A 144,179-nucleotide genomic window follows, 5' to 3' on the forward strand; every position below is an offset into this window, starting at 1 on the left:
CTATAGAGAAGGGGCAGAGGGCACCACAGAAGAAGGGTTACTATAGAGAAGGGGCAGAGGGCACCACAGAAGAAGGGTTACTATAGAGAAGGGGCAGAGGGCACCACAGAAGAAGGGTTACTATAGAGAAGGGGCAGAGGGCACCACAGAAGAAGGGTTACTATAGAGAGGGGGCAGAGGGCACCACAGAAGAAGGGTTACTATAGAGAAGGGGCAGAGGGCACCACAGAAGAAGGGTTACTATAGAGAGGGGGCAGAGGGCACCACAGGAGAAGGGTTACTATAGAGAGGGGGCAGAGGGCACCACAGAAGAAGGGTTACTATAGAGAAGGGGCAGAGGGCACCACAGAAGAAGGGTTACTATAGAGAGGGGGCAGAGGGCATCACAGAAGAAGGGTTACTATAGAGAGGGGCAGAGGGCACCACAGAAGAAGGGTTACTATAGAGAGGGGGCAGAGGGCATCACAGAAGAAGGGTTACTATAGAGAAGGGGCAGAGGGCACCACAGAAGAAGGGTTACTATAGAGAGGGGGGCAGAGGGCACCACAGAAGAAGGGTTACTATAGAGAGAGGGCAGAGGGCACCACAGAAGAAGGGTTACTATAGAGAAGGGGCAGAGGGCACCACAGAAGAAGGGTTACTATAGAGAGAGGGCAGAGGGCACCACAGGAGAAGGGTTACTATAGAGAAGGGGCAGAGGGCACCACAGAAGAAGGGTTACTATAGAGAGAGGGCAGAGGGCACCACAGAAGAAGGGTTACTATAGAGAAGGGGCAGAGGGCACCACAGAAGAAGGGTTACTATAGAGAAGGGGCAGAGGGCACCACAGAAGAAGGGTTACTATAGAGAAGGGGCAGAGGGCACCACAGAAGAAGGGTTACTATAGAGAAGGGGCAGAGGGCACCACAGAAGAAGGGTTACTATAGAGAGGGGGCAGAGGGCACCACAGAAGAAGGGTTACTATAGAGAGAGGGCAGAGGGCACCACAGAAGAAGGGTTACTATAGAGAAGGGGCAGAGGGCACCACGGGAGAAGGGTTACTATAGAGAGGGGGCAGAGGGCATCACAGAAGAAGGGTTACTATAGAGAAGGGGCAGAGGGCACCACAGAAGAAGGGTTACTATAGAGAAGGGGCAGAGGGCACCACAGAAGAAGGGTTACTATAGAGAGGGGGCAGAGGGCACCACAGAAGAAGGGTTACTATAGAGAAGGGGCAGAGGGCACCACAGAAGAAGGGTTACTATAGAGAGGGGGCAGAGGGCACCACAGAAGAAGGGTTACTATAGAGAGGGGGCAGAGGGCACCACAGAAGAAGGGTTACTATAGAGAAGGGGCAGAGGGCACCACAGAAGAAGGGTTACTATAGAGAGGGGGCAGAGGGCACCACAGAAGAAGGGTTACCATAGAGAGGGGCAGAGGGCACCACAGAAGAAGGGTTACTATAGAGAGGGGGCAGAGGGCACCACAGGAGAAGGGTTACTATAGAGAGGGGGCAGAGGGCACCACAGAAGAAGGGTTACTATAGAGAGGGGGGCAGAGGGCACCACAGGAGAAGGGTTACTATAGAGAAGGGGCAGAGGGCACCACAGAAGAAGGGTTACTATAGAGAGAGGGCAGAGGGCACCACAGAAGAAGGGTTACTATAGAGAGGGGGCAGAGGGCACCACAGAAGAAGGGTTACTATAGAGAAGGGGCAGAGGGCACCACAGAAGAAGGGTTACTATAGAGAAGGGGCAGAGGGCACCACAGAAGAAGGGTTACTATAGAGAGGGGGCAGAGGGCACCACGGGAGAAGGGTTACTATAGAGAGGGGGAAGAGGGCACCACAGAAGAAGGGTTACTATAGAGAGAGGGCAGAGGGCACCACAGAAGAAGGGTTACTATAGAGAAGGGGCAGAGGGCACCACAGAAGAAGGGTTACTATAGAGAGAGGGCAGAGGGCACCACAGAAGAAGGGTTACTATAGAGAAGGGGCAGAGGGCACCACAGAAGAAGGGTTACTATAGAGAGGGGGCAGAGGGCACCACAGAAGAAGGGTTACTATAGAGAAGGGGCAGAGGGCACCACAGAAGAAGGGTTACTATAGAGAGGGGGGCAGAGGGCACCACAGGAGAAGGGTTACTATAGAGAAGGGGCAGAGGGCACCACAGAAGAAGGGTTACTATAGAGAGAGGGCAGAGGGCACCACAGAAGAAGGGTTACTATAGAGAGGGGGCAGAGGGCACCACAGAAGAAGGGTTACTATAGAGAAGGGGCAGAGGGCACCACAGAAGAAGGGTTACTATAGAGAAGGGGCAGAGGGCACCACAGAAGAAGGGTTACTATAGAGAGGGGGCAGAGGGCACCACGGGAGAAGGGTTACTATAGAGAGGGGGAAGAGGGCACCACAGAAGAAGGGTTACTATAGAGAGAGGGCAGAGGGCACCACAGAAGAAGGGTTACTATAGAGAAGGGGCAGAGGGCACCACAGAAGAAGGGTTACTATAGAGAGAGGGCAGAGGGCACCACAGAAGAAGGGTTACTATAGAGAAGGGGCAGAGGGCACCACAGAAGAAGGGTTACTATAGAGAGGGGGCAGAGGGCACCACAGAAGAAGGGTTACTATAGAGAAGGGGCAGAGGGCACCACAGAAGAAGGGTTACTATAGAGAGAGGGCAGAGGGCACCACAGAAGAAGGGTTACTATAGAGAAGGGGCAGAGGGCACCACAGAAGAAGGGTTACTATAGAGAGAGGGCAGAGGGCACCACGGGAGAAGGGTTACTATAGAGAGAGTGCAGAGGGCACCACAGGAGAAGGGTTACTATAGAGAGAGGGCAGAGGGCACCACAGAAGAAGGGTTACTATAGAGAAGGGGCAGAGGGCACCACAGGAGAAGGGTTACTATAGAGAGGGGGCAGAGGGCACCACAGAAGAAGGGTTACTATAGAGAGGGGGCAGAGGGCACCACAGAAGAAGGGTTACTATAGAGAGAGGGCAGAGGGCACCACAGAAGAAGGGTTACTATAGAGAGGGGGCAGAGGGCACCACAGAAGAAGGGTTACTATAGAGAGAGGGCAGAGGGCACCACAGAAGAAGGGTTACTATAGAGAGGGGGCAGAGGGCACCACAGAAGAAGGGTTACTATAGAGAGGGGGCAGAGGGCACCACAGAAGAAGGGTTACTATAGAGAGGGTGCAGAGGGCACCACAGAAGAAGGGTTACTATAGAGAAGGGGCAGAGGGCACCACAGAAGAAGGGTTACTATAGAGAAGGGGCAGAGGGCACCACAGAAGAAGGGTTACTATAGAGAGGGTGCAGAGGGCACCACAGAAGAAGGGTTACTATAGAGAGGGTGCAGAGGGCACCACAGAAGAAGGGTTACTATAGAGAGGGGGCAGAGGGCACCACAGAAGAAGGGTTACTATAGAGAGGGTGCAGAGGGCACCACAGAAGAAGGGTTACTATAGAGAAGGGGCAGAGGGCACCACAGAAGAAGGGTTACTATAGAGAGGGGGCAGAGGGCACCACAGAAGAAGGGTTACTATAGAGAGGGGGCAGAGGGCACCACAGCAGAAGGGTTACTATAGAGAAGGGGCAGAGGGCACCACAGAAGAAGGGTTACTATAGAGAGAGGGCATCACAGAAGAAGGGTTACTATATACTATGCATGCTGGGATTTGTAGTTTTGCAACAGCTGCAGACACACTGTTAAAAAAATAAAAAATAAAAAAAAAATGCCATTAGGGATTATTAGATGCAATCTTCAGATTGCAGACACTGATCAATGCTGTTCCATAGCAGATCAATGATCAGTGTTATCGGCGCTCCATTACTACAGGCTGCCTGCATTATTGGAGCACTGATCAGATAGGAAGGAGGCAGGGACCCTCGGCCTGTCCTCTCAGCTGATTGGGACCCCCACCAAGCCAGTATGAAGCGACTGAAGCTAATGAGCTCGCTTCATAAACCCGCCACATAGCTGCGCTCTATATATATGGAGGCTAGTCATGGAGGGGTTAAGTCACCTCCCAGTGCTAGGCACTGCTGAGAGGAGAAACAGTGGTCTGCACAATGGAGGGGGTGGGCTGCACGGGATGTGAGAACACCACCGCCACCACCAGGCTCCGCTCCCGTGTGTCACCTGTCGGCTCCGGTGCGGCGTAGCCGGTCCCCTCCGGCGTGCGGTCCACTCTTTCTCCTCCCTGTAGTACATAAATGATTGCAAAACTTGGGGAAGGGCGAAGCGGCTATATCGCAATCTGCAATTATCGCGATTCAATTGCGAAATATCGTGGATCCCTAATGGAAATGGAGAGATTATGTGAATCTGAAATGGAGAGTTACGACTCATAGAGGACGAGAGATAGAAAATGAAAACAAAAACGTGTCTTCTAGGGGTTAAATGGGCACTGTCACCAAACCTTTTTTTTTATATGTTGTAGTACTTACGTACTACATCATCTCTAATATAGATCCATTCATTTTTTTTTTATTAAAACAGTTTATTTTAATATTGAAAAACGGCCACTAGGGGTCTCCCTACCAGTGTCCGGCTGCAGGCTGCCGTGACGTCACACTTGAATTTGGACCGATGCCGGCCGGGCAGACAGTCCTAATTCATTCAGCTTCGCTCCCTGCCTGTCAATCACGCTCCCTGACCTCACACGCTGGCCCCGCCTCCCGGCATTTACACGCTGCTGCCTCAGAACTCTGCACTAGGGTATGTCTTGGGGAGAGTGGGGTTCGGGTTTTCAACACAGGGGTTGGGGGAGAGCGGGGTTCAGGGATTCAGGGTTCTAAACATGGGGGGGGGGATGGCGGGAGTTCGGGGTTTTCAACACTGGGGGGTGGGGGCTAATGCCGCGGCCATGGCCCTAACTTATTGTTTTCAACATAGGGTGCCTCCAGTTGTTTCACCACTACAACTCCCAGCATGCCCTGAAAGCCAATAGATGTCACGGCAAGCTGGGAGTTGTAGTGGTGAAACAGCTGGAGGCACCCGGTATAGATGAACTAAGGGCGGAAGTGTCGGCCCCAGCAGGCATCAGTGACGTCTGCCTGGTAGTGAGCTGCAGACAAAAAGGACTTTTTAATCTAGGGAAAAATAAATAAATAAAGGCAGGGAGGGGGTTAGGGGTAGATGGGCAATAAGCAGGGACAGGAAAAAAGAAAAGGATGGTGGGAGCTTCACTTTAAAGCAATGATTCCCAACCAGGGTGCCTCCAGCTATTGCAAAACTACAACTCCCAGCATGCCCGGACAGCCACGGCAACAGCTGGAGGCACCTAAACCATGGAGTGAATGGGACCTATTAACTACAATACAACCTGGGAGAGAGAACACAGGGAACCTCCATATACAATACACTGGGCCCTCACAGCTATATACACCAATAAAGGTTACAACGACACAAAGTGACGACACCTCAGCAGTGGTCACACATACATAGTCCTCTGCCCACCTGACAGACTGTTCTGTGGTATTTACCATCGGCTTTCTATATATACATATATATACTGAGGGTCCGGCCTCCACACTTCATACTCACAGCCTCCCGCTCCTTCTCACAGTTCTGTGGTCTCCTAGCAACAATCACGTGTGGGCGCTCAACCAAAGAGACTGAGCAGTGCGGTCATGTGACCTCGACTTCACTACATGTCATGTGACCTAGACTTCACTACATGTCATGTGACCTAGACTTCACTACGTGTCATGTGACCTAGACTTCACTACATGTCATGTGACCTAGACTTCACTACATGTCATGTGACCTAGACTTCACTACGTGTCATGTGACCTAGACTTCACTACATGTCATGTGACCTAGACTTCACTACATGTCATGTGACCTAGACTTCACTACGTGTCATGTGACCTAGACTTCACTACATGTCATGTGACCTAGATTTCACTACGTGTCATGTGACCAAGAATCCTCTACAGTTCAGAGAAGTGAAAGCAAAGCAGAGAGAAGGAAGAAGTAACAGTGTACAGACATGACTTATCCTGTGTTATACCCCAGAGCTGCACTCACTATTCTGCTGGTGAGGTCACTGTGTACATACATTACTGATCCTGTACTGATCCTGAGTTATATCCTGTATTATACTCCAGAGCTGTACTCACTATTCTGCTGGTGAGGTCACTGTGTACATACATTACATTACTTATCCTGTACTGATCCTGAGTTATATCCTGTATTATACTCCAGAGCTGTACTCACTATTCTGCTGGTGAGGTCACTGTGTACATACATTACATTACTTATCCTGTACTGATCCTGAGTTATATCCTGTATTATACTCCAGAGCTGCACTCACTATTCTGCTGGTGAGGTCACTGTGTACATACATTACAGTACTGATCCTGTACTGATCCTGAGTTATATCCTGTATTATACCCCAGAGATGTACTCACTATTCTGCTGGTGAGGTCACTGTGTACATACATTACATTACTTATCCTGTACTGATCCTGAGTTATATCCTGTATTATACCCCAGAGCTGTACTCACTATTCTGCTGGTGAGGTCACTGTGTACATACATTACAGTACTGATCCTGTACTGATCCTGAGTTATATCCTGTATTATACTCCAGAGCTGTACTCACTATTCTGCTGGTGAGGTCACTGTGTACATACATTACATTACTTATCCTGTACTGATCCTGAGTTATATCCTGTATTATACTCCAGAGCTGCACTCACTATTCTGCTGGTGAGGTCACTGTGTACATACATTACAGTACTGATCCTGTACTGATCCTGAGTTATATCCTGTATTATACCCCAGAGATGTACTCACTATTCTGCTGGTGAGGTCACTGTGTACATACATTACTTATCCTGTACTGATCCTGAGTTATATCCTGTATTATACCCCAGAGCTGTACTCACTATTCTGCTGGTGAGATCACAGTGTACATACATACATACATTACTTATCCTGTACTGATCCTGAGTTATATCCTGTATTATACCCCAGAGCTGTACTCACTATTCTGCTGGTGAGATCACTGTGTACATACATTACATTACTTATCCTGTACTGATCCTGAGTTATATCCTGTATTATACCCCAGAGCTGTACTCACTATTCTGCTGGTGAGGTCACTGTGTACATACATTACATTACTTATCCTGTACTGATCCTGAGTTATATCCTGTATTATACCCCAGAGCTGTACTCACTATTCTGCTGGTGAGGTCACTGTGTATACACATTACATTACTGATCCTGTACTGATCCTGAGTTATATCCTGTATTATACTCCAGAGCTGTACTCACTATTCTGCTGGTGAGATCACTGTGTACATACATTACATTACTTATCCTGTACTGATCCTGAGTTATATCCTGTATTATACTCCAGAGCTGTACTCACTATTCTGCTGGTGAGATCACTGTGTACATACATTACATTACTTATCCTGTACTGATCCTGAGTTATATCCTGTATTATACTCCAGAGCTGTACTCACTATTCTGCTGGTGAGGTCACTGTGTATATACATTACATTACTTATCCTGTACTGATCCTGAGTTATATCCTGTATTATACTCCAGAGCTGTACTCACTATTCTGCTGGTGAGGTCACTGTGTACATACATTACATTACTTATCCTGTACTGATCCTGAGTTATATCCTGTATTATACTCCAGAGCTGTACTCACTATTCTGCTGGTGAGATCACTGTGTACATACATTACATTACTGATCCTGTACTGATCCTGAGTTATATCCTGTATTATACTCCAGAGCTGTACTCACTATTCTGCTGGTGAGATCACTGTGTACATACATTACATTACTTATCCTGTACTGATCCTGAGTTATATCCTGTATTATACTCCAGAGCTGTACTCACTATTCTGCTGGTGAGGTCACTGTGTACATACATTACATTACTTATCCTGTACTGATCCTGAGTTATATCCTGTATTATACTCCAGAGCTGTACTCACTATTCTGCTGGTGAGATCACTGTGTACATACATTACATTACTGATCCTGTACTGATCCTGAGTTATATCCTGTATTATACTCCAGAGCTGTACTCACTATTCTGCTGGTGAGATCACTGTGTACATACATTACATTACTTATCCTGTACTGATCCTGAGTTATATCCTGTAGATCTTTTATTAAAATTTCAAACATAACAATAAAAAAATTACAAAACATAAACATATCATATCCGACAGAACATATCAATATAACGATCATAAAACCAACACCATAGCATAAAATACAACACCGGTCCACCCCACACTCATTCCTGCACACAAACAAATATATACAATATTTACAAAAGACAGATTCCTATAATACCCATAATACCCATACCATACTAATAAACTATATACACTAATACTAAATGTGAATTTCCTGGCCCAGTTGCAATACCAAAAACCCAATACCAGTAATATACCAAAAAGAATAACAACAACAACAATAATAATATATACAAAATAATAAAAACCAACACAAACAAAATAACACCACATTTTTTTTAAATTTTTTTTAAATTTTTTAATTTATTTTTTTTTTTGGGCCCTGAGCTGGTCCCGCATCCCATGCCCCCAGTACATGTTACCAGACGTCCATGAACCAGTCCAGGATTTTCTGTATATATAAAAGTCCCATACAAACCCCCTCCCCCCTTTTTAACCCACCACCCAACCTAAACTAAACCCAAACCCCAGGTGGCATCACACAATATATACAATATATACATTACATAAAATATACACAGACTAACAATATATACAATACATAAGTATACAAATAGACTACAACAATAAATACAATAACAAATACATATAACAATATAAGCCAAACAACAAACCCCTAAAGCTCAAGTTCAGCGCCTGCAAGCCCTATATTACCCTAAACCAACTGCTCAAAACAAAAAGACTAATGTGCCAGCATCAGCCCACCACCAGGGGGAGACAACAGGCTAAGGCACTTTAAAGGCAGAGCCCCTCCATAGACGAGAGGCCCTGCCAGCACCCAGCCTCTCGTACTCCAGAGAACGCACCTTCACCAGGTCACTGAGAATGTTCCTAACCACCACATCCACAGGGAGGATTTTACGCTGCGTCGACACTAAACACCGTGCGTTCCACGTGTAGTACCTGACCACTGAGCTGACTAGGAATAAAGTGCACTGGTCCCAGCCTCCAAGGTTTCTGAATGCCCCATAGGCCCATTCCGCATAGGAGAGACTGGCCAGCCGAGGCCAACCAATGGAAGCGCCCACCCTGGTGTAAACCTCTGTGTTAAAGGGACAATGAAGCAGAAAATGCTCCATGCTTTCCAGCATGCTTCCACACTCTTCGCGGGGACATCCCCGGTCATCAGAGCTCCTGCACTTCAGATTGTCCCTCACACACAGTTTCCCATGGAAGCAGCGCCAAGTCAAGTCCCAAAACTTCAAGGGGATCCTGATAGAATTCAAAAGCTCTAAACCCACCTCCAGATCCCGACTTGGGCAGTCCTTGAGCGCCAATGGCCTTTGGAAATGAGAAGACAGGACCCTCTTGTCAAGGAATTTCCTCGACAGAGTCCTAATCTCCCCCATCCCCAGACCCCACCGACGAATAACCTTCAGAACCGGGGTAGCGTAAGCCGGGAGATGCCCGTGTGGTGTGCGAAGATCCTTCACTTGCCCTCCTGTCTCCCATTCCTGGAAGAAAGGCCGAAACCATCCCCTACAGGAGGATACCCACGGAGGAGCCCTCTCTGACCAGAGGTTTGCTATATTGGTCTTAAGAAAGGTATTCACTAGGAACACCACAGGGTTGACCATACACAACCCCCCTAGTCTCCTTGTACGGTAAGTAACCTCCCTCTTCACTAGGTTCAGTCTATTCCCCCATAACATCTGGAAGAACACACTGTAGACCCGGGTCCAGAGAGGTTCTGGCAACATACATACACTGCCCAGATATATCAACAAAGGGAGCAGGAATGTTTTGATCAGGTTAACCCTTTCCCGGAGGGTCAAAGACCAACCCTTCCACTGATCCACCTTCTGAGCGGCGATCTTAAGCCTGCTGTCCCAGTTTTGTTTGGGGTAATCCCCTTGGCCAAATTCAATGCCAAGAACTTTTGCAGATTCCTGGGGCTCTGGAAGGGCGTCCGGGAGATCAAAACTAGGATCTCCCCCTCCCAGCCAGAGACTCTCACACTTATCCTGGTTGATCTTGGACCCGGATGCCTCCGAGTAGCGGTCCACCTCTGACATCACCCATCTGACCTCCTCTTGTGAGGAGACAAACACAGTGACATCATCAGCATATGCTACCGCCCTCAGAGCCGAATCCGGCACCGCCAGGTCCATTCTCACCCCCGCCAACGGTCCACAATCAATCCTCCTAAGGAAAGGATCAATTGCAAACACGTACAGCAAAGGGCTTAAAGGACAACCCTGACGGACACCAGACCCAACCTCAAAGGAGCGACCAATCCAACCATTCACAAGCGGGAAACTCTCTGCCCCTGCATACAAGGTCTTAAGCCAATCAACAAACCCCCCCGGCAGGCCATATCTCAGAAGAACAGACCAGAGGTACTCATGGTTAACCCGATCAAACGCTTTTGCCTGATCCAAGGACAGCAAGTACCCCTTCCAGTGGCCAGCCCTACCCTGCTCCACAGCCTCCCGGACACCGAGCACAGCACTAAATGTACTGCGGCCCGGAACAGAGCAATGCTGAGCCCCCGAAAGGAGCCGGGGTGCAAACTCCACCAGCCGGTTAAACAGCACTTTTGCCAGAATCTTTCTGTCCGCATTGAGAAGAGCTATGGGACGCCAATTCTCAATGTTGGACGGGTCTTTACCCTTTGACAAGATGATCAGCGCTGACCTCCTCATTGTCTTTGGCAGAGTGCCCGAGGATAGACACTCATTAAAAACCGCAGTCAAGAGGGGAACCAAAGTGTCCTTAAAGGTCTTGTAGAACTCAGATGTTAAGCCATCCGGACCGGGTGACTTCTTGAGGGCAAGCCCATCAATCGCCATCCTGACTTCCTCTTCCCGGATCATCTCTGTCAAAACGTCAAGAGAGGGGTCTACTCCTGGTTCAGGGATGGTTTCAGCCAAGAAAGCTGATACCTTATCTCGATCTAGATCCTTCCTTCCCAAGAGGTGCGAGTAGAAGGATCTGACGACCTCCAGGATCCCTGATCTGGACCTTTTCAAGGATCCCGTACTATCAATCAGTCCTGAGACTATTTTACTATTCACTGACATCTTGCAGTTTCTGTAAGGGTCGGGCGAGCGGTACTTCCCGTAATCCCTCTCAAAAACCAAAGATGCGTGTCTGTCGTACTGGCACTTCATCAGCAAGGACTTCACTCTGGAGATATCCTCTCGGCTACCTCCAGTCGAGACAAGGTTCTCAAGTTTCTTCCTCAGGCCCTGGTACAAACGGTACCTATTTAGGCTTCTGAGGCCCGAGAGCTGGCGGAAGAATCTCGCAACCCTTTCCTTGAAGATCTCCCACCACTCTGACTTACTGCTACAAAGGCCCAGCAATGGTACCTGGCTCTGAAGAAAATCCTCAAAGGACTGTCTTATCTCCGCTTCTTCCAAGAGAGACGAATTCAGCTTCCAATAGCCTCTGCCCATCCGGGGGGTCTCTGTGACATTCAGAGAAAACAAAATTAAACAGTGATCGGAGAACTCCACCTCAACAACAGATACTGCTGAAGAGACGGCTTCCTCCTTCAAATAAAACCTGTCTATCCTAGACCTACAACTACCCCTATGATAGGTGAATCCCGCGTGGCCTGGGGTGTACCGGATGTGGACATCCACCAGGCGAGCCTCACTTGCTATGCTATTAAGGGCGACGCTATCATAAGTCAGCTTGTCTCTGGAACCTCCCCTATCTTGGGGCCTCGTGACAGCATTGAAGTCCCCTCCAAAGACCACCTGCCGACTTGTAAAAAGATAGGGCTTGATCCTCATAAAGAGACACTTCCGGTCCCACTTAGACTGTGGGCCGTAGATGTTAATAAGGCGAAGTTCTTGTCCCTTCATGAGGACATCTAAGATCAGGCACCTCCCCATTTCTAACTCGATAACCCGTCGGCATTCTACCGCTGAAGTAAAAAGGACCGCCACTCCGCTATACGGCTCGGCCCCAAGAGACCAGTAGGAGGGCCCATTCCTCCACTCTCTTTTAGCCTTGTAGATAGATGACATATCTGTTAGCCTGGTCTCCTGCAAAAATAAAATATCAGCATTAATATGGGCAAAAAAATCATAGGCCGCAAATCGAGCTGTATCTGACTTAATGCTGGCAACATTAATGGATGCCAGAGTCAACGGAGAGGGTGCCGCCATCGAGGGTGATTGAGTTAGACAGCTTTCTTTTTCCCACCATCCTTCCCATCCACCCCACCACCCTCCTCATCAGATGATGGTTTACCCCTTTTTAGTGAGATGGATGTGTCCATTTTCCCATTATATACATTTTCCTCGTCCCCTGACTCTGGGCCAGTCTCCCCCCCTGAAGACAAAGATTCCCCAGGGAGAGAGGACTCAGCGTCTCCTGTGAGCCCCACCGCAACATCCGGAACCTCCCCCCCCGCCTCCTCCCCCTCCGAAGAGGAAATGTCGCGGAGGGCTCGGAACCGGTTGGAGAGACCAATCAGAGGGAGATCAGTTGTACCTTCCTTTGGCATCTGGCGGGTGGGAGAAGATATTACATCTCCTCTTTTTTTATTCCTCCGAGTACCCAGCTTTGTTTCTGCCCATCCCCCACTGTCCTCATCCGCGCTCTCACCATGGGAGGACAGTGAGGAGACGGCATCCCCCTCTTTGTGGATCCTCCCAATCTCCTCATCCAGTTCACTATCCCCCAGGGCCTCAGCAGTAAGACTGGCCGCAGGGACAGGATCAGGAGTCACCCCAGTTGGTTGATGCTCCTGTGAGTCCTGAATCTCCCTATCCCTTTGGCGCTTCTTGAGACGCCTCAGTTGGGCAGGCGTCTTCTGCTTACTTTTCTTCCCTGGCCCCTGCACCCCTTCATCCCCGACGGTCATCGCCCCAGCAGAATCCACTTCAAGGCTTACTCCCACCGGGGCAACAACCGCGTTGACAAAGGAACGAGGGCAGCGACTGAATGGGTGACCTAAGTCACCACACAGGTGACACCTAATCTCCGCACAAGATGCAGCGAGATGACCTATTTCCCCACACAGAGTGCACTTCTGCACAGTGCAATTGGCACTAAAATGTGTGGGGTCACCACATCTGTGACAGAGCTTCGGCTGACCCTGGTAGAAGATCTGGATACGATCTCTTCCGAGGAAGGTTGCAGATGGTATATGGGTAACTGTGTTTCCTGAACGCCTCAGTTTGACCATAAACGTCCAGGCCCCTGACCAGATGCCATATTCATCCCTGTTCTTTTTTGGGACCTCCACCACCTCTCCATACCGACCTAGCCACGTCATGATGTCAATACAAGAGAGTGATTCGTTACGGGTTAAAACGGTCACTTTCTTGACATTATTTTGGCGAGACACCGCCTGAATGGCAAAGTCTCGCCAGCCGGGTTCGTTCTTTATCAGCTCATAATTCGACCAGAAGAGCTCAAGCCCCTCCGGCCGAACAAAGCTGATATCAAACTCAGGGGTACCATAAGGATGTATTAAGGCGTAGATGTCAGCTGCCTTAAAGCCCAACTTCAGCAGAAGCTCAACAACTTTAGATCTTGGAGGACATGTATCACTGCCTCTCCATCTCAGCCGGACCACATTCCTACGGAGACCACCTGGCCCGGCTGTAGGGAGGGACCACACATTATCCCCCCCTCTTTCCTCTCGGAAGGCTGAAAGACCATGTCTCTCTATCCAGAAGGATAGATCAACCTCCCTACCCTCTACATTGATCGATCTCTCCCCTCTCCTTAAGGCCCCCAGGAGACGCTGCTGCAAACTGCTCTCCCCAGAGCCAGAGGACGAGGAAGGTGCCCCCCTCCCCCCAGCGGTGACATTTGCGTAGCTGCGTACCGGTGCTGCCACCGCTGGGGGTGCAACTGGACCAGGCCCTACATCCCCACCACTAATCTGCGCCCCTTCACCACCCTCCTCCACATAATCCATACCCAAACCATTGTCACATGTTTTAGCTAATGTGCCCCCCATACCTCCACCCGTGCTACAGCCCAAACCACCATTCAAAGCCCCAGACAGATTATTAACAGATACATTCACTCCTTCATTCACTTTTACATTAACTTTCTCACTCATACTGGCTGGACCGGTGTGTTCTGGTGCAGATTTTGTACCATCAGCATCACTGGGTACCAGAGCTGGAGCCACCACCACAGGACAGGTCACCGGTCCCTTATACAAGGACCGGGAAGCCTGCCTAGCCTGCTTATTAGCGGCCCCAGCCCTGTTTTTATTGGTACCCTCCGCCTCATCAGTACTGGAGTTTCCTGCTCCTGGGCGCCGCTGATCTGGATCAGCGGCGCCAATACAAAATAGGGGTTTAAGTCCAGTCTTTCTGGGAGGCGAAGACATCTTAGCCCCGGCAGCTCCTCCACGACGACACCGCTGCTCCAAAGGAACAGCAGTGCCAACGCTCAGAGCCACCGGAGCTCCCGCAGCCGACTCTGGCACAAAATCGCCCCCCCCTCCCGTTAGGGAGCAACCCAATGTGCCAGAGCCTTTACTGCCCATCGCTGGGCAAATATCACTGTCCGACCTCACAGCCGGTACACTGTCTGCTCCACCACTGTTACTGCAAACAGCGATGGAGCTCACCGCCACACTAGACTCCATACTCTCCCCACTCTCCTGCACTGAGTCCACAGCAGAACTCAGGCTGGGCTGAGAAATGGGGTTCACACAGTGAGCTGACCCTGCGGCCAGTCCGGGGGGCTCAGGGAGGGGGGTATATACAAATGTTACCTGCTCCTGGAGCTTGGTCTTCTTTGACTTCTTCTTTTTCCTTCCCCCAGGTGCCTCCTCTGGTAACTCATGTCCAAACGTGAAGTCCTGGAGGCGACCTGGGGACTCCAGGAGCTGGATCTGGGCCATCAGCGCCCCTCCCTGGTGACTGGTGCTACTCTCATCCCCCGAACCGCCAGGGCCGCAGCCAGATGACATTGCCACTTGCCCTGCAGGGAGCCCACTGTATGGGGTGAGATGTTGCAGACCCCCGGGTGGATTTGGCTCAACATTATCGGCCTCCGCAACGTCTCCTTCCTCCTCCACCCGTGGCTGAAGCCCCCTCAGCTTTCTTTGCTTCTCCCTCTCCTTTTCTGCAAAGCGATCTTCATTCTGAAGCTTTTCTTTAAATGGCCCGCTGTTCTCCAAAATAAAAGTTTTCCTTTTCTTTAGATTGCTGATGCTGGTTTTAAGCTGTTTAATCCTTGCTGACAGCTCAGCCTTCTGGTGTTTTGACGCAGTTTCCATTAAGGCTTTTGCCTCCTGTACCTCCTCCTGGAGCCTATACAAGCTGCTCCTTGCTTCTTTATATCCCTGAAGTATCTCTGCAACACGGGATCCATAGGTGGTTCCAGGCTCCTGGGCCCTGGGCATTGCCCAATCCTCCTCCACACCTCCATGGGCATTTGGCTTTGCTCCAGGAGGAGTATCACAGTCCATAGTACCTGTAGTACCTTTTGTTGGAGCAGCCTTGCGGCTACTCTTCATCTCCATGGGCTCAGGAGGTGCTGGAGATACATCGCTGCATCTCCTGGCAGAGCGCCTTAACCCAGAGACCTCTGGTGCAGTTCCTGATGCTGGTCCCTCTGCAACTGGTCGCTGGCTCCCCCTGCCCCCCGCGGACCTACTTCGGGGGGCAGGTGTTGGGGTTCTCCGCTCCTCGCTCATACCAGGAAACGAACCCTCCTTCTGGGGAAAGGAAGGTCGCTCCTGGGAGAGAGGTGGATCACTCTCAAGGTCGAGCACACCAAACGCTCACAGGAAGCTCAAACAGGAAGATGCTCCCTCTAGTGGCCAGACTCCAGAGCTGTACTCACTATTCTGCTGGTGAGGTCACTGTGTACATACATTACTTATCCTGTACTGATCCTGAGTTATATCCTGTATTATACCCCAGAGCTGTACTCACTATTCTGCTGGTGAGATCACAGTGTACATACATACATACATTACTTATCCTGTACTGATCCTGAGTTATATCCTGTATTATACCCCAGAGCTGTACTCACTATTCTGCTGGTGAGATCACTGTGTACATACATTACATTACTTATCCTGTACTGATCCTGAGTTATATCCTGTATTATACCCCAGAGCTGTACTCACTATTCTGCTGGTGAGGTCACTGTGTACATACATTACATTACTTATCCTGTACTGATCCTGAGTTATATCCTGTATTATACCCCAGAGCTGTACTCACTATTCTGCTGGTGAGGTCACTGTGTATACACATTACATTACTGATCCTGTACTGATCCTGAGTTATATCCTGTATTATACTCCAGAGCTGTACTCACTATTCTGCTGGTGAGATCACTGTGTACATACATTACATTACTTATCCTGTACTGATCCTGAGTTATATCCTGTATTATACTCCAGAGCTGTACTCACTATTCTGCTGGTGAGATCACTGTGTACATACATTACATTACTTATCCTGTACTGATCCTGAGTTATATCCTGTATTATACTCCAGAGCTGTACTCACTATTCTGCTGGTGAGGTCACTGTGTATATACATTACATTACTTATCCTGTACTGATCCTGAGTTATATCCTGTATTATACTCCAGAGCTGTACTCACTATTCTGCTGGTGAGGTCACTGTGTACATACATTACATTACTTATCCTGTACTGATCCTGAGTTATATCCTGTATTATACTCCAGAGCTGTACTCACTATTCTGCTGGTGAGATCACTGTGTACATACATTACATTACTGATCCTGTACTGATCCTGAGTTATATCCTGTATTATACTCCAGAGCTGTACTCACTATTCTGCTGGTGAGATCACTGTGTACATACATTACATTACTTATCCTGTACTGATCCTGAGTTATATCCTGTATTATACTCCAGAGCTGTACTCACTATTCTGCTGGTGAGGTCACTGTGTACATACATTACATTACTTATCCTGTACTGATCCTGAGTTATATCCTGTATTATACTCCAGAGCTGTACTCACTATTCTGCTGGTGAGATCACTGTGTACATACATTACATTACTGATCCTGTACTGATCCTGAGTTATATCCTGTATTATACTCCAGAGCTGTACTCACTATTCTGCTGGTGAGATCACTGTGTACATACATTACATTACTTATCCTGTACTGATCCTGAGTTATATCCTGTATTATACTCCAGAGCTGTACTCACTATTCTGCTGGTGAGGTCACTGTGTACATACATTACATTACTTATCCTGTACTGATCCCGAGTTATATCCTGTATTATACCCCAGAGCTGTACTCACTATTCTGCTGGTGAGGTCACTGTGTACATACATTACATTACTGATCCTGTACTGATCCTGAGTTATATCCTGTATTATACTCCAGAGCTGTACTCACTATTCTGCTGGTGAGGTCACTGTGTACATACATTACATTACTTATCCTGTACTGATCCCGAGTTATATCCTGTATTATACCCCAGAGCTGTACTCACTATTCTGCTGGTGAGGTCACTGTGTACATACATTACATTACTTATCCTGTACTGATCCTGAGTTATATCCTGTATTATACTCCAGAGCTGTACTCACTATTCTGCTAGTGTGATCACTGTGTACATACATTACATTACTGATCCTGTACTGATCCTGAGTTATATCCTGTATTATACTCCAGAGCTGTACTCACTATTCTGCTGGTGAGATCACTGTGTACATACATTACATTACTGATCCTGTACTGATCCTGAGTTATATCCTGTATGTTGCTGTAGGAGATGATTTCCATCTCTGTCCCTTCTGCCCCTTATTTGCTTCCTTTTCCTGTGGGGTGGAGTAGTGCGGTCCGGCCATGGGTGCCAGGTGGGGGCACAAGTTTAATTGGAAGAAATGTCTGTTCACTATTGTGGTTCTATAGATTTCGGCCTCCATCACCTTCTGATTATTATCTATAGTAAATGATTATACAGAGAACATTACCTTATAGCGATGTTCCCTTAAATATGTTTAGGATTTTTGGGTTAGATCCTAGTGATTCCACTGGGGGGCATGAGATTCAGATGACCTGTAGGGATGAGGGATGGGGTCGGCCTCCGTGGGGCTCCCATCATCATCATTATTTCTAGGATTGTCGAGTAAATTCAACTAAGATACAAGAAAAGTATCTGGATTCCACAATTTCTCTTTTTTCCTCCTGTTAGTAAATAGCGCCATCTACTGAAAGACAGCAAGAACTGCAAGACAGAGTTAAAGGAGAACTGCAGCCATAGAACATCCTGCAGATAGAGGATAAGTGTTCTACATTACAGGACTGAGGGAGATTAGCTCTGTGGAACCAGTCTAATTGTGGCAAAATAGTAGTCAGAGACAGGGACATGGAAGTAGTGTTTAAACAGGGCTTCTCTAAGAAAAAAATACAAAATAAATGCTGCTTGTCCATCACTAGCTATACAGAGCATGCCCCTTTCTATACCCAGTGGCTTACTACCAGCCCCTCAACAAGACAGTGCTAAGAAAAGTGTTACTCAAGGTAAATGTCCCTCAGGACTCCAACTCTCATCAACAGTTCCTCATAGCCTCTTAGAGCAGACTTGGTTACACCTTTTGTAAGCCTAATATTAATCGGCCTCTGCACCTGTGCTGACTTGGGGCCAACCTGACTACTGCACTGGCCCAGGAAGGGCCACTACCAATCCTTCCTTTCATCCCATAAAAATCCAGGCCCGATCCAAGGACTTACCAATGAACTAAGCCAGTTAATTCTCACCAGAGATTTTATCACTTTCCTGGATTCTCCAGCTTTCTCTGGATGAGATATGTACCTCCTAATATCCGGTGTCCACATATGGCAGGGATCTTGCGGTAATGTAGCGATCCCTGGAAACCATTCCTGTCACTGTCTCACAGGACACATATAAAGCTCATCTAATAGAAAAGTGTAATGTCCATTTCTGTGTTTTTTCATGTACTGTTTAGACATTGTTTTTGTGTCTGAACAGTTTCTGTGCTAATTCCTCCTTGTATGGGAAGAGTTAATGCTTTCAGCCTATGAGATCTCGGGTGGATTGGGCAGCTGGTAATTAGATCTGTACTCTGATCATGTCTGGTTTATTATGTACCTTAGCTATGTTTGTTTGAGTTCAAATCCATGGTTATCAGTCCTGTTTGATATATAGATTTTAGCCTCTTTTGTTTTAGTACATTTGTCAGGTTTTTGTATTTTTGTATGTTTGTTCTACATTTACCATGATCTATCTTAGTTTGTGTTCACACTGTGTGTTATGTCAGTCTTGTTTTTACCTTGTTCATTCCTGCTAATCCTAGAATAGAATCCTGTTCTGATCCTTGTGCTATTCTGTCTATCTAGGAGTGAGTGAGTCTTGTGTCTGTACCTGTGTTTGCTTGTATTTATAATTTATGTTTCCTCCTAGGTCAGTATCCTGATCACACTTTGCAGAGAGCCCGCTGGCTAGGAGTCTATTTGGCTTTGGTATTGATGTCCCTCCATGATCAGTGTTTTCTTTGTTCAGTGTCCAGTGTGAACAGTGCTCTTGATTTCCTGACCCATTTTATGCTAGTATGTTATATCTTGCCTTGTTTTTTATTTATATATCTAATAGTTGGTTATTGAATTCCCTTATGTTCATGACCTGATCCCCGACTATGTACAGTTCTGTTTTTTTTGTTTGACTGCAACGCCCATGCACTTTAGCACTAGGAAAGGACCAGCTCCAAGTTGTCATTCACTGCTTGGGTGTCTAGGCAAGAAGGCAGGGAGAGATGTCTTAGGGCTCATTTCTCCCTGCCCCCGTTTATGACACCAAGTCACCGCGTACTCATAAAAAATATCCATGTTATGGTCAGGTCTACTTCTGAGTCTTGCTTTTTGCTTTGGTTAACCCCTTATGTCCCGACCTCTGTACTGTAATTGTCCAGTATAGGGGCTGTAGTCCAGCTGAGGGTCTGTTGCTTAGGGTAGACTGTCAAGTAGGCAGGGAAAGAGGGTGTGGATGAGCTTAGGGCTGCACGTATACCTGCCTAATGTGACAATTCATTTAGTTTTCACCATTAAATGGTCACTCTCATTAAAACAAATTTTTGCTATTGCACTCCTTATGGTAAATAAAAAATATTTCTAATATACTTTGTTTTAAAAAAATGAAGTTTTATTTGTGCTTAAAAAAGCTCAAGAGCACATTTCCCCATCTCATACACAGACTTTGGACCGAAGCCCAAACACAGGAAGTGCAGCCTGGAGTGCTGAGGGGTGTGTGTCCAACCAACAGCATATGGCAGTTAAGTGTGAGAGGAGCTATGATTGGATAAGGCTGGACACCCCCCCTAAGCACTCCAGGCTGCACTTCCTGTGTTTGGACTTCAGTCCAAAGTCTGTGTATAAGATGGGGGGGGGGGATATGCTGTTGAGCTTTTTTTAAGCACAAATAAAACAGAAAACTTCATTTTTTTTAAACAAAGCATATTAGAAATATTTTGTATTTACCATAAGGAGTGCAATAGACAGTGACCCTTTAAACAATTGTCAATATATTGTCTTTTTATGGTGTACATATGTATACTGCTTCTTGAGGACACAGGAGATACCTGTACACTCTGGCTGCCTGGTACAACAGGATTTACAGCCGCACTTTTCTGCTGGTTGGTATTGAAAATCATCAGGAATCTTGTGTACTATCAGTTTATTAAGGTTTTAGGCATCTATAATCATCGGGGGCTGTAGTTATTGTTTCACTGTGAAGAATTATATGGACAGATAAACTCCCTATAGACCCTGATTGAGCCAGTGATGTTGCGGTGGATGTTGCGCTGTATCCAGAGTATTTTACCATCACTCAGTCCTTAATAAAGCATAGTTGCCCTTTTTTTTTTGCATACAACATTTTAATGTTCAGTGATCATGCATAACAATTGGTGGGGGAGGGGGGATTTGCACTTACAATGTGTATGAGTAACATAATGAGAGAAGAATGAATTACATAAGAGTGACATCTCTGCGGGTCTGGGATCCGACCAATTACTTTCTAACAGGAAGAACTTTCTATCTATCCAGGCATCAGTGCAGGTCTACAGCTCATAGGTGTCGATTGTCCCAGAAATTAGGAACTGGCCCCTGTGCAGAGCTCCTTCAGGCTTCTCATTGGCCTCCACCAGCTGAAGGTAACCCCATTAAGTTGGTCTCTTTATCTCCAGGTGGTCACATTTAGTAGGGTCTCTATATGCTTCACCAGTTGTAGTTGTTCTCTCATCTTTGCGATCACTTCGTTCTTGTCTATATGTGACCACTCTTCTGGGATCCCCCCTCTTTTCTTGAACTGTAGCTTATAATCTTCTTCCAGTTTTGTTTGGAATGTATAGACGAACCACTTCCAGTATGACTGGGATGAGTTTTCTGGTAGGATGCTCCAGTTGGCGTAATTTTGTCCGATATCCCTGTAATTTTTGTACAGGATCTGAGTTGAGTCGTCGATCACCAAATAATTGCTGGAGCTCACAAGGTTAGAACATATTTTTATGTCAAATTGTATAGAATTGATCCATGAGATCCCAGTTAAAGCCTGGGGGTGATGTAATGTGACAGAGTGGTTACCATCATGGTTATCAATGGTGTGGGTACAAATTGCTCTGCAGAAGGGGTATTGCTCCCAGCATCCGCTCAGCTGCTTGACCAATATTTTGTGAGGTTTGATCTCAAAAGAGTCAAAAGTGGTTGTATTAAAATCTTTCTTGAAATGTTCTACGGCTTTATTCCAAGATGCACACTTGCCTTCCTGAGTGAACTCAATTTCCTTTATCTCTGGGTGTTCGATGTTCTTCAGGTAAGCTCTTGGAAAGGTCACATGGTTTTCACTAGTGGACTTAGCGATGCTCGAGAGAACAAGTTTCTGGAAATGGTCCAGGTTAATGTGTAGGACATCCTTGAGTCTAGGAGGTTGGACTTTTAGGTAGTAATTGTCAACACTCGATGAAGTCTTGGAAGAAAGTCTTAGGGAAATGAAGATATTGGTGGTATTCCTCAAAGTCTTCCTGTTCAGCCAGGTAAATCAGGATGTAGGTTTCCATCCTGGAACGATTGGTGGCAAATGGAGAGTAATTGCTGGTCATCTCGTCTACGATTGCCACCCCTGCCCGCTGATACAGAGCTGGCTGTATTTCCTCAAGGATCTTTTTACATGAGATATCTGCAAACATCTTTGTTGAAAAGGCCCCTTTACAGGAAATTATGAAAAAATTGAAGAACTCCTCCCACGTACTCTCAAGGATGACCACGGGGCTATTGGCATTCTGAAAAGCTTCGTGCATGGACTGAAATATGGGAGCAGTGAATCCACAGAAGTTCAGAGAGACCTGGAAGTTAAACATCTTTGTCAACGTGAAATTATTACATTTGTTGCATTTACTTGTTCGGCTATTTCCTGCACAATTTCATAGAAGAAAGTGTTTGCGTAGTCGACCTTCATCTTCCACTTATTATTAAAGTATTCAGATATATGTTGCGTTAGATTCTTTAACATTTGCTCGATGCTTATCTTATCGGCGTTACCTAGATGGGAGAGGTATCTTTTCTACTCTGCATGCTTTGATAGGTCACCAGAGAATTCGGCCCACAGTGAGGTATTATTGATCCGCTTGTCCTTGATGCATTCTTCCCTTTAGTACTGGAGCAGAACGTCTTCAGCATCTGTATAGATATTAGGCTCCTTGGATTTGGGGGCAGTGCTGCTGATCTCTGTGACCCATTTTTGCCACAGAGAATTGAAGTGAATCTTCAGCTCAAATTCTTCTAACCCTTGGTCCTTTAGTTTGAGGGCCAGCTGCTTACCCTTCCTGCGGAGTTCTTCCTTATTTTACTCCAGCTGCTCCTGGTTTACGTGATTCTGACTCTTTTTCAGCTGCATTCGGTCGCTTGTCCAACCCATCTTGTTTTGAAGGTGAGTGATCTCTCTGCCTTTTTAACACCATGAGTGCCAAAGGTGTCCTGAAATAGATCGGAGCTTCTCCTTGGTTATGCTCAGATCACTTTGTTTTAAGAGATTCATCATTGTCTGAGCTTTAAGCTTGCCCTCTGAACATTCCTTACTGTCTTTGTCCACATGGAATCCATATTGTCTCCCTACTTTTGCACAAGTTTCAAGACTGTTATACTTGGAAAATGTATCCAGCAACGTCTGATGGAGAAGGTTAGTTCTTCCAGGATTTTTGCTTCATTCTGTTTTTTAAGACCACTTATGACTTGCATACTATTTGTTAGGGCTGGGCGGTATGGCCAAATATGTGTATCGCTGTATTTTGGTAACTTATGGCGGTTCCAAGGTATATAACGGTATCCCCCCCCAAAAAAAAAATTTGTTAATTATTAGCTCAGCACTGCGTTGTCCCCATCAGGGTACTACTCACGTCACACGCAAGCGCTGCCCTCCTCATCCTCCTGTTTGTTGCGGCCGCCAGCGCTGACACTCTATACTGTATCCCTATGCCCGGGTTGCAAAAGGTAAACAAAAATAAACTTTAACGCATGTTCCTACGTGTGTCTTACGCTCTTCCTGGGGACGGGAACGTCGGACAGCCGTCAGCCTATGACCGGCCGCAGCGATGTTCCGCCTCGGCCGGTGATAGGCTGAGCCCACTGTCATGTAAGAAGCCGGCTTCTTACATGACAGTGCGCTCAACCTATCACCGGCCGAGGCGGAACATCGCTGCGGGCGGTGATAGGCTGACGGCTTTTCGACGTTCCATTCCCTAGGAAGCTGGTCCGGACCGACGGGGAAGGTGAGTTAAAGTTTATTTTGTTTACCATGTGCAGCCCGGGCATAGGGATACAGTATAGAGCAGTGGTCTTCAACCTGCAGACCTCCAGATGTTGCAAATCTACAACTCCAAGCATGCCCGGACAGCAAACAGCTGTCCGGGCATGCTGGAAGTTGTCGTTTTGCAACATCTGGAGGTTGAAGACCACTGGTATAGAGTGTCAGCGCCAGCGGCCGCAACAAACAGGAGTACGAGGAGGGCAGCGCTTGCGGGTGACATATGTGAGTAGTACCCCGATGGGGACAGCGCAGCGCTGGGCTGACAATTCATTCATTCCCGAGGGGTATGGGTTAAAATTCATATCATGCAGCACAAAAATTTCGGCATTCGTTATGAACCGGTATACCACCCAGCCCTACTATTGGTGTTCACGTTTAGAGATGCTTCTCGGTCTGGGGAGAGTATTATTAGGGGTTTATTTTTCAAGTTCTTTGTGGACATCTCACTGCTTGAGTTTGCTTTAGAGTAAAGAATGACATTTATGGAAGATATTTTGTGTAAAAATGCAGATTCTTTCTCATGCTCCTGGATGTCACCTCTCAAATTAACAAAAGCCGCAGACTGTGGAAATTTGTCTGAATCTTTGCCACTAGGGCAAAACCAAAAGGTTTCCACCATTCCATCGATGAGTACACGATTCTTGACGCTGCCTTCACTGTTCCTGTGGTAGAAGATGTTGTGCTTACTCAGCAGATTGGTTAAGAGTTTAGATTTACAGAGTTGATATGAACCAAACCTGGTGAAGGAGATCAATGGGACACCAACCTCTCTTTCAATGTTCCTGTTTTATAGAAGTCAAAGTATACAAAAAATGTTTTGGGATTTGTCTAAATGCCTAGAAAGGAAATTCTAACTCTGAGTGGTAAGGTCATGGTACTAGAAAAGGCAGCACAAACTGGCAGATAGAAAATATTGTATAAATGTATTGTCTCGTGAAGTCATCTGAACAGTGAAAGACGGCCATCAAGAGATCCATGGGATGTATAGTCTCTAGTTTTTCTGAAACTTCTGGTATCTCTTCTTCTGAACAGAAATTTAGCAAGTCATCAATGTAGTCAAATGTGTTGACCTTGACACCAGGGCTGTCGGCATTGTCAGTGTAGTTTATTTCTTTGCTCCTTTTATAAACTAAGTCCAATTTGATCAACATCTGTATAAAATGTATGGACCACATGAAAGTTTCTCCTGGTCAAACCCTTAGGAAAGTGTTGCTCGAGCCCCAGACACCTTATCACATTCATAACATCTTGTTTGATAGTTATTGTTTTTTTTTTTTTTTGTGCCATTGGTCGGGAGAGATTCGACGGTAACAGTTTGGTTGGTTGCTAAACAAACATTTTTTATTTCTTCGGCTAGACTTTCTACATTTATAACTTCATAAACTCCTGAATTTAAATGCTTGAGGTCTTCCATTCCATTGAGGTCTTCCAAGTCATTGTGCTTTTGAAGGACATTTTCCAATTTCTTGGACAAGACAAGACTTTAAATCTTCCACTATAAGCTGTAAAAGCTCCCTCCTTTGTTCAGTAGATCTGGGGTGAGACTCCACACCTCCTGTTAGCGCTGCCTCCAATAATAGAGCTTGAGCTCTGCAGACTCCCAGCTCTTTAGGGAAGTTATATTCCTTGAACAAACGCTGCATCTCATTAACCATGAAGCTGACCTCGTGCCACCCAAGTCTTTGCTGGAAATAATGTTCTTGGGCTGAATAGTCTACATTGCAGGCAGCGCACAGAACAATCATCTCTTCCTCTTTTTGCCCCATGTTTCTCAAAATTTTTTTAAAAATGAGGCAACATAAGAATTTATTTGGACATTGATTTTGACTTGTGCATCATGGTCTCCCTCCCTTGGGTCATTGTGTTCTATCTCTGTTGGTTCATCATGGTCTCCCTCCCTTGGCTCATCATGGTCTCCCTCCCTTGGGTCATTGTGGTCTATCTCTGTTGGCTCACCATGGTCTCCATCCCTTGGGTCATTGTGGTCTATCTCTGTTGGCTCACCATGGTCTCCCTCCCTTGGGTCATTGTGGTCTATCTCTGTTGGCTCATCATGGTCTCTCTCACTTGGATCATTGTGGTCTCCCTCCTTTGAATCATTATGGTCTTCGTCTGTTGGCTCACCATGGTCTCCCTGCTTTGAATCATTATGGTCTCCCTCTGTTGGCTCATCATGGTCTCTCTCCCTTGGGTCATTGTGGTCTCCCTCCTTTGAATCATTATGGTCTCCCTCTTTTGGCTCATCATGGTCTCCCTCCTTTGAACCATTATGGTCTCCCTCTGTTGGTTCATCATGGTGTTCCTCCTTTAAATCATTATGGTCTCCCTCTGTTGGCTCATCATGGTCTCCCTCCTTTGAACCATCATGGTCTCCCTCCCTTGGGTCATTGTGGTCTATCTCTGTTGGCTCATCATGGTCTCTCTCCCTTGGGTCATTGTGGTCTCCCTCCTTTGAATAATTATGGTCTCCCTCCTTTGAATCATTATGGTCTCCCTCTGTTGGCTCATCATGGTCTCCCTCCTTTGAATCATTATGGTCTCCCTCCTTTGAATCATTATGGTCTCCCTCTGTTGGCTCATCATGGTCTCCCTCCTTTGAACCATCATGGTCTCCCTCCTTTGAATCATTATGGTCTCCCTCTGTTGGCTCATCATGGTCTCCCTCAATGAACCATCATGGTATCCCTCCTTTGAATCATTATGGTCTCCCTCTGTTGGCTCATCATGGTCTCCCTCTGTTGGCTCATCATGGTCTCCCTCCTCAGGCTCATGATTTGGACTTAGCTGTAGAAGATCGTTCTTTGCTTTTGATAAGAAATTAAGGAAAGTAAGAAAATGTTCAATGTTGTAAATTGGTTTTTCTTCCTTCTCTGATTAAACCATCTTATTATAGCTGAATAAGAATTTAAGTTTTTACTCACAACTTCAAGGTTCTGGAGAAGACATTTTAACACAGAACGGATGACCGTCTCGTCCGACTTTGGATTCTGTTTGTAAGATTCTACAACCTTTAATAAGAAACTGTGAGGAGCCTCGTGAGGGAGGCAGACATTAAGCCTGATGTTATAATTCCCAGTCTTGTCATTGAGACTTTGTCTTAGATCAGCCAATACCTACAGCTGCTGCTGCTCCACGGTCCAAGATGGTTACTCAGAGAGGAGTAAATTGGCCTCGTGCAAGGCTGTGGAGACATTCTCTGCAAGAGGCAAACTTAGCTGTTGACCAGTGATGGCTACGTAAATGTTCATGAGTTCCTTTCCCACTTGGTAAACATCTCTTTGTGTGTGCACACTCCAGGTCTTCTATCACACTCCAGGTCTTCTATCACACTCCAGGTCTTCTATCACACTCCAGGTCTTCTATCATACTCCAGGTCTTCCATCACACTCCAGGTCTTCTATCATACTCCAGGTCTTCTATCACACTCCAGGTCTTCTATCACACTCCAGGTCTTCTATCATACTCCAGGTCTTCTATCACACTCCAGGTCTTCTATCACACTCCAGGTCTTCTATCACACTCCAGGTCTTCTATCACACTCCAGGTCTTCTATCATACTCCAGGTCTTCCATCACACTCCAGGTCTTCTATCATACTCCAGGTCTTCTATCACACTCCAGGTCTTCTATCATACTCCAGGTCTTCCATCACACTCCAGGTCTTCTATCACACTCCAGGTCATCTATCACATTCCAGGTCTTCTATCACACTCCCGGTCTTCCATCACACTCCAGGTCTTCTATCACGCTTCAGGTCTTCTATCACCCTCCAGGTCTTCCATCACACTCCAGGTCTTCTATCACGCTTCCGGTCTTCTATCACCCTCCAGGTCTTCTATCACGCTCCAGGTCTTCTATCACACTCCAGGTCTTCTATCACGCTCCAGGTCTTCTATCATACTCCAGGTCTTCCATCACACTCCAGGTCTTCTATCACGCTTCCGGTCTTCTATCACCCTCCAGGTCTTCCATCACACTCCAGGTCTTCTATCACCCTCCAGGTCTTCCATCATACTCCAGGTCTTCTATCACGCTTCCGGTCTTCTATCACCCTCCAGGTCTTCCATCACACTCCAGGTCTTCTATCACACTCCAGGTCATCTATCACATTCCAGGTCTTCTATCACACTCCCGGTCTTCTATCACCCTCCAGGTCTTCTATCACACTCCAGGTCTTCTATCACGCTTCCGGTCTTCAATCACCCTCCAGATCTTCTATCACGCTCCAGGTCTTCTATCATGCTCCAGGTCTTCTATCACACTCCAGGTCTTCTATCACACTCCAGTTCTTCTATCACGCTCCAGGTCTTCTATCACCCTCCAGGTCTTCTATCACCCTCCAGGTCTTCTATCACGCTCCAGGTCTTCTATCACACTCCAGGTCATCTATCACATTCCAGGTCTTCTATCACACTCCAGGTCTTCTATCACACTCCAGGTCTTCTATCACACTCCAGGTCTTCTATCACGCTCCAGGTCTTCTATCACACTCCAGGTATTCTATCACCCTACAGGTCTTCTATCACACTCCAGGTCTTCTATCACACTCCAGGTCTTCTATCACACTCCAGGTCTTCTATCACGCTCCAGGTCTTCTATCACGCTCCAGGTCTTCCATCACCCTCCAGGTCTTCTATCACGCTTCTGGTCTTCTATCACCCTCCAGGTCTTCTATCACGCTCCAGGTCTTCTATCACACTCCAGGTCTTCTATCACGCTCCAGATCTTCTATCACGCTCCAGGTCTTCTATCACGCTCCAGGTCTTCTATCACGCTCCAGATCTTCTATCACGCTTCAGGTCTTCTATCACACTCCAGGTCTTCTATCACACTCCAGGTCTTCTATCACACTCCAGGTCTTCTATCACACTCCAGGTCTTCTAGCACGCTCCAGGTCTTCTATCACCCTCCAGGTCTTCTATCACCCTCCAGGTCTTCTATTACACTCCAGGTCTTCTATCACGCTCCAGGTCTTCTATCACGCTCCAGGTCTTCTATCACCCTCCAGGTCTTCTATTACACTCCAGGTCTTCTATCACGCTTCCGGTCTTCTATCACCCTCCAGGTCTTCCATCACACTCCAGGTCTTCTATCACGCTTCCGGTCTTCTATCACCCTCCAGGTCTTCCATCACACTCCAGGTCTTCTATCACACTCCAGGTCATCTATCACATTCCAGGTCTTCTATCACACTCCCGGTCTTCTATCACCCTCCAGGTCTTCTATCACGCTTCTGGTCTTCTATCACCCTCCAGGTCTTCCATCACACTCCAGGTCTTCTATCACGCTTCCGGTCTTCTATCACCCTCCAGATCTTCTATCACGCTCCAGGTCTTCTATCACGCTCCAGGTCTTCTATCACACTCCAGTTCTTCTATCACGCTCCAGGTCTTCTATCACCCTCCAGGTCTTCTATCACGCTCCAGGTCTTCTATCACTTTCCAGGTCATCTATCACATTCCAGGTCTTCTATCACACTCCAGGTCTTCTATCACACTCCAGGTCTTCTATCACGCTCCAGGTCTTCTATCACCCTACAGGTCTTCTATCACACTCCAGGTCTTCTATCACACTCCAGGTCTTCTATCACACTTCAGGTCTTCTATCACGCTCCAGGTCTTCTATCACGCTCCAGGTCTTCCATCACCCTCCAGGTCTTCTATCACGCTTCTGGTCTTCTATCACCCTCCAGGTCTTCTATCAGGCTCCAGGTCTTCTATCACCCTCCAGGTCTTCTATCACACTCCAGGTCTTCTATCACACTCCAGGTCTTCTATCACACTCCAGGTCTTCTATCACACTCCAGGTCTTCTATCACGCTCCAGATCTTCTATCACGCTCCAGGTCTTCTATCACACTCCAGGTCTTCTATCACCCTCCAGGTCTTCTATCACACTCCAGGTCTTCTATCACACTCCAGGTCTTCTATCACACTCCAGGTCTTCTATCACACTCCAGGTCTTCTATCACCCTCCAGGTCTTCTATCACACTCCAGGTCTTCTATCACACTCCAGGTCTTCTATCACACTCCAGGTCTTCTATCACACTCCAGGTCTTCTATCACGCTCCAGGTCTTCTATCACGCTCCAGGTCTTCTATCACGCTCCAGGTCTTCTATCATGCTCCAGGTCTTCTATCACCCTCCAGGTCTTCTATTACACTCCAGGTCGCTGAGGGAATCTACAGTCAGTGGTCCTCCGGTTTTTGTCACGGTCAGTTGGATGTCTCTCTGAATCTTTGTGACGTCTTTATTACTGGATTTTTTTGTGTCCGTTTTTGTTAAATGTTTGCTGACGGATAGGGACCTGACTCCCGAGTAGCTGAAACTTACGGAAGAATCTAAAACCTCCTGAGTTTCTTTCTTAACTTATTCCAACATTTCTTGCTTAAATCTCCTGGAAGTAGCTGTCCACCAGAATATTCCTCCAAAGGAATGGGGCCCCTGATTGGCATGGGATCCAAACCGGCTGAAGAAATTTCCATACTTTTCCCTAAGTATAATTGGTTTTTGGCCTCATTGCATAATTCTGAAGTTTCTCAATGGATCTTAGCTCTTCCAGGGCAGCAGAGGAGAGTCGGAGCTGATCCTTCGAGATATGCGAGGAGGCCAGAGGGATGTAGTTGTACTTTGTAGTTGAGATATAAGATTGTTCACTGTGACTCCCTTGCTGTTGCTTAGACTTGCTGGTTTTGCTGTAGCCTACACTGTCCTCAGCTTGGATACACCAGAAGCCTCCTTTAACTGAAGTGGCAATGCTAAACCCAACTTTTCCATAGATTTATGGAATTTTATTTCTGTTTCCGAGGAAACACAAGTGGCTCAGGTAGTGCAGCTCATCCAGGATGGCACATCAATGCGAGCTGTGGCAAGAAGGTTTGCTGTGTCTGTCAGTGTAGTGTCCAGAGCATGGAGGCTCTACCATGAAACAGGCCAGTACATCAGGAGACGTAGAGGAGGCCGTAGGAGGGCAACAACCCAGCAGCAGTACCGCTACCTCTGCCTTTGTGCCAGGAGGAGCAGGAGGAGCACTGCCAGAGCCCTGCAAAATGACCTCCAGCAGGCCACAAATGGGCATGTCTCCACTCAAATGGTCAGAAACAGACTCCATGAGGGTGGTATGAGGGCCCGACGTCCACAGGTGGGGGTTGTATGAGGGCCCGACGTCCACAGGTGGGGGTTGTATGAGGGCCCGACGTCCACAGGTGGGGGGTTGTGCTTACAGCCCAACACCGTGCAGGACGTTTGGCATTTGCCAGAGAACACCAAGATTGGCAAATTCACCACTGGCGCCCTGTGCTCTTCACAGATGAAAGCAGGTTCACACTGAGCACATGTGACAGACGTGACAGAGTCTGGAGACACCGTGGAGAACGTTCTGCTGCCTGCAACATCCTCCAGCATGACCGGTTTGGCGGTGGGTCAGTAATGGTGTGGGGTGGCATTTCTTTGGGGGGGGCCGCACAGCCCTCCATGTGCTTGCCAGAGGTATCCTGACTGCCATTAGGTCCCGAGATGAGATCCTCTGACCCCTTGTGAGACCATATGCTGGTTTGGTTGGGTTCCTCCTAATACAAGACAATGCTAGACCTCATGTGGCTGGAGTGTGTCAGCAGTTCCTACAAGAGGAAGGCATTGATGCTATGGACTGGCCGCCCGTTCCCCTGAATCCGATTGAGCACATCTGGAATGTCTCACTCCATCCACCACAGACTGTCCAGGAGTTGGCGGATGCTTTAGTCCAGGTCTGGGAGGACATCCCTCAGGAGACCATCCTCCACCTCATCAGGAGCATGCCCAGGTGTTGTAGGGAGGTCATATGGGCACGTGGAGGCCACACACACTACTGAGCCTCATTGGCACTTACAGGATCCGGAGCAGATTTGATGCACAGGATTTTCTGCTGCAGATTTAAATGTAAACTAAATGACTAAGCACCGATTCTAATCTGCAGTAACAAATCCTGCGCATCAAATCTGCGCATATAGACTGTTATATCCTGCGGTATAATAGTATAGACTGTTATAATGCTGCGGTATAATGGTATAGACTGTTATAATGCTGCGGTATAATGGTATAGACTGTTATAATGCTGCGGTATAATGGTATACACTGTTATAATGGTATAGACTGTTATAATGCTGCGGTATAATGGTATAGACTGTTATAATGGTATAGACTGTTATAATGCTGCGGTATAATGGTATAGACTGTTATAATGCTGCGGTATAATGGTATAGACTGTTATAATGCTGCGGTATAATGGTATAGACTGTTATAATGCTGCGGTATAATGGTATAGACTGTTATAATGCTGCGGTATAATGGTATAGACTGTTATAATGGTATAGACTGTTATAATGCTGCGGTATAATAGTATAGACTGTTATAATGGTATAGACTGTTATAATGCTGCGGGATAATGGTATAGACTGTTATAATGGTATAGACTGTTATAATGCTGCGGTATAATGGTATAGACTGTTATAATGCTGCGGTATAATGGTATACACTGTTATAATGGTATAGACTAACAAAAAACTGGATGTCCAGCGCCAAGGTTCGTGCAAAACAGGTTCTTTAATGCTTATATAATGGTATAGACTGTTATAATGGTATAGACTGTTATAATGCTGCGGTATAATAGTATAGACTGTTATAATGGTATAGACTGTTATAATGCTGCGGTATAATGGTATAGACTGTTATAATGCTGCAGTATAATGGTATAGACTGTTATAATGCTGCGGTATAATGGTATAGACTGTTATAATGCTGCGGTATAATGGTATAGACTGTTATAATGCTGCAGTATAATGGTATAGACTGTTATAATGCTGCGGTATAATGGTATAGACTGTTATAATGCTGCGGTATAATGGTATAGACTGTTATAATGCTGCGGTATAATGGTATAGACTGTTATAATGCTGCAGTATAATGGTATAGACTGTTATAATGCTGCAGTATAATGGTATAGACTGTTATAATGCTGCGGTATAATGGTATAGACTGTTTTAATGCTGCGGTATAATAGTATAGACTGTTATAATGGTATAGACTGTTTTAATGCTGCGGTATAATAGTATAGACTGTTATAATGGTATAGACTGTTATAATGCTGCGGTATAATGGTATAGACTGTTATAATGCTGCGGTATAATGGTATAGACTGTTATAATGCTGCGGTATAATGGTATACACTGTTATAATGCTGCGGTATAATGGTATAGACTGTTATAATGCTGCGGTATAATGGTATAGACTGTTATAATGCTGCGGTATAATGGTATACACTGTTATAATGGTATAGACTAACAAAAAACTGGATGTCCAGCGCCAAGGTTCGTGCAAAACAGGTTCTTTAATGCTTATATAATGGTATAGACTGTTATAATGGTATAGACTGTTATAATGCTGCGGTATAATAGTATAGACTGTTATAATGGTATAGACTGTTATAATGCTGCGGTATAATAGTATAGACTGTTATAATGATATAGACTGTTATAATGCTGCGGTATAATAGTATAGACTGTTATAATGGTATAGACTGTTATAATGCTGCGGTATAATAGTATAGACTGTTATAATGGTATAGACTGTTATAATGCTGCGGTATAATGGTATAGACTGTTATAATGCTGCGGTATAATGGTATAGACTGTTATAATGATATAGACTGTTATAATGCTGCGGTATAATAGTATAGACTGTTATAATGGTATAGACTGTTATAATGCTGCGGTATAATAGTATAGACTGTTATAATGGTATAGACTGTTATAATGCTGCGGTATAATAGTATAGACTGTTATAATGCTGCAGTATAATGGTATAGACTGTTATAATGCTGCAGTATAATGGTATAGACTGTTATAATGGTATAGACTGTTATAATGCTGCGGTATAATAGTATAGACTGTTATAATGGTATAGACTGTTATAATGCTGCGGTATAATGGTATAGACTGTTATAATGCTGCAGTATAATGGTATAGACTGTTATAATGCTGCAGTATAATGGTATAGACTGTTATAATGCTGCGGTATAATGGTATAGACTGTTATAATGCTGCGGTATAATGGTATAGACTGTTATAATGGTATAGACTGTTATAATGCTGCGGTATAATAGTATAGACTGTTATAATGGTATAGACTGTTATAATGCTGCGGTATAATAGTATAGACTGTTATAATGGTATAGACTGTTATAATGCTGCGGTATAATGGTATAGACTGTTATAATGCTGCGGTATAATAGTATAGACTGTTATAATGGTATAGACTGTTATAATGCTGCGGTATAATAGTATAGACTGTTATAATGGTATAGACTGTTATAATGCTGCGGTATAATAGTATAGACTGTTATAATGGTATAGACTGTTATAATGCTGCGGTATAATGGTATAGACTGTTATAATGCTGCAGTATAATGGTATAGACTGTTATAATGCTGCAGTATAATGGTATAGACTGTTATAATGCTGCGGTATAATGGTATAGACTGTTATAATGCTGCGGTATAATGGTATAGACTGTTATAATGCTGCAGTATAATGGTATAGACTGTTATAATGCTGCGGTATAATGGTATAGACTGTTATAATGCTGCGGTATAATGGTATAGACTGTTATAATGCTGCGGTATAATAGTATAGACTGTTATAATGGTGTAGACTGTTATAATGCTGCGGGATAATGGTATAGACTGTTATAATGGTATAGACTGTTATAATGCTGCGGTATAATGGTATAGACTGTTATAATGCTGCGGTATAATGGTATACACTGTTATAATGGTATAGACTAACAAAAAACTGGATGTCCAGCGCCAAGGTTCGTGCAAAACAGGTTCTTTAATGCTTATATAATGGTATAGACTGTTATAATGGTATAGACTGTTATAATGCTGCGGTATAATAGTATAGACTGTTATAATGGTATAGACTGTTATAATGCTGCGGTATAATAGTATAGACTGTTATAATGGTATAGACTGTTATAATGCTGCGTTATAATAGTATAGACTGTTATAATGCTGCGGTATAATGGTATAGACTGTTATAATGCTGCAGTATAATGGTATAGACTGTTATAATGCTGCGGTATAATGGTATAGACTGTTATAATGCTGCGGTATAATGGTATAGACTGTTATAATGCTGCAGTATAATGGTATAGACTGTTATAATGCTGCGGTATAATGGTATAGACTGTTATAATGCTGCGGTATAATGGTATAGACTGTTATAATGCTGCGGTATAATGGTATAGACTGTTATAATGCTGCAGTATAATGGTATAGACTGTTATAATGCTGCAGTATAATGGTATAGACTGTTATAATGCTGCGGTATAATGGTATAGACTGTTATAATGCTGCGGTATAATGGTATAGACTGTTATAATGCTGCGGTATAATGGTATAGACTGTTATAATGCTGCGGTATAATGGTATAGACTGTTATAATGCTGCGGTATAATGGTATACACTGTTATAATGCTGCGGTATAATGGTATAGACTGTTATAATGCTGCAGTATAATGGTATAGACTGTTATAATGCTGCGGTATAATGGTATAGACTGTTATAATGCTGCGGTATAATGGTATAGACTGTTATAATGCTGCGGTATAATGGTCTAGACTGTTATAATGCTGCGGTATAATGGTATAGACTGTTATAATGCTGCGGTATAATGGTATACACTGTTATAATGCTGCGGTATAATGGTATAGACTGTTATAATGCTGCGGTATAATGGTATAGACTGTTATAATGCTGCGGTATAATGGTATAGACTGTTATAATGCTGCAGTATAATGGTATAGACTGTTATAATGCTGCGGTATAATGGTATAGACTGTTATAATGCTGCGGTATAATGGTATAGACTGTTATAATGGTATAGACTGTTATAATGCTGCCGTATAATGGTATAGACTGTTATAATGCTGCGGTATAATGGTATAGACTGTTATAATGCTGCGGTATAATGGTATAGACTGTTATAATGCTGCGGTATAATGGTATAGACTGTTATAATGCTGCGGTATAATGGTATAGACTGTTATAATGCTGCGGTATAATGGTATAGACTGTTATAATGCTGCGGTATAATGGTATACACTGTTATAATGCTGCGGTATAATGGTATAGACTGTTATAATGCTGCAGTATAATGGTATAGACTGTTATAATGCTGCGGTATAATGGTATAGACTGTTATAATGCTGCGGTATAATGGTATAGACTGTTATAATGCTGCGGTATAATGGTCTAGACTGTTATAATGCTGCGGTATAATGGTATAGACTGTTATAATGCTGCGGTATAATGGTATACACTGTTATAATGCTGCGGTATAATGGTATAGACTGTTATAATGCTGCGGTATAATGGTATAGACTGTTATAATGCTGCGGTATAATGGTATAGACTGTTATAATGCTGCAGTATAATGGTATAGACTGTTATAATGCTGCGGTATAATGGTATAGACTGTTATAATGCTGCGGTATAATGGTATAGACTGTTATAATGGTATAGACTGTTATAATGCTGCGGTATAATGGTATAGACTGTTATAATGCTGCGGTATAATGGTATAGACTGTTATAATGCTGCGGTATAATGGTATAGACTGTTATAATGCTGCGGTATAATGGTATAGACTGTTATAATGGTATAGACTGTTATAATGCTGCCGTATAATGGTATAGACTGTTATAATGCTGCCGTATAATGGTATAGACTGTTATAATGCTGCCGTATAATGGTATAGACTGTTATAATGGTATACACTGTTATAATGCTGCGGTATAATGGTATACACTGTTATAATGCTGCGGTATAATGGTATAGACTGTTATAATGCTGCGGTATAATGGTATACACTGTTATAATGCTGCGGTATAATGGTATAGACTGTTATAATGCTGCGGTATAATGGTATAGACTGTTATAATGCTGCGGTATAATGGTATACACTGTTATAATGGTATAGACTAACAAAAAACTGGATGTCCAGCGCCAAGGTTCGTGCAAAACAGGTTCTTTAATGCTTATATAATGGTATAGACTGTTATAATGGTATAGACTGTTATAATGCTGCGGTATAATAGTATAGACTGTTATAATGGTATAGACTGTTATAATGCTGCGGTATAATGGTATAGACTGTTATAATGGTATAGACTGTTATAATGCTGCGGTATAATGGTATAGACTGTTATAATGCTGCAGTATAATGGTATAGACTGTTATAATGCTGCGGTATAATGGTATAGACTGTTATAATGCTGCGGTATAATGGTATAGACTGTTATAATGCTGCAGTATAATGGTATAGACTGTTATAATGCTGCGGTATAATGGTATAGACTGTTATAATGCTGCGGTATAATGGTATAGACTGTTATAATGCTGCGGTATAATGGTATAGACTGTTATAATGCTGCGGTATAATGGTATAGACTGTTATAATGCTGTAGTATAATGGTATAGACTGTTATAATGTTGCAGTATAATGGTATAGACTGTTATAATGCTGCGGTATAATGGTATAGACTGTTATAATGCTGCGGTATAATGGTATAGACTGTTATAATGCTGCGGTATAATGGTATAGACTGTTATAATGCTGCGGTATAATGGTATAGACTGTTATAATGCTGCGGTATAATGGTATAGACTGTTATAATGCTGCAGTATAATGGTATAGACTGTTATAATGCTGCGGTATAATGGTATAGACTGTTATAATGCTGCGGTATAATGGTATAGACTGTTATAATGCTGCGGTATAATGGTATAGACTGTTATAATGCTGCGGTATAATGGTATAGACTGTTATAATGCTGCGGTATAATGGTATACACTGTTATAATGCTGCGGTATAATGGTATAGACTGTTATAATGCTGCGGTATAATGGTATAGACTGTTATAATGCTGCGGTATAATGGTATAGACTGTTATAATGCTGCAGTATAATGGTATAGACTGTTATAATGCTGCGGTATAATGGTATAGACTGTTATAATGCTGCGGTATAATGGTATAGACTGTTATAATGCTGCCGTATAATGGTATAGACTGTTATAATGCTGCCGTATAATGGTATAGACTGTTATAATGCTGCGGTATAATGGTATAGACTGTTATAATGCTGCCATATAATGGTATAGACTGTTATAATGCTGCCGTATAATGGTATAGACTGTTATAATGGTATACACTGTTATAATGCTGCGGTATAATGGTATACACTGTTATAATGCTGCGGTATAATGGTATACACTTATAATGCTGCGGTATAATGGTATAGACTGTTATAATGGTATACACTGTTATAATGCTGCGGTATAATGGTATAGACTGTTATAATGCTGCGGTATAATGGTATAGACTGTTATAATGGTATACACTGTTATAATGCTGCGGTATAATGGTATATAATGTTATAATGCTGCGGTATAATGGTATACACTGTTATAATGCTGTGGTATAATGGTATAGACTGTTATAATGGTATACACTGTTATAATGCTGCGGTATAATGGTATAGACTGTTATAATGCTGCGGTATAATGGTATAGACTGTTATAATGGTATACACTGTTATAATGCTGCGGTATAATGGTATACACTGTTATAATGCTGCGGTATAATGGTATACACTTATAATGCTGCGGTATAATGGTATAGACTGTTATAATGGTATACACTGTTATAATGCTGCGGTATAATGGTATAGACTGTTATAATGCTGCGGTATAATGGTATAGACTGTTATAATGGTATACACTGTTATAATGCTGCGGTATAATGGTATATAATGTTATAATGCTGCGGTATAATGGTATACACTGTTATAATGCTGCGGTATAATGGTATACACTGTTATAATGCTGCGGTATAATGGTATAGACTGTTATGATTAGAGACGAGTGAAGTTACAGTGATTCGATTCGTCATGAAATTCGTCGGCAGTTGCTGACTTTATCCTGTATAAATTAGTTCAGCTTTCCGATGCTCCTGAAAGCTGAACTAATTTATACAGGATAAAGTCAGCAACCGCTGAGCCGAGAAGTTCATGACGGATCGAATCAGTGTAACGTCCCTCATCTCTAGTGACAATGCCCCCGTTACCAGACTGTAAAGAATACCTCTGCATCAATGGCTGCTATGGGGATAAAAGGAGAGAAAGTCATGATGCGGCCTCCATCCTCCCCCGACCTCAATCCTATTGAGAACCTTTGGAGCATCCAAAAGATCTATGAGGGTAAGAGGGAGTTTACATCCAAACAGCAGCTCTGGGGGCTATTCTGACATCTTACAAACAAATTCAAGCAGAAACTGTCCAGAAACTTATCCAGAAACTGTCCTCTGGATACAGAACATTGTATATAAACAAAACTATCCCCTGCTTCTCCCTGTCTCCTGAAAGGAAGTTGTGTTGCCTTCTCATTGTCAGTGTGGTGTTGTCTCAGCAGTTCACCAACTTCTAATCTCCTCTTCTAACTGGAAGTTGTCTACTCCTCATATTGTCAGTGTGTGTTGTCTCAGCAGCCCCCTGATTCCTCCCTCTCTCCTGATAGGAAGTCGTGTAGTCCTCTAATTGTCAGTGTGGTGTTGTCTCAGGAGCTCCCCGGCTCCTTCCTCTCTATTTACAAGAAGTTGTGTACTCCTCATTGTCAGTGTGGTGTTGTCTCAGCAGCCCCCTGATTCCTCCCTCTCTCCTGATAGGAAGTTGTTTAGTCCTCATTGTCACTGTGGTGTTGTCTCAGCAGCTCTAGCTCCTCCTTCACAAGATGAGGCATTATCCTTTGCTGTCGCAGAGACGTGGCTGGATCTTGTCTCTGAGCTCTAGCCCCACCCCTTTAATGATGTCACCACCCCTGACCACCTCCTGCATCACATCATCCTGTTATATATATATATATATATATATAAATATATATATATATATATATATATATATATATATATATATATATATATTGGAACATTTAGGAAAGAATTAGGTGTGGTTACAGCATGCTGCCTTGTGCTGAGCAACGCCACAGACAGGGGAACAGACAGGGAATGAATACAGCAGGTGCTGTAACCTCACTGTGTAATAGTCTGTTGTAAGGTGAGATGTTCTGCAGCAGCTCTGAATGGGAAACTGCAGTAGTGCTATGGGAGGGGAGTAGGAAGGGTGTGAGGACTAATGAAGAGCTGAGGGAATGCAATGGAATCTCAGTGATGTCACCGCTGATCTCTAGTGATGGATAGGCTGTATTCTCAGTGATGTCACCGCTGATCTCTAGTAATGGATAGGCTGTATTCTCAGTGATGTCACCGCTGATCTCTAGTGATGGATAGGCTGTATTCTCAGTGATGTCACCGCTGATCTCTAGTGATGGATAGGCTGTATTCTCAGTGATGTCACCGCTGATCTCTAGTGATGGATAGGCTGTATTCTCAGTGATGTCACCGCTGATCTCTAGTGATGGATAGGCTGTATTCTCAGTGATGTCACCGCTGATCTCTAGTGATGGATAGGCTGTATTCTCAGTGATGTCACCGCTGATCTCTAGTGATGGATAGGCTGTATTCTCAGTGATGTCACCGCTGATCTCTAGTGATGGATAGGCTGTATTCTCAGTGATGTCACCGCTGATCTCTAGTGATGGATAGGCTGTATTCTCAGTGATGTCACCGCTGATCTCTAGTGATGGATAGGCTATATTCTCAGTGATGTCACCGCTGATCTCTAGTGATGGATAGGCTGTATTCTCAGTGATGTCACCGCTGATCTCTAGTGATGGATAGGCTATATTCTCAGTGATGTCACCGCTGATCTCTAGTGATGGATAGGCTGTATTCTCAGTGATGTCACCGCTGATCTCTAGTGATGGATAGGCTGTATTCTAAGTGATGTCACTGCTGATCTCTAGTGATGGATAGGCTGTATTCTCAGTGATGTCACCGCTGATCTCTAGTGATGGATAGGCTGTATTCTCAGTGATGTCACAGCTGATCTCTAGTGATGGATAGGCTGTATTCTCAGTGATGTCACCGCTGATCTCTAGTGATGGATAGGCTGTATTCTCAGTGATGTCACCGCTGATCTCTAGTGATGGATAGGCTGTATTCTCAGTGATGTCACCGCTGATCTCTAGTGATGGATAGACTGTATTCTAAGTGATGTCACTGCTGATCTCTAGTGATGGATAGGCTGTATTCTCAGTGATGTCACCGCTGATCTCTAGTGATGGATAGGCTGTATTCTCAGTGATGTCACCGCTGATCTCTAGTGATGGATAGGCTGTATTCTAAGTGATGTCACTGCTGATCTCTAGTGATGGATAGGCTGTATTCTCAGTGATGTCACCGCTGATCTCTAGTGATGGATAGGCTGTATTCTCAGTGATGTCACTGCTGATCTCTAGTGATGGATAGGATGTATTCTCAGTGATGTCACCGCTGATCTCTAGTGATGGATAGGCTGTATTCTCAGTGATGTCACTGCTGATCTCTAGTGATGGATAGGATGTATTCTCAGTGATGGCACCGCTGATCTCTAGTGATGGATAGGCTGTATTCTCAGTGATGTTACCGCTGATCTCTAGTGATGGATAGGATGTATTCTCAGTGATATCACCGCTGATCTCTAGTGATGGATAGGCTGTATTCTCAGTGATGTCACCGCTGATCTCTAGTGATGGATAGGATGTATTCTCAGTGATGTCACCGCTGATCTCTAGTGATGGATAGGCTGTATTCTCAGTGATGTCACCGCTGATCTCTAGTGATGGATAGGCTGTATTCTCAGTGATGTCACCGCTGATCTCTAGTGATGGATAGGCTGTATTCTCAGTGATGTCACCGCTGATCTCTAGTGATGGATAGGCTGTATTCTCAGTGATGTCACTGCTGATCTCTAGTGATGGATAGGCTGTATTCTCAGTGATGTCACCGCTGATCTCTAGTGATGGATAGACTGTATTCTAAGTGATGTCACTGCTGATCTCTAGTGATGGATAGGCTGTATTCTCAGTGATGTCACCGCTGATCTCTAGTGATGGATAGGCTGTATTCTCAGTGATGTCACCGCTGATCTCTAGTGATGGATAGGCTGTATTCTCAGTGATGTCACTGCTGATCTCTAGTGATGGATAGGCTGTATTCTCAGTGATGTCACCGCTGATCTCTAGTGATGGATAGGATGTATTCTCAGTGATATCACCGCTGATCTCTAGTGATGGATAGGCTGTATTCTCAGTAATGTCAGTGCTGATCTCTAGTGATGGATAGGCTGTATTCTCAGTGATGTCACTGCTGATCTCTAGTGATGGATAGGCTGTATTCTCAGTGATGTCACCGCTGATCTCTAGTGATGGATAGGCTGTATTCTCAGTGATGTCACTGCTGATCTCTAGTGATGGATAGGCTGTATTCTCAGTGATGTCACCGCTGATCTCTAGTGATGGATAGGATGTATTCTCAGTGATATCACCGCTGATCTCTAGTGATGGATAGGCTGTATTCTCAGTAATGTCAGTGCTGATCTCTAGTGATGGATAGGCTGTATTCTCAGTGATGTCACTGCTGATCTCTAGTGATGGATAGGCTGTATTCTCAGTGATGTCACCGCTGATCTCTAGTGATGGATAGACTGTATTCTAAGTGATGTCACTGCTGATCTCTAGTGATGGATAGGCTGTATTCTCAGTGATGTCACCGCTGATCTCTAGTGATGGATAGACTGTATTCTCAGTGATGTCACCGCTGATCTCTAGTGATGGATAGGCTGTATTCTCAGTGATGTCACCGCTGATCTCTAGTGATGGATAGGATGTATTCTCAGTGATGTCACCGCTGATCTCTAGTGAATGGATAGGCTGTATTCTCAGTGATGTCACTGCTGATCTCTAGTGATGGATAGGCTGTATTCTCAGTGATGTCACCGCTGATCTCTATTGATGGATAGGCTGTATTCTCAGTGATGTCACCGCTGATCTCTAGTGATGGATAGACTGTATTCTAAGTGATGTCACTGCTGATCTCTAGTGATGGATAGGCTGTATTCTCAGTGATGTCACCGCTGATCTCTAGTGATGGATAGGCTGTATTCTCAGTGATGTCACCGCTGATCTCTAGTGATGGATAGGCTGTATTCTCAGTGATGTCACTGCTGATCTCTAGTGATGGATAGGCTGTATTCTCAGTGATGTCACCGCTGATCTCTAGTGATGGATAGACTGTATTCTAAGTGATGTCACTGCTGATCTCTAGTGATGGATAGGCTGTATTCTCAGTGATGTCACCGCTGATCTCTAGTGATGGATAGGCTGTATTCTCAGTGATGTCACCACTGATCTCTAGTGATGGATAGACTGTATTCTAAGTGATGTCACTGCTGATCTCTAGTGATGGATAGGCTGTATTCTCAGTGATGTCACCGCTGATCTCTAGTGATGGATAGGCTGTATTCTCAGTGATGTCACCGCTGATCTCTAGTGATGGATAGGCTGTATTCTCAGTGATGTCACTGCTGATCTCTAGTGATGGATAGGATGTATTCTCAGTGATGTCACCGCTGATCTCTAGTGATGGATAGGCTGTATTCTCAGTGATGTCACTGCTGATCTCTAGTGATGGATAGGCTGTATTCTCAGTGATGTCACTGCTGATCTCTAGTGATGGATAGGATGTATTCTCAGTGATGTCACCGCTGATCTCTAGTGATGGATAGGCTGTATTCTCAGTGATGTCACTGCTGATCTCTAGTGATGGATAGGCTGTATTCTCAGTGATGTCACCGCTGATCTCTAGTAATGGATAGGCTGTATTCTCAGTGATGTCACCGCTGATCTCTAGTGATGGATAGGCTGTATTCTCAGTGATGTCACCGCTGATCTCTAGTAATGGATAGGCTGTATTCTCAGTGATGTCACCGCTGATCTCTAGTGATGGATAGGCTGTATTCTCAGTGATGTCACCGCTGATCTCTAGTGATGGATAGGCTGTATTCTCAGTGATTTCACCGCTGATCTCTAGTGATGGATAGGCTGTATTCTCAGTGATGTCACCGCTGATCTCTAGTGATGGATAGGCTGTATTCTCAGTGATGTCACCGCTGATCTCTAGTGATGGATAGGCTGTATTCTCAGTGATGTCACCGCTGATCTCTAGTGATGGATAGGCTGTATTCTCAGTGATGTCACTGCTGATCTCTAGTGATGGATAGGCTGTATTCTCAGTGATGTCACCGCTGATCTCTAGTGAATGGATAGGCTGTATTCTCAGTGATGTCACTGCTGATCTCTAGTAATGGATAGGCTGTATTCTCAGTGATGTCACCGCTGATCTCTAGTGAGGGATAGGCTGTATTCTCAATGATGTCACCGCTGATCTCTAGTGATGGATAGGATGTATTCTCAGTGATGTCACCGCTGATCTCTAGTGATGGATAGGCTGTATTCTCAGTGATGTCACCGCTGATCTCTAGTGATGGATAGGATGTATTCTCAGTGATGTCACCGCTGATCTCTAGTGATGGATAGGCTGTATTCTCAGTGATGTCACCGCTGATCTCTAGTGATGGATAGGCTGTATTCTCAGTGATGTCACCGCTGATCTCTAGTGATGGATAGGCTGTATTCTCAGTGATGTCACTGCTGATCTCTAGTGATGGATAGGATGTATTCTCAGTGATGTCACTGCTGATCTCTAGTGATGGATAGGCTGTATTCTCAGTGATGTCACCGCTGATCTCTAGTGATGGATAGGCTGTATTCTCAGTGATGTCACCTCTGATCTCTAGTGATGGATAGGCTGTATTCTCAGTGATGTCACTGCTGATCTCTAGTGATGGATAGGATGTATTCTCAGTGATGTCACTGCTGATCTCTAGTGATGGATAGGCTGTATTCTCAGTGATGTCACCGCTGATCTCTAGTGATGGATAGGCTGTATTCTCAGTGATGTCACTGCTGATCTCTAGTGATGGATAGGCTGTATTCTCAGTGATGTCACTGCTGATCTCTAGTGATGGATAGGATGTATTCTCAGTGATGTCACCGCTGATCTCTAGTGATGGATAGGATGTATTCTCAGTGATGTCACTGCTGATCTCTAGTGATGGATAGGCTGTATTCTCAGTGATGTCACCGCTGATCTCTAGTGATGGATAGGCTGTATTCTCAGTGATGTCACCGCTGATCTCTAGTGATGGATAGGCTGTATTCTCAGTGATGTCACCGCTGATCTCTAGTGATGGATAGGCTGTATTCTCAGTGATGTCACCGCTGATCTCTAGTGATGGATAGCTGTCAGAGATTTGCAAAAGCTGGCCGTACACTGGTTGGGAAAAACTGTTTTTTTTGCAATCTATTGAACTTACCGCCTGGTAACTTACACACAGCGCCCATCTTCTACCGCCTGGTAACTTACACACAGCGCCCATCTTCTACCGCCTGGTAACTTACACACAGCGCCCATCTTCTACCGCCTGGTAACTTACACACAGCGCCAATCTTCTACCGCCTGGTAACTTACACACAGCGCCCATCTTCTACCGCCTGGTAACTTACACACAGCGCCAATCTTCTACCGCCTGGTAACTTACACACAGCGCCAATCTTCTACCGCCTGGTAACTTACACACAGCGCCAATCTTCTACCTCCTGGTAACGCCCCATTTTGTTTTATATAAAAACAGTATTTGCGGTTGTTATTTTTCGTTCCTGTGCCGTTTTCCCTATTGCTCTCTGTTATCAGCCATGTCAGGGGAGGAGGAGGTTGTATTGTGGTTGAATGAATCCAGTCACAGGTGGTTTATCGTCTCTGGTTTATTAGATTTATTGAGAATTACGGGCGGTAGCTTTCCCCCACATTGTCTAATTATCGTCTTGTGTTTATTTAGTATATTATTGATCGTCTTATATACAGAACACGGCGAGCGCGGCGCCGAGGACTAATAGCGAGGAGCTCCGGGCAGCACTAGACATGGCGGTCGTGTTCTCTGTCCTCCTGGTGTAGATATAAGGCCGAGCCTGTAATATAGAGAGAAATAAATGATATATATCTGCAGGAAGAAAGCTCCTCCCACTGCGCAGACCACATGACCACTTTACCTCGGAGGGACACAGGAGCTTCACTTCCTCGGAGAACGTCTTCAGGTGAGATTTGTTTCCTTCCGGCTGAAGCTGCAATAATACAAAATGGCGACAATGACATTAATGATGAACTTTATAGGACGCTGGGGTCTGGGCCTTTAGGGACAATGACATTAATGATGGACGTTATAGGACGCTGGGGTCTGGGCCTTTAGAGACAATGTCATTAGTGATGGACGTTATAGGACGCTGGGGTCTGGGCCTTTAGGGACAATGTCATTAGTGATGGACGTTATAGGACGCTGGGGTCTGGGCCTTTAGAGACAATGTCATTAGTGATGGACGTTATAGGACGCTGGGGTCTGGGCCTTTAGGGACAATGTCATTAGTGATGGACGTTATAGGACGCTGGGGTCTGGGCCTTTAGGGACAATGACATTAGTGATGGACGTTATAGGACGCTGGGGTCTGGGCCTGTATAGACAATGTCATTAGTGATGGACGTTATAGGACGCTGGGGTCTGGGCCTTTAGGGACAATGACATTAGTGATGGACGTTATAGGACTCTGGGGTCTGGGCCTTTAGGGACAATGACATTAATGATGGACGTTATAGGACGCTGGGGTCTGGGCCATTAGGGACAATGTCATTAGTGATGGACGTTATAGGACGCTGGGGTCTGGGCCTTTAGGGACAATGTCATTAGTGATGGACGTTATAGGACACTGGGGTTTGGGCCTTTAGAGACAATGTCATTAGTGATGGACGTTATAGGACGCTGGGGTCTGGGCCTTTAGAGACAATGTCATTAGTGATGGACGTTATAGGACGCTGGGGTCTGGGCCTTTAGAGACAATGTCATTAGTGATGGACGTTATAGGACGCTGGGGTCTGGGCCTTTAGGGACAATGTCATTAGTGATGGACGTTATAGGACGCTGGGGTCTGGGCCTTTAGGGACAATGACATTAGTGATGGACGTTATAGGACGCTGGGGTCTGGGCCTGTATAGACAATGTCATTAGTGATGGATGTTATAGGACGCTGGGGTCTGGGCCTTTAGGGACAATGTCATTAGTGATGGACGTTATAGGACGCTGGGGTCTGGGCCTTTAGTGACAATGACATTAATGATGGACGTTATAGGACGCTGGGGTCTGGGCCTTTAGGGACAATGACATTAGTGAAGGACGATATAGGACGCTGGGGTCTGGGCCTTTAGGGACAATGTCATTAGTGATGGACGTTATAGGACGCTGGGGTCTGGGCCTTTAGGGACATTGTCATTAGTGATGGACATTATAGGACGCTGGGGTCTGGGCCTTTAGGGACATTGTCATTAGTGATGAACTTTATAGGACGCTGGGGTCTGGGCCTTTAGAGACAATGTCATTAGTGATGGACGTTATAGGACGCTGGGGTCTGGGCCTTTAGGGACATTGTCATTAGTGATGGACATTATAGGACGCTGGGGTCTGGGCCTTTAGGGACAATGTCATTAGTGATGAACTCTATAGGACGCTGGGGTCTGGGCCTTTAGGGACAATGTCATTAGTGATGGACGTTATAGGACACTGGGGTCTGGGCCTGTATAGACAATGTCATTAGTGATGGACATTATAGGACGCTGGGGTCTGGGCCTTTAGGGACAATGACATTAATGATGGACGTTATAGGACGCTGGGGTCTGGGCCTTTAGGGACAATGTCATTAGTGATGGACGTTATAGGACGCTGAGGTCTGGGCCTTTAGAGACAATGTCATTAGTGATGGATGTTATTGAACTCTGGGGTCTGGGCCTTTAGGGACAATGTCATTAGTGATGAACGTTATAGGACGCTGGGGTCTGGGCCTTTAGGGACAATGTCATTAGTGATGGACGTTATAGGACACTGGGGTTTGGGCCTTTAGAGACAATGTCATTAGTGATGGACGTTATAGGACGCTGGGGTCTGGGCCTTTAGGGACAATGTCATTAGTGATGGACGTTATAGGACACTGGGGTCTGGGCCTTTAGAGACAATGTCATTAGTGATGGACGTTATAGGACGCTGGGGTCTGGGCCTGTATAGACAATGTCATTAGTGATGGACGTTATAGGACGCTGGGGTCTGGGCCTGTATAGACAATGTCATTAGTGATGGACGTTATAGGACGCTGGGGTCTGGGCCTTTAGAGACAATGTCATTAGTGATGGACGTTATAGGACGCAGGGGTCTGGGCCTGTATAGACAATGTCATTAGTGATGAACGTTATAGGACACTGGGGTCTGGGCCTTTAGAGACAATGTCATTAGTGATGGATGTTATAGGACACTGGGGTCTGGGCCTTTAGAGACCATGTCATTAGTGATGGACGTTATAGGACGCTGGGGTCTGGGCCTTTAGGGACAATGTCATTAGTGATGGACGTTATAGGACGCTGGGGTCTGGGCCTTTAGGGACAATGTCATTAGTGATGGACGTTATAGGACGCTGGGGTCTGGGCCTGTATAGACAATGTCATTAGTGATGAACGTTATAGGACGCTGGGGTCTGGGCCTTTAGGGACAATGTCATTAGTGATGGACGTTATAGGACACTGGGGTTTGGGCCTTTAGAGACAATGTCATTAGTGATGGACGTTATAGGACACTGGGGTCTGGGCCTTTAGAGACAATGTCATTAGTGATGGACGTTATAGGACACTGGGGTCTGGGCCTTTAGAGACAATGTCATTAGTGATGGACGTTATAGGACACTGGGGTCTGGGCCTTTAGAGACAATGTCATTAGTGATGGACGTTATAGGAAGCTGGGGTCTGGGCCATTAGGGATAATGACATTAGTGATGGACGTTATAGGGCACTGGGGTCTGGGCCTTTAGGGACAATGTCATTAGTGATGGACGTTATAGGACGCTGGGGTCTGGGCCTGTATAGACAATGTCATTAGTGATGGACGTTATAGGACGCTGGGGTCTGGGCCTTTAGGGACAATGACATTAGTGATGGACATTATAGGGCACTGGGGTCTGGGCCTGTATAGACAATGTCATTAGTGATGGACGTTATAGGACGCTGGGGTCTGGGCCTTTAGGGACAATGTCATTAGTGATGGACATTATAGGGCACTGGGGTCTGGGCCTGTATAGACAATGTCATTAGTGATGGACGTTATAGGACGCTGGGGTCTGGGCCTTTAGGGACAATGTCATTAGTGATGGACTTTATAGGACGCTGGGGTCTGGGCCATTAGGGATAATGACATTAGTGATGGACGTTATAGGACGCTGGGGTCTGGGCCTTTAGGGACAATGACATTAGTGATGGACGTTATAGGACGCTGGGGTCTGGGCCTTTAGGGACAATGACATTAGTGATGGACGTTATAGGACGCTGGGGTCTGGGCCTGTATAGACAATGTCATTAGTGATGGACGTTTTAGGGACAGGTTCACACTTTACAAATGAGACAAACAAACTAAATAGTGACTAATGGGTGTGGCTAAAGTAGAGGCGGGGCAGTGGGTGTGTCATAGAGGGTTACACAGGGGCCCCATAAGCCTGGAGCCAGGGCTGTCCTGTATTTACACAGTGGTGACCGGACTGTCTTACACTTGTTCACCTTAATCCTCTGGTGACCTACAATACCCAGCATGTCTAATCTCCATGCTGCTGCTCATTCTATTGTCCGTATGGAGCGGGGCGCAGGGCGTGGACATGGCGGCATTGGGCGCGGTTACCATGTTGTTCCACAGTCCTTTTGCCATTTGTTCGTGACCTTTGACCGTGAGATGAAAACAATCCGGAGTGAAGAAGGAGAAATCGATGATCCCGTCCTGAAAGAGAAGGAGGTAAAGAGGTCAGGACCCTGCCGGGCGCCATTACATAGTTCATCCACCGGAGGCGCCACTGCATGCACTCATTTTACTCCCGCTATACTCCCGTAGTTTTGCACCGGCCGGGACACATAGCCTCAGGCAAATGTCGGGTGTCGGGTCTATAGAGGCTCCATATACATTACAGGATAGTTGGAGGCTACCCCTGATTTTGGGAGAACTGGTCAACTATCTAATGTGAATGGGGGCTCCTGACTTGGGGATTAGGAGTCTGGAGGAGGAGGACAGAGGAGTCTGGAGGAGGAGGAGCACAGAAGACTCTGGAGGAGGAAGACAGAAGAGTCTGGAGGAGGAAGACAGAAGAGTCTGGAGGAGGAAGACAGAAGAGTCTGGAGGGAGGAGGACAGAGGAGTCTGGAGGGAGGAGGACAGAGGAGTCTGGAGGAGGAAGACAGGAGTCTGGAGGAGGACAGAAGAGTCTGGAGGAGGAGAGAGAAGTGTGGAGGAGGAAGACAGAGGAGTCTGGAGGAGGACAGAGGAGTCCGGAGGAGGACAGAGAAGTCTGGAGGGAGGAGGACAGAGGGGTCTGGAGGGAGGAGGACAGAGGAGTCTGGAGGAGGAGGACAGAGGAGTCTGGAGGAGGAGAGAGAAGTCTGGAGGGAGGAGGACAGAAGGGTCTGGAGGGAGGAGGGCAGAGGAGTCTGGAGGGAGGAGGACAGAGGAGTCTGGAGGGAGGAGGACAGAGGAGTCTGGAGGACAGAGGAGTCTGAAGGGAGGAAGACAGAGGTGTCTGGAGGGAGGAGGACAGAGGGGTCTGGAGGGAGGAGGACAGAGGGGTCTGGAGGGAGGAGGACAGAGGGGTCTGGAGGGAGGAGGACAGAGGAGTCTGGAGGGAGGAGGACAGAGGAGTCTGGAGGGAGGACAGAGGAGTCTGGAGGGAGGACAGAGGAGTCTGAAGGGAGGACAGATTTGGATAGTCGCTCTGTAGATGTCCGGCTCCTCCATTTCCAATTGGCCTACTTCTCAGCCTCTACTAGAACACATCTTCCTGAGGTAGATGGCCCACCCCACCCAAGATGTCTCATCCCTGCAGAGGGCACAGTCCCACCACACACCAGTGACCCCGCCCTCCACACACCAGTGACCCCGCCTCCACGGACTCACATGGTCTATGGCCGGCTCGATGTCCTTCAGGAACGGCTGCAGGATCACAGCGAAGTCTTTCTTGCCATCGTATCTCCCAGACGTCTGTATAAGATGCTCCAGACGATCCTGGAGAAGACACAGGAAGATGTAGGAGACCACAGAAGACTGGACCATGACCGGGCAGAGGCCCACCTTATAAACCAACCCTGTTATAGTCCCTGGGGAAGATATTCATCCTGGACCCAACCAATGGGCCACAGACCTCTAGGACCTGCAGGTTATAGATGAGGAGCACCATAAGGGGCCACCATGTCATCATGATCCCCCCCCCCCCCTGGGATTTGGCTGCGTCCAGACCCCGACCTCATGTTTAGAAGGATCCTTCACTGCTGTGAGTTATAAAGAGGGGGAAATAATGGAGGAACCCTAACCTGGAATTGTCGGTTCACCTCGAGGAGCTCCAGCAGCTCCGGGGAATCCTCCTTAGGTGACACCACACAGGAGCAGAAGAACCTGAGGAGAGAGGGGCAGATGTCATAGAAGAGACCGGCATCACAGACGGCATAGACTCCACCCCCCGGCATCACCGACGGCATAGACTCCACCCCCAAGCATCACCGACAGCAAAGACTCCACCCCCCGGCATCCCCGACAGCATAGACTCCACCCCGGCATCACCGACGGCATAGACTCCACCTCCCGGCATCACCGACGGCATAGACTCCACCCCCAAGCATCACCGACGGCATAGACTCCACCTCCCGGCATCACCGACAGCATAGACTCCTAGACTCCACCCCGGCATCACCGATGGCATAGACTCCTAGACTCCACCCCGGCATCACCGACGGCATAGACTCCCCCCCCCCCCCGGCATCACTGACGGCAGAGACTCCACCCCCGGCATCACCGACGAAAGAGACTCCACCCCCGGCAGCACCGACGGCAGAGACTCCACCCCCGGCTTCACAGACGGCAGAGACTTCACCCCCGGCATCACCGACGGCAGAGACTTCACCCCCCGGCATCACCGACGAAAGAAACCACCCCCTGGCATCACCGACGAAAGAGACTCCACCCCCCCCGGCATCATCGACGAAAGAGACTCCACCCCCGGCATCACCAACGAAAGAAACTCCACCCCCGGCATTGCCGACGAAAGAGACTCCACCCCCGGTATCACCAACGAAAGAAACTCCACCCCCGGCATCACCGACGGCAGAGACTCCACCCCCGGCATCACCGACGGCAGAGACTTCACCCCCGGCATCACCGACGGCAGAGACTCCACCCCCGGCATCACCGATGGCAGAGACTCCACCCCCGGCATCACCGACGGCAGAGACTCCACCCCAGGCATCACCGACGAAAGAGACTCCACCCCCCGGCATCACCGACTAAAGAGACCACCCCCCGGCATCACCGACGAAAGAGACTCCACCTCCCGGCATCACCGACAGCAGAGACTCCACCCCCGGTATCACCGACGAAAGAGACTCCACCCCAGGCATCACCGACGGCAGAGACTCCACCCCCGGCATCACCGACGGCAAAGACTCCACCCCAGGCATCACCGACGAAAGAGACTCCACCCCCCGGCATCACCAACGAAAGAGACCACCCCCCGGCATCACCGACGAAAGAGACTCCACCTCCCGGCATCACTGACGGCAGAGACTCCACCCCCGGCATCACCGACGGCAGAGACTCCACCCCCGGCATCACCGACGGCAGAGACTCCACCCCCGGCATTACCGACGGCAGAGACTCCACCCCTGGGATCACCGACGAAAGAGACTCCACCCCCGGCATCACCGACGGCAGAGACTCCACCCCCGGCATTAACAACGGCAAAGACTCCACCCCCGGCATCACCGACGGCAGAGACTCCACCCCCAGCATCACCGACAAAAGAGACTCCACCCCCCGGCATCACCGACGAAAGAGACCACCCCCCGGCATCATTGACGAAAGAGACTCCACCTCCCGGCATCACCGACAGCAGAGACTCCACCCCCGGTATCACCGACGAAAGAGACTCCACCCCAGGCATCACCGACGGCAGAGACTCCACCCCCGGCATCACCGACGGCAAAGACTCCACCCCAGGCATCACCGCAACACCACACTGAACCAGAAGATGCTCTGAACTTTATTGCTCGGTTCAGACTACGGAATCTCCGGACACTTCAGTCCCTAATAGACAATCATTTGTTCCGCGAGTATTTCCACGTGAACAATCTGCAGACGGAGTGTGGACAGAAACCCATTCACTGCACTATACATCTGAGTAAGCGGAATTACAGGCGGAAATTCCGTAGTGTGAACCTAGCCTAAGCTCAGCAGACTGGGTTGGGGTGACATGCTGGGACTTGTAGTTCCTGTGCACAGTGATCGGGGTCCTCACCTCTGCAGGATGCAGCCCAGACTCTGATCATTCACCTGACGGAGACGATCGACCTGGAAGAGCTGAACCACATTCACGATGGATCGGGAGAGCTGCCGAGAGAAGGACCCACCTGAGATACTTCGTACCTAAATAACCCCCCCAATCTGTATGGCACAGGATGGGCTTAGATACAGAGGCACAGCATCACACAGGATGGGCTTAGATACAGAGGCACAGCATCACACAGGATGGGCTTAGATACAGAGGCTCAGCATCACACAGGATGGGCTTAGATACAGAGGCACAGCATCACACAGGATGGGCTTAGATATAGAGGCACAGCATCACACAGGATGGGCTTAGATACAGAGGCACAGCATCACACAGGATGGGCTTAGATACAGAGGCTCAGCATCACACAGGATGGGCTTAGATACAGAGGCACAGCATCACACAGGATGGGCTTAGATACAGAGGCTCAGCATCACACAGGATGGGCTTAGATACAGAGGCACAGCATCACACAGGATGGGCTTAGATACAGAGGCTCAGCATCACACAGGATGGGCTTAGATACAGAGGCTCAGCATCACACAGGATGAGCTTAGATACAGAGGCACAGCATCACACAGGATGGGCTTAGATACAGAGGCACAGCATCACACAGGATGGGCTTAGATACAGAGGCTCAGCATCACACAGGATGGGCTTAGATACAGAGGCACAGCATCACACAGGATGGGCTTAGATACAGAGGCACAGCATCACACAGGATGAGCTTAGATACAGAGGCACAGCATCACACAGGATGGGCTTAGATACAGAGGCTCAGCATCACACAGGATGGGCTTAGATACAGAGGCACAGCATCACACAGGATGAGCTTAGATACAGAGGCTCAGCATCACAAAGGATGGGCTTAGATACAGAGGCTCAGCATCACACAAGATGAGCTTAGATACAGCAGCTCAGTATAACAGTATGAGCTTGGATACAGCAGCTCAGTATCACACAGGATGGGCTTAGATACAGAGGCTTAGAAGACAGTATCACATATGATAGTCTTAGATACGGGGGCTTAATAGACAGTATCACACACAATAATCTTAGACAAAGTGGCTCAGAAGACAGCATCACACAGGATAGGCTTAGATACAGTGTTGCAGCAGACGGGATTAGATACATTGGTGGGGTGCTGAGTGTACCTCTTCCTGCAGCATATCCAGGGCCTCGCTCATGTGGTGGATGAAGGCGTCTGCAGAGAACTGCGTCTGGAGGTGACAGAGTTCTTAGGTTATTCCCCCGCACCCCCTCACTCATCATCTACTGACAGGACTCGTCCTGCTCACACAGCTGAGGGTTTGTTACAATGTATCAATATAGACCAGTGTTTCCTAACCAGGGGGCATTCAGTTGTTGCAAAACTACAACTCCCAGCATGACCAGACAGCCACAGGCTGGCTGGGCATGCCAGGAGTTGTAGTTTTGCAACAGCTGGAGGCACCCTGGTTGGGAAACACTGCTACAGACAATCCTCTAGGAAGGAAACAGCAGCACAACTCGCTCTCCGCTTCTGAAGGGTCGTTACAATGTGTCGTTTCATCATACGCGAGGGCTGAGCGTCTCCATTTATCGGCTGTGTAAGAAGGACCAGGTCAGGACGGACAGAATGACAGCAAGCAGAGATCTTAAAGGGCTACTCCCGTGGAAAATCAACTGGTGCCAGAAATTTAAACAGATTTGTAAATTACTTCTATTAAAAAATCTTAATCCTTCCAGTACTTATTAGCTGCTGAATACTACAGAGGAAATTATTTTCTTTTTGGAACACAGAGCTCTCTGCTGACATCACAAGCACAGTGCTCTCTGCTGACATCTCTGTCCATTTTAGGAACTGTCCCGAGTAGGAGAAAATCCCCATAGAAAACATATGCTGCTCTGGACAGTTCCTAAAATGGACAGAGGTGTCAGCAGAGAGTACTGTGCTTGTGATGTCAGCAGAGAGCTCTGTGTTCCAAAAAGAAAACCATTTCCTCTGTAGTATTCAGCAGCTAATAAGTACTGGAAGGATTAAGATTTTTTTTATAGAAGTCATTTACAAATCTGTTTAAATTTCTGGCAACAGTTGATTTAAAAAAATAAAAATAACATTTCTCCGGGAGTACCCCTTTAACGCGGTGTGAAAAAGACACGATCTGTTAGAAGGTTTTGTTAGGCAGTGATTGCGCTTACGCCCAGGATGGCGGTTTCTTACGATATTTCCATGGCTTTCAAAGAATTGGCGCTGGGGGTTACAGGCGGGTCTTGTGAACCGCCATTATCAGACGCGCCATCACTGATCTGTGGGATAGAGGGGGGCGTGCTGGGCGAGGAGGGGTTAAAGTATCGCGCACCTTGTTCTTGCAGTAGTCGCACAGGTCATTGGAGCCGATGAATATGGTGATGACTTTCCAGTCGTCCTGGACGCTGATGTCCTGAGAAAAGACAAGTCACATGACCGGAGCCTCGTCACGTGAATTGGCAGAATCACAACAACGAAGAAATGGAGACTTACCGGCAGGGAGTTCAGAACGTCAATCAGACGCCGCGCCTGCGCCGGGAGGAGGCTGAAACAGAGACGGGAAAACACGGCGAACAGCGCCATTTAATCCGGAGAAAAAAGACACGTGATAATAATAATAATAATAACTACTGTGATGTACACACAATAATAGTAATTATAATAATCAGAATAAATAATAATAATAACAACAATCATAATAATAAATATAAATAAAAAAAAAACAGACTGGGATGTATACAGAATAATAATTACAATTAATAATAATAATAATAATAACATAAAATAATAACAAAAACCAGACTGGGATGTATACAGAATAATAATAATTACAATTAATAATAATAAAATAATTATAATAATTATAAATAAAAAAAAACACACTGTTTTTTCCGGGGGGTTTTCCGGACAGAAAACCGTAGCCTAGCACGATTTTTGGTCTGGGTGAAACTGTATGTGCGTACGGTTCCATCCGGTATACACAATAATAATTACAATTAATAATAACAATCATAATAACATAAAATAATAACAAAAACCAGACTGTGATGTATACAGAATAATAATAATAATTACAATTAATAATAATAAAATAATTATAAATAAAAAAACAGACTGATGTATACACAATAATAATAATTACAATATTATTAATAATAATAAAATAATAATAATTATAAATAAATAAAACTGACTGGGATGTATACACAATAATCATTACAATTAATAATAATAATAATAATTTTTTTTATAATAATTATAAATAAAAAAAACAGACTGATGTATACGCAATAATAATAATTACAATATTATTAATGATAATAAAATAATAATATCAAAATAATATAATTAAAAAACTGACTGATGTATACGCAATAATAATTAATTAAAATTATTATTAATAAGTAATAGTAATAATAATTACAATCAATAATAATAGTTATGAGGATAATAATGATAAATAATAATTACAATTGATAATAATATTACAAATAATAATCATAATGACAATAGTAATAATCATAGATAATTACAATTAATAATAATAACAATTAATAATCATAGTAGTAATAATAATAAATAATGACAGTTAATATTTATTTCTATAGCGCCAACATATTCCGTTGTAGCAGAGTCCTATTGTTTTCTATGGGACTCTGCTGCACATGATGAAATTTTACACAAGGCGCCGCGGAAACATCTGCCGCAGAAATTCTGATTCCGCTGAACGAATTGACGTGTCAGAACGTTTTGATGGTGGATGGTCAGCCGCACGTGTCACCTGTCCTGACAAATTATATCAGCCAGTGTTTCCCAATCAGGGCGCCTCCAGCAGTTGAATAACTACAACTCCCAGCATGCCTGTACGGTAGTTGGCTATTAGATGTGGATTGGATGGAGCCCCCCCAGAGAACACAATGGCTCCACCCACTCTACCGGGGACGGCCCTCTGCTGCCCATAGTGAGGTGTCAGACAGCGCCCCCTCCTGTACTCACAAGGTGTTGGCTCCGGTTACGGCGAGGTTCAGTCCCGAGTCCTCCAGCGGGGCCGGCCTGTAGCTCACCGTGCTCCTCTTCCCAAATCCGACAACGTTAGGGTTAAAAGTCTTCAGAATATCTATAAATTACAGGAGAGGAGTCAGGGGGGTCCGATGGCGGATGGTGAGCCGCACGTGTCGCGAGGGGCGGGGACGATACTCACTGGGCAGTGTAATGACAGCGGACAGGTTACTGTAGCCTCCAATGCTGCAGGAGAGAGAAGACGCGGTTAGGCCGGGTTCACACCACGATTTTGCTATACGGTTCCTGGATCAGGTTTTCGATTTTAAAAAAACGGATTCCTCAAAACCGGACTAAACTGTATCAAAACGTGTGTACAAATTTTTACCTGTATACGGTTTGAAAAATGATGTCCGGTTGCATCCGTTTTAAAAAAAGAAAAAAAGCGTATATGTTTTGAACTTTTCCCTCCATTATGAACAAAGTTTCACTTGTTTGATTGAAATTCCACGAAAAAAAAATGTGGAAAGTCAAAAACCGGATGGAACCGTACGCACATACAGTTCTGTACGGATCCCATTGACTCACATGTTAAAAAAAACGTATACGGTTTTTCACCCAGACCAAAAACAGTGGTGGGCTACGGTTTTCTGTCCGGAAAAAAAACGTCAAAAACAGTGTGGTTTGAAGTACGGAGACAACCGTGTACAATATGGCGCATACGATTTAGAATAGGAAGAATATGGGTACGGTTTTCTGTGCGGTTGCATACGTTTTTTTTAATGAATCCGTATGCCGAAACCGTATAGCAAAATCGTGGTGTGAACCCGCCCTTACCATGACCATAAGAGGCCACCGATTATGGTGGGAGCATCAGGACCATCGCACAGGAATGATGGACTCCATGACCACAGGGGGTTATAAAAACAAAAGAGAGGTTTGTGTGGACTCACATACAACAATGATAAGCGATAGGGTCCGGTCCGCAGCCCCCCAACCAAGTCGACAGCAACTGGGGATAGACTTCCAAAGAGTGTCGGGTCTCCACGGCGCTGACCAGGAACGGACACGTAAGGTAAGTAGAAAGATGATTTTATTGGGATAATGCAACGCGTTTCACCGCGCTTGCGCGGCTTCATCAGGCTTCGCCTGATGAAGCCGCGCAAGCGCGGTGAAACGCGTTGCATTATCCCAATAAAATCACCTTTCTACTTACCTGACGTGTCTGTTCCTGGTCAGCGCTGTGGAAACCCGCCACTCTTCGGAAGTCTATCCCCAGTTGATGACCACAGGGGGAGCAGTCACACCGGGCCCCAGAGCCTAAAGGGGCCCCAATGGTTCCTCTCCACACACACAGACCTCCGCCTACCTCCAGGACAGATGGCGATACTCTGTGGGGATCTCTAATACGTTTGTTGCATTTGCGCCAATCGCCGCCTGTAATAAGAATCTGAGTCAGAAGAGTCCAGAACATGAGCAGAACCCCCTCCCCCCATCTATGTGCGGCTGTACCGTCAGGGAGTCGCCCAGGGCAGCCACAATCTTCACGTCTCCCGGCCTCACGCGGTCAGCTTGTGGGAAGAGAAGTGAGAGATCATGTGATCTGTGACCCCAGGAGACCCATCATACCCCAGTGTCCGAGGGCACTAACCTGTGGTGGGGGGCTCGGGGGAGGCGGCGGTGTACGGACAATAGAAGTCTTTACCCTCACGGCTCCACCCTGTGGATTTCTCTGGGAATTGCTGCAGATGATAAAACAATTATGTGGAGGGCGGAGTCCAGAGATTGGAAGAGCTGGACCCTTTAAACACAAAGCTGTCAATCACGGAGTAGGAACGCCCACTAGATTACAGCTTAGAACTGAGAATTACATGAAAAAATTACAAATTATACTGAATCTCTTCCCATTAAACTATAAATCTGCTCAGCTCCTCCTGCTCTATAACCTGATACCTGCAGATTGTACTGTATTGTATATATATCATCTGCTCAGCTCCTCCTGCTCTATAACATGATACCTGCAGATTGTACTGTATTGTATATATCATCTGCTCAGCTCCTCCTGCTCTATAACATGATACCTGCAGATTGTACTGTATTGTGTATATATCATCTGCTCAGCTCCTCCTGCTCTATAACATGTTACCTGCAGATTGTACTGTATTGTATATATCATCTGCTCAGCTCCTCCTGCTCTATAACATGATACCTGCAGATTGTACTGTATTGTATATATCATCTGCTCAGCTCCTCCTGCTCCATAACATGATACCTGCAGATTGTACTGTATTGTATATATATCATCTGCTCAGCTCCTCCTTCTCTATAACCTGATACCTGCAGATTGTACTGTATTGTATATATCATCTGCTCAGCTCCTCCTGCTCTATAACATGTTACCTGCAGATTGTACTGTATTGTATATATCATCTGCTCAGCTCCTCCTGCTCTATAACATGTTACCTGCAGATTGTACTGTATTGTATATATCATCTGCTCAGCTCCTCCTGCTCTATAACATGATACCTGCAGATTGTACTATATTGTATATATCATCTGCTCAGCTCCTCCTGCTCCATAACATGATACCTGCAGATTGTACTGTATTGTATATATCATCTGCTCAGCTCCTCCTGCTCTATAACCTGATACCTGCAGATTGTACTGTATTGTGTATATATCATCTGCTCAGCTCCTCCTGCTCTATAACATGTTACCTGCAGATTGTACTGTATTGTATATATATCATCTGCTCAGCTCCTCCTGCTCTATAACCTGATACCTGCAGATTGTACTGTATTGTATATATCATCTGCTCAGCTCTTCCTGCTCTATAACATGATACCTGCAGATTGTACCGTATTGTATATATATCATCTGCTCAGCTCCTCCTGCTCTATAACCTGATACCTGCAGATTGTACTGTATTGTATATATCATCTGCTCAGCTCCTCCTGCTCTATAACATGTTACCTGCAGATTGTACTGTATTGTATATATCATCTGCTCTGCTCCTCCTGCTCTATAACATTACATGTTACCTGCAGATTGTACTGTATTGTATATATATCATCTGCTCAGCTCCTCCTGCTCTATAACATGTTACCTGCAGATTGGACTGTATTGTATATATCATCTGCTCAGCTCCTTCTGCTCTATAACATGTTACCTGCAGATTGTACTGTATTAAGTATATATCATCTGCTCAGCTCCTCCTGCTCTATAACATGATACCTGCAGATTGTACTGCATTGTATATATATCATCTGCTCAGCTCCTCCTTCTCTATAACATGATACCTGCAGATTGTACTGTATTGTATATATATCATCTGCTCAGCTCCTCCTGCTCTATAACATGATACCTGCAGATTGTACTGTATTGTATATATCATCTGCTCAGCTCCTCCTGCTCTATAACATATCACCTGCAGATTGTACTGTATTGTATATATAATCTGCTCAGCTCCTCCTGCTCTATAACATGTTACCTGCAGATTGTACTGTATTGTATATATCATCTGCTCAGCTCCTGCTGCTCTATAACATATCACCTGCAGATTGTACTGTATTGTATATATAATCTGCTCAGCTCCTCCTGCTCTATAACATATCACCTGCAGATTGTACTGTATTGTATATATAATCTGCTCAGCTCCTCCTGCTCTATAACATGTTACCTGCAGATTGTACTGTATTGTGTATATATCATCTGCTCAGCTCCTCCTGCTCTATAACCTGATACCTGCAGATTGTACTGTATTGTATATATCATCTGCTCAGCTCCTCCTGCTCTATAACATGATACCTGCAGATTGTACTGTATTATATATATCATCTGCTCAGCTCCTCCTGCTCTATAACATATCACCTGCAGATTGTACTGTATTGTATATATATAATCTGCTCAGCTCCTCCTGCTCTATAACATGTTACCTGCAGATTGTACTGTATTGTATATATCATCTGCTCAGCTCCTCCTGCTCTATAACATGATACCTGCAGATTGTACTGTATTATATATATCATCTGCTCAGCTCCTCCTGCTCTATAACATATCACCTGCAGATTGTACTGTATTGTATATATATAATCTGCTCAGCTCCTCCTGCTCTATAACATGTTACCTGCAGATTGTACTGTATTGTATATATCATCTGCTCAGCTCCTTCTGCTCTATAACATGTTACCTGCAGATTGTACTGTATTGTATATATCATCTGTTCAGCTCCTCCTGCTCTATAACATATCACCTGCAGATTGTACTGTATTATATATATCATCTGCTCAGCTCCTCCTGCTCTATAACATATCACCTGCAGATTGTACTGTATTGTATATATCATCTGCTCAGCTCCTCCTGCTCTATAACATGATACCTGCAGATTGTACTGTATTGTATATATCATCTGCTCAGCTCCTCCTGCTCTATAACATATCACCTGCAGATTATACTGTATTATATATATCATCTGCTCAGCTCTTCCTGCTCTATAACATGATACCTGCAGATTGTACTGTATTGTATATATCATCTGCTCAGCTCCTCCTGCTCTATAACATGTTACCTGCAGATTGTACTGTATTGTATATATCATCTGCTCAGCTCCTCCTGCTCTATAACATATCACCTGCAGATTGTACTGTATTGTATATATAATCTGCCCAGCACCTCCTGCTCTATAACCTGATACCTGCAGATTGTACTGTATTGTATATATATAATCTGCTCAGCTCCTCCTGCTCTATAACATGTTACCTGCAGATTGTACTGTATTGTATATATCATCTGCTCAGCTCCTTCTGCTCTAAAACATGTTACCTGCAGATTGTACTGTATTGTATATATCATCTGTTCAGCTCCTCCTGCTCTATAACATGTTACCTGCAGATTGTACTGTATTATATATATCATCTGCTCAGCTCCTCCTGCTCTATAACATATCACCTGCAGATTGTACTGTATTGTATATATCATCTGCTCAGCTCCTCCTGCTCTATAACATGATACCTGCAGATTGTACTGCATTGTATATATCATCTGCTCAGCTCCTCCTGCTCTATAACATGATACCTGCAGATTGTACTGTATTATATATATCATCTGCTCAGCTCCTCCTGCTCTATAACATATCACCTGCAGATTGTACTGTATTATATATATCATCTGCTCAGCTCCTCCTGCTCTATAACATATCACCTGCAGATTGTACTGTATTGCATATATCATCTGCTCAGCTCCTCCTGCTCTATAACATGATACCTGCAGATTGTACTGTATTGTATATATCATCTGCTCAGCTCCTCCTGCTCCATAACATGATACCTGCAGATTGTACTGTATTATATATATCATCTGCTCAGCTCCTCCTGCTCTATAACATATCACCTGCAGATTGTACTGTATTGTATATATAATCTGCCCAGCTCCTCCTGCTCTATAACATGATACCTGCAGATTGTACTGTATTGTATATATCATCTGCTCAGCTCCTCCTGCTCCATAACATGATACCTGCAGATTGTACTGTATTATATATATCATCTGCTCAGCTCCTCCTGCTCTATAACATATCACCTGCAGATTGTACTGTATTGTATATATATCATCTGCTCAGCTCCTCCTGCTCCATAACATGATACCTGAAGATTGTACTGTATTATATATATCATCTGCTCAGCTCCTCCTGCTCTATAACATATCACCTGCAGATTGTACTGTATTGTATATATCATCTGCTCAGCTCCTCCTGCTCCATAACATGTTACCTGTAGATTGTACTGTATTGTATATATCATCTGCTCAGCTCCTCCTGCTCTATAACATGATACCTGCAGATTGTACTGTATTGTATATATCATCTGCTCAGCTCCTCCTGCTCTATAACATATTACCTGCAGATTGTACTGTATTGTATATATAATCTGCCCAGCTCCTCCTGCTCTATAACATGATACCTGTACACTGGATGGCATATTCAAGATGACAGTTCCCTTTAAGACAGAAATGTTTTGTATTAACTCCCTTGTGATTAACCCTTTTATATGTATGCCTGAATTCTCTTTAGATATTTATGTACATTAAATTGTATTTAAGTTCTGGGAAGTTCCTGGGACTCTCTGGATATTATTACTGCACTGGCGCCCCCATGTGACTAGAGGTCAGACATCGCCTTGCAGCGTCCCTGTCATTAGATCCGTCCTGGGAATGACAGAAGTTTTGATTGGTTGCAGTCGGAGTGATCATGAGAACAAGCGCTGTATTATGCGATCGACTTGGTCATGTGACCCAGAAACAGGAGAGAACAAGCTAAGCAAGTACCCCTCCCCACTTATTTTACATATCTGAACAACCAGACCCCGACCGATCAGAACTATTGATAAATCTCAGCGATTCTATGAGTTATCAGCGACTCATTGGTCACTAATCAATAATTACAGCAAATTTATTACCTGAAGCCCAAACATGGTCATGTGATCTTTTAATCCGTCCATGTAATTCCCCATCCAGTCCAAACCTGCAGAACAAGCGACAAAGAGACTCATAGGGAGAAATCAGGAGGAGAGCAATGTTCTGCAGATCTGTAGAGAGGTCAGAGGTGTAATAATCTGCAGGATATATCATTATGTATCAGGAGGTAGAGAGGACAGAGCAATGTTCTGCAGATCTGTAGAGAGGTCAGAAGTGTAATAATCTGCAGGATATATCACTATGTATCAGGAGGTAGAGAGGACAGAGCGATGTTCTGCAGATCTGTAGAGAGGTCAGAGGTGTAATAATCTGCAGGATATATCACCATGTATCAGGAGGTAGAGACGACAGAGCGATGTTCTGCAGATCTGTAGAGAGGTCAGTGGTGTAATAATCTGCAGGATATATCACTATGTATCAGGAGATAAAGAGGACAGAGCGATGTTCTGCAGATCTGTAGAGAGGTCAGTGGTGTAATAATCTGCAGAATATATCACTATGTATCAGGAGGAGAGGACGGAGCGATGTTCTGCAGATCTGTAGAGAGGTCAGAGGTGTAATAATCTGCAGGATATATCACTATGTATCAGGAGGAGAGGACAGAGCGATGTTCTGCAGATCTGTAGAGAGGTCAGTGGTGTAATAATCTGCAGGATATATCACTATGTATCAGGAGATAAAGAGGACAGAGCGATGTTCTGCAGATCTGTAGAGGTCAGAGGTGTAATAATCTGCAGGATATATCACTATGTATCAGGAGGTATAGAGAACAGAGTGATGTTCTGCAGATCTGTAGAGAGGTCAGTGGTGTAATAATCTGCAGGATATATCACTATGTATCAGGAGATAAAGAGGACAGAGCGATGTTCTGCAGATCTGTAGAGGTCAGAGGTGTAATAATCTGCAGGATATATCATTATGTATCAGGAGGTAGAGAGGACAGAGCGATGTTCTGCAGATCTGTAGAGAGGTCAGAGGTGTAATAATCTGCAGGATATATCACTATGTATCAGGAGGTAGAGAGGACAGAGCGATGTTCTGCAGATCTGTAGAGAGGTCAGAGGTGTAATAATCTGCAGGATATATCACTATGTATCAGTAGGTAGAGAGGACAGAGCGATGTTCTGCAGATCTGTAGAGAGGTCAGAGGTGTAATAATCTGCAGGATATATCACTATGTATCAGGAGGTAGAGAGGACAGAGCGATGTTCTGCAGATCTGTAGAGAGGTCAGTGGTGTAATAATCTGCAGGATATATCACTATGTATCAGGAGATAAAGAGGACAGAGCGATGTTCTGCAGATCTGTAGAGAGGTCAGTGGTGTAATAATCTGCAGGATATATCACTATGTATCAGGAGATAAAGAGGACAGAGCGATGTTCTGCAGATCTGTAGAGGTCAGAGGTGTAATAATCTGCAGGATATATCATTATGTATCAGGAGGTAGAGAGGACAGAGCGATGTTCTGCAGATCTGTAGAGAGGTCAGAGGTGTAATAATCTGCAGGATAGATCACTATGTATCAGGAGGTAGAGAGGACAGAGCGATGTTCTGCAGATCTGTAGAGAGGTCAGAGGTGTAATAATCTGCAGGACATATCACTATGTATCAGGAGGAGGAGAGTACAGAGCGATGTTCTGCAGATCTGTAGAGAGGTCAGAGGTGTAATAATCTGCAGGATATATCACTATGTATCAGGAGGTAGAGAGGACAGAGCGATGTTCTGCAGATCTATAGAGAGGTCAGAGGTGTAATAATCTGCAGGATATATCACTATGTATCAGTAGGTAGAGAGGACAGAGCGATGTTCTGCAGATCTGTAGAGAGGTCAGAGGTGTAATAATCTGCAGGATATATCACTATGTATCAGGAGGTAGAGAGGACAGAGCGATGTTCTGCAGATCTGTAGAGAGGTCAGTGGTGTAATAATCTGCAGGATATATCACTATGTATCAGGAGATAAAGAGGACAGAGCAATGTTCTGCAGATCTGTAGAGAGGTCAGTGGTGTAATAATCTGCAGGATATATCACTATGTATCAGGAGATAAAGAGGACAGAGCGATGTTCTGCAGATCTGTAGAGGTCAGAGGTGTAATAATCTGCAGGATATATCATTATGTATCAGGAGGTAGAGAGGACAGAGCGATGTTCTGCAGATCTGTAGAGAGGTCAGAGGTGTAATAATCTGCAGGATAGATCACTATGTATCAGGAGGTAGAGAGGACAGAGCGATGTTCTGCAGATCTGTAGAGAGGTCAGAGGTGTAATAATCTGCAGGATATATCACTATGTATCAGGAGGTAGAGAGGACAGAGCGATGTTCTGCAGATCTGTAGAGAGGTCAGTGGTGTAATAATCTGCAGGATATATCACTATGTATCAGGAGGTAGAGAGGACAGAGCGATGTTCTGCAGATCTGGAGAGAGGTCAGAGGTGTAATAATCTGCAGGATAGATCACTATGTATCAGGAGGTAGAGAGGACAGAGCGATGTTCTGCAGATCTGTAGAGAGGTCAGAGGTGTAATAATCTGCAGGATATATCACTATGTATCAGGAGATAGAGAGGACAGAGCGATGTTCTGCAGATCTGTAGAGGTCAGAGGTGTAATAATCTGCAGGATATATCACTATGTATCAGGAGGTAGAGAGGACAGAGCGATGTTCTGCAGATCTGTAGAGAGGTCAGAGGTGTAATAATCTGCAGAATATATCACTATGTATCAGGAGGTAGAGAGGACAGAGCGATGTTCTGCAGATCTGTAGAGGTCAGAGGTGTAATAATCTGCAGGATAGATCACTATGTATCAGGAGGTAGAGAGGACGGAGCGATGTTCTGCAGATCTGTAGAGAGGTCAGAGGTGTAATAATCTGCAGGATATATCACTATGTATCAGGAGATAGAGAGGACAGAGCGATGTTCTGCAGAGAGGTCAGAGGTGTAATACTCTGCAGGATATTTCACTATGTATCAGGAGGAGGAGAGGACAGAGCGATGTTCTGCAGAACTGGAGAGAGGTCAGAGGTGTAATAATCTGCAGGATAGATCACTATGTACAAGTATGTGAACCCTTTGGGATTCTGCTCTGATACATTGTGGTGATTGTTCCGTTGGCGCTCGGGACCCATAAAGGGAAACTCCACCGGAGAGAAGTATAAATGGCCGCCGGGTCATGTGACGTGGTGAGTCGGGAGGGAACGCACATTTCTCCTGCCTCATTCTCACTTGAGTCTGAACAGGTTTTTCAGGTTATGACAGTTTGCAAAACTACAACTCCCAGCATGCCCGGACAGCCTTTGGCCCCTGCACTTGTCATCTCCTTCATGGAAACATTTTGTACCAATCATCAGTAACACAGGGGTTCACTTACTTTTTCTCCTGTCCCTGTGGAGGTTTACTCCATGTTATTGGGGGAGATTCATCAAAACCCGTCCTGAGGAAAAGTTGCCCAGTTGCCCATAGCAACCAATCAGATCGCTTCTTTCACTTTTAAAAAGGCCTCAGCAAAATGAAAGCAGCGATCTGATTGGTTGCTATGGGCAACTCAGCAGCTTTCCCTCAGCCCAAGTATTGATGAATCTCCCCATTGTGTTTGAGTTAAGGATCAATCAGATCCCGTTATTACTGATCAATACAGAAATCATAAGGGGTTCACTTACTTATTACTATTAGTCAGGGGTAGAGCGATGTTCTGCAGATACTCACCGCAGACTTGGCGCAGGTACAAGCAGCAGATTATCACAGTCACCTGTGCAGCTGCCATCTTCTCCTTCACATTCCAGATGCAAAGTAAAGTCCTGAGGGGCCCAGGGATGAGCTGCACACACGCTGAGGGGCCCAGGGATGAGCTGCACACACGCCGGGGGCCCAGGGATGAGCTGCACACACGCCGGGGGCCCAGGGATGAGCTGCACACACGCCGGGGGCCCAGGGATGAGCTGCACACACGCCGGGGGCCCAGGGATGAGCTGCACACACGCTGAGGGGCCCAGGGATGAGCTGCACACACGCTGAGGGGCCCAGGGATGATCTGCACACACGCCGGGGGCCCAGGGATGAGCTGCACACACGCTGAGGGGCCCAGGGATGAGCTGCACACACGCCGGGGGCCCAGGGATGAGCTGCACACACGCCGGGGGCCCAGGGATGAGCTGCACACACGCCGGGGGCCCAGGGATGAGCTGCAGACACGCCGGGGGCCCAGGGATGAGCTGCACACACGCTGAGGGGCCCAGGGATGAGCTGCACACACGCCGGGGGCCCAGGGATGAGCTGCACACACGCCGGGGGCCCAGGGATGAGCTGCACACACGCCGGGGGTCCAGGGATGAGCTGCACACACGCTGAGGGGCCCAGGGATGAGCTGCACACACGCCGGGGGCCCAGGGATGAGCTGCACACACGCCGGGGGCCCAGGGATGAGCTGCACACACGCTGAGGGGCCCAGGGATGATCTGCACACACGCCGGGGGCCCAGGGATGAGCTGCACACACGTCGGGGGCCCAGGGATGAGCTGCACACACGCCGGGGGCCCAGGGATGAGCTGCACACACGCCGGGGGCCACTTACACTGATCGATCTATTGAATATTCAAAGTCCAGAGCAGCGGCGGAGATTTGTTGTTTGGGGATTTGCCCTCAGTTTATCCTCCTGGCAGAGATCTGCAGGTTATTGCTGCGTTATCAGGACCAGGAAAAACTTATCACCGCATCAGCACAAATGGGCAGGACGGAAATCTACTGGAGGGGGCAGAACCCAAACAACTACACCCACCCTCTGCCCCCAAAACAAACACCCACTGCCCCCCAAAAGTAAAACACCCACCCTCCGCCCCCCCCAAACTACTACACCCACCCTCCGCCCCCCCCAAACTACTACACCCACCCTCCGCCCCCGAAAACTACTACACCCACCCTCCGCCCACAAAAACTACTACACTCACCCTCCACCCCCAAAAACTACTCCACCCACCGCCCCAATCAGAAGGTCCAGACGTGTTCCTTTGCTGCCTCTGATTTCATACATAAACTGTGAGGAGGGGGCGCACCACTTATAGGGGAGAATACAATGTTGCATGGAGACGTCACAGAGCAGCACAGAGTATTTAAGGCCTATGGGAATTCGCTGTCTCAGACGCCTACGCATTCCGTGCAGAGTCCGCAGAAAGAATGAACAGGTTTATTAATTCTTTCTGCGGACACAGAATTTGGAATTTAAGCGCCGGAAACATCTGGCATGGAAATTCTGCCGTGTGCACAGCCCAATAGAATCTCATTCAATTCAACAGGATTTCCGAAGTGTGAACCTACCCTAAGTATCTGCAGACCTAAGAGAGTACCTGTGGTGTGAGAGTAATTCTGGGCCTGAGAGAGAGAGAGAGGAGAGGAGAGAGAGAGACTGTGCTGTATCTGTGGACCTGAGAGAGAGAGAGAGTACCTGCACTGTATCTGTGGACCTGAGAGAGAGAGTACCTGCACTGTATCTGTGTACCTGAGAGAGAGAGAGAGTACCTGCACTGTATCTGTGTACCTGAGAGAGAGAGAGAGTACCTGCACTGTATCTGTGTACCTGAGAGAGAGAGTACCTGCACTGTATCTGTGTACCTGAGAGAGAGAGAGAGAGTACCTGCACTGTATCTGTGTACCTGAGAGAGAGAGAGTACCTGCACTGTATCTGTGTACCTGAGAGAGAGAGAGTACCTGCACTGTATCTGTGGACCTGAGAGAGAGAGTACCTGCACTATATCTGTGTACCAGAGAGAGAGTACCTGCACTATATCTGTGTACCAGAGAGAGAGAGTACCTGCACTGTATCTGTGTACCTGAGAGAGAGAGAGAGTACCTGCACTGTATCTGTGTACCTGAGAGAGTACCTGCACTGTATCTGTGTACCTGAGAGAGAGAGAGAGAACCTGCACTGTATCTGTGGACCTGAGAGAGAGAGTACCTGCACTATATCTGTGTACCAGAGAGAGAGTACCTGCACTATATCTGTGTACCAGAGAGAGAGAGTACCTGCACTGTATCTGTGTACCAGAGAGAGAGAGAGTACCTGCACTGTATCTGTGTACCAGAGAGAGAGAGAGAGAGAGTACCTGCACTGTATCTGTGTACCAGAGAGAGAGAGAGTACCTGCACTGTATCTGTGTACCAGAGAGAGAGAGAGAGAGAGTACCTGCACTGTATCTGTGTACCAGAGAGAGAGAGTACCTGCACTATATCTGTGTACCAGAGAGAGAGTACCTGCACTGTATCTGTGTACCTGAGAGAGAGAGAGTACCTGCACTGTATCTGTGGACCTGAGAGAGAGAGAGAGAGTACCTGCACTGTATCTGTGTACCAGAGAGAGAGTACCTGCACTGTATCTGTGTACCAGAGAGAGAGTACCTGCACTGTATCTGTGTACCTGAGAGAGAGAGAGTACCTGCACTGTATCTGTGGACCTGAGAGAGAGAGAGAGAGAGAGTACCTGCACTGTATCTGTGGACCTGAGAGAGAGAGTACCTGCACTGTATCTGTGGACCTGAGAGAGAGAGAGAGAGTACCTGCACTGTATCTGTGGACCTGAGAGAGAGAGAGAGAGTACCTGCACTGTATCTGTGGACCTGAGAGAGAGAGAGAGAGTACCTGCACTGTATCTGTGGACCTGAGAGAGAGAGAGAGTACCTGCACTGTATCTGTGGACCTGAGAGAGAGAGAGAGAGTACCTGCACTGTATCTGTGGACCTGAGAGAGAGAGAGAGTACCTGCACTGTATCTGTGGACCTGAGAGAGAGAGAGAGTACCTGCACTGTATCTGTGTACCTGAGAGAGAGTACCTGCACTGTATCTGTGTACCTGAGAGAGAGAGAGTACCTGCACTGTATCTGTGTACCTGAGAGAGAGAGAGAGTACCTGCACTGTATCTGTGGACCTGAGAGAGAGAGATAGAACCTGGGATAATGTGACTTTCTATCTATCTCTATGAGTTTGGTGCCGTTCTGTAGATTTGATGTAACTGCACAGTGTGACCCGGCGTCTGCTCTACCGCTCTCTGCTATCAGCCGCCCCTCTATCGCTCTCTGTTATCAGCCGCCCCTCTATCGCTCTCTGTTATCAGCCGCCCCTCTACCGCTCTCTGCTATCAGCCGCCCCTCTACCGCTCTCTGTTATCAGCCGCCCCTCTACCGCTCTCTGCTATCAGCCGCCCCTCTACCGCTCTCTGCTATCAGCCGCCCCTCTACCGCTCTCTTATCAGCCGCCCCTCTACCGCTCTCTTATCAGCCGCCCCTCTACCGCTCTCTGCCATCAGCCGCCCCTCTACCGCTCTCTGCCATCAGCCGCCCCTCTACCGCTCTCTGCCATCAGCCGCCCCTCTATCGCTCTCTGCCATCAGCCGCCCCTCTATCGCTCTCTGCCATCAGCCGCCCCTCTATCGCTCTCTGCCATCAGCCGCCCCTCTATCGCTCTCTGCCATCAGCCGCCCCTCTATCGCTCTCTGCCATCAGCCGCCCCTCTACCGCTCTCTGCCATCAGCCGCCCCTCTACCGCTCTCTGCCATCAGCCGCCCCTCTACCGCTCTCTGCCATCAGCCGCCCCTCTACCGCTCTCTGCCATCAGCCGCCCCTCTACCGCTCTCTGCCATCAGCCGCCCCTCTACCGCTCTCTGCCATCAGCCGCCCCTCTACCGCTCTCTGCCATCAGCCGCCCCTCTATCGCTCTCTGCCATCAGCCGCCCCTCTATCGCTCTCTGCCATCAGCCGCCCCTCTACCGCTCTCTGTTATCAGCCGCCCCTCTATCGCTCTCTTATCAGCCGCCCCTCTACCGCTCTCTGTTATCAGCCGCCCCTCTACCGCTCTCTGTTATCAGCCGCCCCTCTATCGCTCTCTGTTATCAGCCGCCCCTCTATCGCTCTCTCTTATCAGCCGCCCCTCTATCGCTCTCTTATCAGCCGCCCCTCTATCGCTCTCTTATCAGCCGCCCCTCTACCGCTCTCTTATCAGCCGCCCCTCTACCGCTCTCTTATCAGCCGCCCCTCTATCGCTCTCTTATCAGCCGCCCCTCTATCGCTCTCTTATCAGCCGCCCCTCTACCGCTCTCTGTTATCAGCCGCCCCTCTACCGCTCTCTGTTATCAGCCGCCCCTCTAACGCTCTCTGTTATCAGCCGCCCCTCTATCGCTCTCTGTTATCAGCCGCCCCTCTATCGCTCTCTGTTATCAGCCGCCCCTCTATCGCTCTCTGTTATCAGCCGCCCCTCTATCGCTCTCTGTTATCAGCCGCCCCTCTATCGCTCTCTGCCATCAGCCGCCCCTCTATCGCTCTCTTATCAGCCGCCCCTCTACCGCTCTCTTATCAGCCGCCCCTCTACCGCTCTCTGTTATCAGCCGCCCCTCTATCGCTCTCTTATCAGCCGCCCCTCTATCGCTCTCTTATCAGCCGCCCCTCTATCGCTCTCTTATCAGCCGCCCCTCTACCGCTCTCTGTTATCAGCCGCCCCTCTATCGCTCTCTGTTATCAGCCGCCCCTCTATCGCTCTCTTATCAGCCGCCCCTCTATCGCTCTCTGTTATCAGCCGCCCCTCTATCGCTCTCTGTTATCAGCCGCCCCTCTATCGCTCTCTGTTATCAGCCGCCCCTCTATCGCTCTCTGTTATCAGCCGCCCCTCTATCGCTCTCTGTTATCAGCCGCCCCTCTATCTCTCTCTATCAGCCGCCCCTCTATCTCTCTCTGTTATCAGCCGCCCCTCTATCTCTCTCTGTTATCAGCCGCCCCTCTATCGCTCTCTGTTATCAGCCGCCCCTCTATCGCTCTCTGTTATCAGCCGCCCCTCTATCTCTCTCTGTTATCAGCAGCCCCTCTATCTCTCTCTGTTATCAGCCGCCCCTCTATCGCTCTCTGTTATCAGCCGCCCCTCTATCGCTCTCTGTTATCAGCCGCCCCTCTATCGCTCTCTGTTATCAGCCGCCCCTCTATCGCTCTCTGTTATCAGCCGCCTGCCCACAGATCATCTTGCACCGACAGCAAATCACAAATCATCTGCTTTTCTTTTTCTGATTTTATTACTTAAATAAAACTCACAAGCCAGAGAGCGACAGCGCTGAACCCTGACCCCTCACAGCGGCGCCACCGCCAGGAATCAGCGACAACTCGCCCCACAGGAGAGAGTCCAATAGTCATGTGACGGGCGGCAGTCACACAATCCTCTGCGGACAGAGCAAAAATCCTGAAATGTCCTGATAGCAGCGGGAAACTAAAAACTACAACCCCCATCATCACCACCGACAATACCAACCTGTGCCAGGCATCACTACCGGAGGGCAGATTGAAGTCTGTGCCAGGCATCACTACCGGGGGGGCAGATTGAAGTCTGTGCCAGGCATCACTACCGGAGGGCAGATTGAAGTCTGTGCCAGGCCTCACTACCGGGGGGGCAGATTGAAGTCTGTGCCAGGCATCACTACAAGAGGGATAGATTGTAGTCTGTGCCAGGCATCACTACCCGAGGGATAGATTGAAGTCTGTGCCAGGCATCACTAAGCTTATGCTAGATCAGTAGTCTTCAAACTACTAGATGTTGCAAAACTACAACTCCCAGCATGCTCGGACAGCCGGGGTCTTGCCGACTAGACAGTTGTCTTACCTTTCATTTTGTTTTCTTCAAGGCCAAAGGCAGCAGAGATGGGTAATGAAGAAGATAGAGAAGTTCTCCAGGGCACCTTATTGTACTGACCCTCAGGTAGTGATGCCTGGCACAGGTCGCTGGTGACAGTCAGTGATGAGGTAAATTATATTTTTGGGACTGCTGGGCACCAAGACTCTGTTCAACAACATAAAAGGGTATTCCAGCCCCTAGAACACAGCCTGTGGCATGCTGGGAGTTGTAGTTTTGCAACAGCTGGAGGCACCCTGGTTGGGAAACACTGCCCTAAAAACTTAATCGCTATTCACATTATGGGGGGGGGGGGGGGGGGGGATCTGATTGTGACGCTTCCTGATGAGAGATAAAGTGGGTTGTCTATGGGGGCGCAGGAGTATTGTGGATCGGGGGGACCCTGTTAGGGGCTGGAATACCTCTTTAAATTTTATCTTTTACCCAGAGTTCCACCTTAGGGACTGCACCCCAAATTTAAGGGGGGGGGGGGGGGAGAATAAGAAGGAACAATTGAAACCCTTACAAGCGCTTTATAAAAATAATCATCTAGAGATGGCGGCTGATCTGTGAGCCCCACATATAACCGCGTCCACGGTACAGGGGGGGGGGGGGGGCCCGGGGTCCACAGTACAGAGGGGTCCTGCTACCCCCCCCCCCCCCCCCCCGGCACAGAACATGTATGTGGGAGAAGCCGCATACTAGTGACCTCTAGTGGTGTGGCAGGATGGTGGACAGAGAGGACCCCACATCGGATCAGATTATAAAAGCATTTGGCCCTATTGAGGAAATAGTTCTGGATTTTTCCCATCAGTCCCAGAGATCGAGTCTGTAATAAATAGCGGAATCCTCCGGACTCTTCAGACAGCGCAGAGACGGGAAACACAATGACGACCCTGGCGTGGAGTCAGTCGCCCAGTGGTTGCATACGTCAGGTGATGCTGCAGGAGCTCCGGTCTCTACTCACAGGACGCAGTGATGTCACTGAGGCGGCGGCAGCTGCTGCGCTTCCTGCTGTGGCGGCTGATCCTGCTGTGGCGGTCTCGGTGCAGGGGTTGGAGGTCTCGGAATCACCTGTGGTTGCCGTTGGCGATACGCGATGACGGTCCCGAGCAGCAGCGCTATGATGGTCATCAGGTAGAGGTCCCACTCCGGCCCCAGCAGCTGATCCATATCCACCTGCGACACCATCTCCTTCATCTAAACGACAGATAGAGAAGTTACTATGAGGGGCCCAGACTACAGCCTAAAGGGGAGACCCCCCCTAGAGTATGGGACAGAGATAAAGAAGTTACTATGAGGGGCCCCAAACGACAGCCTAAAGGGGAGACCCACCCCCCACATCCTAGAGTATGGGACAGAGATAAAGAGGTTACTATGAGGGGCCCCAAACGACAGCCTAAAGGGAAGACCCCCCACATCCTAGAGTATGGGACAGAGATAAAGAAGTTATTATGAGGGGCCCCAAACTACAGCCTAAAGGGAAGACCCCCCACATCCTAGAGTATGGGACAGAGATAAAGAAGTTATTATGAGGGGCCCCAAACTACAGCCTAAAGGGGAGACCCACCCCCCCCCCCATCCTAGAGTATGGGACAGAGATAAAGAGGTTACTAGGAGGGGCCCCAAACGACAGCCTAAAGGGGAGACCCACCCCCCACATCCTAGAGTATGGGACAGAGATAATGAGGTTACTATGAGGGGCCCAGACTACAGCCTAAAGGGGAGACCCCCTGTGTATATTGGGGGTTCCTATTGGATCATTATTGACTTACATTCAGCTCCTGCAGATACTGGAGCGAGTACAAGAAGCCGAGTTTACACAGCGCCAGGAAGACCGGGACCTGGGCATCTGGACTGGCTTCAGCCGCCATATCATAAAACCGCTTAGCGAGGTGGATGTCCTGTAGAAGAGAGGAGCGTACATAAGGAATACAGCCATCCAGCAGAATAGCGAGTGCAGCTCTGGAGTACACGGTGGGAATACCTGTTTAATGCCCAGCCCCTTCTCATGCATGTAGCCCAGATTAAACATGGCCTGTGCGCTGTGCTGCTGCTCCGACGCCAACCGGTAATGAATAAACGCCGTCTCATAATCGATCTCCGTCCCGTAGCCGTAGAAATGATAATCACCGAGCTTCAGCCGGGCCACGGTATATCCTAGAAGAGAACACAAAGGAACGTGCAGGACATTACTCTCTATATCATAAGCCGCTGGCTGTCCGGACATGCTGGGAGTTGTAGTTGTGCAACAGCTGGAGACACCCTGGTTGGGAAACCATGACCTAAAGAGTAACTCTGGAAAGATGAGTATTGCAGGTTATAGAGAAGAATATGGCGGGTGGGTCGGGCACTGATCTAGAAGTCGATCACATGATGCAGCCCGCAAGAGATGGACGGAACGTTCTTCATAGACAATAGGAGGAGGAGATATAAAATGTGGGAAGACCCCGACTATAGATCATGGACGCCGTGTACGCACCTTGTGCAGCCGCCCGGTTCCAGTGCAGGAGAGCGCGCGGGTACGTCTCATTTTCACCAAACAGATAGGCTTCTTCTGCAGGAGGAGAAAGGGTTAACACCATGTCATCGAATGAGAGAGATAGAAGATGTTCTGGGGGCAACAGAGAGGAGGAGGAGGAGGAATCCATCATACAGAGAGGAGGAGGAGGAGGAATCCATCATACAGAGAGGAGGAGGAGGAGGAGGAGGAGGAATCCATCATACAGAGAGGAGGAGGAGGAGGAGGAATCCATCATACAGAGAGGAGGAGGAGGAGGAATCCATCATACAGAGAGGAGGAGGAGGAGGAGGAGGAATCCATCATACAGAGAGGAGGAGGAGGAGGAGGAGGAATCCATCATACAGAGAGGAGGAGGAGGAATCCATCATACAGAGAGGAGGAGGAGGAGGAGGAGGAATCCATCATACAGAGAGGAGGAGGAGGAGGAGGAGGAATCCATCATACAGAGAGGAGGAGGAGGAGGAATCCATCATACAGAGAGGAGGAGGAGGAGGAGGAATCCATCATACAGAGAGGAGGAGGAGGAGGAATCCATCATACAGAGAGGAGGAGGAGGAGGAGGAATCCATCATACAGAGAGGAGGAGGAGGAGGAATCCATCATACAGAGAGGAGGAGGAGGAGGAGGAGGAATCCATCATACAGAGAGGAGGAGGAGGAGGAGGAGGAATCCATCATACAGAGAGGAGGAGGAGGAGGAGGAATCCATCATACAGAGAGGAGGAGGAGGAGGAGGAATCCATCATACAGAGAGGAGGAGGAGGAGGAATCCATCATACAGAGAGGAGGAGGAGGAGGAATCCATCATACAGAGAGGAGGAGGAGGAGGAGGAGGAATCCATCATACAGAGAGGAGGAGGAGGAGGAGGAGGAATCCATCATACAGAGAGGAGGAGGAGGAGGAGGAATCCATCATACAGAGAGGAGGAGGAGGAGGAATCCATCATACAGAGAGGAGGAGGAGGAGGAGGAGGAATCCATCATACAGAGAGGAGGAGGAGGAGGAATCCATCATACAGAGAGGAGGAGGAGGAGGAATCCATCATACAGAGAGGAGGAGGAGGAATCCATCATACAGAGAGGAGGAGGAGGAGGAGGAGGAATCCATCATACAGAGAGGAGGAGGAGGAGGAATCCATCATACAGAGAGGAGGAGGAGGAATCCATCATACAGAGAGGAGGAGGAGGAGGAGGAATCCATCATACAGAGAGGAGGAGGAGGAGGAGGAGGAGGAGGAGGAATCCATCATACAGAGAGGAGGAGGAGGAATCCATCATACAGAGAGAGGAGGAGGAGGAGGAGGAATCCATCATACAGAGAGAGGAGGAGGAGGAGGAGGAATCCATCATACAGAGAGAGGAGGAGGAGGAGGAGGAATCCATCATACAGAGAGAGGAGGAGGAGGAGGAGGAATCCATCATACAGAGAGAGGAGGAGGAGGAGGAGGAATCCATCATACAGAGAGAGGAGGAGGAGGAGGAGGAATCCATCATACAGAGAGAGGAGGAGGAGGAGGAGGAATCCATCATACAGAGAGAGGAGGAGGAGGAGGAGGAATCCATCATACAGAGAGAGGAGGAGGAGGAGGAGGAATCCATCATACAGAGAGAGGAGGAGGAGGAGGAATCCATCATACAGAGAGAGGAGGAGGAGGAGGAATCCATCATACAGAGAGAGGAGGAGGAGGAGGAGGAATCCATCATACAGAGAGAGGAGGAGGAGGAGGAGGAATCCATCATACAGAGAGAGGAGGAGGAGGAGGAGGAATCCATCATACAGAGAGAGGAGGAGGAGGAGGAGGAATCCATCATACAGAGAGAGGAGGAGGAGGAGGAGGAATCCATCATACAGAGAGAGGAGGAGGAGGAGGAGGAATCCATCATACAGAGAGAGGAGGAGGAGGAGGAGGAATCCATCATACAGAGAGAGGAGGAGGAGGAGGAGGAATCCATCATACAGAGAGAGGAGGAGGAATCCATCATACAGAGAGAGGAGGAGGAGGAGGAGGAATCCATCAGAGAGAGGAGGAGGAGGAGGAATCCATCAGAGAGAGGAGGAGGAGGAGGAGGAGGAATCCATCATACAGAGAGAGGAGGAGGAGGAGGAGGAGGAATCCATCATACAGAGAGAGGAGGAGGAGGAGGAGGAGGAATCCATCATACAGAGAGAGGAGGAGGAGGAGGAATCCATCATACAGAGAGAGGAGGAGGAGGAGGAATCCATCATACAGAGAGAGGAGGAGGAGGAGGAGGAATCCATCATACAGAGAGAGGAGGAATCCATCATACAGAGAGAGGAGGAGGAGGAGGAATCCATCATACAGAGAGAGGAGGAGGAGGAGGAATCCATCATACAGAGAGAGGAGGAGGAGGAGGAGGAGGAGGAATCCATCATACAGAGAGAGGAGGAGGAGGAATCCATCATACAGAGAGAGGAGGAGGAGGAGGAATCCATCATACAGAGAGAGGAGGAGGAGGAGGAGGAGGAATCCATCATACAGAGAGAGGAGGAGGAGGAGGAATCCATCATACAGAGAGGAGGAGGAGGAGGAATCCATCATACAGAGAGAGGAGGAGGAGGAATCCATCATACAGAGAGAGGAGGAGGAGGAGGAATCCATCATACAGAGAGAGGAGGAGGAGGAATCCATCATACAGAGAGGAGGAGGAGGAGGAGGGGGGGGGGGGGAAAGAGACCATACCAGGAGGAGGAGGAGGGGGGGAACCATACTAGGAGGAGGAGGGGGTGGGGGGGTGGGGAGAGACCATACTAGGAGGAGGAGGGGGTGGGGAGAGACCATACTAGGAGGAGGGGGGGGGGGGGAGAGACCATACTAGGAGGAGGAGGAGGGGGGGAACCATACTAGGAGGAGGAGGGGGTGGGGGGGTGGGGAGAGACCATACTAGGAGGAGGAGGAGGGGGGGGACCATACTAGGAGGAGGAGGGGGTGGGGGGGTGGGGAGAGACCATACTAGGAGGAGGGGGGAGACATTTCATTAGGTGCAGCATGTCATCAGGTCCTGTGATTAACCCCTTGGGCGCCCTGCTTCTTACTCTGGTCCAGGATGAAGGCCGCGTTACTTTGCGCCACCTCGTATCCCTGCTCGGCCAGTAACAAGTACTGGACCACAGCGGTGTTGGAGTTTCCGTTCTTGTAGCCGTTATACGCAGTCATCAGCCTCTCCGACCATCGGCCGCGTTCACACACGTTCTTAAACAGCTGGAAAAAAAAATACATTAAAGAAGAGAAAACTGAAATCGTCCTCTCTGCGGAGCCTGCAGGACAGTATTCCGGCTCTACAGCATTGGTTATCTCCAGGTCACATGACGCGCAGCCATTTCGGGGTTCACTTACTTCTACAGCGGTTTGGCAGGAGCGCAGGACTCCGGTGCCGGTGGCGTGCATCTGAGCCAGGTTGTAGAAAGCCAAAATGTGACCCCCCTGAGACGCCAGGTTAAAATACTTCAGGGCCTGTTTGTAATCTCTCTTCACTCCGACGCCATCTGCAAACAGACGAGAGGTAAAGTCATCAGTCACCTCTGCCAGCGCCGGGCATCACCGCTCGGGTGAGGGGTCACCGCCCTGTGGGCGCCAAATCATAAGGAAGCCTGGAGACGTCTCATGATCTGTGGTGGTCTCAGCAACCCCTGGTTATCTATGTATCCTATCAGTGTTTCCCAACCAGTGTGCCTCCAGCTGTTGCAAAACTGCAACTCCCAGCATGCCCGGACAGCCTTTGCATGCTGGGAGTTGTAGTTTTGCAACAGCTGGAGGCACACTGGTTGGGAAACAATGCTCTCTCTTATTGGCAAGTGATAAGTTACAACGTTTAAAGCCACATAGGGTGATCACGAGATTATAACCGCACTAGAAGCGGTCGGCGCCTTTATCTGGTACTTACTGTAGTACATGGACCCGAGCTGAAGCTGCCCGTCCACCCAGCCCTGCTCCGCAGCCTTCTGGAAATACTTCAGCGCCAGGTCATAGTTCTGTGAATGAACATTAGAACCGCGGAGACATCGTATACACAAAACGGAGGACTAATCTGAGGGGCACTCACCACAGGGACGCCGCGGCCGTACAGATACGCCATACCCAGACCGCTCTGCCCCACGGGGTTCCCCTGTCACAGAATGGGAAGATTAATACATACAGAGAAAAGGTTCATCTCACACCGCCACCTAGTGCCCACAGGTCTCATTCCTTCTCACACCGCCACCTAGTGCCCACAGGTCTCATTCCTTCTCACACCGCCATCTAGTGCCCACAGGTCCCATTCCTTCTCACACCGCCACCTAGTGCCCACAGGTCTCATTCCTTCTCACACCGCCATCTAGTGCCCACAGGTCCCATTTATTCTCACACCGCCATCTAGTGCCCACAGGTCCCATTCCTTCTCACACCGCCATCTAGTGCCCACAGGTCCCATTCCTTCTCACACCGCCACCTAGTGCCCACAGGTCCCATTCCTTCTCACACCGCCACCTAGTGCCCACAGGTCCCATTCCTTCTCACACCGCCACCTAGTGCCCACAGGTCCCATTCCTTCTCACACCGCCACCTAGTGCCCACAGGTCCCATTCCTTCTAACACCGCCACCTAGTGCCCACAGGTCCCATTCCTTCTCACACCGCCACCTAGTGCCCACAGGTCCCATTCCTTCTCACACCGCCACCTAGTGCCCACAGGTCCCATTCCTTCTCACACCGCCACCTAGTGCCCACAGGTCCCATTCATTCTAACACCGCCACCTAGTGCCCACAGGTCTCATTCATTCTCACACCGCCATCTAGTGCCCACAGGTCCCATTCCTTCTCACACCGCCATCTAGTGCCCACAGGTCCCATTCATTCTAACACCGCCACCTAGTGCCCACAGGTCCCATTCATTCTAACACCGCCATCTAGTGCCCACAGGTCCCATTCCTTCTCACACCGCCACCTAGTGCCCACAGGTCCCATTCCTTCTAACACCGCCACCTAGTGCCCACAGGTCCCATTCCTTCTCACACCGCCACCTAGTGCCCACAGGTCCCATTCATTCTCACACCGCCACCTAGTGCCCACAGGTCCCATTCATTCTCACACCGCCACCTAGTGCCCACAGGTCCCATTCATTCTCACACCGCCATCTAGTGCCCACAGGTCCCATTCATTCTCACACCGCCACCTAGTGCCCACAGGTCCCATTCATTGTCACACCGCCACCTAGTGCCCACAGGTCCTATTCCTTCTCACACCGCCATCTAGTGCCCACAGGTCCCATTCCTTCTCACACCGCCACCTAGTGCCCACAGGTCCTATTCATTCTCACACCGCCATCTAGTGCCCACAGGTCTCATTCATTCTCACACCGCCATCTAGTGCCCACAGGTCCTATTCCTTCTCACACCGCCATCTAGTGCCCACAGGTCCCATTCCTTCTCACACCGCCACCTAGTGCCCACAGGTCCCATTCATTCTAACACGGCCACCTAGTGCCCACAGGTCCCATTCATTCTCACACCGCCATCTAGTGCCCACAGGTCCCATTCCTTCTAACACCGCCATCTAGTGCCCACAGGTCCCATTCATTGTCACACCGCCACCTAGTGCCCACGGGTCCCATTCATTCTAACACGGCCACCTAGTGCCCACAGGTCCCATTCATTCTCACACCGCCATCTAGTGCCCACAGGTCCCATTCCTTCTCACACCGCCATCTATTGCCCGCAGGTCCCATTCCTTCTCATACCGCCATCTAGTGCCCACAGACTAATCCAGGAGCAGGAGCTACCATTCACACATACCATGTCCGCTGCTTTCTTGAAGTACTGTAGGGCAGTTTCGTTGCTCTGCAGCACAGTGTCGCTGCCCTCTGAATACATCTGGAAGAGAAACAATGAGACACCATGGACAAGATCCCTAGAGGGGCGGCTCCAGATTTAGAGGACTGGGAGGGGGGGGGGCTCCAGATGTAGAGGACTTGGGGGGGGGGGGGGGGCTCCAGATGTAGAGGACTTGGGGGGGGGCTCCAGATGTAGAGGACTTGGGGGGGGGGCTCCAGATGTAGAGGACTTGGGGGGGGGCTCCAGATGTAGAGGACTTGGGGGGGGGGGCTCCAGATGTAGAGGACTTGGGGGGGGGCTCCAGATGTAGAGGACTTGGGGGGGGGCTCCAGATGTAGAGGACTTGGGGTTGAGAACACGGATCCCCAGGAGGAGCACACTCACCTTTCCCAGGAACGCCATGGCAGTGCGAGTTTCCGGCGTTGGCCGCCTGGTTGAAGTACTCGAAGGCTCTCTGTGCAACATGAAAGAGAAAGACGACATCAGGTCAGAACGGGAAAGGAAGAAAAGGGGCGAATGGTGGAAAACATCTCCCCAAGAAGAAGTGCCGCCATCTACTGCCATTATATCATATGGAATAACTGAGTCCGTCCAGCTCCCTGTATAAACACAATACACCGCCATCACCTCGGGGGTCATCTACCTTCTATACAGGGAACATGTGACCCTCATCTCTCCTCCGGTCATAAGTGGATGAAGACCGAGAGAGGAATAATGTACCTGATGGTTCTGTTCTACACCACGTCCTCCATGTAGATGAAGCTGCCCGAGGCCGACCTGAGGAGACAAGGAAAGAATCATCTCCATCCACACAGGATCAGCTATGTATATACATACCAGCAGAATAGTGAGTGCAGCTCTGGGGTATAATACAGGATATAACTCAGGATCAGTACAGGATAAGTAATGTAATGTATGTACACAGTGATCTCACCAGCAGAATAGTGAGTACAGCTCTGGGGTATAATACAGGATATAACTCAGGATCAGTACAGGATAAGTAATGTAATGTATGTACACAGTGACCTCACCAGCAGAATAGCGAGTACAGCTCTGGGGTATAATACAGGATATAACTCAGGATCAGTACAGGATAAGTAATGTATATACACAGTGATCTCACCAGCAGAATAGTGAGTACAGCTCTGGAGTATAATACAGGATAAGTAATGTAATGTATATACACAGTGACCTCACCAGCAGAATAGTGAGTACAGCTCTGGGGTATAATACAGGATATAACTCAGGATCAGTACAGGATAAGTAATGTAATGTATATACACAGTGATCTCACCAGCAGAATAGTGAGTACAGCTCTGGAGTATAATACAGGATATAACTCAGGATCAGTACAGGATAAGTAATGTAATGTATATACACAGTGATCTCACCAGCAGAATAGTGAGTGCAGCTCTGGAGTATAATACAGGATATAACTCAGGATCAGTACAGGATAAGTAATGTAATGTATGTACACAGTGACCTCACCAGCAGAATAGTGAGTACAGCTCTGGAGTATAATACAGGATATAACTCAGGATCAGTACAGGATAAGGCTGGGTTCACACTACGTTTTCTCCCATACGGGAGCGCATACGGCAGGGGGGAGCTAAAACCTTGCGCTCCCGTATGTCATTCATTTCAATGAGCCGACCGGAGTGAAACGTTCGGTCCGGTCGGCTCATTTTTGCGCCGTATGCGCTTTTACAACCGGACCTAAAACCGTGGTTGACCACAGTTTTAGGTCCGGTTGTAAAAGCGCATACGGCGCAAAAATGAGCCGACCGGACCGAACGTTTCACTCCGGTCGGCTCATTGAAATGAATGACATACGGAGCGCATACGGTGACATACGGGAGCGCGAGCTTTTAGCTCCCCCCTGCCGTATGCGCTCCCGTATGGGAGAAAACGTAGTGTGAACCCAGCCTAAGTAATGTAATGTATGTACACAGTGATATCACCAGCAGAATAGTGAGTACCGACCTGAGCCTGCACATCTCCTTTCTCGGCCAGGAATTGGTAGTATTGGATCAGATCTTCCTCCAGCATGCCACTGGCCATCCCGGGGTTCTCGACCTCATCGGGGAGGCGAATCCTCTGAACTACGGTTCCTCCGGTAAGTGAAATGTCACTGGCCACTGTGGGAAGACGGCAGAAATAAAATGATAGATCAATGATAGTTATTGGCTTAGATCCTTCTTTTCTATCTACTGATTTATCTGCAGAATATAATGTACGGTGTGTGACAACACATGGAGGAGCGAGGTACATAACAGGCATTTATTATAACCAGGGAAGATTCTCCTGAATCTTATAGATATGAAGCAGCTTCTGATCAGTGTCCTGACTCACGTCGATGGCCGTTTTTACTGCGGTGTTGATTAGAGATGAGCGAACTTACAATAAATTCGATTCGTCACAAACTTCTCGGCTCGGCAGTTGATGACTTTTCCTGCATAAATTAGTTCAGCTTTCAGGTGCTCCAGTGGGCTGGAAAAGGTGAATACATTCCTAGGAAAGAGTCTCCTAGGAATGTATCCACCTTTTCCAGCCACCGGAGCACCTGAAAGCTGAACTAATTTATGCAAAAAAAGTCATCAACTGCCGAGCTGAGAAGTTCGCGACGAATCGAATTTACTGTAAGTTCGCTCATCTCTAGTGTTTATGTTAAACTTTTTTTAGTTCACGGATGTAACACTATAATATTACCGTGATTTGCAACCAGTCGATAATGTGTCAGGGCAGATTCACAGCTCTGCAGAACACCGATCCCAGCCCAGTAGCGATAACCCTGCAAAAGCAGAAATATAAATATACACAATATAATAATCACCATAAAAACTTTCCATTACCACTGATATAATACAAAATATAATGTCAAATATATAACATAAAATATTTATCATATATATTTTATATCATATTAGATTATGTTTTAAAGCGCAACTGTCATGAGTTTTTAGCCCCCCGGACTATTACACTGACAACGTGAGAGTAACCTTTATCGCTTTTCCTCTTTCTTTTATAACTTATAAAATACATTTATCCAGCGGTCAGTCACAGTCGGATAGGCGTGGCCTGGGGTTCGCAAAGCCCCTCCGCTGCCGCCATGCGTACCCTCTCCTTTCAGTGCTGGGATCGCTGTGTTGTAAGACACAGGGCATGCGCCCCCCCCCCCTTCCTCTAGTGCTGCACCTGCGCAGTGAGCGCATAGGCAGCGGGAGAGAGCGCTCGCTCTGTCAATGCAGGGCGGTGGCGCGCGCATGTCAGGAGGGGCGCATGCGCTGTGGATGCGCGGTGTCTTACAACACAGCGATCCCAGCACTGAAAGGATCACAACGTGGCGGCGGCGGCAGGGCTTTGCCACGCCTATCCGACTGTGACTGACCGCTGGATAAATGTATTTTATACGTTATGGGGGGGTATTTGCACTTTAATATAATATATTTAAAAAATAATAATAGTAATATTATATGATCAGTCAGGCCTTTATATATATATATTTATTTTGTTTTTGTTACATTTTATATTATATTAAGACATAATATAATTTTTTTATTTTTTATTTTTTTTATAGATAACATTTTATTTATTTATTTATTTATGTTGTAGACCAGCGTTTCCCAATATATGTGCCTTCAGCTGTTGCAATACTACAACTCCCAGAATGCCCGGACAGCGCTGGGAGTTGTAGTTTTGCAACAGCTGAAGGCACATATATTGGGAAACACTGTTGTAGATGGATGATCTGTACTCACCAGAACCATATGTGCAATGAGGTTCCCTCCTAACGCTCCAAACGTATAATAGATAAGAGCCTGCAACATCCAAAAGCCACAATCACATGACACATCCCAGAGAATCCCTCAGACCCCCGTATAGAGCAGTGAAACCCCCCACTCCTCTTACCTTCGCCTGACTGGAGTTCACACCAAGACCGGCTGCATAGAGGAAACCAAGAGCCTAAAATAAGAAGACACAATGTTACCCGGTAGTATAAGGGCCTAAGCGCCATCGTCGTGCCCACCGTCCCTGTGTACGAGTAATATCAGTATGTCAGCTCTTGGGACGAGGACAGGTCCGCCTGGTACAAGTGGCATCAGGTGAGCAGTAATAAAATGGACCCTGCACAGTTTTGGCCACTTTGCTAAAGCTCGGATGCAGTTTACCCCCATTGACTGTGATGTAATAAAGCTGTGGGGTTAGAGGGGTCGACCCTATAACAAGTGAATGACAAAGGAAAAGGGGGGCTCCCTGTGATTCTAAGAAAGGGGGGTCCCTGGGAGAACGGCATGTGTAGACTACCCCCTCCATACAGGTCTATGGGACGGTCTGAGGTAGCCAGGGGCTGTAGGCTGCTAACTCCAGCAGGTAAATAGTTAATGGATCGGAAGTGTGAACATGTGACCTCTGAGTCCTGGGACCCCCGGATCTGAGATAACAGGAGATCCCAGTGCTCAGACCCCGCACTTATATCCTGAGTTAATGGTGGGATTTTACATTAAAGTGCTGCTACGGTTAGTGCAGTGAAACAGTGTTTTTCCAGTCAGGGTGCCTCCAGCTGTTGCAAAACTACAACTCCCCAGCATGCCCGGACAGCCGTTGGCTGTCCGGGCATGCTGGCAGTTGTAGTTTTGCAACAGATGGAGGCACCCTGACTGGAAAAACACTGCAGTGGGAGCAAATCTTCTGAATTCCCTTGTGGCTCCTATTATCAGGTATTATTTGGGGGGCTCTTACCGTCTGCCCTCGGGGGGATCCCTGCTCAGTCAGTTTCTCCAGAAGAGTTTTGGCGGAGGGGATATCCTGCTTCAAGGGGTCTCCAAACAACAAGGCGTAGGCCACCTTCTCCATGGCTTTCATGTGATTCATGTCTGAAGCCTTCAGGAAGTATTGGTAAGCCCTGCAGAAGAGACGGCACAGTGAGGACCTGCACGGTACAGGGAGACAGAAGACGAGCGGCGGCACCTACTCTCTCCTCTGGGACCGCTTGGTGCTCTCGTTCAGCATCTTCATCCCCTGCTGGAACAGGTCGTCCGCCTCCTGCATCTGATGCCTCTGGGCGGCTTCTTCCTCCGCTGGAATAAAAAATTAAGTGCAATGCAAAAAAGAGATAAGTGCAATGAATCAGTGATTGGGGCGGAGCAAGGGGGCCCGCAGTCTAAAGGCGGAGCAAGGGGGGCCCGCAGTCTAAAGGCGGAGCAAGGGGGGCCCGCAGTCTAAAGGCGGAGCAAGGGGGCCCGCAGTCTAAAGGCGGAGCAAGGGGGCCCGCAGTCTAAAGGCGGAGCAAGGGGGCCCGCAGTCTAAAGGCGGAGCAAGGGGGCCCGCAGTCTAAAGGCGGAGCAAGGGGGCCCGCAGTCTAAAGGCGGAGCAAGGGGGCCCGCAGTCTAAAGGCGGAGCAAGGGGCCCGCAGTCTAAAGGCGGAGCAAGGGGGCCCGCAGTCTAAAGGCGGAGCAAGGGGGCCCGCAGTCTAAAGGCGGAGCAAGGGGGCCCGCAGTCTAAAGGCGGAGCAAGGGGGCCCGCAGTCTAAAGGCGGAGCAAGGGGGCCCCGCAGTCTAAAGGCAGAGCAAGGGGGCCCCGCAGTCTAAAGGCAGAGCAAGGGGGCCCCGCAGTCTAAAAGGCAGAGCAAGGGGCCCCGCAGTCTAAAAGGCAGAGCAAGGGGGGCCCCGCAGTCTAAAAGGCAGAGCAAGGGGGCCCGCAGTCTAAAGGCAGAGCAAGGGGCCCCGCAGTCTAAAGGCAGAGCAAGGGGCCCCCGCAGTCTAAAAGGCAGAGCAAGGGGGCCCCGCAGTCTAAAAGGCAGAGCAAGGGGGCCCGCAGTCTAAAGGCAGAGCAAAGGGGGCCCCCGCAGTCTAAAGGCGGAGCAAGGGGGCCCGCAGTCTAAAGGCAGAGCAAGGGGGCCCCGCAGTCTAAAGGCAGAGCAAGGGGGCCCGCAGTCTAAAGGCAGAGCAAGGGGGCCCGCAGTCTAGAGGCGGAGTACGGGGGCCCGCAGTCTAGAGGCGGAGTACGGGGGCCCGCAGTCTAGAGGCGGAGTAAGGGGGCCCCGCAGTCTAGAGGCGGAGTAAGGGGTCCACAGTCTAAGGGGGTAGTAAGGGGTCCACAGTCTAAGGGGGGAGTAAGGATGGAATCTTCACTGGCTGACTATCCCATTATGGATTGGATACTGGCGCTGTCTGTATTTAAAAAAAAATAGTTAATAATTAAAACAGGGTTTATTCCAAAAACTGCAACATTAAGTTTCGAGGCCAAAAATTATCTCTTCGTCAGGTAGTGGATAAAAACAAATGGCTTTTGTCAAGGTTAAAAAGACAATGGTTACCAATCACTACCGGGTCATGAGGTCACGCCTGGACTTTCAATAGAACAATAAGCCACATTCACACCCGGCACCTGTGGATTGTGGTCACCAGAACACCCCTAATATTGTGGATCCCTCTAGACAGTGTGAACACGGCCTTAAGGTCATTGATATAGCAAACACTAAGGAGGGACACAGCTATCGTCTTCCCCAGGGGGGCACTTACTTTCGCAGAAGCCCCATTTCAGGTCGCTCTTGTAATCGTAGGTGGTGGCGCACCATAGGCGCCCGTCCTCCCGGCCGTCTGACGTGCACTCCTCGTATTCCTTCTCCATGAAGAGGAAGGGGAAATGACAGGGCTCTCCCTCCGCCGTCCCCCCGATGGCTGTGATCACTGATGGAGACATCACAGGTTAGTGACAAAACCCTGAACAGTGGTGTCTACGAGCAGAGGATCTGGTGCTTCGTATCAGTGCAGTTCTGTACTGTACAATGTATGAAGGATGAGAGAGTGTAGACAGACAGTCTGTACATAATATTGTGTTGTGGGACAGTTATGGTACACGGAGGGTTAATGAGTGGACGCCTGCACCCGTCACCTCCATCCCCTATGACTATGGTACACGGAGGGTTAATGAGTGGACGCCTGCGCCCGTCGCCTCCGTCACCTATGGTACACGGAGGGTTAATGAGTGGACGCCTGCGCCCGTCGCCTCCGTCACCTATGGTACACGGAGGGTTAATGAGTGGACGCCTGCGCCCGTCGCCTCCATCACCTATGGTACACAGAGGGTTAATGAGTGGACGCCTGCGCCCGTCGCCTCCATCACCTATGGTACACGGAGGGTTAATGAGTGGACGCCTGCGCCCGTCGCCTCCGTCACCTATGGTACACGGAGGGTTAATGAGTGGACGCCTGCGCCCGTCGCCTCCGTCACCTATGGTACACGGAGGGTTAATGAGTGGACGCCTGCGCCCGTCGCCTCCGTCACCTATGGTACACGGGAGGGTTAATGAGTGGACGCCTGCGCCCGTCGCCTCCGTCACCTATGGTACACGGAGGGTTAATGAGTGGACGCCTGCGCCCGTCGCCTCCGTCACCTATGGTACACGGAGGGTTAATGAGTGGACGCCTGCGCCCGTCGCCTCCGTCACCTATGGTACACGGAGGGTTAATGAGTGGACGCCTGCGCCCGTCGCCTCCGTCACCTATGGTACACGGAGGGTTAATGAGTGGACGCCTGCGCCCGTCGCCTCCGTCACCTATGGTACACGGAGGGTTAATGAGTGGACGCCTGCGCCCGTCGCCTCCGTCACCTATGGTACACGGAGGGTTAATGAGTGGACGCCTGCGCCCCGTCACCTATGGTACACGGAGGGTTAATGAGTGGACGCCTGCGCCCGTCACCTATGGTACACGGAGGGTTAATGAGTGGACGCCTGCGCCCCCGTCGCCTCCGTCACCTATGGTACACGGAGGGTTACATGAGTGGACGCCTGCGCCCGTCGCCTCCGTCACCTATGGTACACGGAGGGTTAATGAGTGGACGCCTGCGCCCGTCGCCTCCGATCACCTATGGTACACGGAGGGTTAATGAGTGGACGCCTGCGCCCGTCGCCTCCATCACCTATGGTACACGGAGGGTTAATGAGTGGACGCCTGCGCCCGTCGCCTCCATCACCTATGGTACACGGAGGGTTAATGAGTGGACGCCTGCGCCCGTCGCCTCCATCACCTATGGTACACGGAGGGTTAATGAGTGGACGCCTGCGCCCGTCGCCTCCATCACCTATGGTACACGGAGGGTTAATGAGTGGACGCCTGCGCCCGTCGCCTCCATCACCTATGGTACACGGAGGGTTAATGAGTGGACGCCTGCGCCCGTCAGTACACGGAGGGTTAATGAGTGGACGCCTGCGCCCGTCAGTACACGGAGGGTTAATGAGTGGACGCCTGCGCCCGTCAGTACACGGAGGGTTAATGAGTGGACGCCTGCGCCCGTCGCCTCCATCACCTATGGTACACGGAGGGTTAATGAGTGGACGCCTGCGCCCGTCACCTCCATCACCTATGGTACACGGAGGGTTAATGAGTGGACGCCTGCGCCCGTCGCCTCCATCACCTATGGTACACGGAGGGTTAATGAGTGGACGCCTGCGCCCGTCACCTCCATCACCTATGGTACACGGAGGGTTAATGAGTGGACGCCTGCGCCCGTCACCTCCATCACCTATGGTACACGGAGGGTTAATGAGTGGACGCCTGCGCCCGTCACCCCCATCATCTTTCTCTGATAATAAACTTTACAGGTTTCACTTTCAGCCGCAGTCGGTTGTTTACAGCGTCGTGGACCAATGAGCTCGCGAGGAGACGGCGACACCTGAATGATGAAACTCTACACACTGTTACCTAAGAAGGGGCCTCCAGCTGCTGCAACTACAACTCCCAGCATGCCCAGACAGCCGGAGGACCCCCCCCACCCCCGGACACAAGTCACAGCCGGAGGACCCCACCCCCCACCCCCCGGACACAAGTCACAGCCGGAGGACCCCACCCCCCGGACACAAGTCACAGCCGGAGGACCCCACCCCCCACCCCCCGGACACAAGTCACAGCCGGAGGACCCCACCCCCCACCCCCCGGACACAAGTCACAGCCGGAGGACCCCAACCCCCGGACACAAGTCACAGCCGGAGGACCCCACCCCCCGGACACAAGTCACAGCCGGAGGACCCTCCTCCCCCCCCCCCCCGGACACAATTCACAGCCGAGGCCCCCCCCCCCCAACAATCCCCAGGACAAGATTTTGGAGATTCTGTGTGACCCGATTATGGGGTCCCCCGGGCCCCTGGTGACTGTACCTGATTTCTGGACATCTGTACCCGTGGCCCCGGGGCCCCCCTCAGGGACGTCTGTGTTGTCCAGGAAGGTGACTGTCTGTGCGTTTGTCTCTGGATCCTGAGGGGTTTCCTGGTCTGGGTTCAGGGGTGCAGGAGTCTGGGGGGTCTCCTCCTCCTCCGTCCACCATGGTGAAGTCTCAGGGTCCAACTGATCTCCTGTGGGGGGGTGCGGCAGGTCCTGGTGAAGAGACTTATAGTCAGGATAATGGGGGGGGGGGCTCCACACTGTACATTATAAGGGGGGGGGGGCTCCACACTGTACATTATAAGGGGGGGGGGGCTCCACACTGTACATTATAAGGGGGGGGGGGCTCCACACTGTACATTATAAGGGGGGGGGGGGCTCCACACTGTACATTATAAGGGGGGGGGGCTCCACACTGTACATTATAAGGGGGGGGGGGCTCCACACTGTACATTATAAGGGGGGGGGGGGGGGCGCTCCACACTGTACATTATAAGGGGGGGGGGGCGCTCCACACTGTACATTATAAGGGGGGGGGGGGCTCTCCACACTGTACATTATAAGGGGGGGGGGGCGCTCCACACTGTACATTATAAGGGGGGGGGGCGCTCCACACTGTACATTATAAGGGGGGGGGGCTCCACACTGTACATTATAAGGGGGGGGGGGGGCGCTCCACACTGTACATTATAAGGGGGGGGGGCGCTCCACACTGTACATTATAAGGGGGGGGGGGGCGCTCCACACTGTACATTATAAGGGGGGGGGGGCTCCACACTGTACATTATAAGGGGGGGGGGGGCTCCACACTGTACATTATAAGGGGGGGGGGGGCTCCACACTGTACATTATAAGGGGGGGGGGGGCTCCACACTGTACATTATAAGGGGGGGGGGGGCTCCACACTGTACATTATAAGGGGGGGGGGGCTCCACACTGTACATTATAAGGGGGGGGGGCTCCACACTGTACATTATAAGGGGGGGGGGGCTCCACACTGTACATTATAAGGGGGGGGGGCTCCACACTGTACATTATAAGGGGGGGGGGGGCTCCACACTGTACATTATAAGGGGGGGGGGGCTCCACACTGTACATTATAAGGGGGGGGGCTCCACACTGTACATTATAAGGGGGGGGCTCCACACTGTACATTATAAGGGGGGGGGCTCCACACTGTACATTATAAGGGGGGGGGGGCTCCACACTGTACATTATAAGGGGGGGGGGGCTCCACACTGTACATTATAAGGGGGGGGGCTCCACACTGTACATTATAAGGGGGGGGGGCTCCACACTGTACATTATAAGGGGGGGGGCTCCACACTGTACATTATAAGGGGGGGGGCTCCACACTGTACATTATAAGGGGGGGGGGCTCCACACTGTACATTATAAGGGGGGGGGCTCCACACTGTACATTATAAGGGGGGGGGGGCGCTCCACACTGTACATTATAAGGGGGGGGGGGGCGCTCCACACTGTACATTATAAGGGGGGGGGGGCGCTCCACACTGTACATTATAAGGGGGGGGGGGCGCTCCACACTGTACATTATAAGGGGGGGGGGGGGGCGCTCCACACTGTACATTATAAGGGGGGGGGGGGGCGCTCCACACTGTACATTATAAGGGGGGGGGGGGGGCGCTCCACACTGTACATTATAAAGGGGGGGGCTCCACACTGTACATTATTAGGGGGGGGGCTCCACACTGTACATTATAAGGGGGGGGGGGGCTCCACACTGTACATTATAAGGGGGGGGGGGGCTCCACACTGTACATTATAAGGGGGGGGGGCTCCACACTGTACATTATAAGGGGGGGCTCCACACTGTACATTATAAGGGGGGGCTCCACACTGTACATTATAAGGGGGGGGGGCTCCACACTGTACATTATAAGGGGGGGGGCTCCACACTGTACATTATAAGGGGGGGGGCTCCACACTGTACATTATAAGGGGGGGGGGCTCCACACTGTACATTATAAGGGGGGGGGGCTCCACACTGTACATTATAAGGGGGGGGGGCTCCACACTGTACATTATAAGGGGGGGGGGCTCCACACTGTACATTATAAGGGGGGGGGGCTCCACACTGTACATTATAAGGGGGGGGGCTCCACACTGTACATTATAAGGGGGGGGGGGGCTCCACACTGTACATTATAAGGGGGGGGGGGCTCCACACTGTACATTATAAGGGGGGGGGGGCTCCACACTGTACATTATAAGGGGGGGGGGGCTCCACACTGTACATTATAAGGGGGGGGGCTCCACACTGTACATTATAAGGGGGGGGGGGCTCCACACTGTACATTATAAGGGGGGGGGGGCTCCACACTGTACATTATAAGGGGGGGGGGCTCCACACTGTACATTATAAGGGGGGGGGGGCTCCACACTGTACATTATAAGGGGGGGGGCTCCACACTGTACATTATAAGGGGGGGGGGGGCTCCACACTGTACATTATAAGGGGGGGGGGGCTCCACACTGTACATTATAAGGGGGGGGGGCTCCACACTGTACATTATAAGGGGGGGGGGGCTCCACACTGTACATTATAAGGGGGGGGGGCTCCACACTGTACATTATAAGGGGGGGGGGGCTCCACACTGTACATTATAAGGGGGGGGGGGCTCCACACTGTACATTATAAGGGGGGGGGGGGGCTCCACACTGTACATTATAAGGGGGGGGGGGGGGCTCCACACTGTACATTATAAGGGGGGGGGGGCTCCACACTGTACATTATAAGGGGGGGGGGCTCCACACTGTACATTATAAGGGGGGGGGGCTCCACACTGTACATTATAAGGGGGGGGGGGGGCTCCACACTGTACATTATAAGGGGGGGGGGCTCCACACTGTACATTATAAGGGGGGGGGGGCTCCACACTGTACATTATAAGGGGGGGGGGGCTCCACACTGTACATTATAAGGGGGGGGGGCTCCACACTGTACATTATAAGGGGGGGGGCTCCACACTGTACATTATAAGGGGGGGGGGGCTCCACACTGTACATTATAAGGGGGGGGGGCTCCACACTGTACATTATAAGGGGGGGGGGGGCTCCACACTGTACATTATAAGGGGGGGGCTCCACACTGTACATTATAAGGGGGGGCTCCACACTGTACATTATAAGGGGGGGGGGGGGCTCCACACTGTACATTATAAGGGGGGGGGGGCTCCACACTGTACATTATAAGGGGGGGGGGCACTCACCGAGGTCTCATCATTTTCTCCTTCATCATCTGAAAAAGAAGAAACAAGAATCGGTCATTACCGCCCTCAGACATCTGGGGACCCTCATTTCTGGATACTGCCCCCGGAGTGGCATTACCTCATCTCTCCTCCTGTCAGTCAGGGGTCCCCCCCCCCATCTCTCCTCCTGTCAGTCAGTGGCCCCCCTCTTCCTCTATCAGTTGGGGCCCCTCCTCCTCTATCAGTTGGGGCCCCTCCTCCTCTATCAGTTGGGGCCCCTCCTCCTCTATCAGTTGGGGCCCCTCTTCCTCTATCAGTTGGGGCCCCTCTTCCTCTATCAGTTGGGGCCCCTCTTCCTCTATCAGTTGGGGCCCCTCTTCCTCTATCAGTTGGGGCCCCACTTCCTCTACCACTTGGGGCCCCACTTCCTCTACCAGTTGGGGCCCCACTTCCTCTACCAGTTGGGGCCCCTCTTCCTCTATCACTTGGGGCCCCACTTCCTCTATCAGTTGGGGCCCCTCTTCCTCTATCAGTTGGGGCCCCTCCTCCTCTATCAGTTGGGGCCCCTCCTCCTCTATCAGTTGGGGCCCCTCTTCCTCTATCAGTTGGGGCCCCTCTTCCTCTATCAGTTGGGGCCCCTCCTCCTCTATCAGTTGGGGCCCCTCCTCCTCTATCAGTTGGGGCCCTTCCTCCTCTATCAGTTGGGGCCCCTCTTCCTCTATCAGTTGGGGCCCCTCTTCCTCTATCAGTTGGGGCCCCTCTTCCTCTATCAGTTGGGGCCCCTCTTCCTCTATCAGTTGGGGCCCCTCTTCCTCTATCAGTTGGGGCCCCTCTTCCTCTATCAGTTGGGGCCCCTCCTCCTCTATCAGTTGGGGCCCCTCCTCCTCTATCAGTTGGGGCCCCTCTTCCTCTATCACTTGGGGCCCCTCTTCCTCTATCAGTTGGGGCCCCTCTTCCTCTATCAGTTGGGGCCCCTCTTCCTCTATCAGTTGGGGCCCCTCTTCCTCTATCACTTGGAGCCCCTCTTCCTCTATCACTTGGGGCCCCTCTTCCTCTATCAGTTGGGGCCCCTCCTCCTCTATCAGTTGGGGCCCCTCTTCCTCTATCAGTTGGGGCCCCTCTTCCTCTATCAGTGGGGGCCCCTCTTCCTCTATCACTTGGGGCCCCTCCGCCCCTGTCACTCACCGGCCGCAGCCCGCAGGACCCCGCACCCCAGCAGAGCCGTGATGACCCCGCAGTAGAGCCCGAGGAGCAGCAGAGCCCGCACCGTCCGGCCGCCCATTCCGCACTGACAGCTCCCGGCTCCAGCCGCGGCCTAAACTAGAACCTGGAGCCCCGAGCCCGACCAATCAGCAGCCGCGGCACTAATACCTGGACCAATCGGGAAGCGGCGCTGCAGGAGCAGCCAATCAGAGCAGCCGGGAGGGAATTCCAGCAGAAAAGTGACGTCATCCACGCTCGGCTACATGGCCCTCTGTGATTGGCTGCTGAGGATTGTAAACAAACTACAACTCCGAGCATTCCCTGCCGTCTGCCCAGTGCGATGGGATTATGGGAAATGTAGTCCTGAAGAATGAATTATCTATAAGCAGCTGCTTTAGTAGTCAGCGGTGGGTGCTGTGCTGTGGGGGCCCCGGGCTCTAAAACAGGGGCTCCTCTTTATTTACAGTATATGGGTCTAATACAGGGGCTCCTCTTTATTTACAGTATATGGGTCTAATACAGGGGCTCCTCTTTATTTACAGTATATGGGTCTAATACAGGGGCTCCTCTTTATTTACAGTATATGGGTCTAATACAGGGGCTCCTCTTTATTTACAGTATATGGGTCTAATACAGGAGCTCCTCTTTATTTACAGTATATGGGTCTAATACAGGGGCTCCTCTTTATTTACAGTATATGGGTCTAATACAGGGGCTCCTCTTTATTTACAGTATATGGGTCTAATACAGGGGCTCCTCTTTATTTACAGTATATGGGTCTAATACAGGGGCTCCTCTTTATTTACAGTATATGGGTCTAATACAGGGGCTCCTCTTTATTTACAGTATATGGGTCTAATACAGGGGCTCCTCTTTATTTACAGTATATGGGTCTAATACAGGGGCTCCTCTTTATTTACAGTATATGGGTCTAATACAGGGGCTCCTCTTTATTTACAGTATATGGGTCTAATACAGGGGCTCCTCTTTATTTACAGTATATGGGTCTAATACAGGGGCTCCTCTTTATTTACAGTATATGGGTCTAATACAGGGGCTCCTCTTTATTTACAGTATATGGGTCTAATACAGGGGCTCCTCTTTATTTACAGTATATGGGTCTAATACAGGGGCTCCTCTTTATTTACAGTATATGGGTCTAATACAGGGGCTCCTCTTTATTTACAGTATATGGGTCTAATACAGGGGCTCCTCTTTATTTACAGTATATGGGTCTAATACAGGGGCTCCTCTTTATTTACAGTATATGGGTCTAATACAGGGGCTCCTCTTTATTTACAGTATATGGGTCTAATACAGGGGCTCCTCTTTATTTACAGTATATGGGTCTAATACAGGGGCTCCTCTTTATTTACAGTATATGGGTCTAATACAGGGGCTCCTCTTTATTTACAGTATATGGGTCTAATACAGGAGCTCCTCTTTATTTACAGTATATGGGTCTAATACAGGGGCTCCTCTTTATTTACAGTATATGGGTCTAATACAGGGGCTCCTCTTTACTTACAGTATATGGGTCTAATACAGGAGCTCCTCTTTATTTACAGTATATGGGTCTAATACAGGGGCTCCTCTTTATTTACAGTATATGGGTCTAATACAGGGGCTCCTCTTTATTTACAGTATATGGGTCTAATACAGGGGCTCCTCTTTATTTACAGTATATGGGTCTAATACAGGGGCTCCTCTTTATTTACAGTATATGGGTCTAATACAGGGGCTCCTCTTTATTTACAGTATATGGGTCTAATACAGGGGCTCCTCTTTATTTACAGTATATGGGTCTAATACAGGGGCTCCTCTTTATTTACAGTATATGGGTCTAATACAGGGGCTCCTCTTTATTTACAGTATATGGGTCTAATACAGGGGCTCCTCTTTATTTACAGTATATGGGTCTAATACAGGGGCTCCTCTTTATTTACAGTATATGGGTCTAATACAGGGGCTCCTCTTTATTTACAGTATATGGGTCTAATACAGGGGCTCCTCTTTATTTACAGTATATGGGTCTAATACAGGGGCTCCTCTTTATTTACAGTATATGGGTCTAATACAGGGGCTCCTCTTTATTTACAGTATATGGGTCTAATACAGGGGCTCCTCTTTATTTACAGTATATGGGTCTAATACAGGGGCTCCTCTTTACTTACAGTATATGGGTCTAATACAGGGGCTCCTCTTTATTTACAGTATATGGGTCTAATACAGGGGCTCCTCTTTACTTACAGTATATGGGTCTAATACAGGGGCTCCTCTTTATTTACAGTATATGGGTCTAATACAGGGGCTCCTCTTTACTTACAGTATATGGGTCTAATACAGGAGCTCCTCTTTATTTACAGTATATGGGTCTAATACAGGGGCTCCTCTTTACTTACAGTATATGGGTCTAATACAGGAGCTCCTCTTTATTTACAGTATATGGGTCTAATACAGGGGCTCCTCTTTACTTACAGTATATGGGTCTAATACAGGGGCTCCTCTTTATTTACAGTATATGGGTCTAATACAGGGGCTCCTCTTTATTTACAGTATATGGGTCTAATACAGGGGCTCCTCTTTATTTACAGTATATGGGTCTAATACAGGGGCTCCTCTTTATTTACAGTATATGGGTCTAATACAGGGGCTCCTCTTTATTTACAGTATATGGGTCTAATACAGGGGCTCCTCTTTATTTACAGTATATGGGTCTAATACAGGGGCTCCTCTTTACTTACAGTATATGGGTCTAATACAGGGGCTCCTCTTTATTTACAGTATATGGGTCTATAATACAGGGGCTCCTCTTTATTTACAGTATATAGCTCTGATACAGGGACCCCTCTGTATATAGCTTTGTGGTAGCCCTTGGGGGGTGTATGGTAGTGGTGGTATAGGTATAGAAGGGGTTAATGTTAATCCTAGAGTTCGTGACGCCAGGCTGAGGGCTGGTATGCTGAATCAGTGTTCCGGCCTATCGCCGCCTTTCCCAGTAACGATAGGTCCATAAAATAATGGAAGGTCCACAAGGAGATTGAACTTGAATAACTTTTACTGAAGTTCTTGCAATATCCACGGCACAGTAACAGTCTCATACAAACAGTCCTTAGGTTGCTTAGTGACTGGCAGTAGTTGCGGACCTTGAGTTAGACAAGTCTCTGAATTTAGGAAGAGATTTGCAGATCTGTCCGGATTTAGGGGAGTTGTTAGGTCCGGTGATGCTGCAGATTGTTTGGGAATTGATACACTCTATAGTTATAATTGTTCAGCCGTTGCCGCAAGGCTCAGGCCTAACTCACTGCGCTTACTGCTGTACAGGTCTTGCTTGCTTGCTTAACCAGGAACAAGAAAGGTGTTGCTAGCTCAGCAACCCGGGAACAAGAGAGCGAAAAGATGGCCGCCGCTCCCTTATATGGGCAGGGGGCGTGGTGAATCTGATTGGCCTGAATGTCTGCCATTCACCATTACATGGTGAGATGGGATTGCTTACATCACAGGGCCTCCAAAGGTCCTTAAGCTTAATACCATAGAGTTCACCTCGTCACATGACCTGCAGGTCCTGCAACGCTATGGAAACAAATAATTAACCATTTATTTACATATATTATTCTATTTACATTAACCTTTTAATAACTTAGTGATTAGAGGCGACTAGGGGTAGACTGGCTAACAGGGATCCCTACGTCCTAGGGACTCTGGCTATGGGGACCCATAAATAAACAAGTACCGTATAGAATGCGGTACTGGGACACCACACATTGTATGGCTCTAATACAAGGGCCCCTCTGTATATACAGTATATAGATCTAATACAGGGGCCCCTCTGTATATACAGTACAGTGGTCCCTCAACATACGATGGTAATTCATTCCAAACGAGTGCAATGTAAAGTATAGGAAGCTGTACTCACCTGTCCCTGCCGCTCGCGATGGTGACCCCGCCGCTCCCGATGGTGACCCCGGGCCTCCGCTGGGCTCTCCTGGTCTTCTCCAGTCCTCCGCTGTCTTCTCCGGTCCTCCGCTGTCTTCTCCAGTCCTCCTCTGTCTTCTCCGGTCCTCCGCTGTCTTCTCCGGTCCTCCGCTGTCTTCTCCGGTCCTCTGCTGTCTTCTCCGGTCCTCCGCTGTCTTCTCTGGTCCTCCGCTGTCTTCTCCGGTCCTCTTCTGTCTTCTCCGGTCCTCTTCTGTCTTCTCCGGTCCTCCGCTGTCTTCTCCGGTCCTCTGCTGTCTTCTCCGGTCCTCCGCTGTCTTCTCTGGTCCTCTTCTGTCTTCTCCGGTCTTCTTCTGTTTTCTCCGGTCCTCTGCTGTCTTCTCCGGTCCTCCGCTGGGCTCTCCTGGTCTTCTCCGGTCCTCCGCTGTCTTCTCCGGTCCTCCGCTGTCTTCTCCGGTCCTCTGCTGTCTTCTCCGGTCCTCTGCTGTCTTCTCCGGTCCTCCACTGGGCTCTCCTGGTCTTCTCTGGTCCTCTGCTGTCTTCTCCGGTCCTCCGCTGTCTTCTCCGATCCTCCACTGTCTTCTCCGGTCCTCTGCTGTCTTCTCCGGTCCTCCGCTGTCTTCTCCGGTCCTCTGCTGTCTTCTCCGGTCCTCCGCTGTCTTCTCCGGTCCTCTGCTGTCTTCTCCGGTCCTCTGCTGTCTTCTCCGATCCTCCGCTGTCTTCTCCGGTCCTCTGCTGTCTTCTCCGGTCCTCCGCTGTCTTCTTCGGTCCTCTGCTGTCTTCTCCGGTCCTCCGCTGTCTTCTCCGGTCCTCTTCTGTCTTCTCCGGTCCTCCGCTGTCTTCTCCGGTCCTCCGCTGTCTTCTCCGGTCCTCCGCTGTCTTCTCCGGTCCTCTGCTGTCTTCTCCGGTCCTCTGCTGTCTTCTCCGGTCCTCCGCTGGGCTCTCCTGGTCTTCTCCGGTCCTCTGCTGTCTTCTCCGGTCCTCTGCTGTCTTCTCCGGTCCTCCGCTGTCTTCTCCGGTCCTCCTCTGTCTTCTCCGGTCCTCCTCTGTCTTCTCCGATCCTCCTCTGTCTTCTCCGGTCCTCAGCTGTCTTCTCCGGTCCTCCGCTGTCTTCTCCGGTCCTCCGCTGTCTTTTCCTGTCCTCCGCTGTCTTCTCCGGTCCTCCGCTGTCTTTTCCTGTCCTCAACTGTCTTTTCCGGTCCTCCGCTGTCTTCTCCGGTCCTCCGCTGTCTTCTCCTGTCCTCCGCTGTCTTCTCCTGTCCTCCGCTGTCTTCTCCGGTCCTCCTCTGTCTTCTCCGGTCCTCCTCTGTCTTCTCCGGTCCTCCTCTGTCTTCTCCGGTCCTCCGCTGTCTTATCCTGTCCTCTGCTGTCTTCTCCTGTCCTCCGCTGTCTTCTCCGGTCCTCTGCTGTCTTCTCTGGTCCTCTTCTGTCTTCTCTGGTCTTCTTCTGTCTTCTCCGGTCCTCCTCTGTCTTCTCCGGTCCTCCTCTGTCTTCTCCGGTCCTCCTCTGTCTTCTCCAATCCTCTTCTGTCTTCTCCGGTCCTCCGCTGTCTTCTCCGGTCCTCCGCTGTCTTCTCCGGTCCTCCGCTGTCTTCTCCTGTCCTCCGCTGTCTTCTCCGGTTCTCTGCTGTCTTCTCAGGTCCTCTTCTGTCTTCTCCGGTCCTCTTCTGTCTTCTCCGGTCCTCCTCTGTCTTCTCCGGTCCTCCTCTGTCTTCTACGGTCCTCCTCTGTCTTCTACGGTCCTCCGCTGTCTTCTCCGGTCCTCCGCTGTCTTCTCCGGTCCTCTGCTGTCTTCTCTGGTCCTCTTCTGTCTTCTCTGGTCTTCTTCTGTCTTCTCCGGTCCTCCTCTGTCTTCTCCGGTCCTCCTCTGTCTTCTCCGGTCCTCCTCTGTCTTCTCCGGTCCTCCTCTGTCTTCTCCGGTCCTCAGCTGTCTTCTCCGGTCCTCCTCTGTCTTCTCCGGTCCTCCTCTGTCTTCTCTGGTCCTCCTCTGTCTTCTCCGGTCCTCTGCTGTCTTCTCTGGTCCTCTTCTGTCTTCTCCGGTCCTCCGCTGTCTTCTCCGGTCCTCCGCTGTCTTCTCCGGTCCTCCTCTGTCTTCTCCGGTCCTCCGCTGTCTTCTCTGGTCCTCCGCTGTCTTCTCCGGTCCTCTGCTGTCTTCTCTGGTCCTCTTCTGTCTTCTCCGGTCCTCTTCTGTCTTCTCCGGTCCTCCTCTGTCTTCTCCGGTCCTCCTCTGTCTTCTCCGGTCCTCTTCTGTCTTCTCCGGTCCTCCGCTGTCTTCTCCGGTCCTCCGCTGTCTTCTCCGGTCCTCCGCTGTCTTCTCCGGTCCTCTGCTGTCTTCTCTGGTCCTCTTCTGTCTTCTCCGGTCTTCTTCTGTCTTCTCCGGTCCTCTGCTGTCTTCTCCGATCCTCCGCTGGGCTCTTCTGGTCTTCTCCGGTCCTCTGCTGTCTTCTCCGGTCCTCCGCTGTCTTCTCTGGTCCTCTGCTGTCTTCTCCGGTCCTCTGCTGTCTTCTCCGGTCCTCTGCTGTCTTCTCCGGTCCTCCGCTGGGCTCTCCTGGTCTTCTCCGGTCCTCTGCTGTCTTCTCCGGTCCTCTGCTGTCTTCTCCGGTCCTCTGCTGTCTTCTCCGGTCCTCCGCTGTCTTCTACGGTCCTCTGCTGTCTTCTCCGGTCCTCCTCTGTCTTCTCCTGTCCTCTTCTGTCTTCTCCGGTCCTCCGCTGTCTTCTCCGGTCCTCCGCTGTCTTCTCCGGTCCTCCGCTGTCTTCTCCGGTCCTCTGCTGTCTTCTCTGGTCCTCTGCTGTCTTCTCCGGTCCTCTGCTGTCTTCTCCGGTCCTCCGCTGGGCTCTCCTGGTCTTCTCCGGTCCTCTGCTGTCTTCTCCGGTCCTCTGCTGTCTTCTTCGGTCCTCTGCTGTCTTCTCCGGTCCTCCGCTGGGCTCTCCTGGTCTTCTCAGGTCCTCCGCTGTCTTCTCCGGTCCTCCGCTGTCTTCTCCGATCCTCCGCTGTCTTCTCCGGTCCTCCGCTGTCTTCTCCGGTCCTCCGCTGTCTTCTCTGGTCCTCTGCTGTCTTCTCTGGTCCTCCGCTGTCTTCTCCGGTCCTCCGCTGTCTACTCCGATCCTCCGCTGTCTTCTCCGGTCCTCCGCTGTCTTCTCCGGTCCTCCTCTGTCTTCTCCGGTCCTCTGCTGTCTTCTCTGGTCCTCTTCTGTCTTCTCCGGTCCTCCTCTGTCTTCTCCGGTCCTCCGCTGTCTTCTCCGGTCCTCTGCTGTCTTCTCCGGTCCTCCGCTGTCTTCTCCGGTCCTCTTCTGTCTTCTCCGGTCCTCTTCTGTCTTCTCCGGTCCTCTTCTGTCTTCTCCGGTCCTCCTCTGTCTTCTCCGGTCCTCCTCTGTCTTCTCCGGTCCTCCTCTGTCTTCTCCGGTCCTCGTCTGTCTTCTACGGTCCTCCGCTGTCTTCTCCGGTCCTCCGCTGTCTTCTCCGGTCCTCCGCTGTCTTCTCCGGTCCTCTGCTGTCTTCTCTGGTCCTCTTCTGTCTTCTCCGGTCTTCTTCTGTCTTCTCCGGTCCTCTGCTGTCTTCTTCGGTCCTCCGCTGGGCTCTTCTGGTCTTCTCCGGTCCTCTGCTGTCTTCTCCGGTCCTCCGCTGTCTTCTCCGGTCCTCTGCTGTCTTCTCCGGTCCTCTGCTGTCTTCTCCGGTCCTCTGCTGTCTTCTCCGGTCCTCCGCTGGGCTCTCCTGGTCTTCTCCGGTCCTCTGCTGTCTTCTCCGGTCCTCAGCTGTCTTCTCCAGTCCTCTGCTGTCTTCTCCGGTCCTCTGCTGTCTTCTCCGGTCCTCCTCTGTCTTCTCCGGTCCTCTTCTGTCTTCTCCGGTCCTCCGCTGTCTTCTCCGGTCCTCTGCTGTCTTCTCTGGTCCTCTTCTGTCTTCTCCGGTCTTCTTCTGTCTTCTCCGGGCCTCTGCTGTCTTCTCCGGTCCTCTGCTGTCTTCTCCGGTCCTCCGCTGGGCTCTCCTGGTCTTCTCTGGTCCTCTGCTGTCTTCTCCGGTCCTCTGCTGTCTTCTTCGGTCCTCTGCTGTCTTCTCCGGTCCTCCGCTGGGCTCTCCTGATCTTCTCCGGTCCTCTGCTGTCTTCTCCGGTCCTCCGCTGTCTTCTCCGATCCTCCGCTGTCTTCTCCGGTCCACCGCTGTCTTCTCCGGTCCTCTGCTGTCTTCTCTGGTCCTCTGCTGTCTTCTCCGGTCCACCGCTGTCTTCTCCGGTCCTCCGCTGTCTTCTCCGATCCTCTTCTGTCTTCTCCGGTCCTCCGCTGTCTTCTCCGGTCCTCTTCTGTCTTCTCCGGTCCTCTTCTGTCTTCTCCGGTCCTCCGCTGTCTTCTCCGGTCCTCCGCTGTCTTCTCCGGTCCTCTGCTGTCTTCTCCGGTCCTCTTCTGTCTTCTCCGGTCCTCTGCTGTCTTCTCCGGTCCTCTGCTTTCTTCTCCGGTCCTCTGCTTTCTTCTCCGGTCCTCCGCTGTCTTCTCCGGTCCTCGGCTGTCTTCTCCGGTCCTCCGCTGTCTTCTTCGGTCCTCCGCTGTCTTCCGCAAGGCCTTACTGGGCCTGCGTAGCGACGTCATTACGCCGCTGTGTACGCCATTCCTATTGGATGACGTGCACAGCAGCGTATTGATGTCATCGGAGAGGGCCGAGAAGACACCGGAAGACCAGCGCTGGACCCGGAGGGCACCCCGGAGCATCGTGGAGGGGTAAGTAATACTTACCGCACCACACGGGGAACATTAAGCTGCTATCTGGCAGCAGCTTAAGCATTTTGCGCTGTCGTATAGCACTTAATGCGATGGCCCCGACATAAAAAAGCATCGTATGTTTATTTGATCATATGTCGGGGCTGTCGTATGTCTGGGGGTCACTGTATATAGATCTAATACAGGGGCCCCTCTGTATATACAGTGTATGGCTGAGTGCAGCTCTGGAGGATAAGACATGATGTAACAGCAGAATAGTGAGTGCAGCTCTGGAGGATAAGGCGTGATGTAACAGCAGAATAGTGAGTGCAGCTCTGGAGGATAGGACAGCAGGACTTGATAGTCCCTATTCTTGACTCTGGGATATGCACCAGATAATGGTCTCTGTGTTGGGTTGTAAGGTCACCGACCTGATGCCTTGAACTCTAACTCTGCAGATTTCACCTTTGCTTGTTGGCAAATTCCTGCAAGGGCAGGACAGCGGAGCCGGGCGCAGCCGCCGGAACCTCCAATATGGCTGTGCCTAGGGAACTTCCTGCAACACAGGGTGGCTCTTTTGGTTCCTCCTCGCTGTGCTGAAGAGACATCACCGCTGGGGACTGACGGGGCGGAGCTGCGACCGCTCGCGCGTGTGGGAAACACCGGACCAAATGAACCCTTTCAGGTACCAACTCTTTATACTCCACCTCCCCCTCTAGTTCACAAACGCCACGAGTAAAACACTTTTCATAGACAAATCCCGTTCATTTTCTGGCGAAAACGTAATTCACATCGGCATGCGATTCTTGCGGACAATACAGGATACAGTTCAGACTATGGGGGGGATGACTTGCGGCATATGGCGCACACCCTTATCCTGTTCGTGACGCCAAAAGTTGTGGTATGGCAGGGTGTGAGATGCAGGGCAGATGTTGTTACCCTAGGGGCAGATGGTATTAACCCCTTGCCTTTGTGATGCCAGAGCGTGGTTTAAACCACCTGAAGGTATAGCGCTGGATCCTGGGCTAGGCACGGGGGGCAATGAAGAGACGGACGCCAAGTTACGGATATCGGTAGCTTTACTGAGGGTAGACAGATGGTAAAGTCTATACAGTTCAGCCAGGGCCTAAGGAGGTGACCAGTGACTCAGAGACCTCACAGAATTGCTGGGACTTGTAGTTGGACAGAGACTTCAGTGCAGGCCACGCAGGGTAGACGGTGACTTTATCTTACTTGACTTGATGGCGGCTGCAGGACTGGACTTTGAGGTCTCCAACACTCCGGACACACACACTAGACAAGACTGCACTGGACCTCAGCAGAAGAGAGAGAAGCTCCACCCAGAGATTATATGGGGGAGACCAGCAGGGAGGACATAGGTCACCTTTGGGGTCAGCTGGTCACTGGTACCTCCTGGGTAACAATCACATGGGACATTTTATTAAAGGCATAACACATCTTTTAATATACACCATTTATACAAATGGGGAAACAACTATAGGGGACACTGCCTGACAGGGCAGGAAAGAAACGGGGCAACACCATCCCGTACTGGGCCACCACATATAGAATCCTCCATGCAATCGGCTCTTGTCATTACGATGAAGGTGTCACCAGGAATAAATGGCGCAGTTCTGGATGAGCTGCGCCTCCTCATTACATTCCGTTACAATGGGCCAGGAACAGCTGCTTCTCCCCATTCACTGACTACACAAAGTAACAGAAAGTCTCCTGAACCTGACGGCTTTTAAAGGCGGCCATGTTTATTCCTCTCATCATCCGGTGTCACCCTCATCCTCCTTCAGGCTCAGTCTGATGGGGGTTGTGCTCTATGGAACATTGACATAGATGTAGTAATCAGATGTGGTCACCAGATGGCAGCAGAGCTCCACACACTTATCCTATATAACTTCATCCGATTCTCTTCTAATTATAAATCTTTGCAGGAACATTTTTGCATTTTTTTTACTTATTTTTTTTTTTTACTTATTTTTATTTTTTATGTAGATTATTTATTCTGTTTTTCTTTATGTTTTGGGGGCATCTATACTGAGCAGCAGTTTAGAAATTTGCTTTACGGCAGTGGAGTCTCCTCTTCCCGGGGCATTGGCTGCAGAAAGGTTTCCAGTTGCAAGAAAAAAAAGTAAGTGAACCCCTTTGGAATTCCCTGATTTTTTTGTTTTGTTGCACCGATCATTTAATGGTCTATGGCAGTGGTCTCCAACTGGTGGGCCTCCAGATGTTGCAAAACTACAACTCCCAGCATGCCCAGACAGCCAACGGCTGTCTGGGCATGCTGGGAGTTGTAGTTTTGCAACTCCAGCTACCCTTATATAGGGCAGATATAGCAGAGCACATTAGGGGTAACTATAGGGCAGCGGTCTCCAAACCTCCAAATGTTGCCGGGCATGCTGGGAGTTGTAGTTCTGCACCTGCTGGAGGTCCACAGCTTGGAGACCACTGCCCATGCTCCTCTTTAACCCCATTTTAGCCATATGTCAAAAGTTTTTTTAAATGACGGTACCCTAATCTGATAAGTCACAATTATAGACAGGTACAAACACATGGGGGGGGGGGGGGGGGGGGTGTCGTTTATCATTGAGTTTACCCCTTTTTTTCTTGTGTATTTATTTTTTTTTGCTCAGTGACTTTCCTGTTTTCTTTTTTGATAGAATATTTTCCGATGTTCTCTACGTGCTCGTGTGCTATAGAAAGAAAAATGCTTTACACACTAATTTACTATTGCGCATTTTTTGTTCAGATATTAAAACGTTGCGCAAAGGCAACAGATTTTGGGAAAATATAGGACACAGAGGAGTGCACGTACCAATGTGTCAGACGGTAGAAACATGGAGGAGTGTCTGTGTTTGAGCAATATTTATCAACAAGCTATCGCACGGCTGATACATTTTGCACAGACAAAACATAGAAAGCGCCAACATGATTTCTACCTCACACATTGATAAATCTCCCCCACGGAGTAAACATCCACAGTGCAGGGAGAAAAAAAAGTCACGTAATACCCTGTAGATTCCCCTTTAGCTGAGGCGAAGAGTCCAGAATTAAAAAAAATTATTTTTTTGCAAAAACAGCGCCACTCCTGTCCTCAGGTTGTGTGTGGTATTACAGCTTGGCTCCTGTGGACATTTGCAGTGAGGTGTGCGACGTCCGGTGTCCTCCAGGTGGGGAATAATATTATAGTCGCGCTCCCTGTATGGCAAGTACTGGAGGATCCATCTCTTATCGGCGCCCAGTGTGACGTCCGCCGCCGTTCTCCTATAAACATCGCCTGATGAATCCGGTCGGTGGGTGCACGTGACTTACCTGATACCTTAGGGCCCCGGGCCCCAGATCTCTGCTGCTCCAGGTGACTCTTGCGTTACAGAATATCTAATGATGGGATGATAGCGAGCGCTGCGGACATGGAGGATCGGAGCCGCCGGATGTGGGTCACCATGGTAACACAGTGGAGCTATTTGATCATTCATTTACCTCGGGACGTTTTGGGTCTGAAGGATTTGATCCTTTGTATTCGGAGGGATAAATGAATGTTCTGCACATGGGGAATGTAACCTGCGGGGGGCGTTATTACCACATGAAAATGGTCGACCTAATTGAAATAGCGCACACGGCACGCTTGGTTATGGCCAGGGGTCAAGTTCTATGAAAAAAAAGTGCAGGAACTCCACTCAAGGGCCGGTTCTGCAGAACTACTGCTAATGGGAACAGTGTTCCGGTTGTGAAAAAAGTGCAGGAACTCAGTTCCCACGTGTCCCTGTAGGACTGGAGCCCTGGTTATGGCACATTTTTTAGTTTTTTATGGTGATCACAACTCCTGTTATAAGTATTGTGCCCCCCACCCCTCTCCAACCATCTCCCCTGTGTTCTGATGGGGGGGGAGGGAGTAGCAGGGTATTAATGGGGGGGGGGGGGTGTCTCTAGAGATGTCGGGGGTAATAACCTGCAGATCCATCCCGGAGCGCAGCGTTTATTGTCACTCCCATGTACCGTACAATCCCAGACTATTCATCATCGCAGAATAATCGCCGTATATAACCGCGCCGGATATTTATCGTCCATTCACACTCTGTCAGGAAGACGCCAAATAAACCATCCGCCGCGTTCTTCTCGCCTCCGGATCTTTCCCGATTCCCGCAGAACAGTTTTATGTCCCGTATAATAAGCGGAGAGGCCGTTCCGGTTCCGTCGCACGTGTGCGCCGACGGCTTTTATGGCTCCGCTCCGCCGCTCTGCAGCAAATAAAAGAAAAACTTTAATTCCTATTATTCAAATATTTGCGTTTCCTGAGCCGCTCGGAATCAGCGACGGCGACAAATGTGTTTTCTTCTCCGTTCCCCGTTATTGTTATTAGTCGGGGGAGAATTATGGGAAGAACCGGCAGGTTAATCTGCGTCTATGAAAGATCTGTAGGAGGGGGGGGGGGGGGGGGGGGAGCGCCAAACTGCCCCGCGCGACCTCTCAGCGCGTCTCCCTCAGTACAGACTGGACTGTCCGGCGCTCATATATAAGCAGGGAATGTATGTCTCCTCCTAGTGGTGACAACTGGGACTACACTGCGATAGATAAATGACAGATGTGAATGTCCATATCTCAGTAGGGCAGCGTTTCCCAAACAGGGGGTCTCTGGCTGTTGCAAAACTACAACTCCCAGCATGCCCGACTGCATAGAACACCCCTTATCCCATCAACATACCCATACGCCCTCCCCCTTTCTATCTCAATAACGACATGACAATTATTATAATTTTTTATATATTTTTATAACAGGGGTAACAAAAAAACCAACGCACCTTACAACAGGTCAGTACAAGGGTACAAAGATTATTAATAACCAGGGACACGGGCGCTGATGAGTCCAAGAGGAAGCGGAATGGGCAGGGATAGTGCTAATATACCCCGGGGGCGAACCCAAACTTATCCTCACCCAGGGAAAGCGGGAGGGCTGCTACCCCTAGATCTCTCCCTTAACCCCTTAGGTCCCTGTAGTCAGGGTTACCTATTCCTATGCAGCCGGGCAACCTCCAAGGCGGTCTAGGCATGCTGGGAGTTGTAGTGTTGCAACATCTGGAGGTCCACAGTTTGGAGACCACTGTCCTATAGTTACACCCCTCAATGCGCACTGTTATATTTATTATATTTGTTGCAAAACTACAACTCCCAGCATGCCCAGACAGCCAACGGCATACTGGGAGTTGTAGTTTTGCAACATCTGGAGGTTCACCGTTTGGAGACCACTGCCCTATTCTTATGCCCCAATGCGCACTGTTATATCTGCCCCATATAGTTGGAGTTGTAGTTGCAAAACTACAACTCCCAGCATGCCCGGACAGCCGTTGGCTGTCCGGGCATGCTGGGAGTTGTAGTTTTGCAACATCTGGAGGTCCACAGTTTGGAGACCACTGTCCTATAGTTAACCCCCCCCCCAAAATGCACTGTTATATCTGCCCCTAGGTCAACTTTGGGGGGGTTCTTCATACAGTCGGCGTTTCCTGCGCCGCATTAACGCTCTTCTAGTATTAAAATCTTTTATTCCTTTTCCTCGCCGTGAAGTTTTTTTCTCTTCTAACAAATACAGATTGTGATTCCGGTGATTTCCACCCCCCCCCCTCCTCCCAATATCCTCCAAATGTGACATTAATGGGCGTATGGCTTGGAGGGTCCTCACGTGGGGGGACGGGCTGCGCTCCGCTTACTGATCCGCCATCTCCTTTGAAGTCGGGGACAACATTAGACTCGGGGAATTTGACGCTTCTCGCCTTTAGTTCTGTCATTTCGGATAAAAAGCTTTTGTTGAATACAAAATAATAATAAAAAAAAAATCCAGAAGAGAAAAAGAGAAAAGATGAAAGCAAAAGCGTCCACCGCGCAAAACATGGCCGCTCCACGTGTGATGGCCGCTGCAGCCTCCGGCCTGGTCACTGTGGGCGGGACTAGGGTTGTGTTCAGACTGTAGTAATCTATTTAGTGACCCCGGGAGACCTCCATAACCCCCCCCCCCTTCTAATATAATGTAAGGCTGTACCATGAGGCCGGACCCCCCTATATATGAGGACTGACCCCCCCCTATATATGAGGCCTGCCCCCCTCTATATATGAGGCCGGACCCCCCTATATATGAGGCCTGACCCCCCCTATATATGAGGACTGACCCTCCCTATATATGAGGCCGGACCCCCCCTATATATGAGGCCGGACCCCCCTATATATGAGGCCGGACCCCCCTATATATGAGGACTGACCCCCCCTATATATGAGGACTGACCCTCCCTATATATGAGGCCGGACCCCCCTATATATGAGGCCTGACCCCCCCTATATATGAGGCCGGACCCCCCTATATATGAGGCCGGACCCCCCTATATATGAGGCCTGACCCCCCCCCTATATATGAGGACTGACCCCCCCTATATATGAAGCCGGACCCCCCTATATATGAGGCCGGACCCCCCTATATATGAGGCCGGACCCCCCTATATATGAGGCCTGACCCCCCCTTATGTATGAGGCCGGACCCCCCCTATATATGAGGCTGGACCCCCCCTATATATGAGGCCGGACCCCCCTATATATGAGGCCTGACCTCCCTATATATGAGGCCGGACCCCCCCTATATATGAGGCCTGACCCCCCTATATATGAAGCCGGACCCTCCCTATATATGAGGCCGGACCCCCCTATATATGAGGCCGGACCCCCCCTATATATGAGGCCGGACCCCCCTATATATGAGGCCGGACCCTCCCTATATATGAGGCCGGACCCTCCCTATATATGAGGCCGGACCCCCCTATATATGAGGCCTGACCTCCCTATATATGAAACCTGACCCCCCCTATATATGAGGCCGGACCCCCCCTATATATGAGGCCGGACCCCCTATATATGAGGCCGGACCCCCCTATATATGAGGCCGGACCCCCCTATATATGAAACCTGACCCCCCCTATATATGTGGCCTGACCCCCTATATATGAGGCCGGACCCCCCTATATATGAAACCTGACCCCCTATATATGAGGACTGACCCCCCTTATGTATGAGGCCGGACCCCCCCTATATATGAGGCCGGACCCCCCCCTATATATGAAGCCAGACCCCCCCTATATATGAGGCCGGACCCCCCTATATATGACCAGGACGGCCGCCCGAATACTCCGCAGATCTCCGACACGTTTACTTTCCTTTATTACCTCGTCTGCCGCGTCGCCCCCAAAGTTCTCGGCTCCTCGTATAACTTTAGGTGACGCAGTAAATAAACATGTCGCAGGATTACGCCGGGTCCTAAACGCCGTCATTAATGGTCCGTGTGGTCCTGATGGGCGACGGGATTGATGAGCGCAGAATGTAAGACACAATTATACTGAGCAGCCGTAACAAGCGCCCGGCGGGCAATAAAACGTTATGTGAGCAATCACGGCTGACGACTAGTGAGCGCGAGAAATGTCTGATAATAATAAGGAAGGTCCCCGCCATGAGCGTCCACGGTGATCAGTGATGGGGGAACAACAAAGGGCGAAGGACATCAGGGGCAACAACTACCTGTAACCCCAGAATGTATTATACTCCAGAGCTGCACTCACTATTCTGCTGGTGAGATCACTGTGTACATACATTACATTACTTATCCTGTACTGATCCTGAGTTATATCCTGTATTATACTCCAGAGCTGTACTCACTATTCTGCTGGTGAGGTCACTGTGTACATACATTACATTACTTATCCTGTACTGATCCTGAGTTATATCCTGTATTATACCCCAGAGCTGCGCTCACTATTCTGCTGGTGAGATCACTGTGTACATACATTACATTACTTATCCTGTACTGATCCTGAGTTATATCCTGTATTATAATCCAGAGCTGTACTCACTATTCTGCTGGTGAGGTCACTGTGTATATACATTACATTACTTATCCTGTACTGATCCTGAGTTATATCCTGTATTATACTCCAGAGCTGTACTCACTATTCTGCTGGTGAGGTCACTGTGTACATACATTACTTATCCTGTACTGATCCTGAGTTATATCCTGCATTATACTCTAGAGCTGTACTCACTATTCTGCTGGTGAGGTCACTGTATACATACATTACATTACTTATCCTGTACTGATCCTGAGTTATATCTTGTATTATACCCCAGAGCTGTACTCACTATTCTGCTGGTGAGGTCACTGTGTACATACATTACATTACTTATCCTGTACTGATCCTGAGTTATATCCTGTATTATACCCCAGAGCTGTACTCACTATTCTGCTGGTGAGATCACTGTGTACATACATTACATTACTTATCCTGTACTGATCCTGAGTTATATCCTGTATTATACTCCAGAGCTGTACTCACTATTCTGATGGTGAGGTCACTGTGTACATACATTACATTACTTATCCTGTACTGATCCTGAGTTATATCCTGTATTATACTCCAGAGCTGCACTCACTATTCTGCTGGTGAGGTCACTGTGTATATACATTACATTACTTATCCTGTACTGATCCTGAGTTATATCCTGTATTATACTCCAGAGCTGCACTCACTATTCTGCTGGGGGGCACAGTGGTTACTGTGATGTAGCAGAGTCAGATGTGTTTACATATTTGTGCAGCTGGCAATCCTTTGATTTGTTCACAGAAGTTGCGCAGATGATGAAAGGCGTTTATTGTGAGCGTTTCGCTGTCTTATCGTGGTAATAACCGGTTATAAGTGGAGTATAAATGGCGCCATCATCCTGATCGCTTATTAATGTCTATTGACGCTGATGCGTTTCAGAGGAGACGATCGCTGGAAAGGAAATTACAGCAACCAGCCGAGCAGATGTGATGACACCGGGGGGAGGGGCAGAGACGCCTGATGAATGTGATGACCGCCGCGCATCCGCGCAACTTATAGAATCCGCAAGAAGTATTCCCACGTAAGTAGGCAGAAAAATGTGCTCCTAATCGGCCATAGAGTTCTTAAAGAAAGAACTGATCCATTGGAGAAAGATCACAGCAGATGGAAAAATAATAAAGAATTATTCAAAACTGCGCTAGGACGACGCGTTTCAAGGGATGGGACCCCCCTTCTACAGGTCAGAGCATCACCCCACGCAAAGCGCCCACGAGGGATGAGACCATTACTGGTGGCCCACAATCCATCTCACAGGGCACGGTACAAGCAAGATGGGACATCAAGGACAGGACATGTAAAAATAAAGGAAAATGGGGCCCAAACGTCAGCATTCTACAGGGAAAGGGGCCCGAGCATCAGTGTCCTGCAGGGAAGGAGCCCGAGCATCAGTGTCCTGCAGGGAAGGAGCCCGAGCATCAGTGTCCTGCAGGGAAGGAGCCCGAGCATCAGTGTCCTGCAGAGAAGGGGCCCGAGCATCAGTGTCCTGCAGGGAAGGAGCCCGAGCATCAGTGTCCTGCAGAGAAGGAGCCCCAGCATCAGTGTCCTGCAGGGAAGGAGCCCGAGCATCAGTGTCCTGCAGGGAAGGGGCCTGAGCATCAGTGTCCTGCAGGGAAGGGGCCTGAGCATCAGTGTCCTGCAGGAAAGGAGCCCGAGCATCAGTGTCCTGCAGGGAAGGGGCCTGAGCATCAGTGTCCTGCAGGGAAGGAGCCCCAGCATCAGTGTCCTGCAGAGAAGGAGCCCCAGCATCAGTGTCCTGCAGGGAAGGAGCCCCAGCATCAGTGTCCTGCAGGGAAGGGGCCTGAGCATCAGTGTCCTGCAGGGAAGGAGCCCGAGCATCAGTGTCCTGCAGGGAAGGAGCCCGAGCATCAGTGTCCTGCAGGGAAGGGGCCCGAGCATCAGTGTCCTGCAGGGAAGGAGCCCCAGCATCAGTGTCCTGCAGGGAAGGGGCCCGAGCATCAGTGTCCTGCAGGGAAGGAGCCCGAGCATCAGTGTCCTGCAGGGAAGGAGCCCGAGCATCAGTGTCCTGCAGGGAAGGGGCCCGAGCATCAGTGTCCTGCAGGGAAGGAGCCCGAGCATCAGTGTCCTGCAGGGAAGGAGCCCGAGCATCAGTGTCCTGCAGGGAAGGAGCCCGAGCATCAGTGTCCTGCAGGGAAGGAGCCCGAGCATCAGTGTCCTGCAGGGAAGGAGCCCGAGCATCAGTGTCCTGCAGAGAAGGGGCCCGAGCATCAGTGTCCTGCAGAGAAGGGGCCCGAGCATCAGTGTCCTGCAGGGAAGGGGCCTGAGCATTAGTGTCCTGTAGGAAAAAGGGCCCAAACATCAGTGTCCTGCAGGGAAGGGACCCGAGCATCAGTGTCCTGCAGAGAAGGGACCCGAGCATCAGTGTCCTGCAGGGAAGGGACCCGAGCATCAGTGTCCTGCAGAGAAGGGGCCCGAGCATCAGTGTCCTGCAGGGATGGGCCCGAGCATCAGTGTCCTGCAGGGAAGGGGCCCAAGCGAATTATCCCTGGTAGAGTACTTTGTGTTTTCACTAATTAGTATTTATTACTATATCCAATAAGGAGAGGTATCTCTGAATTTTCAGGTATCCCTGGTAGGGTTCTGATACGTTACAGTTTCCGCTTCTTTGGCTGGTCCCAGAAGTAAGAGTGATCCCAAGGGTGGTTCCCTTCAATAGGTTAAATAGGAGAGGTATCCTTGGTAGAGTACTGATCCGAAGTTATGGGGGATCTAGTCCCGATTGCCTGCAACATAAACAGGTCCGCAGGTCTGGGAGGTTGGTCTTACCGGGGCTCGTCTATTCTCAGTATCCGGTGCACGGCAGGAGGTTCTGGCAGCTGGAGGCATGTTGGATGGTCTGACAACTGTGGGAGCAGGTATTACCGTCTTGGGTCGGGGCTGGACTTACCTATTATTGTTTTTGGGTTTATGGTCTAGGGGGAGCGAACTCATTAAACTGCTCTAGCAGAACCAACTGAATAACGTCCAAAACAATCTCTGCCCGGTGCCCAATATCCAGCCTTCTGTAGACCGCTTCATGCCCTGAGTCCACTCCACCATGGATTGCTGTCCCTTCCTTCTGAGGTCAAGGAATTTCACTCGGTGAGTCATAGGGTTATTCCATAGTGGGCGAGCAGTCGCTCCTTTACCCATTCGTAGTCCTCAGGGGGCATGCTCTCATAGGCAGTCTGTGCTTGGCCGGCAAGCTTACTCACCAGCATGGGGACCCACTCATGTGGATCCAGACGAAAATTCCCACACTGTGGCTCAAATACTTCAAAAGTGTTGGAATGCCCCATAGGGTAGCTTTCATCCGCCTTTACTGCTTCAGCTTGTACACATTGTGATATCCCGGTACAGGACCTTGTCCTGTGCCTGTCTAAAGTCCCCTCAGCCAGAGTCACTCCATTTCCATAGGGCTCTCCTGCAGGGCTTACCCCTGGTCGCCTTATATAAATTATGTTGATATTGTGATAGCCTGGGGGAGTCGGGTATGGGGAGTGTAGCTGTGCGGTGACTAAAGGGTGCTTGTTAACCCTTGCTATTTGTGATGCCAGGGTGGGGGCTCCTCTGTAATGTTTGTCCTATTGCAATCCTTCCCAAGAGCCATAGGGAGGTAGATAATAATGGAATGTCCACAACAGGAGAGTTTGCTGAAACAGTTGTAACTTTTACTGAAGATTTTATGCAAGCTTCATAACCGGAACAGTTGCTATACATGCAAGCTTTCTTTGGAGTTTGACAAAGGTTGGGACTTTAGCAATTTAGAGTCTTTAGGTATTATGCACTGTTCCACTGGATTTAGGGGATTAGTTGCGGTCCAGTAGTCACGCTAGCTTTAGCAGGGGTAGTTTAGAACTCACGGTTTAAGTTCCGCTGAGGCCGGTAGGTTTTCAGGCCTAGCGTGTCTTTGCAAGTTGCGCAGATCCGTCCTGATAGTCCGGCATCCACGAGAGCAGCAACTCAAGAGAGCGATAATTGGCTACAGCTCCCTTATATGGGCAGGGGCTGGACTAGTGCTAATTGGTCCAATACTTGTGTCAATCACCATTACAAAGGATTATGGGTAACACGTGACCCAAGGACCTCCAAAGGTCCTCCAACATACCATAGAGGATATTAATATGGTCACATGACCGAAGGTCCTGCGACACTAAACAAGGTAAGTACTATACATTATATTAAATATACATTATTACTAGATATGTACATTTATTAACAGTATAGAATTAGAGTAGAGAAGAGGCGACTTGGGGCTGTCCCATCTGGGGGACCCTACCTGAGCGTAGTTACTCTGACTTTGGGGACCACTACACTAGGTACGGTATGCAATACGGTACCGGAACACCACAAACCCCCTTACTTAAAATAACTCTGCCTCGACGTCTGTCCCCTAAGACAGAGGGACGAAGTGAAGGTCGGTAAACAACATTATAAAGCTACTTAACTTTTTCGGAAGTACATACATTTGTTTGGGTAAACTCATGAACAGGATTGTTAGGTTCATGAATTTAGTAACAGGATGATATTATTTGCATGAGATACATACTACTTAACATTTTTAAAGCTTACTAGACATTTTAAATCTCACCATACATTTTTGCCATTTTAGTTACCTGTTTAGTACACTGAAAGCTTTACTGGCTTGCCTGAGGCTTTCTACCAATAAACTGGCTACTAGGGTCCATTGGCTACACGCTCTTATCCCTAGAGCACAACAGATAAACCTTACCTAGGTTACCTTTTGATTACGTGTATTATGTTTAGCTCGCAAGAGCACCTACTGGTCAGGCAGGGCATCTCTCACACGTAGGAGAGAGAAGAGTTAGTGCACAGAACAGTGGCAGGAATTGGAAAATGACATAAGCTACTATTCCCAAAACATTTACTTGAGTGTGAGATGATCATTTTTTTCTTCTTTTGATTGGGAGGTCCGTCACGCCCCCTCCCATAGACTTGCATTGAGGGGGCGGGGCATGATGTCACACGGGGCGGTGTCGTGATGTCACGCTCGTCCGCCATTGTGGTTGGGATCCTAAGCCTCCAGCGTTGCCGGTGTGAGGTGAAAGCTGTACAGGTGGTTGCTTGCTGCTGCCGATATCCCAGGCGTCTCCAGCAGCGGGACCATCGCGATCTGACATTTTATCCCCTATCCTTTGGATAGGGGATAAGATGTCTAGGGGTGCGGAGTACTATGTACTATGTACTATGAGGAGTGGCAGCATCCCGGTCCCTGCAGTTTTCCTGTTTCTCTCTTACTTGTTGTGGATATTGTGCACACTTTGATTTCCATTATTGTGTATCTCATTTCTGGTGTATGGGTTGTCCATACACCCTAACATACAGCACCTTATTGACTTGCATTTTGCACTTTTTCATTGTATGTATACATGCTGCTATTACATAGTATGATGTCTGTATTTACATGTACTGTTTGAGTACTGGCTTATGTGCAATACCCCCCCATACTACCATCTTCTCTGCAGAATACCCGGTGTTGCCGCCTTTTGTGATGCATTGTTCTTCTTTTTATGTGTGTATCTAATTTTAGTGCATACCAATAAAATTTGTCTTACTTTTATATCATAAGTGACTCTTTTTTTGGGGCTTTTTGATTTCTATTTGTTATGTACTATGAGGTACTATGTGTGTAGTACTATGTGAGAGGTCAGTCTTGATACCTTAGGGGCAGTTTTCCTTGAGTGGACCTTTGAGAAGGTGTTAGTGATGGGTGACGGAAATGTTATCCTCAGAGGAGCTGAGGAAGCCACCTACTAGCAACTACTACAACACCTATTATTTACATTTTTTATTTACACGGGTACAAGGCTAATTTTTCTGTGTACAATCACCATTTACATTGAGTTACCTTAGCACAAATATTTATTAAACACTCCAACAGGGTTCAGGTGCATTCACCTGATAAGTGCAAATTTAGCAAAGAATGTCACGTTACTATTGAGGTATTTACATGTAAACAGACGTGCAAGGATCAGCAGTCCACCTGCACTGAGTCCAAATTTCTCGGCTAGAGCTAGTAGCCGGGCACACACTTACGAATCTCCTACCACTAGGAGTCTCTTGGTCTAAGGACCAGGCACAGAAGCTTGACGGTTACGGTTTCAACTTGAACAGTCTTAGCATAGTCCTGCTAGGCACATTTCTTAAACGTTGCAGAAAGTCTGTGAATACAAAACAACTTTAGGACAAGAATAGTGTCATAGTTCAGACAAAACTCTGGCGATGACGTCCTGCTCCTCGCCTAGAGCCTTTACCCCTCTCAGGATCACGAGCAGGCAAAGAGTTAATGTGGCTCTTCCACACCACAGTAGTAAGGGTAGAGTGTGACACTGTAGGATGCAGACTAACAGTTGGTGCTGGTTGATTCGACCCCATCTCCTCGTCGGGAGTGGTCCGCAGCACTTTTGTTGGTACTTGGTGGGCAGGTCAAACCTCCGCGTCGGGAGTAGGCCTAGGTACATTGGTTGGTACCCACTGAGTAGGCCAAACCTCCTTAATAGGACTATCCAGCAAGCACAATCTGCATAACTTCATTAAATTCATCTAGACCAAAGCCTGAAAGAACCAGCAGCCACTAAAACCGTGAGTTATCAAGCTCAACCTATCAAATCCTGTGTGACTACTACCAGCTAAAATCTTATAATTAGTAGCACAGTGGCTTGCATAAGAAAGCTCATTACCGTCAGTCCCAGCAAAACCTGTGAGGAACCTGCATCCCGGTTCTCTCCGAAAGACTGTATAATTGTAAAGACTGTTGCATACCAGTTAAAGTAAAGTTTTCCGGTTACTTCATAAAATCTGCTGTGGACATTCCGTTTATTATCCCTGCCATTTGTGGGATGGTTGGCGGCAGGAACATTACTATTAAGCAAACCTCACCTTGGCGTCACGACAACTAAGGGTTAATACCACCTGACCCTTAATTCACCATTGCAACACCCCAGACACCATAACTCTTTTGACGTCACGAACAGGATACGAGTGTGTGCCTTTAATAACTTTGCTACCCTGATCACCCACAACGAAAAATGGGTGCATACCGTTATTGCAAGAGCCATAGTCCTCCCCCTATTCAGAACTGTGCATACAAAACTGTCCGGGATTATTGCAAGTTGCGCACAAAATTGTGCCCAGAAGTGTACGGGACTTTATTGCTGAAATTGTGCTTAAACGGGCGCGAGAAAAAGTAAGGGGGGAGGTGAAGAATTCTGTGTGTTTGCTGTCAGACCTGAAGGGGTTAAAGCTAGTGCCGGGCCTTCCTGTGCACATGAAAAGCTGCAGCTCCTCCCCACAGATCCTCCGCAGTCACGCCTCCAGGGCCAGCCGGAAGGAACAAAAAGTTCCCCCTTTGTTGCCAAGGGGAAGGATTTCTCACCCGAACCAAACCGGAAGTCCTCTGGGCACAGCAAAATTCAAAAGCTCCGGCAGCTGCGCTCGCATCGCTACAGTGCACCTTCACAGCACAGACTCCACAGATATCAGGACAAAGCTCCGGGCAGCACAGCGGGCAGCATGAACTGCAGAAGCAGGCCGCACGGATTATGGCACGGTCCATCTTAAAGGGCCAGCGTATCCTAATTGCCCAGCAGCGACAAAGCACTCAAGCTTCAAGACAGCGCACTCAAGCTTCAAGTCAGTGCACTCCAGCTGCAAGTCAGCGCACTCAAGCATCTCTTAAAGGGCCAGTGCACCCGATCAAGTCAATGAGATGTCAGCACCTACAGCATCATCACCACCACCTAACCAACAGGATGGAGGTGCTCCTGCAACCCCGCCAGAGGGGTCACCACAGTCTGAAAGGAGAATGTTATCTGCTTCACCTCCCGCTCAATGTTACAACCTGGGAGCTCCTGTAGCCGCACCTGTCTTCCTGGGGAATCCCGTGCTCCCTACCTATAATAGGGATCCTTTCACCCTGCGAGACTTCAAGGAGAAGATACAGAATCTTTTTGTTTTTTATTCTTTTCCCCCTAACCAGCAGGTGCATTTACTTACGGGACAGCTACAGGGACCTGCATCGGAAGAGGTCCACACTTGGCCAGCCGCTAACAAGGCCACAGTGGAGCAGATTTTTGAGGGACTCTACCAAGTGTTCGAGTCTCACTCCCCATCCGAGGTATGTCTACGACTGTACGAAAGACGTCAGAAACCAGGTGAGACCCTTCGGGCCTATGCTGTAGCGTTGCACAATGCATTAGAGACTGTGCAGAGGTTAGATGGCATTACGCCCCCAACAGTGTAACAAGGTGCTCATGGACAGATTTATAGACGGGGCACAAAATAAATGGGACAAGGCCCAACTTAGAATGCTGGCGACGCAGAACCCTGGCCTATCTTTTCCTGCCTTTAAGAGATTGGCCATAAAAGTCATTGAGTCAGGGCAGGAGGCAGAAGAAGTTAGTGCCCCTTCCACTGAGACATCAGGAGCCTCTGCCAGGCCAGTACAGCCATTATCGCCTGCTCCTGTACCATCACCTGCCCCTACAATCCCTGTGGCCTCGGACAGTCGGACGACAGGAGATTGATCAGTTAACTTAGGCCATTAAAGAACTGATGAGTAGGTCTAGTCCACCTAGTCAAGAGACACTTCCACCTAGAAAACCCGCTCCCCGTCCTGCCAATCCACCTCATTACCCCCGTGTGAGGCCACCAGGGACTCGGAGACCTTTCTGCAATCATTGCAATAAAGCCGGGCATTGGAAAAGTCAGTGCTGGGCTTTAAACGGGAATCCCCTGAGATCGAGGACCGTCCCTCAGAAGCATCATCACTAGGTAAAGGATATCAGAAGCTTCCTGGGATTCGCTGGCTACTACCTGCGCTTCATCCCTCACTTCGCCAAAATTGCTGGACCCCTTACAGCTCTTCTCCGGGGTACTGTGAAGGAGAATTATAACGGAAGACTCCCAATCCAGTGGGTGGGGTGAAGAATAGAAAATGGCGTTCCGGGCTTTGAAGTACATGCTCACTGAGCTGCCTATCCTGGCATATCCTGTTTATGGCCAGCCCTTCCGGTTGTACACAGATGCCAGCTTCGAAGGCCTGGGAGCCGTTTTATCCCAGGTGCAAGACGGTAAAGAAAGGGTGATTGCCTATGCCAGCAGGCATCTGCGAGGGGCAGAGAAGAACGACTCCAACTACAGTTCCTTCAAGCTGGAGCTCCTCGCCTTGGCCTGGGCAGTGACCGAAAAGTTTAAGGACTATCTAGCAGCCACCCCTTTCACCGTGTACACCGACAACAACCCGTTGGCACATCTGAATACAGAAAAATTGGGCCTCCAGTCTGGCTAACTATGACTTCAACATTAAATACCGAAGTGGCAAGTCTAACGTGAACTCTGATGTGTTATCTCGTATGGCTCCTGGCGAAGAGCCACCCGTTGAGGACGATTGGGAAGACATGGAGATGCCCCCATTCTATCGAAGGTTCGTAAGTCAGAATGTCCTGACTACACAGGAAGACGGTGAACCTGGATCTACATTTGTTCCTGAGGTCCTCTATACATGGAAGACTCTACAGGACGAAAGTCGAGTCATGGGGGATCTGTTGGGCTACCTACTCCTGAAGAAGGTACCAACCCATCTACGCAGGTCTCAATGTGACTATGAATTGAAGAGGTTGTGGCGGCAAAGAAACCGACTATTTATCCACAAAGGACTGCTGTACAGGAACCTTGCTGGATCCAGTCTCTGGTGAACGACTCCATCAGATCCTGATTCCTAGAAGAGATGCTGCAATGGTCCTAAATGCCTATCATGATCAGTCAGGACACTTTGGGATCCACGAAACTGAAGCCACCATCAGACAGAGGTTCTATTGGATAGGGATGCGAGGAGACATTGAAAAGTGGTGGGGTGAATATACTGTCTGCAACGTCACCAAGAATCTCCGCAAGGATGCAAGAGCACCCCTTCATCCCATCCAAACTGAAAGGCCCAACCAGCTGGTCGAATTGGATCATATGAAGACCACTACTCCAAGTGGGTGGTGGTAGTGCCTGTCAAGGACCTCACGGCGAAGACTGCTGCGCAGATGTTCTATTCTAACTGGGTCCAGCCCCTGGATTGTCCGGATTCGTTCCTCACGGACCGGGGAACAGCTTTCGAAGCCCAACTGTTTCAGGAGTTGTGCCAGTTCCATGACTGCAAGAAGCTCTGGACTACAGCTTACCATCCCCAGGGGAATGGATTGTGTGAGCGCATCAACCAGGTCTTCATACACATGCTGCGAGCAGCGTCCGTATCCAAGCACGAAGAGTGGCCCTGGCTATTGCCTGAACTGTTGGAGATATACAACAACACCATCCACTGCTCCACAGGGTACACTCCCTTCTTCTTATCGATGGGATGGCATGGGCAACTTCCCAAGGACAGAGCCTTTGGATTACAAGCACCCTTCAACAACTCTCCACAAGCATCGCAAGACTGGGTCTCTGAACATCAAAGGAGAATTCAGGAAGCTAAGAAGATTGTTGGGAAGAAAATGGACGAGGCCCAAGAACGTCAGCAGAAGGACTACAACCTCCACGCATCTGCTAAATCGTTACAACTGGGAGACAAGGTTTGGCTAAGGAACTTCCCCAGAACTCACAAGTTGGATTCCATCTGGGAGACGGAACCTTATACCAAAACTGCCGTGCCATACCCGGACTCGGACGTTTACGAGCTCCAGAAGACTGGATTTGAACTGCAGGTTGAACCTTCTCCTCCTCCTCCTGCTCCCACAGCTGCTAGACCTGTGAGGGAATATGTCCCAGGAGAAGGGATCCGTCCGTTGATGGACATTCCAATGTTCTCACCTAACCAGCCTGCAGTGTTTTGTGCAATGCCCTATCCAGTTACAGCACAGCCGTCTCTGGTTTCCTCACCTGCTGTGAGCCTGTCTCCCGTGGCAACTTGTGTAAGTCGAGATTTGATCTCACCGATCCCTATGGATCCTCTCAGTGCAGGACCAACTGCAACTCCTGACTCCAGCCCTCAAGCTGGTCCCTCTGGGACTGAAGAACCAAGAGTTCCGGCAGAAGAGAATACTCCCGAAACCCAAGAGATGGTGTTTCATCGGTCTCAAAGATTGACACAAGGAAACATACCAATCAGGTATCAAGACTGACTCCAGTCATCCAATACAATGTACACATAGTACAGTACATAAACTTCATTAGTGTACATTCATAAAGTCCAGTACACATAACTCAGAAAAAATATCTCACAAAAAGACAAAATTAAGTCTTAGGGACTGCAACATGCTATATCTCAGTCCATACCACTGTTATGCACTAATGCCATGCACTAATATGTTCTTTTGTCTTTACATGTTCAGGATGCTCTTCCTGGCCAGAAGGTAATCCTGTAGCTAACCAAAAATACACGTATCCAAAAAGGTAACAGTATGCAAATTGTTATCTAGTTCAGAGTTCTAGGGGTAAGTGTGTAGTACCGATAGACCCTAGTAGCTAGGGCATTGGGCAGAAAGCCTCAGGCAACCCAATCTGCAACCAGTGTATAACATGAAAAAGAAAATATGTGGTATAATATTTAATGTACCGTATATACTCGAGTATAAGCCGAGTTTTTCAGCACGATTTTTCGTGCTGAAAACACCCCCCCTCGGCTTATACTCGAGTGAACTCCCCCACCCGCAGTGGTCTTCAACCTGCGGACCTCCAGAGGTTTCAAAACTACAACTCCCAGCAAGCCCGGGCAGCCATCGGCTGTCCGGGCTTGCTGGGAGTTGTAGTTTTGAAACCTCCGGAGGTCCGCAGGTTGAAGACCACTGCGGCCTTCGACATCATCCAGCCCCCTCTCACCCCCTTTAGTTCTGTACAGTACTCACCTCCGCTCGGCGCTGGTCCGGTCTTGCAGGGCTGTCCGGTGAGGAGGTGGTCCGGTGGGACAGTGGTTCCGGGCTGCTATCTTCACCGGGGAGGCCTCTTCTAAGCGCTTCGGGCCCGGCCTCAGAATAGTCACGTTGCCTTGACAACGACGCAGAGGTGCGTTCATTGCCAACGTACTTCTGCGTCATTGTCAAGGCAACGCCTCTATTCCGGGCCGGAAGCGCGGAGAAGAGGCGCCCCCGGTGAAGATAGCAGCCCGGAACCACTATCCCACCGGACCACCTCCTCACCGGACAGTCCTGCAGCACCGGACCAGCGCCGAGCGGAGGTGAGGATGATGAAGGGGGGATGTGTGGGATGATGACAAGGGGATGATGAAGGGGGGATGTGTGGGATGATGACAAGGGGATGATGAAGGGGGGATGTGTGGGATGATGACAAGGGGATGATGAAGGGGGGATGTGTGGGATGTTGACAAGGGGATGATGAAGGGGGGATGTGTGGGATGATGACAAGGGGATGATGATGAGGATGTTAATGACGGGTCTGGATGATGACAGGGGGGATGATGTATTTCCCACCCTAGGCTTATACTCGAGTCAATAACTTTTCCTGGGATTTTGGGTTGAAATTAGGGGTCTCGGCTTATACTCGGGTCGGCTTATACTCGAGTATATACGGTATGTCAAAAATTAAAAAATTTTTAGTGAGATTTATTACAGTATGTAGTAGCATTACCGTCATTATGCATACTTCTAGTCAAGTATCAGTTTATTTGGCAGTCAAGAAAAAAAAATGAAATATCTGTCAGTTATCACTTAATTTCATGCATAGTCAGTAAACGCATAACTTCATAAAAAATAAATAAATAATAATAAGGTAGAGATACCAACAGGTATACTGATAAACTTCTCATAACCTGTTCATCCTGTTTAAGAAGGCAGGACTAAAGTGTTTCTTGAATTAACTATCAATAGTCCGATTCGTGAACTAATCCCCAACCATTCTGTTTTTATATTATTGTTAGAGCTTGTATGGACATTTTTAAAATGCACAGAGACTCTATACCAGTTCTTCACAACAGCCTGAATATGGACATTTATATTAATGCTCAGGACTGCATCCGGCCCTATGGCCATTCCGTCCTCTACCTTAGGGGACCTACGTCGAGGATGACTTTTCTCAAGTAAGGGGGTTTGTGGTATCCCAGTACAGGACCTGGTCCTGTCCCTGTCTAAAGTCCCCTCAGCCAGAGTCACTCCATTTCCATAGGGCTCTCCTGCAGGGCTTACCCCTGGTTGCCTCATATAAATGATGTTGATATATTATTTAATGTATTAAATAATGTATTAATTTAATTTAATATTATTAAATGTATAGGACCTTTCCTAGGTCATGTGATGTACAGTTGTGATGTATAATTGTTTAAGGACCTTACTGGGTCATGTGATATACCCAGAGTTCACTGGGTTCAGGACTTACAGGTTTGCTGACCAATGTGAGTAGTCCAGCCCCCTATTATATAAAGGGCTGTAGTCACTAAATTCTCTCTCTTGAGATCTGGACACTAAAGAAGCACAATCAGCATAACTTTATTCAATTCATCTAGGCCAAAGCCTGAAAGAACCAGCAGCCACTAAAACCGTGAGTTAACAAGCTCAACCTATCAAATCATGTGTGACTACTACCAGCTAAAATCTTATAATTAGTAGCACAATGGCATGCTTAAAGCTCATTATTTCAAGTCCCAGCAAAACCTGTGAGGAACCTGCATCCCGGTTCTCTCCGAAAGACTGCATAATTGTAAAGACTGTTAAATAAATTTTTTCCGGTTACTTCATAAAATCTGCTGTGGACATTCCGTTTATTATCCCTGCCATTTGTGGGACGGTTGGCAACAGGAACATTACTATTAAGCAAACCGCACCCTGGCATCATGACAAGTAAGGGTTAATACCACCAGACCCTTAATTCACCATTGCAACACCCCAGACACCATAACTCGATCTAGCACCCGGTTCACCTGCTTACCTGTGGGGTGATCTCTTTAAAAGCCACTCTACCTGCTTCAGGTCCCCTCAGAGAAGACACCAGAACCATGTGATCCCTTTGGCACCTCAGAGAAGACCCCAGAACCATGTGATCCTTATGTCCCCTCAGAGAAGACACCAGAACCATGTGATCCTTATGGCACCTCAGAGAAGACACCAGAACCATGTGATCCTTATGGCACCTCAGAGAAGACACCAGAACCATGTGATCCTTATGTCCCCTCAGAGAAGACACCAGAACCATGTGATCCTTATGTCCCCTCAGAGAAGATCCCAGAACCATGTGATCCTTATGTCCCCTCAGACCCCAGAACCATGTGATCCCTATGTCCCCTCAGAGAAGACCCCAGAACCATTATGTCCCCTCAGAGAAGACACCAGAACCATGTGATCATTATGTCCCCTCAGAGAAGACACCAGAACCATGTGATCCTTATGTCCCCTCAGAGAAGACCCCAGAACCATTATGTCCCCTCAGAGAAGACACCAGAACCATGTGATCATTATGTCCCCTCAGAGAAGACACCAGAACCATGTGATCCTTATGTCCCCTCAGAGAAGACACCAGAACCATGTGATCCTTATGTCCCCTCAGAGAAGACACCAGAACCATGTGATCCTTATGTCCCCTCAGAGAAGATCCCAGAACCATGTGATCCTTATGTCCCCTCAGACCCCAGAACCATGTGATCCCTATGTCCCCTCAGAGAAGACCCCAGAACCATTATGTCCCCTCAGAGAAGACACCAGAACCATGTGATCCTTATGTCCCCTCAGAGAAGACACCAGAACCATGTGATCCTTATGTCCCCTCAGAGAAGACACCAGAACCATGTGATCATTATGTCCCCTCAGAGAAGACCCCAGAACCATGTGATCCTTATGTCTCCTCAGAGAAGATCTCAGAACCATGTGATCCTTATGGCACCTCTAGTCATGTGACCTCATGTATCTGTGATGGACATTTTATGGTGGAGCAGACTGTGGTTCTCCTGGCTCCATCTATTCTCTGCAGATAATCTTCCAGCGCGGCCCTCGCAGATGCCTCTTCTCTCCATCTTGGGGCTGTATCCTGTTCGGCAGCTGCAGCGCCCCCTCTGGTCACCGTCACTTCCCATCATTATTGAATCCAGAAAGTTCTATCTTTGTTTTATGTTTCAGTTTCTCTAAACTTTTCTCCTGTCAAACAAGACGCCGCAACGTTTCCATAAAATAGTTTTATCTACTGGGATTTCTGGCAACATAAATGCAAATGAGACGTCGATGAAAAGATGGCAAAGTAATTATAGTCTGTAAAATGCCTGGAATATGCGCTCACGCCAAGCGTCTCCGGTAGGTGAGGAAGATGGAAGAAACAGGAGGGGGGGGGGGGGGGGCTACGGGGATGGGCCTTATATAGCAGATTGTAGAGTGTGGCCCTTCCGGCGTGGGCCCCATAGCTGTCCCCCAAGTCCTTGAGTTTCGTCCCCGGATAACACTTTTTGTTACAATGTATCAGAGTCGTCTCCGCAGTGTAACATTAACTGTGGTAGCCCAGTACGGGAGATGTTGCCCAGTACTCTTGCTGTCCTGTCAGGCAGACTCCTTCAGTGTCTCCAGGGCCCCTGGCACATGTTCCCCCCCCCCCTGTACATATGTACTGCAGTGTATTGTATTATAAAATGTGTTGTATCTTTAAGAGTTATGTCATGTGATTGTTATTTAGGAGATACCAGTGACCAGGTGACGCCAAGAGTGACCTATGTGCTCCCTGCTGGTCTCCCCATATAACCCCTGGGTGGAGCTTCTCTCTCTTCCTGCTGAGGTCCAGTGCAGTCGCCTAGTGTGTGTGTGTCCAGAGTGTTGGAGACCTCAAAGTCAAGTCTCCGGTGTCAGTACTTGTTAGCATTAACCCATTAGTACCTGCAAGTCTGGTCCCAAGACTAATTACAACCGTGTGCCTGCAAAATAGAGGGGAAGCATCCATTATAGTACCCCCATCAGTCAAGTCCAAACTGCTGCAGCACTTCAGCATTCATCTTAAAGGGGAAAGCACCTTACTCTTTTTAAAGCGACAGCGCACTCAAAACTCAACAAGATGTCAGAACCCAGCTCTTCAGATCAACCAGGTGACAGCGAGGTCATCACCTGCCCCAGCAGCCAGGATCTTGCCAGCTGTGCCTGCAGTCAGCATCAACAGTCCTGGAGTTCCAGCATTTGCACCGGTACTTATGGGGAACCCTGTTCTCCCTACCTACAATGGAGACCCCTTCACCCTGAGTGATATCAAAAAGAGAATCCAGAGTTTGTCTTTTACTCTTTCCCATCTAATCAACAGGTGCAATTGCTCACAGGACAACACCAGGGGCCAGCGTTAGAGGAAGTCCGCACGTAGCCAGCCTCCCAGAAGGCGACTGTAGAGCAGATCTTTGAAGGACTGTGCCAGGTATTTGAGTCACATTCTCCGTCAGAGGTACGTCTCCGGCTGTATGAAAGGACACAGAAGCCAGGTGAGACCTTGAGCGCATATGCCGTAGCCCTACAGAATGCCTTAGAGTCTGTTAAAAATTAGATGGTATAACTCCTGAGCAGGGCAATAAGGTGTTAATAGACAGATTTATTGATGGGGCTCATAATAAGTGGGACAAAGCCCAGCTGAGAATGTTAGCGGTCTAAAAACCCAATATGTCATTCCCCGCTTTCAAGAGACTGGCAATTCAAGTAATTGAGTCCGGGACTGAGTTAAAGGAAGCTTGTGCGCCCCTTGCACCCGTTCCAGAGCCACAAGGAGTGGTAGCCAGATCTATACCCCCTCTGTCACCAGCCCCAGTGTCCTCTACTTTGCTAGTCACTGCAGCCTCAGATTTACAGTGTGTTAGGCAGAACACTGAACAACTGACTAAGGCTGTGAAGGAGCTTGCCACCCGGGCCGCTCTACCTGACAGTGAACCGCACCTGCCTAGAAAACCTGCTCCAGCTCCCCACAAATTCAATTACTGCAAACCTCCGTCCAGTAGACCCTCGGGGACTCAAAGATTCTTTTGTACCTATTGTAATAAACCAGGACATTGGAAAATGCAGTGCTGGGATTTAAATGGATTTTCCCTGAAGTTATGGACCGGCCCTCAGGAAAACAGTCATCAGGTCCAATCCCCGAACGACCTCAGTTAGGACTCGCACTTTATGTCGCCTCCTGCCCCTATGTAATAGTTATTGTAGAAGGTGTACTGTTGGAGGCGTTGATAGATACAGGGTCACAAGTGTCTACTATACCTAAAAGTGTTTTCTATCAGCATTGGGATTCTAGTTTATTGTGTCAGCCCGATGAGTAGTTGTGGATAATGGGCAACCAGTCCCCAGACATGGATACTGGGAGCCAACCATTCAGTTGGGAGAGCATGTACTTAGCGGGCAGGGAGTGATTGTATCAAATGTGACAGATAAGGGGTCTGCTGAATTTATATTGGGGATGAACATTATGAGGAATTGTTTCACTGAGATATTAGATTCCTTGCATGCCTCTCTTCCCCATCTGTCCCCTTCAGGCCAGCGGGCTGCGCAGCACCACTTGAAAGTTCTACAGGTGGAGCAGAAACTTGCCAACAAGCAAGGTGAAATGTGCAGAGTTAGAGTTCAAGGCATCAGGTCGGTGACCTTACAACCCAACACAGAGACCATCATCTGGTGCATATCCCAGAGTCAAGAATAGGGACTATGAAGTCCTGCTGGAGCCTCTGCAACTGAAAGATCATCCTTTAGTACGAGCTGCGAGAACTCTTGTTACTGTCTTTGTGACACCCATGGGGTTGTTCAAGTTTAAAAGTATGCCGTTTGGGCTATGTAATGCCCCTGTTACGCCGAGCGCTCCGGGTCCCCGCTCCTCCCCGGAGCGCTCGCTCCACTCTCCCCGCGGCAGCGCTCCGGTCACGTCCTCTGACCCGGGGCGCTGCGATTCCGCTGCCAGCCGGGATGCGATTCGCGATGCGGGTAGCGCCCGCTCGCGATGCGCATCCCGGCTCCCATACCTGACTCGCTCTCCGTCTGTTCTGTCCCGGCGCGCGTGGCCCCGCTCCCTAGGGCGCGCGCGCGCCGGGTCTCTGCGATTTAAAGGGCCACTGCGCCGCTGATTGGCGCAGTGGTTCCAATTAGTCCTTACACCTGTGCACTCCCCTATATCACCTCACTTCCCCTTCACTCCCTCGCCGGATCTTGTTGCCTTAGTGCCAGTGAAAGCGTTCCTTGTGTGTTCCTTGCCTGTGATTCCAGACCTTCTGCCGTTGCCCCTGACTACGATCCTTGCTGCCTGCCCCGACCTTCTGCTACGTCCGACCTCGCTTTTGCCTACTCCCTTGTACCGCGCCTATCTTCAGCAGCCAGAGAGGTGAGCCGTTGCTAGTGGATACGACCTGGTCACTACCGCCGCAGCAAGACCATCCCGCTTTGCGGCGGGCTCTGGTGAAAACCAGTAGTGGCTTAGAACCGGTCCACTAGCACGGTCCACGCCAATCCCTCTCTGGCACAGAGGATCCACTACCCGCCAGCCGGCATCGTGACAGTAGATCCGGCCATGGATCCCGCTGAAGTTCCTCTGCCAGTTGTCGCTGACCTCACCACGGTGGTCGCCCAGCAGTCACAACAGATAGCGCAACAAGGCCAACAGCTGTCTCAACTGACCGTTATGCTACAACAGTTACTACCACAGCTTCAGCAGTCATCTCCTCCGCCAGCTCCTGCACCTCCTCCGCAGCGAGTGGCCGCTCCTGGGATACGCTTATCCTTGCCGGATAAATTCGATGGGGACTCTAAGTTTTGCCGTGGCTTTCTTTCCCAATGTTCCCTGCATCTGGAGATGATGTCGGACCTGTTTTCCACTGAAAGGTCCAAGGTGGCTTTCGTAGTCAGCCTTCTGTCCGGAAAAGCCCTGTCATGGGCCACACCGCTCTGGGACCGCAATGACCCCGTCACTGCCTCTGTACACTCCTTCTTCTCGGAAATCCGAAGTGTCTTTGAGGAACCTGCCCGAGCCTCTTCTGCTGAGACTGCCCTGTTGAACCTGGTCCAGGGTAATTCTTCCGTTGGCGAGTATGCCGTACAATTCCGTACTCTTGCTTCAGAATTGTCCTGGAATAATGAGGCCCTCTGCGCGACCTTCAAAAAAGGCCTATCCAGCAACATTAAAGATGTTCTGGCCGCACGAGAAATTCCTGCTAATCTACATGAACTTATTCACCTAGCCACTCGCATTGACATGCGTTTTTCCGAAAGGCGTCAGGAACTCCGCCAAGATATGGACTCTGTTCGCACGAGGCGTTTCTTCTCCTCGGCTCCTCTCTCCTCTGGTCCCCTGCAATCTGTTCCTGTGCCTCCCGCCGTGGAGGCTATGCAGGTCGACCGGTCTCGCCTGACACCTCAAGAGAGGACACGACGCCGTATGGAGAACCTCTGCCTGTACTGTGCTAGTACCGAACACTTCCTGAGAGATTGTCCTATCCGTCCTCCCCGCCTGGAAAGACGTACGCTGACTCCGCACAAACGTGAGACACTCCTTGATGTCTACTCTGCTTCTCCACGTCTTACTGTGCCTGTGCGGATGTCTGCCTCTGCCTTCTCCTTCTCTACAGTGGCCTTCTTGGACTCTGGATCTGCAGGAAATTTTATTTTGGCCTCTCTCGTCAACAGGTTCAACATCCCGGTGACCAGTCTCGCCAGACCCCTCTACATCAATTGTGTAAATAATGAAAGATTGGACTGTACCATACGTTTCCGCACGGAGCCCCTTCTTATGAGCATCGGATCTCATCATGAGAGGATTGAACTTTTGGTCCTCCCCAATTGCACCTCGGAAATTCTCCTTGGACTTCCCTGGCTTCAACTTCATTCCCCTACCCTGGATTGGTCCACTGGGGAGATCAAGAGTTGGGGGTCCTCTTGTTCCAAGAACTGTCTAAAACCGGTTCCCAGTAACCCTTGCCGTAACTCTGTGGTTCCTCCAGTAACCGGTCTCCCTAAGGCCTATATGGACTTCGCGGATGTTTTCTGCAAAAAACAAGCTGAGACTCTACCTCCTCACAGACCTTATGATTGCCCTATCGACCTCCTCCCGGGCACTACTCCACCCCGGGGCAGAATTTATCCTCTCTCTGCCCCAGAGACTCTTGCCATGTCCGAATACGTCCAGGAGAATCTAAAAAAGGGCTTTATCCGTAAATCCTCCTCTCCTGCCGGAGCCGGATTTTTCTTTGTGTCCAAAAAAGATGGCTCCCTACGTCCTTGCATTGACTACCGCGGTCTTAATAAAATCACGGTTAAGAACCGCTACCCCTTACCCCTCATCTCTGAACTCTTTGATCGCCTCCAAGGTGCCCACATCTTCACTAAATTGGACTTAAGAGGCGCCTATAACCTCATCCGCATCAGAGAGGGGGACGAGTGGAAAACGGCATTTAACACCAGAGATGGACACTTTGAGTATCTGGTCATGCCCTTTGGACTGTGCAACGCCCCTGCCGTCTTCCAAGACTTTGTCAATGAAATTTTTCGTGATCTGTTATACTCCTGTGTTGTTGTATATCTGGACGATATCCTAATTTTTTCTGCCAATCTAGAAGAACACCGCCAGCATGTCCGTATGGTTCTTCAGAGACTTCGTGACAACCAACTCTATGCCAAAATTGAGAAATGTCTGTTTGAATGCCAATCTCTTCCTTTTCTAGGATATTTGGTCTCTGGCCAGGGACTACAGATGGATCCAGACAAACTCTCTGCCGTCTTAGATTGGCCACGCCCCTCCGGACTCCGTGCTATCCAACGCTTTTTGGGGTTCGCCAATTATTACAGGCAATTTATTCCACATTTTTCTACCATTGTGGCTCCTATCGTGGCTTTAACCAAAAAAAATGCTGATCCCAAGTCCTGGCCTCCTCAAGCAGAAGACGCCTTTAAACGACTCAAGTCTGCCTTTTCTTCGGCTCCCGTCCTCTCCAGACCTGACCCTTCCAAACCCTTCCTATTGGAGGTTGATGCCTCCTCAGTGGGAGCTGGAGCTGTTCTTCTACAAAAAAATTCTTCCGGGCATGCTGTCACTTGTGGTTTTTTCTCTAGGACCTTCTCTCCAGCGGAGAGGAACTACTCCATCGGGGATCGAGAGCTTCTAGCCATTAAATTAGCACTTGAGGAATGGAGGCATCTGCTGGAGGGATCAAGTTCTCCTGTTATTATCTACACCGACCACAAGAACCTCTCCTACCTCCAGTCTGCCCAACGGCTGAATCCTCGCCAGGCCCGGTGGTCTCTGTTCTTTGCCCGATTTAATTTTGAGATTCACTTTCGTCCTGCCGATAAGAACATTAGGGCCGATGCTCTCTCTCGTTCCTCGGATGCCTCTGAAGTTGAACTCTCTCCGCAACACATCATTCCACCTGACTGCCTGATCTCCACTTCTCCTGCCTCCATCAGGCAGACTCCTCCTGGAAAGACCTTTGTTTCTCCTCGCCAACGCCTCGGAATCCTCAAATGGGGTCACTCCTCCCATCTCGCAGGTCATGCGGGTATCAAGAAATCTGTGCAACTCATCTCCCGCTTCTATTGGTGGCCGACTCTGGAGACGGATGTTGTGGACTTTGTGCGAGCCTGCACTATCTGTGCCCGGGATAAGACTCCTCGCCAGAAGCCCGCTGGTTTTCTTCATCCTCTGCCTGTCCCCGAACAGCCTTGGTCTCTGATTGGTATGGATTTTATTACTGATTTACCCCCTTCCCGTGGCAACACTGTTATTTGGGTGGTCGTTGATCGATTCTCCAAAATGGCACATTTCATCCCTCTTCCTGGTCTTCCTTCTGCGCCTCAGTTGGCCAAACAATTTTTTGTACACATTTTTCGTCTTCACGGGTTGCCTACGCAGATTGTCTCGGATAGAGGCGTCCAATTCGTGTCTAAATTCTGGAGGGCTCTCTGTAAACAACTCAAGATTAAATTAAATTTTTCTTCTGCATATCATCCCCAGTCCAATGGACAAGTAGAAAGGATTAACCAGATCTTGGGTGATTATTTGCGACATTTTGTTTCCTCCCGCCAGGATGACTGGGCAGATCTCCTCCCATGGGCCGAATTCTCGTATAACTTCAGGGTCTCTGAGTCTTCCTCCAAATCCCCATTTTTCGTGGTGTACGGCCGTCACCCTCTTCCCCCCCTCCCTACTCCCTTGCCCTCTGGTCTGCCCGCTGTGGATGAAATTTCTCGTGACCTTTCCATCATATGGAGAGAGACCCAAAATTCTCTCTTACAGGCTTCATCACGCATGAAGAACTTCGCGGATAAGAAAAGAAGAGCTCCCCCCGTTTTTTCCCCTGGAGACAAGGTATGGCTCTCCGCTAAATATGTCCGCTTCCGTGTCCCTAGCTACAAGTTGGGACCACGCTATCTTGGTCCTTTCAAAATTTTGTGTCAAATTAATCCTGTCTCTTATAAACTTCTTCTTCCTCCCTCTCTTCGTATCCCTAATGCCTTTCACGTCTCTCTTCTCAAACCACTCATCCTCAACCGTTTTTCTCCCAAATCTGTTCCTCCCACTCCTGTTTCCGGCTCCTCGGACATCTTCTCGGTCAAAGAAATTTTAGCTACCAAAAAGGTCAGAGGGAAAAATTTTTTTTTAGTGGACTGGGAGGGTTGTGGTCCTGAAGAGAGATCCTGGGAACCTGAGGACAACATCCTTGACAAAAGTCTGCTCCTCAGGTTCTCAGGCTCTAAGAAGAGGGGGAGACCCAAGGGGGGGGGTACTGTTACGCCGAGCGCTCCGGGTCCCCGCTCCTCCCCGGAGCGCTCGCTTCACTCTCCCCGCGGCAGCGCTCCGGTCACGTCCTCTGACCCGGGGCGCTGCGATTCCGCTGCCAGCCGGGATGCGATTCGCGATGCGGGTAGCGCCCGCTCGCGATGCGCATCCCGGCTCCCCTACCTGACTCGCTCTCCGTCTGTTCTGTCCCGGCGCGCGCGGCCCCGCTCCCTAGGGCGCGCGCGCGCCGGGTCTCTGCGATTTAAAGGGCCACTGCGCCGCTGATTGGCGCAGTGGTTCCAATTAGTCCTTACACCTGTGCACTCCCCTATATCACCTCACTTCCCCTTCACTCCCTCGCCGGATCTTGTTGCCTTAGTGCCAGTGAAAGCGTTCCTTGTGTGTTCCTTGCCTGTGATTCCAGACCTTCTGCCGTTGCCCCTGACTACGATCCTTGCTGCCTGCCCCGACCTTCTGCTACGTCCGACCTCGCTTTTGCCTACTCCCTTGTACCGCGCCTATCTTCAGCAGCCAGAGAGGTGAGCCGTTGCTAGTGGATACGACCTGGTCACTACCGCCGCAGCAAGACCATCCCGCTTTGCGGCGGGCTCTGGTGAAAACCAGTAGTGGCTTAGAACCGGTCCACTAGCACGGTCCACGCCAATCCCTCTCTGGCACAGAGGATCCACTACCCGCCAGCCGGCATCGTGACAGCCCCTGCTATGTTCCAGCATCTGACGGAAAGGTGCCTGGGCCATCTGAATTTCCAAAGTGTCCTACCTGAACGATGTCATTGTGTACTCCAAGTCCTAACTGGAACACCTCAGTCATCTGTCAGACGTCTTTCAAGTCCTGATCAAGCATGGGCTGAAGATCAAACCATCAAAGTGTCACTTGCTCAAACCTCAAGTCCATTACCTGAGCCATGTTGTCAGCGCAGAGGGAGTCCAGCCAAATCCTGAAAAGGTGGATGCTGTCAAGAACTGGCCAACCTCGCGCACAGTGAAGGATGTCAGGAGCTTCCTGGGATTCACCAGCTACTACCGCCGCTTCATCCCACACTTTGCCCAAATTGCAGAACCCCTCACAGCTCTATTACGGGGTACAGCGAAGGAGAACTACCTGTTGAATAGGCCGAAGAGCAAGCGACAGCGCTCCGAGCTCTCAAAAGTCTGTGACAGAACCACCCATCCTGGCGTATCCAGACTACAGTCAGCCATTCCGGCTGTATATTGATGCCAGCTTTGAAGGTCTGGGAGCTGTCTTGTCCCAAGTCCAGGAAGGGCGAGAACGTGTAATTGCCTATGCCAGTCGTAACCTGCGAGGAGCAGAGAAGAATGATGCGAATTACAGGTCATTCAAGTTGGAACTTCTCGCCCTGGTGTGGGTCGTGACCGAAAAGTTCAAAGACTATTTGGCTGCCACGTCATTTATTGTCTACACGGATAATAACCCATTGGCCCACTCGAACACTGCCAAGTTGGGTGCCATCGAGCAGCGTTGGACTTAGCCAAGATTAGCCAATTACAGTTTCACCATCATGTACAGGAGCGACAAGTCGAATGTCAATGCCGATGTACTGTCTATAGGAAAAAAAAACACTAGGATACTAAAAACATACTTTTATTGGTGTATTTGTTATATAGGCACAAAAAATTCACACATTTAAATAATAGAAGGTACAATGCAATGTTTGTAAAATTCTTCACAAACCTAGCTTGTCCTATCTTGAGGATAGTTTGCTAGAGTAAGGCTATACTGGCCCTACTAGTCGCATAGGACCCCCTACCTGTTACTGCAGGGAGGCCTTCCTAGAGAGCGCCAACCTGCAACAGGAACCTCCTATCTCTCCCTGGTTCTGGAGGGAATGGAGGTACCGGGTACTGTCTAGAAAGACCCCCGGTGAAGAACCCCCTGTCAAAGACGTGGAGATGCCCCTATTCTACCAACGGTTCGTGAACCAGAATGTTGTGACCACCCTCATGGACGATGAACCCAGGTCCGAAAAGGTTAAAGAAGACCTATACACCTTGAAGACTCTTCAGGATGAAAAGTCATGTTATGGGGGATCTGTTGGACTACCTTCTGGTGAAAAGGGTACCAACTTATCTACGCCGGGCCCAGTGTGACTATGAGCTGAAACATCTGTGGCGACAGAGGAAGCGACTGTTTGTGCACAAGGGACTGTTGTACCGAAATTCTTTGGACCCGGTCTTTGGTGATCGACTTAATCAGATTCTGGTTCCCTGAAGAGACACGGCAATGGTCCTCAACGCATAGCATAATCAGTCGGGACACTTTGAAGTCCACAAGACCGAAGCTACTGTCAGGCGAAGATTCTATTGGATCGGAATGCGGAGCAACATTGAGAAATGGTGCAGTGAATGTGCAGTCTGTATCGTCCCCAAGAACGTGCACAAGGATGCAAGAGTACCCCTCCATTCCATTCAGAGTGAAAGGCCTAACCAGTTGATCGCACTGGACCATGTCAAGTTATCTACTACCTAGTCCGGGTACACCTATGCTCTCAACATGGTGGATCACTACTCTAAATGGATTGTCGTTGTCCCCGTCAAAGATCTCACAGCCAAGACAGTGGCCCAGATGTTCTACTCCAATTGGGTGCATACCCTTGGGTGTCCGGAGTCTGTCCTAACGGACCGGGAAAAGCCTTCGAGGCCCAACCCAAAGAGCTGTGTCAATTCCATGCCTGCAAGAAACTCTGGACTACTGCTTATCACCCTCACAGGAATGGGCTCTATGAGTGCATCAACCAAGTCTTTATCCACATGTTGTGAGCAGCCTCTGTGTCAAGACAAGAAGAGTGGCCCTGACTGCTGCCCAAACTATTGGAGATCTATAATAACACAGTCCATTGTTCTACGGGGTACACTCCATTCTACTTGATGATGGGGCGCCATGGACAGCTGCCTAAAGACCGAACATTGGGGCTCCAAGCCCCGTTCAACAACTCTCCGCAAGACTCCCTGGAGTGGGTCTCTGACCACCAGAGAAGAATCCAAGAAGCCAAAGAAATTGTCAGCAAGAAGATGGGCGAGGCTCAGCAAAGACAAAGCACTTCAATTGGGCGACAAAGAGTGGATGCGGAAGTTTCCAAGAACCCATAAGTTGGACTCTATCTGGGAGACAGAACCGTATATGGTGACGGCCATACCCTATCCAGATTCGGATGTGTACCAAATTCAAAAGCATGGGTATGAGCCGCAAGTTGTTCACCAAAACTGGATCAAGTTGTGTCTAAAAGAAGATCTGCCAGTGCTACCAGCACTATCTCCTCCAGCCGTCAGGATTTTCCCATGTTTTCTCAGTCAGCCTGCGATCTTCTGTGTCTCACCATCCCTGGGGCCAGTCCAACCAACACTAATCTCCACACCAGTCCCAGTCTTGTCACCGTTGGCTCCAGCTTATACCCCCGTCTCTAGAGTGCCAGCCCTGTCACCAGTCTCTCCCCCACTCCTGCCAGCGACTCCGAATCCAAGAGCTCCCGAAGACTAAGGCGTTCCAGACTCTCCAGAAGTGATGTTGCACAGGTCCCAAAGGTTAACACAAGGACAAATTCCCGCAACATACAAATATTGGCTTACAATATAGTGTACAAGGTTATGTACCGCACATAGTTCATATGTAAACACTTTAAGCGTACCCGTCAGATCCAACAAAAAAACATTTTTTTAATATATCACTCAGTATCTAATCCTGACCATGTACATCTAATTTTTATGTGTCTAGCACCTTTATTCTTTTTTTATTACACTTTTAATTTAGCTAACTAGTCTGAATTCCATTCAAAGGGAGGGGGTGTGGCCTCACTGTGCAGGTCTCCGCCCCCTCCCTCAGTATGCTGTCTGCTCAAATCTCCCCTGGCATTAACAAAACTACAACTCCCAGCTTTTCCTCACTGACAGTAGCGGGACACAAGCTGACAGTGGGAGGAGCCCTGTGCTGTCAATCAAGGAAGTGTGTCCATGACATAGGTGATGATGCATGGACACAGCAGGACTAGTATGTGTCTAAGCAGGCGGGGGGCGGGGGGGGCAGTTGTTTGACTGGATTTATCAGTATGAAATACAGAAAATGTTATAAGGAGAGCAATTGCAAAACCTATTGGTTATACATTCTCTACAATCAAAAGTTTTTGTATCTGACAGTGTCGATTTAAGTTAGGACTGTAACATAACTTGTTGTCCCAGTCCACAAATGTCCAATGTATATATATCTGTCTAACATCTTTCTGTCCTTGTGTACAGGGTACTTTACTGGCCAGAGGGTTCCCCTGAAACTAAAGAGTTATGTCATGTGATTGTTACCCAGGAGGTACCAGTTGTCACGATTCGGCTTACGGGTTGTGGATCCGCTGTGTCAGCGAGGGATTGGCGTGGACCGTGCTAGTGGACCGGTTCTAAGAGGCTACTGGTTTTCACCAGAGCCCGCCGCAAAGCGGGATGGTCTTGCTGCGGCAGTAGCTACCAGGTCGTATCTACTAGCAACGGCTCAACCTCGCTGACTGCTGAGAAGGCATGGGACAGAAGGACTAGGCAGAGGCAAGGTCAGACGTAGCAGAAGGTCGGGGGCAGGCGGCAAGGTTCGTAGTCAGGATGGATAGCAGAAGTTCAGGTAACACAGGCTTTGGACACACTAAACGCTTTCACTGGCACAAGGCAACAAGATCCGGCAAGGGAGTGCAAGGGAGGAGATCAGATATAGCCAGGGAGCAGGTGGAAGCCAATTAAGCTAATTGGGCCAGGCACCAATCATTGGTGCACTGGCCCTTTAAGTCTCAGAGAGCTGGCGCGCGCGCGCCCTAGAGAGCGGAGCCGCGCGCGCCAGCACATGACAGCAGGGGACCGGGACGGGTAAGTGACCTGGGATGCGATTCGCGAGCGGGCGCGTCCCGCTGTGCGAATCGCATCCCCGACGGCCATGACAGTGCAGCGCTCCCGGTCAGCGGGACTGACCGGGGCGCTGCAGGGAGAGAGACGCCGTGAGCGCTCCGGGGAGGAGCGGGGACCCGGAGCGCTAGGCGTAACAGTACCCCCCCCCTTAGGTCTCCCCTTTTTTTTGTCCGGTAACTGCCCCCCCTGGGATGAGGACACCGGGAAAGAATGGAGGGTTTCCTCAATGGCAGGCAGTACAGCAGGAGTGGGAATGGGGAGGGAGGGCAGAGGGTGAAGCTTGGCACGGGGCAGGGTGACACAAGGACGGGAGCCATGAGGAGACACAGAGGCTTGCCTGACGGGACTGGGAGGGAGGGAGAGGCACTTCCGATGGCAAGCAGAGTCCCAGTTCTTGATCTCCCCGGTGGTCCAATCAAGGGTGGGAGAATGAAGCCGGAGCCATGGCAGACCGAGGAGGACCTCAGAGGTACAGTTGGGGAGAACGAAGAGCTCAATCCTTTCGTGGTGGGGTCCAATACACATCAGGAGGGGTTCTGTGCGGTAACGCGCGGTGCAATCCAGTCTGGCTCCATTGACCGCAGAAATGTAGAGCGGCTTGACAAGACGGGTCACCGGGATGCGGAATTTGTTCACAAACGACTCCAAAATAAAATTCCCAGAGGCACCAGAGTCCAAGCAGGCCACAGCTGAGAGGGAGGAGTTGGCTGAAGGAGAAATCCGCACGGGCACCGTGAGACGTGGAGAAGCGGACTTAGAACCAAGAGACGCCACACCCACGTGAGCTGGGTGCGTGCGTGCGTTTCCCAGACGTGGAGGACGGATAGGGCAATCCACCAAGAAATGCTCAGTACTGGCACAGTACAGACAAAGATTTTCTTCCCTACGGCGATTCCTCTCTTCCTGGGTCAGGCGAGACCGATCCACTTGCATGGCCTCCTCGGCGGGAGGCCCAGGCGTAGACTGCAAAGGATGCTGTGGGAGAGGTGCCCAGAGATCAAAGTCTTTTTCCTGGCGGAGCTCTTGGTGTCGCTCAGAAAAACGCATGTCAATGCGGGTAGCCAAATGGATGAGTTCTTGCAGGTTGGCAGGAATCTCTCGTGCGGCCAGCACATCCTTGATGCGACTGGATAGGCCTTTTTTAAAGGTCGCGCAGAGAGCCTCGTTATTCCATGATAACTCGAAAGCAAGAGTACGAAATTGGATGGCGTACACGCCCACTGAAGAATTACCCTGGACCAGGTTCAACAGGGCAGTCTCGGCAGAAGAAGCTCGGGCTGGCTCCTCGAAGACACTCCGGACTTCAGCGAAGAAGGACTGGACTGTGGCTGTGGCAGGATCATTGCGGTCCCAGAGCGGTGTGGCCCAAGACAAGGCCTTTCCTGAAAGAAGGCTCACTACGAACGCCACCTTAGACCGTTCTGTAGGAAACAAGTCCGACAACATCTCCATATGCAGGGAACACTGAGACAAAAATCCACGGCAGAGTTTAGAGTCCCCATCAAATTTGTCCGGCAGGGACAAGCGGAGGCTAGGAGCGGCCACTCGCTGCGGAGGAGGTGCAGGAGCTGGCGGAGGAGATGGTTGCTGCTGTAGCAGAGGCAGAAGTTGCTGTAACGTGGCGGTCAACTGCGACAGCTGCTGTCCTTGTTGGGCAATCTGCTGCGATTGCTGAGCGACCACCGTGGTAAGGTCAGCGAGACTTGGCAGCGGCACCTCAGCGGGATCCATGGCCGGATCTACTGTCACGATTCGGCTTACGGGTTGTGGATCCGCTGTGTCAGCGAGGGATTGGCGTGGACCGTGCTAGTGGACCGGTTCTAAGAGGCTACTGGTTTTCACCAGAGCCCGCCGCAAAGCGGGATGGTCTTGCTGCGGCAGTAGCTACCAGGTCGTATCCACTAGCAACGGCTCAACCTCGCTGACTGCTGAGAAGGCGTGGGACAGAAGGACTAGGCAGAGGCAAGGTCAGACGTAGCAGAAGGTCGGGGGCAGGCGGCAAGGTTCGTAGTCAGGATGGATAGCAGAAGTTCAGGTAGACAGGCTTTGGACACACTAAACGCTTTCACTGGCACAAGGCAACAAGATCCGGCAAGGGAGTGCAAGGGAGGAGATCAGATATAGCCAGGGAGCAGGTGGAAGCCAATTAAGCTAATTGGGCCAGGCACCAATCATTGGTGCACTGGCCCTTTAAGTCTAAGAGAGCTGGCGCGCGCGCGCCCAAGAGAGCGGAGCCGCGCGCGCCAGCACATGACAGCAGGGGACCGGGACGGGTAAGTGACCTGAGATGCGATTCGCGAGCGGGCGCGTCCCGCTGTGCGAATCGCATCCCCGACGGCCATGACAGTGCAGCGCTCCCGGTCAGCGGGACTGACCGGGGCGCTGCAGGGAGAGAGACGCCGTGAGCGCTCCGGGGAGGAGCGGGGACTCGGAGCGCTAGGCGTAACACCAGTGACCAGGTGACCCCAAGAGTGACCTATTTGCTCCCTGCTGGTCTCCCCCATATAAGCCCTGGGTGGAGCTTCTCTCTCTTCTGCTGAGGTCCAGTGTAGTCCTGTCTAGTGTGTGTGTCCAGAGTGTTGGAGACCTCAAAGTCCAGTCCTGCAGCCGCCATCAAGTCAAGTAAAATAAAATCACAGCTTTATGAGTCAAGTCAGTCCCTGTCATCATCTGTCAAGTCAGTCCCTGTCATCATCTGTCAAGTCAGTCCCTGTCATCTGTCAAGTCAGCGTGGTCTGCATTCAATTGTCCAGTCCTACTACAAGTCCCTGCAAGCCCTTAAGGTCTCTGCTTCACTGGTCCCCTCCTCGGGCCCTGGCTGAACTGTATAGCCTTTACCATCTGTCTACCCTCAGTAAAGCTGCCGTTATCCGTAACTTAGCATCGAAGTCTTAATTGCCCCCATGCCTAGCCCAGGATCCAGCCCTATACCTTCGGGTGGTATTAGGCTAAACCACGCTCTGGCGTCACGAATACAAGGTGTTAATGCCATCTTCCCCTAGGGTAACAACATCTGCCCTCATCACACCCCGCTACCACATAACAATGCTGCAGGACGGCGCAGTCAGCGCTCATTCATATTCACGCTCACTTGGCTCATATCAGGATTCAGGTATCATATAAATCCGGGGGAGGGGCCGCAGTCACATGATCTGTGCAGTTTATGGTAAATATCACATCGCTGCCGGCGCCGCTCAGCGACATAGAAATACAAACCGGAAAGTTTTATATCCTCCATATAAAGTGATGAAAATCCAGAGAAAACAATAACTGGGCCCAGATCTGCGATTCACGTGGCGCCGGCGCAGCGATTTATTATCTGGTATCTGCTGATCAGCGGCTTTAACCCATCACGTTCTGGTTCCATAACCAAATTAAAAACCTCCTGTGAACAGAGAGGGGTGCACGGCCATGGCCGTGCACCCCTCTCTGTTCACAGGAGGTTTTTATACTGATCCTGCATGTCACCCATTCAGGGGCTTTATGCTGAGCAGAGGCGAGAGGAGTAAGCTTGTTAGGGTCCCCTCCGAAGTGAGGTCACCTCCATGTGGTGGATGGGGGACACATTTTGATCAATATGTCCATTTTTTTTACCATGATTGTTCAGCTGCGGCGACCCGTGCGTCTTATTTGCCGCAGCAGCGTGCACCCGTTAGGTCGCTGTATCGGCTGTGTGTGTTTTAATACTGAATCATTTACCAGGGGTATCAATCTACAGTATTCTGCCTCTCCATACTGTACAATACCCTTCTGGGGGTCTGTACACTGCGGTGGGGTCTCGGGGGACAATAGGATCCTGTTCCCATTCACCCCTGATGACCGATCCGGCACTCTCAGGCTCCAGCGCAGGGTTAATCCGGTGATATCATCTGCCGGTAATTTATTCGCCGTCACTTATTTCTCTTGATTAAACGTTAATCAGCGTCTTCCAGGGGTTGCGGCGTCTGCTGCTCTGAGCGTCTCGTGAAGCAAACCGCGCCGGTTTTATTTTTAGGAGAGTCAGTCCATTGTCAGTGCCGTCTTAAAGGGCCGGCGTCCTGTCCCCTGTGAGTGAAGCTTTCGTGGTTGTTAAGATCTCCGCTTGGTGTCAGTGAATTATTTCGTTATTTACATCCACAGCGTGAAAACCTTCCCTAACCCAGTCCTGCTGCCAGTGCTGAGGGTCTGCTACAATGTATCGGTTCAGGCAATAATTTGTTAGCATAAAATCTCCCTCATACTCCAGTCTGACATCTGGCACCTGCACTGATACACTGTAACGCACCCCTTTGCCGGGAGGACTGCGGGTGGTCGTACAGGTGGGGCGAGGGGACGGGATTGATCTGGTTTATTTGTGGCCCCCCAGGACACTCTCTTCAGCTGACACTTTGCTGTATCAGGTGACCGGCTACGGACCCCCCTATTATCCCTTATATCACCCCTGGATCATAGACCAGACTGGATTCCGCGCGCAGACCTGACCTGGGGTCTCCAGCACGTACCAGTAACCCATTATTGTCCCCTGCACTAATCATTTAAACAGGTAGAAAAGTGACCAGAGAGGCGCAGTGGGTA

At 49.0% G+C, this 144,179-nt stretch overlaps 2 protein-coding genes and 1 pseudogene across 6 annotated transcripts; all 3 read right to left on the reverse strand.

Moving 5' to 3' along the window:
- Window positions 1-21,059: 21,059 nt before the first annotated feature.
- LOC130295690 (interferon-induced very large GTPase 1-like) lies at window positions 21,060-45,399 on the reverse strand (annotated as a pseudogene).
- A 384-nt stretch (window positions 45,400-45,783) lies between these two features.
- Window positions 45,784-67,811, reverse strand: LOC130295241 (phospholipase B1, membrane-associated-like). 5 transcript variants are annotated; one of them, XM_056545798.1, is made up of 16 exons: window positions 67,063-67,163; window positions 63,951-64,015; window positions 59,150-59,240; window positions 59,011-59,069; window positions 58,868-58,935; window positions 57,701-57,744; window positions 57,496-57,616; window positions 55,993-56,044; window positions 55,832-55,912; window positions 54,644-54,709; window positions 53,457-53,548; window positions 51,481-51,562; window positions 51,068-51,175; window positions 49,809-49,904; window positions 46,105-46,176; window positions 45,784-46,023 (listed from the first exon to the last, which is right to left on the reverse strand). In XM_056545798.1, the coding sequence occupies exons 1-16, from the start codon at window positions 67,142-67,144 to the stop codon at window positions 45,910-45,912; spliced, it is 1,293 nt and encodes a 430-aa protein (XP_056401773.1). In that variant the 5' UTR covers window positions 67,145-67,163; the 3' UTR covers window positions 45,784-45,909. The 5 variants fall into 5 exon arrangements, 4 of the variants coding, with proteins under 4 accessions (XP_056401773.1, XP_056401772.1, XP_056401770.1 ...); XM_056545797.1 differs by lacking the exon at window positions 67,063-67,163 and adding an exon at window positions 67,676-67,811 and having other exon boundaries at window positions 45,804-46,023; window positions 49,712-49,904; XM_056545795.1 differs by having other exon boundaries at window positions 45,804-46,023; window positions 49,712-49,904.
- A 5,183-nt stretch (window positions 67,812-72,994) lies between these two features.
- On the reverse strand, window positions 72,995-95,674 carry SEL1L (SEL1L adaptor subunit of ERAD E3 ubiquitin ligase). The gene is given in 22 exon segments (XM_056547264.1): window positions 72,995-74,800; window positions 75,376-75,504; window positions 75,588-75,760; window positions 76,083-76,157; window positions 79,179-79,344; window positions 79,480-79,628; window positions 80,027-80,114; window positions 80,186-80,248; window positions 81,914-81,991; window positions 82,337-82,357; window positions 82,359-82,406; window positions 82,673-82,729; window positions 83,936-84,090; window positions 84,662-84,743; window positions 85,711-85,770; window positions 85,862-85,915; window positions 86,693-86,855; window positions 86,925-87,030; window positions 88,474-88,641; window positions 91,110-91,326; window positions 94,347-94,375; window positions 95,511-95,674. Coding segments are annotated over 22 exon segments (2,397 nt in total). The 5' UTR covers window positions 95,608-95,674; the 3' UTR covers window positions 72,995-74,581.
- Between the last annotated feature and the right edge of the window lie 48,505 nt (window positions 95,675-144,179).

Source organism: Hyla sarda, chromosome 11 (genome assembly GCF_029499605.1).
Source record: "Hyla sarda isolate aHylSar1 chromosome 11, aHylSar1.hap1, whole genome shotgun sequence".
NCBI classification, from domain to species: Eukaryota; Metazoa; Chordata; class Amphibia; order Anura; family Hylidae; genus Hyla; species Hyla sarda.

Excerpts from the sequence above, each read along its gene's own strand:
- LOC130295241 (XM_056545795.1), bottom strand. The coding sequence starts at position 67,144 with ATGACCCGGCGGCCATTTATACTTCTCTCCGGTGGAGTTTCCCTTTAT. Across the intron at positions 56,045-57,495 it reads GTAACCGGAGCCAACACCTT|CCTCCTCCCGGCGCAGGCGC; the intron begins GTGAGTACAGGA and ends TCTCTGTTTCAG. Across the intron at positions 46,177-49,711 it reads GATTAGACATGCTGGGTATT|CTTCAGCCGGAAGGAAACAA; the intron begins GTAGGTCACCAG and ends GTATTATTGCAG.